General features: G+C 42.8%; 5 protein-coding genes and 1 pseudogene across 7 annotated transcripts in view; 3 read left to right on the plus strand and 3 right to left on the minus strand.

Moving 5' to 3' along the window:
• Positions 1 to 12,066: 12,066 nt before the first annotated feature.
• LOC106607333 (rRNA methyltransferase 2, mitochondrial) lies at positions 12,067 to 20,738 on the minus strand. 2 transcript variants are annotated; one of them, XM_014204198.2, is made up of 3 exons: positions 20,338 to 20,738; positions 14,579 to 14,857; positions 12,067 to 13,744 (listed from the first exon to the last, which is right to left on the minus strand). In XM_014204198.2, exons 1-3 carry the CDS (start codon positions 20,636 to 20,638, stop codon positions 13,716 to 13,718), a joined length of 609 nt encoding a protein of 202 aa, XP_014059673.1. In that variant the 5' UTR covers positions 20,639 to 20,738; the 3' UTR covers positions 12,067 to 13,715. The 2 variants fall into 2 exon arrangements, with proteins under 2 accessions (XP_014059673.1, XP_014059672.1); XM_014204197.2 differs by lacking the exon at positions 12,067 to 13,744 and having other exon boundaries at positions 13,806 to 14,857.
• On the plus strand, positions 20,371 to 23,070 carry LOC106607334 (oxidized purine nucleoside triphosphate hydrolase-like; annotated as a pseudogene).
• A 120-nt stretch (positions 23,071 to 23,190) lies between these two features.
• On the minus strand, positions 23,191 to 41,679 carry LOC106607331 (sorting nexin-8). The gene is made up of 13 exons (XM_014204194.2): positions 41,401 to 41,679; positions 35,520 to 35,647; positions 34,664 to 34,793; positions 31,669 to 31,859; positions 31,031 to 31,151; positions 27,771 to 27,907; positions 27,553 to 27,633; positions 27,273 to 27,433; positions 26,896 to 27,025; positions 26,725 to 26,793; positions 26,205 to 26,354; positions 25,444 to 25,593; positions 23,191 to 25,228 (listed from the first exon to the last, which is right to left on the minus strand). Exons 1-13 carry the CDS (start codon positions 41,420 to 41,422, stop codon positions 25,139 to 25,141), a joined length of 1,560 nt encoding a protein of 519 aa, XP_014059669.1. The 5' UTR covers positions 41,423 to 41,679; the 3' UTR covers positions 23,191 to 25,138.
• A 711-nt stretch (positions 41,680 to 42,390) lies between these two features.
• Positions 42,391 to 111,566, plus strand: LOC106607330 (protein tweety homolog 3). Of its 2 annotated transcripts, none has more exons than XM_045720546.1 (14): positions 42,391 to 43,497; positions 64,541 to 64,710; positions 77,235 to 77,346; positions 77,586 to 77,806; positions 78,913 to 79,008; positions 83,248 to 83,320; positions 83,932 to 84,007; positions 87,970 to 88,025; positions 89,303 to 89,395; positions 90,362 to 90,454; positions 93,676 to 93,812; positions 97,888 to 98,064; positions 98,683 to 98,761; positions 99,237 to 99,352. In XM_045720546.1, the coding sequence occupies exons 1-14, from the start codon at positions 43,372 to 43,374 to the stop codon at positions 99,318 to 99,320; spliced, it is 1,593 nt and encodes a 530-aa protein (XP_045576502.1). In that variant the 5' UTR covers positions 42,391 to 43,371; the 3' UTR covers positions 99,321 to 99,352. The 2 variants fall into 2 exon arrangements, with proteins under 2 accessions (XP_045576502.1, XP_045576501.1); XM_045720545.1 differs by lacking the exon at positions 99,237 to 99,352 and adding an exon at positions 108,135 to 111,566 and having other exon boundaries at positions 42,393 to 43,497.
• Positions 111,567 to 118,909: 7,343 nt separating this feature from the next.
• The window catches only part of LOC106607328 (apoptosis regulator BAX), a 78,346-nt gene continuing 53,076 nt past the window's right edge, over positions 118,910 to 144,179 (plus strand). Inside the window, exon 1 of the mRNA XM_045720553.1 lies at positions 118,910 to 119,122. Coding sequence (XP_045576509.1) covers positions 119,053 to 119,122 — 70 coding nt within the window. The 5' untranslated portion in view covers positions 118,910 to 119,052. The remainder of the gene's footprint in view (positions 119,123 to 144,179) is intronic.
• On the minus strand, positions 120,832 to 128,823 carry LOC106607332 (beta-1,3-N-acetylglucosaminyltransferase lunatic fringe). The gene is made up of 7 exons (XM_014204196.1): positions 128,260 to 128,823; positions 123,819 to 123,867; positions 123,414 to 123,516; positions 123,147 to 123,297; positions 122,771 to 123,022; positions 122,573 to 122,658; positions 120,832 to 122,430 (listed from the first exon to the last, which is right to left on the minus strand). Exons 1-7 carry the CDS (start codon positions 128,689 to 128,691, stop codon positions 122,364 to 122,366), a joined length of 1,140 nt encoding a protein of 379 aa, XP_014059671.1. The 5' UTR covers positions 128,692 to 128,823; the 3' UTR covers positions 120,832 to 122,363.

A 144,179-nucleotide genomic window follows, 5' to 3' on the forward strand; every position in this document is an offset into this window, starting at 1 on the left:
CCATTGTAAACCCATCTACATAACGCCACTATAAGTCTATATCTACTCAGCATTCATCTTAAAAACACAACACTTATACAAATTCAACATACTTTGCTTGTATCAAAAAACTGTTTTCCCGGCCCTTTCTCTCTTGCTGTTGTTTCATTGGAAATGTGTTGAGGGCTCTAGACATTGATGCTCACATAATGTTCTTATGTGTTTAATGTTGCTTTGCTCCTAACGTTGTGTGTTTTTTTTTATTCAATGAAGATGGTCGAGTTTAAATAATTAACAGGGATATATTCTGTGGAACTGAATGTAATATGATGACTTGGCCAGTAGAGCCTGGGTCTTTTACATTAGAAGGTGCAAGCTTTTCCCAAGTCCTCTGACTGTCACCTCAGCTGTTGTTACCATGGCACCCCTGGCTGGTAAAGGAGGAACCACAAACTGCTGCAGACAGCAAATGCAAGAATAGAATAAGAATAGAGAAGAATGGTTGTGTGTTCTTTGCATAATTTGAAGACCATTTTGTGAAGACGCTCAAGAGTACAATATGCAACGTCCAGTTAAGTGAATTCACCTCAATAGGTGAATTTGAAATAAATTGGCATGCCATATCTTTGAGCCAGAACTGTTCAAATTATGTACATTATAGAGTTATTGTATCTAACTTTGCCACATCATTTGGATAATTGTGTCAAGATAAAGACCGTATATAGTAGATAATTAAGTTCTGAGAAGGGCAGGATTTGAATTGAAACAGGCTATCGTAGAGAAACCTTTCACATTAAAGTAAATGGAACTTAAAAAGAATAGAACAAAATAATAACTGGCTTATTTCATTAAAAATAATGCATCAACAATTATTTATTTCTGTCGAGTATTTTTGATTAAAAAAAATTATTTTGCTAAAATTCATTAAGGGAATACAATTAAATTACAGATGTAAAAGTTTAGAATCACAAAGGCTTTTGGGACATGAGGACAACAATAAAACAGAACTATCTCAGAACCCAAAGTCTTTGAGAATACTGGTGAAACGAGAGATTCTCCAAGCCCACTTTCTTCATCACATGTGTCTTTGATAGACATGGTGCTGGTTCCAGAGAGTTAGGGAGCTTTTCACCAGAGTTTGAGGCAGCTTGTGGAAACCATTTATTGTATGGAAAGTATTGGCAGCTTTTTTCCCCCTCGAGGACTCCGCAAACTTCTCTTTAATGAAGGGGAAATATCAAACACCATCCACATCAGTACTCATTGCCTGTAGAGGCTTTCACTGGTTGTTTCACAGCAGTAGAATTACAGTTTAGCTTTTTAGTCTCTTACCACCAGTTAGCAGTGTGCATTGCACAGCACAGAGTGTAACAAGTCTGTGGGGTCTAATTGAAGTCCGAACAGCAGATTGTCTTTGATCATCCTTCCAGATGGAGTGAAGTACGGAGCGATCTCAATGTCAGTCGCTGGAGCCAAAACCTTTGTCTAATCAAAAAGTCTACCTAATGACACCTCTCACAATGGAGAAAAAACTAAGCGATGGCTTTCTGGCATAAGAACATACATACTAATTGTGCCCCCTGGACTCAGACAAATAGTGACATAACTAAGAACTTTAGTTTCAAGTTTTAATGTCACATGCACAAGTACAGTGAAATGCCTTTCTTGCGAACCCCAAAACGCAATAATCAATAACAATGTAATACTAGAAAAAAACACGACAACTAAGAAGAAATATGAAGAACACAATAAGTAAGTAAGTAAGCATACTATATACAGGGTCAGTTCCAATACCACATTTACAATGTGCAGGGATACTGGAGTGATAGAGGTAGATAGGTATAGGGGTAAGGTGACTAGCCAATAGGATATAAGATAAACAGAGTAACGGCAGCTTGTATGTGAGTGTGTGTATAGAGTCAGTATAAATGTATGTGTTCGTAAGCAGGTGTGTGTGTGTGTGTGTGCGTGTGCATGCGCGTGCGTGTGCGTGTGAGAGAGAGTGTGTAGGGCCCTGTGAGTGGGTAGGGCCCTGTGAGTGGGTAGGGCCCTGTGAGCGGGTAGGGCCCTGGGAGTGGGTAGGGCCCTGTGAGTGGGCAGGGCCCTGTGAGTGTGTATAGAGACAGTGCAAAAATAAAAGGTCAATAAGGATACAAGGTTATCTCAGATAGTCTGTGTAGCTATTTTGTTAGCTATTTATCAGTCTTACTGCTTGGGGATAGAAGCTGTTCAGGAGCCTGTTACTGATTGCCGTGCGGAAGCATAGAGAATAGTCTATGGCTTGGTGGTTGGAGTCTTTAACGATTTTCTGGGCCTTCCTACCACACCGCCTGATATAGATGTCCTGGATGGCAGGGAGCACGGCCCCCGTGATGCACTGGGCTGTCTGCACCACCCTCTGTAGCGCCGTGCAATCAAGTGCGGTGCTATTGCCATACCAGGCAGTGATGCAGCCAAATGCTCTCAAAGGTACAGCTGTAGAACTTTTTGAGAATTTGAGGGCCCAAGCCAAACTTTTCCAACCTCCTGAGGAGGACCAGGCGCTGTCGCGCCTTCTTCATGACTGCGCATGCATTTGGACCATTTTAAGTCTAGTGATTTGGACACCTGCTTTGATTTGGACACCTGCTCCACTGTGGCCCCATCGATGTAGTCCACGATCAGCTAATTGGTCTTACTGACATTGAGGGAGAGGTTGTTGTTCTGGCACCACACTGCCAGGTCACTGATCTGCTCCCTATAGGCTGACTCATCATCTCCAGTGATCAGGCCTACCACCGTCGTGTCATCAGCAAACTTGATGACGGTGTTGGAGTCGTGCGTGGCCAATCAGTCCTGGGCGAACAGGCAGTACAGGAAGGGACTAAGCACACAGCCCTGTAGGGCCCTTGAGTTGAGAGTCAGCGTGGTGGAGGTGATGTTGCCTACCCTCACCACCTGGGGTAGGCCCGTCAGGAAGTCTAGGATCCAGTTGCAGAGCGAGGTGTTCAGACCCTAAGTCCTAAGCTTGGTAATGAGCTTCGAGGGGACAATGGTCTTGAACGCTAAGCTGTAGTCAATGAACAGCATTCTCACATAGGTATTCCTCTTATCCAGGTGGGTGAGTGCAGTGTGGAGAGCAATTGAGATTGCGTCATCTATGGATCTGTTGGGGCAGGATGCAAATTGGAGTGGGTCTAGGGTGTTTGTGATGGTGGAGTTAATGTGTGCCATAACCAGCCTCTCAAAGCACTTGATTACATGAATACAGAAGTGAGTGCTACAGGCCAGTAGTCATTGTAGCATGAAGTCTTAGAGTTCTTGGGCACAGGAATGATGGAGGTCATCTTAAAACATGTGGGGATTACAGTCTGGGACAAGGAGAGGTTTAAAATGACCGTGAATATGCCTGCCAGCTGTTCTGCGCATGCTCTGAGATCGCGCCCTGGAACACCGTCAGGGCCCGCGGCTGTTGACCTGATTAAAGACCCTTCTCACATCGGCCTCGGAGAGCGAGATCACCCAATCCTCTGGGTCGGCGACGGCCCTCACACCCAGCACGATGTTGTCGTTGTCAAAGCGTGCATAACATGCACCGTGTTCGTCTGGTAGAGAGGCATCGTTGGGCAGATCACAGTAGGGTCTTCGTTTGTAACCAGTATAAGCTTTAGCCCCTGCCACATGCGGTGGGCATCGGAGCCTGTGTAATATGATTCCAACCTTATTCCTATATTGTCCTTTTGTTCGTTATACCTCAGATTTACATCACTCTATATCATCCATAGGTTCATATCCATACGCATTTATAAATAATGCAGCAATATGGTTAATGCCCTGAATGTAAATAACGTTCACAACTTTATAACTCTCATGTGCGACGCAAAGGCAAGCTCATTTGACTTGCCAGTTGTCATTGACCATCACCAACAGTGTTCTGTTAAGCTGTGATTTAAAGGCACAATCTGTAAGATTTCCCACTGTTCAGTGGCAACTTAATGATATATATACCAGCAGGATCAACCTGTTGAAATAACAGGAGGGATATCTGGATTCCTCAGTAAAGGCTTCAGGGTGATTCCCTTGAGTGAGAGACTCTGGTTTGATTCTCATCCAGCTCATTCCTGGCATTTCTGAGTGTTCAGTAGCCCCTTATGTCTGTCACCCATCCATCATTTCTCTTGACAATTGATTACGTGTCTTAAACTTTAAAGTTCAATGTGATTAGTAATTATTCTTAACGTTTGAGCTGAGAATAATAGTTCATCTTAACCCACTGGAAGAATAGGCCATCTCAGACAACCTTTCCTGAGTGAATGCATGCATCATTCTCTCTAATGTAGGATAAAAGGAAACGGTAATTTGTCTACTCAACTTGTTTTGTTAAAAAAAAGTAAAACACTTTTCCGACTCCCCCAATCCAGATAGTCCCTTGTCAAATAGATGTTGTATTGAACACTCATCGGAGCTGTCTAAATGAAAGAGTTGCTTTGAGGGCATCAATTACATGATACACCTACAGTGGCCTCTTGATTTCTATACTCCCAGTGCCACGAGGTAACAATTCGATGACAACTATCTTCAAAGCTATGAACTCTGCATGGCTGGAATGGAAAGGCTAATCAGCCAATTTCCACTGAAAAGATGAAAAGACAGTCAGTGTAAATTCTGTTTATCCTGTCATTTTAAACCCCTTCTTCTCACTATATGATTGGCAGCAATAAACAGATTCATTAGAAAATATATGGTGCTGGATGCTGTAGAGCAGATATATGATTTTTATGGGATGAAAAAGTTTTCAAAGATTTCATAAACATTAAGATCATGCCTTAGATTGTTAGCAAGCGAACTTCAAAGCCAAACCGAATGCCTTTTTTATAAGTTCCTGTGGCAATTAGACAAAACAAGAAACATCCCTGAGCAAATCATGTTTATGCCACTCTGTATATACACACTTTCAGAATATCTTATTAAACACCAGTTGATTATTTTCCCGAGGATAAAACGGGTTTGAAATTGAATTTCTCTGCATGTTTTATTTATTTTACTGGAAATATACATTAAGATTACAAAGTAATTTGCAGTTACTCCCTTTTCCTCTTTGCGAATGTATCAAAATATCCTTGGCAGAAGCAATGCAAAAGACAGATTAAGTTTAATTAAATGCTCCATTTGGTTTAACATCGGGTGAATAAAGTAGCGATGTGCAACTTGTTTTTTTACTTCTTCATATTGAGCCATATGCAGTTTGTGATGACAAACTGGTACTGCATATCCTATGGTGTTGGCACATTCTGACACATTCTGATTCTGAAGAAAAATTGGTCATGCCATGTTTAAATTCAATTCTGATTCAAGTGAAGTGCTGTACCTCAGAAATGCAAATCTTAAAAAAAAAAAGCACAGCTAAACAAGACCAACGTGTCATTTAAAACAGGTCACATGTATAATTCAAAGCTCTTGTGTAACAGCAAGAAGAGTCGTTTCCCCCCTTCATTTGTAGACCTCCTGCTGCTTTCCATTCTGAGAGAAATGTTAGATGTCTTACCAAAAAGTCTTGTCTCCTGCTGCTAGCCTGAGAACTATCACCAAAGGTGAGTCAACAGGAATGACCAGCAGAGCACTGTGGGAGCTCTCTGGTTCTCCAGACAGCCAGTCAGAACGGTTTAGCAACCAACACCCCTCCATAAACACAAGGGAGGCTGTTACAACATACACCTCTCTATACTGATTCGGGCCATATAGTGGAACTTACTGTAGTGCTGTGTCAAACTGTGCCTTCAGCATCTTTAGAGAGATGAACGACTACATGTAGTCCAAAAGACTCCCTAGTTTACACTGTGGATTCCAAAAATAATCCAGGAGGGCATCCAGCTATAACCAGAGATGCAAAGTGAATGAATTTGTCTTCAATGGTTTGGATTGATATGCATTTATAGCAATTAAGACTTGGCATGAAGGTCTGAAGGGGATGAACATTTGTACGCTTCAGTGATTTGTCAATAATATTCTTTGGGGGAAAAATAAGTTCCCTTAACAATCATCAGTGAATTTTAAACAGGAATATTTTCAACTGTACACTTACTTACAAATCAGTCAGGGTTAGAATAAATAATTTGTTCAAATATTTTAGTTCTTGCCCTGAGAGGTCTGTTCTATATCATGTTCAAATGACATGAGCTAATTTCATGGGCTAATTTGTAGGAGATAGTTAGAAAGTGCAGATAATAAATGTACTTGGTCCGTTTTTGTGAATAAATCATCAACACCTCCCATGTTTTCCTTGTAGTGGGATCCAAATAATTTCCCCTGTCTGACAAGTAACGAAGCAAGATGCCCCAGAACTAGCCCTTGCACCATCTGTCTCACCACACGCTCCATTCCGGCAGTAACTTCTCATTTACACTGTCCACCAGCCTGCGATCCAGCCCTGCAACCCCAGGAACCAGTTACACACCTGTCCCTTGACAAGTTAATTAAATGAAAGGAATAATTGGTCCATGGCAGAGGATCCTAATAGCTCTGTCAAACTGTCATGCAATTAAAAGAGAAACTTCTAATTGGGACTGTATGGAAGTCCATGTGGCGTATAGGTACTTTATACAGTAAGAACATATATGGGGTTTCAGATACTACCTGAATTAAAGGAGAAACTGCCCTCCGTCTCTCTATCTCCTCCCTCTCTCCAAGATGGAATTCAATTGATCTGCCTTAGACTAGCTGATGAGGAGAGCTAACCCTTGAGTACTCCCGGACGGGTGTAATTGTGAACATTTATGCTAGAAAGAGAAATGTCTAATTGAAGAGTGAATTCTGGACACCTGTCTGAAGCCTTTTGCCTGATTTCAAGACTTCACGGTGTAGAGAGAGTTACTTAAGCACCTACTGTTGTATACTGGCAACCTAATGCCTGAACGGGTATGAATATTCAATTGCATGCTTCATTGTACCCTCTCGCATCCTTCAGGAGGGCCTGCACCTAGATGTTTGCAGACAAGTCTCTCAGTGTGTCCGTGCCAATTGGTGTAGCCGAACCATCTTAAACTATGAACTGTAAGTGTCATTGATAACACAAAGAAAGACAAACGTACATCAAGAGATTTCTGGATAAGAGCATCTGCTAAATGTGTAAAATGTCAATTTCAAGTTCATTTAACTGTCAGTGCAGTTATGAATGCTTGGCCAGTCAACCATCATTTGTGCTTGCTTATAAAATTGGATAAGTGGATAATCGCCTAAAAGTCTATTCAACAAGCTAGACTTCTTCCAAGAACTGAATGCAGCATCCTGATGCAGTGAACTGATTATTGAGTCAACTGTTTTGTTCTAATGCAGTCACATTTGATCTTACGCTTTCTTTGATGTCATACAGATGTGAGCACTGTGAATCAATGCTCTAAAGTTAGTGTTTTTCTGCTGTGTCAAGGTAAGATGAGGTGACTAGAAAATACATACTTTTTCCTGGAAATGTCCTTATTTTTTTAATTATTTTTTTACTGTTTTCACATCACAAGTTTCACATTTTGTTAAGCAAAGGTAATCCTTTAACAAATAATAGCCAAGTGTCAGGATCTGCATGCAATGCTCGGTTGGCAACTTTCTTAGTCCTTCTCTAAAGGCCGAATCCTAACTTGACAAGCACCAATTTCTCATGTGTCATCCAACTCTGAACTCAAATGACTGCAGACAACATCACTTTACATTCAGGCCCAAGCCACTTCCTGAATTTAACCACTAAAAGAGAGGCTCCTAATCTCCAGGATACAGGCTTTTAGCATAAAAGCAAATTAACTCATTGCTGACGGAGCCAGGTAGCTACATCTATTAACAATCCCTGTGGGAATACATTTCCACCACAATCCATGAGAAAGTTTATTGGAAATCCCTAGCGCTGCCTGAAAGAAAGGAAATACATTAGAAAGTTAACTTCAAACAGTTCCTCTAAAGCAGTGGAAGTTTGTTCACAAGCCAGATGATTAAAGAGGTGATCTCATTTCCATAATTGAATTTGAAGGAATTTATAGTGCCTCCAAATAATATATATTTTTTTTAGCTAAATTGGCTACTATTTACATAAAAGCCACCAGCTGTCTCCACAAAGGTAAATTAACCCAAAAGGCATTATGCCTGGCCCTTTCAGCAACAGCAGTAACAAGTGTAAAGGGATTGTAGGATTGCATCTAAATATGTGTCAGCAGCACACAGTGTTCAGGGAATAATATTCAAATGTGATCTGAATACTAAAAGACGTGGATGATCAACAAGTAATGAGCAGAAAACAAAATGGGCCAGCTTTTCACATTGTTCTCCATCAACGGAACAAACAATTGGGATGAAAGAAGGTTTCTTTTTTATTAACGTAATTTCAGCATGGCCAGAAATGTGTTCAACAAAGTATACTCAGTCATCATGCCTAAAGAAAGTGACATGTTGCCTATAGGAAACCAAATAAGCAGATTTAATGAATACATTAACATGAACTATCTATTTCATTGGTGCCATAAATACATGCAAATAAAGTCATAATTAGGTTTAAAAATTCCATTTCATGGGATAATCAGACTTAAAAAAAACTGGTTTTAATCAGATTTCAACAAGGATATTAACTCGGTGGTAATTTGAAGGGCATTTATTCATGTAGAGTATATTCAGCCTAAGCCTGAGAGCAGTTGATTAATTAAATAAAATTAAACCGTTGAGAGCTTTTATTCAGTAGAAATGTTAAAACACTGTTAGGCACTATGCTACAAGAAAGATGTTTTGTTTCACCAATTTAGTATGAACAACCCCAATTGAAAATAAAATGTCTGATTTTTCAAATAATTTGAAAAGAATATGAATTTAAGAGGTTATCTTTTGTTGTGACCCATAAAATACTTCTATATCTCATTCTTTTGCAACTTGTAAAGGCTGTACAATTCTGAAAAGCAGCTGGTAGACATTATACTTGGGGATGGCTGAACACAAAAGCTGGCATCAGAAGTCGTGTCGTGTATGTATTGAATAGTAGGACTATCTTTACATCAGGGTTTGTAAAGATAGCAAAATGGCCATTTATAAACTGGGAGGTTTGAGCTCTGAATGCTGATTGGCTGACAGCTGTGGTATATCAGATCGTATACCACGGGTATGACAAAACATTTATTTTTACTGCTCTAATTACGTTGGTAACCAGTTTATAATAGCAATAAGTCACCTCGGGTGTTTGTGGTATATGGCCAATATAGCACGGCTAAGGGCTGTGTCAAGTGCATCATTTCATAATTGGGATTAAAAATTACAAATAAAAATATAGGACAAAACACACATCACGATAAAGAGAGACAACACAACACTACATAAAGAGAGACCTAAGACAACAACATAGCAAGGCAGCAACACATGACAACACAGCATGATAGCAACACAACATAACATGGTGGAAACACAACATGGTAGCAGCACAAAACATGGTACAAACATTATTGAGCACAGACAACAGGACAAAGGGCAAGAAGGTAGAGACAATAATACATCTCACAAAGCAGCCACAACTGTCAGGAAGTGTCCATGATTGAGTCTTTGAATGAAGAGATTGAGATAAAACTGTCCAGCTTTTAAGAACAGCCCTTAGCCATGGTATATTGGCCATATACCACACCCTGTCGCGCCTTATTTATGAATTTGAAATCATTCCCAATTAACTCATGCCGTATACTAAACCCATCGCTATGAACAGCAGGTAAAGCGGTCTATTTAAAAAAAAAAAAATCCTTTATTTAACAAGGTAGGCTAGTTGAGAACAAGTTCTCATTTGCACCTGCGACCTGGCCAAGATAAAGCAAAGCAGTTCGACACATACAACAACAAAGAGTTACACATGGAATAAACAAACATACAATCAACAATACGGTAGAAAAGTCTATATACAGCATGTGCAAATGAGGTAGGATAAGGGAGGTAAGGCAATAAATATGCTATGGTGGCGAAGTAATTACAATATAGCAATTAAACACTGGAATGGTAGGGTGTGCAGAAGATGAATGTGCAAGTAGAGATACTGAGGTGCAGAGGAGCAAGATAAATAAAGAAATACAGTATGGGGATGAGGTAGATTGGATGGGCTATTTACAGATGAGCTATGTACAGGTGCAGTGATCTGTGAGCTGCTCTGACAGTTGGTGCTTAAAGCTAGTGAGGGAGGTAAGAGTCTCCAGCTTCAGAGATTTTTGCAGTTCGTTCCAGTCATTGGCAGCAGAGAACCGGAAGGAGAGGTGGCCAAAGGAAAAATTGGCTTTGGGGGTGACCAGTGCGATATACCTGCTGGAGCGCGTGCTACGGGTGGGTACTGCTATGGTGACCAGTGAGCTGAGATAAGGCGGGGCTTTACCTAGCAGAGACTTATAGATGACCTGGAGCCAGTGGGTTTGGCGACGAGTATGAAGCGAGGGCCAGCCAACGAGAGCATACAGGTCACAGTGGTGGGTAGTATATGGGGCTTTGGTGACAAAACAGATGGCACTGTAATAGATTGCATCCAATTTGTTGAGTAGAGTGTTGGAGGCTATTTTGTAAATTACATCGCCGAAGTCGAGGATCGGTAGGATGGTCAGTTTTATGAGGGTATGTTTGGCAGCATGAGTAAAGGATACTTTGTTGCGAAATAGGAAGCCGATTCGAGATTTAATTTTGGATTGAGATGTTTACTGTGAGTCTGGAAGGAGAGTTTACAGTCTAACCAGACACCTAGGTATTTGTAGTTGTCCACATATTCTAAGTCAGAACCGTCCAGAGTGGTGATGCTGGACGGGCGGGCAGGTGCAGGCAGCGATCGGTTGAAGAGCATGCATTTAGTTTTACTTGCATTTATGAGCAGTTGGAGGCCACGGAAGGAGAGTTGTATGACATTGAAGCTCATCTGGAGGTTAGTTAACACAGTGTCCAAAGAAGGGCCAGAGGTATACAGAATGGTGTCGTCTGCATAGAGATGGATCAAAGAATCACCAGCAGCAAGAGCGACATCATTGATGTATTCAGAGAAGAGAGTTGGCCCGAGAATTGAACCCTGTGGCACCCCCATAGAGACTGCCAGAGGTCCGGACAACAGGCCCTCCGATTTGACATACTGAACTCTATCGGAGAAGTAGTTGGTGAGCCTAGCGAGGCAATAATTTGAGAAACCAAGGTTGTTGAGTCTGCCAATAAGAATGTTGTGATTGACAGAGTCAAAAGCCTTAGCCAGGTCGATGAATACGGCTGCACAGTAATGTCTATTATCGATGGCGGTTATGATATCGTTTAGGACCTTGAGCGTGGCTGAGGTGCACCCATGACCAGCTCTGAAACCAGATTGCATAGCGGAGAAGGTACGGTGAGATTCGAAATGGTTGGTAATCTGTTTGTTAACTTGGCTTTCAAAGACCTTAGAAAGGCAGGGTAGAATAGATATAGGTCTTTAGCAGTTTGGGTCTAGAGTGTCTCCCCCTTTGAAGAGGGGGATGACCGCGGCAGCTTTCCAATCTATGGGAACCTCAGACGATACAAAAGAGAGGTTGAACAGGCTAGTAATAGGGGTTGCAACAATTTCGGCAGATCATTTTAGAAGGAGAGGGTCCAGATTGTCTAGCCCGGCTGATTTGTAGGGGTCCAGATTTTGCTGCTCTTTCAGAACATCAGCTATCTGGATTTGGGTGAAGGAGAAGTGGGGGAGGTTTGGGTGAGTTTCTGTGGGGAGCGCAGGGCTGTTGACCGGGGTAGGGGTAGCCAGGTGGAAAGCATGGCCAGCCGTATAAAAATGCTTATTGAAATTCTCAATTATTGTGGATTTATCGGTAGTGACAGTGTTTCCTAGCCTCAGTACAGTGGGCAGCTGGGCTAGGTGCTCTTATTCTCCATAGACTTTACAGTGTCCCAGAACTTTTTTTAGTTTGTACTACAGGATGCAAACTTCTGTTTGAAAAAGCTAGCCTTAGCTTTCCTAACTGCCTATGTATATTGGTTCCTAACTTCCCTGAAAAGTTGCATATCACGGGGGCTATTCGATGCTAATGCAGAACGCCGCAGGATGTTTTTGTGCTGGTCAAGGGCAGACAGGTCTGGAGTGAACCAAGGGCTATATCTATTCCTGGTTCTACATTTTTTGAATGGAGCATGCTTATTTAAGAATAACCAGGCATCCTCTACTGACGGGATGAGGTCAATGTCATTCCAGGATACCCCGGCCAGGTCGATTTACCAGAGCCCTCAGCGCTCTGGTAAAACTCCAGGCACTTCACAACTGCCTGTATTGTGGATTTACACTACATTACAGAAAACTGGTGAAACGCAACATGTCCCTGAAGCTGGAAATTGAGGACTCTTCAAAGACAAGAATGGAAGGGCAAACGATTAGACACAAGGTAGCCTAAACTACACGGAAACTATGAGAAAGATCTGGATCTTCTTACCAAGGCAATGCACCAATATTGGAACATGGAATGCCAAAACAATGTATTTATTTACGATTGTGCTAGGCCTTTACCTTTCACCTCTAAACATTTCTAGTTTACTTCAGAAGTTCCTTGCACACTTTCCTGTTGGAGCAGGTGAAACCTTCACACGTGTTGTGGTTAATCGTACCACAATGACCTCTGTGTCAGCAGCAATAACATATCGAACTTGAGGTTACCACGGAGGTGGAAAGAAATCTAGACAGCATATCAGCTCACACAATGTACAATGTAATCTATTATGTCCTCTCCTACCTACACACAATGCTTTATGGTAAAGGTGACTGGCCCCAAACCACTCTATGGTGGAACTTGTATAGCCGGTGCTAGTCTCATTTATGGCAGTGAGGTTGAAGGAGTATTGAATAGAAATGCCTTGCTCATTCAGTCTGTTCTAAGGCATTTAACTGGACATTATTTGTGTCTTTGGTCATCAATGATTTGTGAAAAGTCAAGGCATTTGAAAAACCTAATTCAAGGTAGAGTTCAGGGGTCGATACCATGTAGACAATGTTTAAAACGAGGTTGATTTGTCGCGCACGTACCTAATATTTTTGTGCAGGCTCTGATGCCCACATTACTATTCATTCTATGTGCTGTGTAACACAAGTCATGTGGAACGCAATACGCCAACAATGAACCCTTTACAATCTAGCTGCTGATCATTTATATAACTGAGGAGATAACAGGGAGGTATCGATGGCTTGAAAGTCACAGCTCACTGGCTAATTGTATGAAGGTTTATAATAGCGTCATGGAGACAGGGCCCCTTCACCAACGTATGGCATCAGATATATGAAACCTTCTATGTGCATCTTTACGGTGAGGTTATTTTCATCATATTCTCTATTTTAAGGGACATTTGTATCTGTTTCTCCTGTCCCCATCACATTTAATTGTGTTCTCAGTCTATTGCACAGTTCTGATACATTTGTTTCTTTGTTCCTGGTAAAATCAGCAGGGTACTTTCAAACCCTGAGAGCCATATAATTACAGAAAGTAGTCAGTGACAAGAGAGAAAAACAGGCAAAGTAAATAGTGCCAAATCAACACTACTGTGGGCCTTCATCCCAAGGTATTTAGCTCTGTATATGAGGGGAATCTCAATCAGTGGCAGTCCACTTGGTAAAAATAATTCAAAATCACATCATTTCAAGCAGAGCATTCAAATGCCAGCCTGATGCTGTATTGAAGAGCACATCCCCGCTCTCTGAGAGCGAAGACCAACACTATTTATAATGCACGGCTTCAGTGGCATCAGCCTTTTCATTAGTCATGCTGTCCATGGCTCTTTCATCCAGCCCGTTTTCCCTTTATAAGCCCTAAATGAGAGAATGATTACATGTTACTACATGGCTGGCAAAACAGATTATAAGCATTACAAATGGCAAACTGGAATATTTATTATCAAACAAATACCAAATGTACTTTGTAATACTTCAAACATGCCTGACAAAGGAAAAATAATAGTTCTGACGTGCACAGAAATTTACTTGAGGAACACGGTGGCTCTGATGATAAGGGCTTGATACATACAATACATTCTGGCCCATAGATGTTGATACCACCTTGTCTGTAGGTAAAGATGAAAACAGCCCCTATGGAGAAATTATTGGCCTGCAAATGCACAGCTTATTGATACCTCAAGGGCGCCATCTTCTGGTAGGCTAAATATTTCAGCTCGAGTGAGAAATGAATGATGCATGCTCGATCCCAATTTTTTGTTGGATTTACAGATGTGGTATGGATGTGACTTGTACTTATAAAGTATGTCTAAAATATTTTAGGGAAGGTTTCAAGAATTGTAGATGTTGAATAATGTAAATCATTGTAGAATATCCATCGATTTTAATGAGTTGGGTAAAGATATCATAGAACTCTATAGATTTTTACAACAAGTACATTCAGGAAGGACAAATAGAGGGGCTCCTCAAGTGCTTTAGCACCTAAAGCCTTTCTTTGCAGGTGAACAAAGCTTACAACACGCATGGAAATATACAGTCAGACCATTTAATTTTTTCTGTACGACCTGGCAAGGAAAAACAACTCTGACGACTCCTTTCGGCTGGCTTTTGGTTTGACTGTCCTGACGTCACGGAACACAGCTGAAAGCTTCTGCTGAAGCTGGTGCGCCAATGCCCCGTCCCAATACTTACAAATCAGAGAGCCACCGGTCTGCAACACCTTCTCAGCCAAGTCAATCAATGACAATGACATTGTGATGAGTTTTTCATGGTCCATCTCCTTGAAACCACTGGCATTGGGTGCCATATCACTCATGATGACATGAGCCTGTGCACCAGGGAGAAGTTCAAGCAGCTTGGCATGTGTGACTGGGTCGGTGATGTCATGATTGGACAGGAAGTGAGCTCCATCTAGAGGTGCTATACGCAGAAGGTCAATTCCAACCACAGTGCCACGGGGAAATTCTCCATCTGGAAGTAACAAAACATGCAAGAGGTCATGAAGTGTGGAACTACTGTCATAACTCATTTTCACAGCTTATTGTGCTAAAAGGACATTGGATAACACTGTCAAGCCTTGACAATTAATTTCACTGATGGCACACTGATGTTCTACAGATGATCCTAATGTTTGGCACACAGCTCTCCACAAGACCAACAATGAACTTAAAATGTCAGAAAAGAGAACAATGAGTACATTGATTCTACCCCCAAAAGTAACATTCATATTTATTATAACGGTACTGAGACGGTTCAAGGTTCGGAGGCCAGATCAGTTTGTCCACTACTTCGACCAAATAAAACCTCTTGTCTCTAAACTTAAAACCTCTCCACTGTCACTACCTACAACAGCCTCCACTCCCTCTGTGCCCTAGTATGTAGTCCCCAGTGTCGCTCTTCCTCCCTCGCCTGCAGCAGACACAGCCCTGAGCATGAATCTCTCACGCGTGACACCAGCAGTACCACAGCATCTTCTAGAGGAGGAGATCAGCCTGGTGCTTCAGCATAGGGATGAGGTTTGGGAGCTGCAGTGTGCAATGAATAATGTTGAGGAGGAAAACCAGGCTCTCAGAATGGAAGTGTGTAGACATAGAGAGGAACTGCCCAGCACAGTCAACACCAGCCACATGCACGACCTGCAGAAGGAGCTACATGAGCTAAGGCAGGAATTTCTCAGCCACAACCATCCACTCTACAAAGAGTCCGACAAAAACCAGGACAACGGCTGAATCAGAACCCACCAACCAACCCAACCAACCAATGCACTGACCCAACTGACCACTCCATCCCCAACTCACAGCCTGTAATTCTCCAATCACTCCTGCCATCCTCCATAGACCTGACGAAAAACCACACATGACATTAATGATGGATTCAAATGGAAAGTTTATATGAGAGAATAAACTTTTCCCAAATAAAAACGTGTCAAAGTTATGGTGCCCCACAACAGAGAGAACTTTGGAGATATTGACTGTGGCCCAGTTTGGCTCCCCCAGCCATATCATCATTCACACAGGGACCAATGACCTGTGTGTCCAACAGGAGCGGGTGACCACATCACTAAGAGTGATAGAAAGGGCCTCCGCCATCTTCCCCTTCACGAACACAGTAATATCTACCCTGCTCCAGAGGAGAGATTTCCACCCTGCCACCATTCAGAGGGTAAATGCCAGCCTCTCTCGGGACTGTGTGCTATGGCCCAACGTATCCCTAACCCACCATCAGCCTGGACTGTCTTTACTACAATGTACACCTAAACAAAGAGGCAGTCCTCACCTTCGCCAGGACGTTAAAGGATGTTGCTCTGGATGGCCGGTCCACCTCACATGAGCAACAGAACAGGCACCAACTCCATGAGACAAATCAGATGCTCCTTTAGACCTGCATCTGGTGGCACCTCACAGAGATTGGAGAACAGCCAGCAACACTGCCCCCGCCCACACCACCCTCTACCACTTCTCTCCAAGGAACCGCATACAGATACACTGAGCTATGCCCAAGCCGTACGCAGTCAAAGAGGCCCCATGCAGAGTTGGGAGCATCACCGGCCACACTGCCCTCCACACCACCCTCTTCAATTCCCCTTACAACCTCCCTCCCAGGCTAGTTTTGGTTACACTCCCTACTCCCATCCCCAGGACAGGCCTGGGACACTCCTGCCCACCATAGCAGCTCCAGCCCTGCAACAGGAGCCACACCAAGGCCTCCTGTGCACACCCAGAATGGAGCATTGGCAGCCGCCTCCTTTGGCGGGAGCTTCATCCGGGTGGACTGAGCTCTGCCAACACTGCTCTCCCAGTTCCTGCCCTAGCCACTGCATCCAGCGACGTGAGGGAGGTCTGTCAAATGCTGTCTACTCTGCTCTTATGTGGGTTGGCCAGAGACCGTGGCAAAGTCTCAGCTCACTCAGCAAATAGCTGCAGATGACCCTATTCCTGTTAGCTCTTATGTGACTGAGCTGAATATGCCCTCTGACTTTAAATCCCAAGGGTCTTGGGCTGACGCACCTAAATGTGCAAAGTATGATTTAAAAAAATGGACACAATTGACATTTGGGTGCAGGACTCGTGTCCTGACATTCTGGTTCTCTCGGAAACATGGTTAAATGGTTCTGTATCTGATAAAGACATTGAAGTAAATTATAATGTATTTAGATGTGACAGATTACAGAAAGGGGGAGGAATGGCCATATATGTCAAATCTAATTTTATGGTGTCCCAATCTTTAGGGGATTTTAATCTGGATTTGCTATCCCCGGCCTCAAATCAATTTAAGAACATATACATTGATTTTAATCTGACTCAATTGATCTCAAAACCCACACGACTAAATGTGAAAACCCCGTTAACTCCTCATTGATTAATTTCATTCTTACTAATAACACCGAAAATATATATTTTAGTATTTATGATCTCAGTGATCATTGTCCCATAGTATGTATTAGAGATACAAAACAGCAAAATACTAATCCTTGATTAATTAAGAAGAGACATTTGAAAACATTTTCTCCTCAAGGGTTTTAAAATGACATGTTCTACTCTGATTTAGCCACCAGCTCCTGTATTCCTGACCCTGAGTTGGATCTACTCCGATTTCAGACCACTCTCGTCTGAGTGTGCCAGAGTGCAGAATAACTGATTAATTTTCGAATGCTCAACACCCATTGAATATGGCCAGTGTCAGTAAACCTCAGCAAAAAGTTGTATTTAAAATTGTTGCCAGCAGCAGTTAGTCAGTCACAAACACTCTGAATAACATGAAAACAGCCTAACCAGCTCTGCTAGGGCGAGAAAAATGGTCAGAGTGAAGTGTTCTCTCATTTATGCCTGGAAGTAGCTAGCCTGCTAGCTAACTTTAGCCAGTGAGCTTGGGTGCTTGACTGCCGTTGTGAGGTCAGAACGCTCGGATCAACCCTACTCCTCAGCCAGAGCATCCAGTGTGCACTCTGAATGCTCCAAGAGCGAAACGCTCTGAATTTACAAACGGACAACGCTCTGAATTTATGAACGCCCAGAGCGCACTCTGAGCTCTCTCTGGCAATCCAGAGTGAATTTATGAATGCACCCCTAGTGAATCTTTGTTTTAATTTTTAAAATGTGCTATCTGTGATGTGCTAGATGCCTTGCTTAAGATTGGGCTGATATGCTTGATTCATTTTTGCGGCAGCTCTCTGCACCCCTGATAGCTGAATCATTAACCCATATGTTTAACCTGACGATTATATCTGGTACTATCCCCAAGGTTTGGAAGGCGGCCCAACACCAAGGTGTTGACCCTTGTGACCTAAATAATCATCAGCCTATTTCTAAAAACTTTCTTGCCTAGATAAAATATTAGAATCCTTGATTAATTCTCAGCTAAGATCTTTTTTATCTTTGAAATGTATTCTAAATGTACATCAGTCGGGTTTTAGACCAGGTCATATAACTATCTCTGCTGCATCCTTAGTTATAAATGATGTAGTTAACTGTATGGATAAAAGGCAACATTGAGCTGCCCTCTACATTGACCTTTTGATACTGTTGATAATTCACTGCTAATTCAGAGCCTTTCCTCAATTGGTCTAGACCAGTAGCGGTTCTGGGGACGGGAGGGGGGGGGGCAGTGCCCCTATGACAACAATTTTGGACCCCCTTGTGGCCCCCCTAAATGTGGAGTATGAAATGATTTTTACATAACTAATTTTTGCTATCGTTCTTTTTTTACATCCGTTATTAGACAGTGGCAACGATGATGATTATGAACATGGTCTTTTGCCTGCAATGCAGTGAAGAAAACGATATGACAACAATAACGTCTAATGTAACTGGCCCCTCTAACAGTACAACTGGCCCCAGCTTGGCCCCCCCCCAGTTGAAATGGTCTAGAACCACCACTGGTCTAGACCAGGCTGAATGTAACTGGTTTAAAAATTACTTGACAGATAGAACTCAATGTGTTTCTACTGACGGTGTTAAATCAGGTTTGCTGGATATTACGAAAGGTGTACCATAACGGTCGATTCTGTGTCCTGTACTTTTTACATTAACAATATCGACTCTTCTGTAAAAAATATTTTACCTGCATTTGTACACCGATGGTACTGTTGTGTATGTTATTGTCCCCACGGGTGACCAGGCTCTATCTGAACTACAGTCTGCCTTCATTGTATTGCAGAACAACTTTATTGACCTGAAATTAGTAGCCTACTGAATGCAGGTAAAACTAAGTACATGTTGTTCTCTAGAACACAGAAAAATATTTAAGCATATGTCCTTGGGATGGTGTTCATACTGATCGTGTCCCTGCTTACGGAGATAGATGAAAACTGTCTTTAAAAAGCATGTTGAAGAGTTAGTAAGAAGCTTCTTCTATAGAAATATAATGGGCTTCTTCTATAGAAATATAATGGGCTTCTTCTATAGAAATATAATGGGCTTCTTCTATAGAAATATAATGGACTTCTTCTTTAGAAATATAATGGGCTTCTTCTATAGAAATATAATGGGCTTCTTCTATAGAAATATAATGGGCTTCTTCTATAGAAATATAATGGGCTTCTTCTATAGAAATATAATGGGCTTCTTCTATAGAACTATAATGGGCTTCTTCTATAGAAATATAATGGACTTCTTCTATAGAAATATAATGGGCTTCTTCTATAGAAATATAATGGACTTCTTCTATAGAAATATAATGGGCTTCTTCTATAGAAATATAATGGGCTTCTTCTATAGAAATAGGTCCTGCCTCTCACTAAATAGTAGAAAGCAGATTCTTCAGTTGATGTTCCTATTGGTCCTAGACTATGGCAACATCATCTATGTGAACGCAGCTGCCACTTCATTAAAGCCATTAGATACAATTTATCATCGCGCACTATGCTTTATTACGGGCGACAATTTTAGTACTCATCATTGCATTCTCCACCAGAAAGTTGGTTGTCCCTCTTTGATGTCACATTGCTATGTTTTCATTTATAAAGCCCTTTTACAAAAAGTTCCACTGTACCTAACATCTTGACAAAACTTTAGACATAGGAGCTGATTTAAAAAAAATTTTTAAAAAGCTGATTTACCTTTCTTGCACCTTATTTGTGGCACAATCTTCAAAATGTTCTTAAAATGTGATGTTTTGGTGCCTCTAGGGCAATTCAGAAGGCTGATTGAGGACCTTATTACTGATGAATGGGTTTGTTTTTTATGACCATGTTCTTTCTGCTTGTATTTTTTTTTTCTTCTATTGTGCATATGTTCTGTAGTTTAAGTAATTCAGGGCTCATCTGTAAAGGAGACCTTGGTCTCAGTATGACTCCCTGATAAAATAAAGGTTAGATAAATAAATGCAAATAACCATGGCAGTCAGAACAATGTCAGATGCAGGAAAATATATATTTGGCCTGGCTGGTCGGTTAATTATAACAGCATGTCATGTGCTAATCTGCCAGTTAGGTAAATACAAGACGAACTCACTAGCCCCAGTTGAGTTGACCCTGTGAACAGCTATCTGGCTCCAAGCACCCGGTGCAGCACCACAATCTATTACGTTGAATCCAGGTTTTAAAAGTTTGTATTTGTCATCAATCTCCAGCAGTTTGAAGGCGCTTCTACACCGGTAGTTGTGCACATGGGCAGCCTTCACAAAGGGGTCATTAAGCTGCCGAACTATCCAACGCTGATCGGCAGTACTCTTTCCTTTCAGATTATGCGCAGCCTTTTTTAGGAGATGTACAGAGGTATGTAGATATGATTTTTGGAACACTGAGTTCCACATTATTTATCTAAATGTAATGGCAAAGATGTTCTAATCTGTGCTAATGCTGCTGGCAGACAGTATTTCGTTCGATTTTGCAGTTGCACTTCCTGATCACGTGAGTTTGTTAGACACGCTCGATTTAGTCAAAGACAGCCGACTCCGCGATTTAGCGCTCCCGGTAGTCCTGCAGGGAGACATTGGAATCATACGTGATCCGCCAACCCGGCGCGCCGCGCGAGCTAAATTGAACGCAGCTAATTAATCTGTCCGAGAACGTCAATGATGCACATCATCTGCGCAGAAATTATAACGCGTGGCAATTATTGAATTTTCAAACGTGTTAAATTATATGAGGATGCGTAATTAAATATGTTACCATAATACTACAGCAACTGCTATCACCAGCTATGGATTTTTTTTTGTTTTATGGTTTGGCATTATACTTCTGTTTCCAGTCGACAATAGTTGAGGGTAACACATTTTCACAGATTTTTAACTAAAACGACCAAATGTATCCTTTACTGTTTTTATCAATGTCGAATGTTACAGGTCAGTGTACGACACATTGAATACGATCACCTGGCAGGCCTTGCCACTGTCAACGTGGGACTGGAGAAATTCGTTATTCATTCTGGATAACTCTAATCTATGAAAACCATTTAAGGACTAGATTGACAACCTAAACGTTGCTATGACAGCAAGTTACTTGCATGGAGTTTTACTTCTAGTCTACTTGAAGAATGCAATAAAAGGCTACTAGTTTAAGTTTGCTGCTGTGTATTGCTGTGATGTCTTGCATACCAGAACTCTTACAATAGTGTTTTGGCAGAAAATAACTTTACAGAATGCTTCTCAATAATCTGCAATGTATCATCTCTAGAGATACTGTAGCTTCGATACAACCAAGAGAGTGAGGTCATCCATGGATTGTGGTCTACTGATTATTACACACTGATTATGTATATTACAGGTACAATGTTTACCAACAAGCTGCTGACTCTGGTGCTGCTGGGCATGAAGAAGAGAGGGTTCGGAGCAGGGAAGTGGAATGGGTTTGGTGGCAAAGTCCAACCTGGGGAGACTATTGAAGAGGCTGCCAGGCAGTGAGATTTGTTTCAGTCCTCGGTCGATGTCTTGAAAGGTTTCCCTTCAGTTTGGTTTAACAATTTGCATGTAAAATCATGTTAACAGATTCCAGCACTGGGCAGCATCTGATACTACATACCCCCATAAATGTCATATTGTGATGTTACAGTAGGCATGGTCTGATTATTGCCTGTTATGAGGCCTACTATCTATTTTTTTCCTACTCTGGTCTGAAAGGGACACACTTTCCTGCTGCTTTCTTTCTACTTACAAATGGTTTGTTTCTTCCAGAGAACTGCAGGAGGAAAGTGGCCTCACAGTGGATGCACTTGATAAGATTGGAAATATCAAATTTGAATTCATCGGAGAAACAGAGCTGCGTGATGTCCATGTTTTCCGAGCTGACAACTACAACGGGGAGCCAACAGAGTCAGATGGTATTCATTCTCAATCTCATGCATTCTATTTAGGGCCAGCTTTGTGACCAGGATAAACTCATAGCCCAATAGGCTATAATCATAGACCCCATAGTTTTCCTGGAATAAACTGCTGCCCTATACTACATGCCTTTTTATGGACATTTTAGACCGATGTCTGCTGAAGTTCACCAACTTATACATTTTCTCTTAGAGATGAGGCCGCAGTGGTTCAACTCAGACAAGATACCCTTCGGGTCAAATGTGGGTTGACGATATTCTGTGGTTTCCACTGATGCTTCAAAAGAAGTTCTTGGGCTACTTCAAATTTCAGGGTCATGACTTTATCATCGATCACAAGTTAGAGGAGGTAGAAAATCTTTAAGACAGACTACTGGCCTCTGACTCATTCATACTGTATCAAAGAGCATTCCCACATTGTTGCCTACCTGAAACATCCCTGGAGAAATACTGCAGAATTCCTACTGATTCCAGCTATCCTTGTTCATATTCAGTGCCAAGAAATCCCCAGGTCTTTGTAAATGTACAAACACTTTGTTGCCAGTGAATCAGTAATAATTCCCACTGAGCCAAAACTAAATACTGGATGTGTAAATGTTGCTGACATATGTATCCCATTCCACTATTGTGTTTATATTACATTTTTAAAGTGTGTGTGAATGCAGTGTGCTCTTTAGTAAAGAATGCACCGCTTTTTTTGTTACTTAATCAAACAGGTGGAATGACAATGACATCAGTCTGGAATGACAATGAAATTAATTGTTCAACATCCTGTTTAATTCAATTTAGTATCAGGGTAATTTTTATATTTATTTAACCTTTAACTAAGCAAGTCAGTTAATACATTTTTATTTACAATGATGGCCTACTCCGGCCAAACCCGGACGACGCTGGGCCAATTATGCGCCGCCCTATGGGACTCCCAATCACGGCCAGATGTGACACAGCCTGGATTCGAATCAGGTACCATAGTGACGCCTCTTGCACTGAGATGCAGTGCCTTAGACCGCTGCGCCACTCGGGAGCTCAATAATAATAAGAAGAAGATGGCTATCTGATACTTTTTATTTAACATTAAGTGAGATTCAACATAAAACTGTACAATAGTTAAACGTTCCCGTATCTACATCTTTCACCTAATTCCAATTTTCTTTCTCAAAGATCATATAAAGCATTTGTTCCTCTTATTTTTTAAGACTTTCCAAAAAAAATAAGGTTATGACAATATCTCATGTTGACACAATAATAAGAACTTGTGAGGAACCAATTAACAGTTCCACAGAGAAGACAAAATAATGCATTGAATAACAAAACGTATTGCCCCGGAGCTCTCTAATATTACTCTGTTCTAATTGGGAGACATTTTATTACACAGCCTCATTCATGTACTTTAATTACATGTAAAACACATGCAATTTGCACATCCTGCAAGAAGAGGGTGAGTTTTGCAAGAACAGGTTACGTAAACCTTCAAAATTGTGAGTGAACATTTTTTACATTTTTCATCAGATCAAATAATGAGAAACTTTACCAACATAATCTTATGCTTTAGACATGGAATCAATGTATACTGTTGAATAAGAGGACAATAAATCATTGGGTATATTCTTGAAAAAGATAAATCAGAGAATATTCTTGACTATTGCATACACAGAAAAATATTCAATCTAGTTTTCTTCAAATCTACATTAAGTAAACACTGAACCACCGTGATTGCATCTTAATTGAAACTGAAACATTGCAAACAGGTCAAAAGCATTAACACAGAGCACATTTAATTTCTACCTGAAATAAAATATTACAGGATCCTTACTACTTAATTGCACTAATGACTGTGTGGCATTGTAGCATGTTTCTTTGGTATGTTCACCATTGGTCACGTGGCGTGTTATATCAGCCATAAATCATTCATTATTTTAACTTGATCAAACTTCTTCCTCTTGATAGCTTGCTCGGCTCAGGCGTAGAAACTGAAGCAGCTTTTCACAGTATTGCAACTAAGATTCGATTGAAGCAAGGAATCTGAAGTCCTTTGCATGAATATCAACACAACAAGCTAGTAAGCCCAGTTGCACAAGTGTGGTCAGTAGGATGATTAATACTTATGTTGTACTTCACAACAAACCATTGAATACCATGCTGCTACTACATTTACTTTAATATATATTGGTTTGCCTGTCTTTATCAGAAATGAGCCTGTGCCCTGATTAGAATCTTTCTAAACATCTACGCTAGTCATTTTAAACACAAAAGGTTATGTTGCCACCACCTGGCTGCGGCAAGGAAACGTATCTTCCCTGTGTGGCAACATCTTCAATCAGCTTAATTAGGATATTCTTACATGCACATACATTCTCACATTTGTCTGCCTGCAATAAGACACTACATTACACCTCAACATAGGCGAATGATCCTCCAAGAAGTGTAGGTAAGAAGTCCCTCATATGGTAAAGGCAATGAGCTACAAAAATAACACAAATGGTCCAGCTTTTCAACAAAATGTTCCCTATATATCAATTATGAAATCCATATTTTCCTCTTCTCATACAGCAAGGCAGCAGTACACATTCTTCAAAGCACTCTTCCACTTCCCAATGAGCTCCTTTGGCTGACCAACCTCCGACATCCCTAGTGAGGATGCACGTACAGTATAATATATCTCGAACTGCAGACCACATCCATTCATTGAAATCAGTGATGTAGTGGTAAAAAAACAAAGTAGGTAAACTGATCGCCGGGTAGCAGAGAAGAAAGTAGCGCTCCCTATACTTCAATGCATTTTTCCGCAAAAGGTGGATAAACTATCCCACAAAGAAAATAAAAAAAGGTGAGTAAACTGCATTTACTCACCACTGATTGACACTTAAGGCACAGTTTGTAGTGTTTTTCAAGGTTTTATGAAAACAGTTCACCATCAGTCCCTTCTGAGACTTTATATCTTGGCTTGCAAAGCTGCACATTCATCGCTTGTTGAGAGAGAAGGGGGCATGGGTGTCTACTTGGGTGTAAGAGGAGGGGATTGCATTTCATCGACACCGAAGAGACACCCAAGCTTCTGCTGGAGATCATTCCACACTGCACCCATCTAGTTATCAAACAAACAAAGTAGTCTGTTATAGTGAAAGCATCCTCTGACCAAAATTCCAAGACGATCATCTTATAATTGTGTATCTATTAAAGATTAGAATCAACACACACACACACACACACACATCAACCTAATGAACTGTGTGCTCTACTACATCAACTAAATCCTTACAAATCCATGCCTGACACTGTATATTTCCAGGTGAGTCTCACCTCTTGGTGACCTTGGACCTGTGAGTTGACGAAGGCTCCCAGGATGTGAGAGGTGATGGGCAGGTATGTGAAGATGAGCTGAGTCTCCTGGTGAAGGCAGAACAGGGAGAAGTAGTTCCGCAGCTCCATGGTCTGAATGGCGTTCTCCTGCTGTTGGGGGAGGATACAAACCATTACTTCACAAACCACAACCATATGATGGTTATCAAGAGGAACAACCTCATTGATCATAAGACTATGCTGTCATGGCCTTGTCTGTAGGAGTCAGTGTTGAAAAACATGACATATGAGATCCATTCTAAAGGCTGAAATGCCCAACTGTCAAATGCAATATCGTCCTAAGATGGTTTAGTATGAGAAATGTGGTAGGATATACAAGGATATCAATCCTTATACCAGGGTATCAATCAACTCCCCAATGATGGCATATAGGAAAATGCTGCTCCCTCCTTCCTCTCAATGTCAGAGAGGACACAGTCTCTCCGAGGGAGGGAGGGAGGGAGGGTGGGTTGGCCTGTGATGTCAGGATAATGAAGATGAAATAATGTCAACAGTGTTGATTTGACGTGTGACAACCCTGAGTAAATGAGGAAGGAAGAGCGTTTTTCAAGCACACTGAGTGAGTGAGTGAGTGAGTGAGTGAGTGAGTGAGTGAGTGAGTGAGTGAGTGAGTGAGTGAGTGAGTGAGTGAGTGAGTGAGTGAGTGAGTGAGTGAGAGTGAGAGAGAGAGAGAAGGAGATAGAATGAATGAGAAAGAGAACCTGCACAATGCGAGACTCCAGTTGCTCCACTGACACCTGCTCTTTGGGCTGCACTGTGGCACTCATCATCTGCCTCTTCATCATACCGTACTTCTGCAGCGCTCTCTGGTGCTCGTGCAATACTCCCTTCTCATGCCGCTCACACAGATCCTATGGGACACAACAACAACACACACACACACACACACACACACACACACACACACACAAAGAAATAACTAAATAACTACCATATTTTTACATTATAGTATTTAACAGAAACTTGTCCAGAACGACTTACAGTAAGTAGTGAATGCATACTTTTTTGTACTATTCCCCTGTGGGAATCGAACCCACAACCCTGGCGTTGCAAGCACCATGCTCTACAAACTGAGCCACACGGGTCAAAGATATATTGTTAACAATCTAAATTAAGTTGCTGTTATACCTGTGTAGTGCATTTGTAATAACACTAGTAACATTGCATTAACTTGATACAGAGTTCTTCAGTAACTGCATTTTTTACATTTCTCAAACTCACTCTGTATGATTGCAGCAAATCCAAGAATAAATTCAGTTTTTCCACAACATCGTCCTCTTCTCTCCTCCCCTTAAGATATCAATGAATAAATGATTATGTTTTGCATGCAGGTAGAGTTCGGCAATAGCACAGTAGAGCAGGTGGTACGTATACAGTGAAGCTGGATTGTACCTGCTGAGCACCTTTGTCGGCTAGCAGAGCAAACTCCACGGAAAGGCCTTTCAGAGACTGACGGAGAATGCCCCAGGTGCTTTGGGATGAGGCCAGAGAAGGAATGGGTGAACCATCGGAGCCCAGTGTACTGCAACAGAAAGCATAACTAGAGAAGCTGGACCAGTACGGTGTCTTGGCTGACAAAAACGATTTGAAGTGAAAACCCTGAAAAGGAAAAGAAAACAAATCCTTTACAATTGCCAACATTTTCTTCCCCAAAACTGTTGTATGGGTGGAGCAGCTAGCATAATACGTTTCCTTGGGCCAAAACACTTGTGTAGAGAGGGGCGATAGAGAAAGAGAGCTTTAAGCCCTGTAAATGCTGAGTTCTGTACCTGAGCTCCCTTCCAAACATTAGCAAATCAGTGGCGTTTTCCTTGGAGCGCTCGGCCATCTTCTCTGCCCGGTCCCGCAGCTTGTGAAAGCTGTTGTGGATATTCCTGATCAGTTCCCTGCTTGATGAAAACTGGGCCTGGATATCAGCTGGGAGATATTCCTACAGCACAGATGTACCAAGACTCACACTGCTGCATCTCAGTAGGATTTCAAATAGTAATTTGAAAAAGAAAGAAAAAAAATCTGTAAGTAATTACTCATAATAGAAACAATACAAACCTTTGCCAGAGTTGCCATTGTATTAGTCATGAATTCATCTCCCATTTTCTTGCAAGCATCACGCATTTTCACTTGAACGTCCTGAGAGTAAGAGAGAGAGAGTAAAGTTGTGTGAGCAGTACGGTCATTATCCATGGCAAGCCAAAGAACAATGTGATCTTGGCACAGACAACTAGCAGAGATGAAGCAAAGTGATCTTTTCAGTAGCAGAGACGTACTGAGCCGTTGAAGGTGAGAAAGGTCTTGACCAGTTCGTCCTCGGAGAAGAAGGGGTGTCGTGCCACTAGGTTGATGAACCGGCCCAGAGCACGCCGCCTTCCCTCTATAAAGTCCCTCTCAGACATGGAGGTCAGGACTGTAGACAGACAGAGGTCAGTTAAAGAGCCAGCATATTCAGTTGTTCTGCTTCTGTAAAACAGAAGAGATCATACCGTTTTATGTAATACAGTCAGGGTTGGCTCTTGAAGTAATTAATCAACCTGGATTACTTTTTCAAAAGTGTAATTGGATTACTTACATTCTTAAAAACAGCTAATTACTTCATCTATCTATACTTCATCTTGATAAAACTTTGTCATCATTGCTGTCATTTAGCGCACCATCAGCACTTCTCACATGCTCTCAGAGATTCTATTATTCTGCTGATCGCCCATCAAGGGTGGATGGCTTCTTAAATCATCTGGACTACAGAGTTCCTGCTTGCTGCTTTGAAGCAGTGCAGTTTCAATCTCTCTTTCCTTCGTGAAATGCTTTCTGATTGCACAATATTTCAAAATGTAGGCCTAATCATGGGAAAAACACTACTGAATGCAACCAATGTGGTTACTGTTTAAGAGAAAAGGGTCTAAGCGTTCTGGTCTGAATTGTATTTAATATTCAACAAAGGGCACTCATGTCTGGCATTAAAGGTAGGTGCATAGGCATATACATTAAATGTACTGTTAGATATACATTTCACGGCTAACTATCAGTAATAGGCTATATTTTGAGTTAGCGATCTAGCTAACCACTTCCTCATGTGGTGAATTAGCCCCAAATAAAACTAGCCTCAAAATATAAATTTGTGCCCAAAAAGATGTAGACAAATGAATATCTATTGAACAAAAAATATTTTAAAATCTGTAAGCCTATTTTCATTAGAAAATAAAAAGAATTGCCTAGTTGCCAAACCCCAAATCCATGACAATCACCGGTTTAGGTTGCAATTCAAAACAGCTGGAATCATGCAGTTGTACTTGAACATGATGTTAGAATAAACCATGTATTTCTTGAATCATACCGTGTTAGTAGTCTAGTACACCTCTGAATAAAAAACGATGAATTACTTTATAAGATGATAAGGCTACCATTATTTTCTATTGCATGACCCCACAGCAATTGTGGTGCAACCAGATCATGGGCTGGTGCCAACAAGTGAAAATGTTAGTATGGAGCCCTGTGACTATGCTCTTACACATAGAATATAACATGAATTATAGGATCTTTAGGCTCTGACCTCATTTGGAAATAATAACGTTACTAAATTAAAAAAATACTATATTAAATCAACATTTTTAAGCGTTTTCAAATATGTCTGGGTGCTAGAAGTGAAAGTAATGCAAAAGTAATCCAAATGTAATCAGATACTTATTTGGAGTAATCCAAAATATTATTTATCATGTAACTGTAATCCGTAATGGATTACATTTTTCAAGTTATCTGCCCAACCCTGAATAAAGTAATAACATTGGTATCTAATAATGGTAATATAAAGACAGAGTTCATGCCTGCTGTGGGAACACGGGTGAAGTTGGATTAATAGAATTGGAGTTCTTCTGGATCAGCGGGACCCCAGCTCTGATGCAGAGTGGAACACTTATTTACAGATCAAAGCATCACTCTCCTCCTAATAATCAAATGATCTGACTGACATCCTCTACACTGCATGCACAATTATTAGGCAAGTGAGTATTCTGATCTTATTATTTCTACTCACATTTTCGAACTTCAAACCATATAAACTTGAATGCTTATTGGATTTAATCCTTTTCAGGTGATATGTATTTGTGTAATGAGGGAGGGTGTGGCGAAAGTGAATAACACCTTATATCAAGGTGCGCATAATTATTAGGCAGCCTCATTACCTCAGGTAAAATGGGCCAAAAAAGAGATTTAACTGACACTGAAAAGCCAAAAATGTAAAATGCCTTTCAGATGGATGCGACACTCTTTAAATAGCTAAACTATTGAGGTGTGACCACCGGACAATCAAATGTTTTGTTAGCGAATAGTCAACTGGGGCGCAAAAAATGCATGGGGAAGAAAAGGCGCAAATTAACTGCAAAAGACTTGAGAAGACTTAAACGTCAAACTACCAGGAACCCATTATCCTCCAGTGCCACCGTATTCCAGAACTGCAACCTACCTGGAGTGTTCAAAAGTACAAGGTGTCAAGTGCTCAGAGACATGGCCAAGGTCAAGAAGACTGAAACATGACCACCACTGAATAAGATTCACAAGTTAAAGCGTCAAGATTGGGCAAAGAAATACCTGAAGACAGAGTTTTCAAAGGTTTAATGGACAGATGAAATGAAAGTGTCTCTTGATGGACCAAATGGATGGGCCCGTGGCTGGATCAGTAATGGACACAGGGCACCACTTTGAGTCAGGTGCCAGCAAGGTGAAGGAGGGGTTCTGGTATGGGCTGCTATCATTGAGGATGAGGTAGTTGGACCTTTTCGGGTTGAAGATGGACTGAAACTCAACTCCCAAACCTACTGTTAGTTTCTGGAAGATTCTTTCGTCAAACAGTGGTACAGGAAGAAGTCAGCATTCTAGAAGGCCATGATCTTTATGCAGGACAATGCTCCATCACATGCATCCAAGTACTCCACTGCTTGGCTAGCCAGCAAGGGCCTCAAAGATGTCTGAATAACGACCTGGCCCCCTTCCTCACCTGACTTAAATCCTATTGAGAACTTGTGGACCCTTCTCAAACGTGAGATTAACAGTGAGGGAAGACAATACACCTCTTTGAACAGCATTTGGGAGGCTGTGTTTGCTGCTTCAGCGAAAGTTGATCGTGAACAGATCAAGAAACTGACAGACTCCATGGATGGAAGGCTCATGGCAGTTCTTGAAAATAAGGGTGGCTATATTGGTCACTGAATATTTTTGAAAGGCCAAAAATGTTATAATTGTCATTTTGTGTTACTTATCTGTTACACTTACTCTAAAAATTGAGAATCAACAAGTGAGTTGAGAGAAATGATTTTAGTAATTTAGTTGCCTAATAATTCTGCACACTAATAGTTGCCTAATAATTGTGCACACTTATATATTTCCCTGAGAAAGACAAAACTCACTTTTCCTTTGTTAAACATTCAGGTTTTAGGTTCAATAACATTTTGGATTGACTGAGAGCATTGTGTTTGTTCAACAGTAAAATTAATCCTGAGGAATACAATTTGCATAACAATTGTGCACTCAGTGTATATACCTCCTTTCAGCATTCTCTTAGGCGGCAATGCAGGCACCATTCTGTAGGCAAACCTCTGCAGCAAGAGCTCGTGGAAGACATCGAAATCACTGTACCGCCGGTAAACAGATATCTTAAAATGCTGAAAAAGTTAAAACAAATATTAAATCTGTGAATAACCGAGATGTGCAAAATAACATAATGCTTTGGGTTGTGAATTCAACAAATAGATTGACAATGGATGCGTTTGTCATGCGTTGGCTTTAGTTCATACTGATTGTGAATGCTCACTGCACAGAAACAACACCAGCTCTGTTCAGCTTAGGCATCCAGTGTAAAAGATGCAATGTATACATTCATTTTTAGATGGACCCTTACCAACAAGCATTAAAGCCATTCGTTTCACCAAGCCAAAAATGCAGAAATAATTGAGAAGCCCGGAATAGAGGCAGAGGGAATTACAGAATTTTTGGAGTTATGATCAAAATTCCTATTAATAACTGTTGCTTGTAATGCACAAATGTGACCTATTTGAAGTAAAAAAAGGTAAATACATGGTAAAATATATGCTTGACCTTTTCTATTAATAATTTCCTTGACTGTTCTTCTAACAAAGCCCATTTATGTTACACTCATATGTAATTAAATGCAGCTTTCACCTGGCTGGTGATCTGGTACTCCACGTGTTTGAGGAACAGACCCTTCTTTTCAGGAATTAGCTCCACCTGGACTGTATCCCTGGCAAGCAGCTTGCCCAGAGTCTGGGACACCTTGAGGGGGCTCTCCTGAGTTGGCTGCATCCTCAGAGTCTGGAGGTCCTTGAACTCACCAAGTTGGGGCTTAGGGAACTCTGTCAAACAAACACCAAGTCAAACATCAGTAACCAATGCTCTCATCTACTCATTTATCTAGAAGGCAATCAGCACATCTATGTTCACAGACAGTGTACACATCCAGCTCTATTGAACTAATAGACATCATTTATGATTTCCTGTAGTGCAGGTTTGAATACAAAACATTTTCCTACACACATCCATGTTGTGTGGGAAAAGCAAGGATGTTCCAGTGTACATTTGACATTTCACCTCCCTTAGTGGCCCTCTGATCCTTCAGACACTTGAATTGTCCCATTCACATTTTTTTGGCTACTTTTATTTAATCAAGGCAGCCCAATTGAGACCAGTGTCTCATTTGCAATGGTGCCCTGAGGACAAAAACGGCATCAATACAATAAATATAAAAAGAAACTACAATTCAGCTATAAATACATTACAACAAGTTAGAATAGTCAATTGAAACAATTGCACACTTCCGTGAACTCATTAACCAACAGAGTTTTAAACTGCCCTATCGGCACCAGGGAATCCAGGTGGAAATTGTTTGGTAAGGTATTCCATAACTGTGGTGTGTTAAAACTAAAGGCAAATTTACCAAACTTTGTGGAGACAACCGGTACCTCAAGAGTTATGAAAACCTCCTAATGGGATTGGTATCTCATATTGAAATATTTCAACAGGGAAGTGAGGTATGTTGGAATCTTGTGGAGCAGAGCTTTGTAAACAAGAAATGAGTAATACAGTGATCTACAGGATTGTAGTGAGGTCCAGCCAACCTTCTGATACATGATGCAGTGATGAGTATTAAAACTGTCAGTGAAGCGCGCTACGGTCGACGGCATCCAACGGTTTAAGAGTAGTGGCTTGCTGCAGTCTGGTAAAAGTATTTCCCCCTTTCAGATTCTCTCTATTTTTTGCATATTTTTGATACTGAATGTTATCAGATCTTCAACCAAAACCTAATATTAGATAAAGGGAACATGAGTTTACATATAACAAAAAAAGTTGTACTTATTTTATTTATTTAATTCACACAGTTGTGCAACACCCAATTCCCCTGTGTGAAAAAGTCATTCACCCTTACACTCAATAACTGGTTGTGCCACCTTTAGCTGCAATGACTGCAACCAAATGCTTCCTGTAGTTGTTGATCAGTATCTCACATCGCCTGAGGCAGCAAAGCATCCCCAAACCATCACACTACCACCACCATGCTTGACCGTTGTCATGAGGTTCTTACTGTGGAATGCAGACTCTTGGAAGAATGTTCTATGATTGATTCAAAAGTATAACTTTTTGGACGACATGGGTCCGATTATGCCTTACGAAAACCAAACACTGCATTCCACAGTAATTACCTCATACCAACGGTCAAGCATGGTGGTAGTAGTGTGATGGTTTGCCTCAGGACCTGGATGACTTGTCTTAATAGAAGGAACCATGAATTCTGCTCTGTATCAGATAATTCTACAGGAGAATGTTAGGCCATCCGTCTGTGAGCTGAAGCAGAAGCGCAGCTGGCTAATGCATCAAGACAATGATCCAAAACACACAATCAAGTCTACATGAAAATGGCTAAAAAGCAATACATTTGAAGTTTTGGAATGGCCTAGTCAAAGTCCAGACCTCATCCCAATTGAGATGTTGTGGCAGGACTTGAAACAAGCAGTTCATGCTTGAAAACCCACAAATGTCACGGAGTTACAACAGTTCTGCATGAAAGAGTGGTCCAAAATTCCTCCACAGTGACGTGAGACTGATAAACAATAGGGTTGGAGTCATTGCAGCTAAAGGTGGCACAACCAGTTACTGAGTGTAAGGGGGCAAATACTTTTTCACGGCACTGTATATAAATAGTAAAGAGCACAGGTCCCAATACCAACCCCTGCGGTACACCTTCTGTAATATTGAGGAAACTAGACTTGACACCATTAGAAAGCCCGCATGACTCTCCCTAAACTCAAATGTCTCTTAAGTCTTTCAAACAATTATGATGGTGTGATTCATGTGATCCTGAATTTCACCCTCCTTGACATTCCACAGAGATATGAGCAGAGTTAATCGTCCTCCTACAACAACTAGGAAACAAGCTCTACCATAGCTCAGCAGAGAAAACGTGACATCAGTTTCACAGAAAGCAGTCAGCTGCCATATTGGCAGCACTTGAAATAACACAGAGGGCCCTAAATAATCATATGAGCTTTGGAACAGAGCTCTAACTCAGGGCTGTGTTCGGAGTAATGGCTACCTCTGAAAAACCAAAGACGACGACTCCTCTCCAACTTAATGGTATTGTACACTGTAACACTCATGCTTTTCTTCACAAAAACCTAGCCACAGAATGTGAAAGTAAACTGATTCATATAATCAAGAAATACAAGTGTATTTAAGAGAGAGGGAAGAGTTCTTCCTGTGACTTTCATTATGATTTTCACAGAGCTGTTCCAGAGGAAAAAAATGGCAGGGAAAGGTTGTTTGTCTTTTACAGAGACATGGGAATGGAGCTGGTGTATTCTCGGACGCAATGCCCAGAGGTTAGAGGAAACAGGCCAACAAATACAACACACTATGATAAAACCAGGACCAGCTTTTTAGCACAGCACACTTGCTGGTTTTGTGTGCAAATGCAATGTGTACTTTAGCTCGTCACGTGCATATTCAACTTCATACAATATATAGCGAAGTGAACTTTCTCACACAAGCTGTTCATAGGGGTCACAAAGGTTTTTGACCTTAGATACTTCACAGTCAAGCCACTGATTAAGCTACACATTTACTGCTGTGTCCTCACTTGAAAACAACTAGTTAAAAGGCTTACCTTGTATGCAGTTTTCTAAGAGTTTTGGGCTTGGTTGCTTTCCTTGCTGAGCAAGCGCGATCAACGCCAGTGCTTTATATAGGGACAACTTGCTTAAGAATCCATCAGTGTAGTCAACATGCTCAGCAATCTGAAAAAGACAAGGACATTACAGGACTCTCTTAACAGGTCATTGCTCAATCCAAGGTCTAAATTCAGCAGTGGTTGACAAGAAAATGCAGAAAACACTTTAGCAATGATATAAAACAGTAAGAAACATCAAACTGAACCGTGAGGTCTCAGCTGAAATACATCTATGAAGCGTTTCCATGGATAATGTGTAACACGTTGTATTTTTCATGTCCCATGTGCTCTTGAATAACACAACTTTTAAATGCCATCCCCTCAAATACCATCACCTTTCAGTAAGCTTTACTGAAGCAAATACCACTAATTAAATGGCAGCAAGGAGATACTTAGCAGAAACCTCCCTTTCTAATAACTGGTGTTGGAACTAGTATTGTAATTACCCCCTTAGTACTTAGTGGTAAAACAAATATAGGCTTGAGAGGGTCTTTGAATACAGTTGAATAGTTTGTATCATAGAGCGCTAGATGTTTTTCAAGTCTTTTCTGTTAAAGTGTCTACTTCCTATTCTGCAGAATTTCTTGTTCACTTTTCTTGGAGTTCCAAGAAGGGAAGAGGATAGAAAAGCCATAGGTCTAATACATAACAAACCAGTCTGTGCTTCTGTTTCATAACAACAAAAACTTGAGCCTAAAAAAAAACCCCACAAACAGCCAGAACTTCCTTTCCACATTTGGCGGGCATTCTAGATCATAGATGTGACAACAAGTAAAGAAAAAGTTGTGTTCACCTGGCCCTGCACAGCACTGGGAAGATCTGTTCTGCTGAGCAACCTCTGGAAAACCTCCACCTGCACTCGTTCATCTATCTTACTCCGGATGGCCTCATACACCTCCCTGTAGTATGGAGGCACTGATCCTGAGAGAGGAGGTGCACAAACCATTAGGCAGGGATTTATGTGGATGAAGACATTTCTATTAAATTGCATGATTTGTGGTTAAACATCATGGCAAAATCTTTTTCCACTTAACCTGAACAAATCAAATGTATTGGTCGAGTACACATATTTTGCAAATGTTATCGCAGGTTTCTAGCTCCAACAGTGCAGTAATACCTAACAATACAGAAACACACAAACTCCAAAAGAAATAACAGAATGAGCAATGTCAGAGTCCGGATACATATAGATATTTTACACAGTGTACAAAACATTAAGAACACCTGCTCTATCCATGACAGACTGACCAGGTGAATCCATGTGAATGCTATAATCCCTTATTGATGTCACTTGTTAAATCCACTTAAAATCAGTGTAGATGAAGGGGAGGAGACAAGTTAAAGAAGGATTTCTAAGCCTTGAGACATGGATTGTGTATGTGTGCCATTCAGAGGGTGAATGGGCAAGACAAAATAATTGAGTGCCTTTGAACAGGGTATGGTAGTAGGTGTCAGGCACACCGGTTTGTGTCAAGAACTGCAACGCTGCTGTGTTTTTCACGCTCAATCGTTTCCGTGTGTATCAAGAATGGTCCACCACCCAAAGGACATCCAGCCAACTTGACACAACTGTGTGAAGCATTGGAGTCAAGATGGGCCAGCATCCCTTGACACCTTATAGCGTCCATTCCCCGACAAATTGAGGCTGTTCTGAGGGCAAAATTGGAGGGGGGGGTTCAACTCAATATTAGGAAGGTGTTCCTAATGTTTGGTATACTCAGTGTATATGCATATAATGGTTGTGAAAATATGGACAGTATATGAATAAAAAAGGTGTGTACAGCAGTAGTTATATAGAATGAGCCTTGACTAGAATATCGTATATGAAGTGGGTAAAACAGTATGTAAATATAATTAAAGTGGCCAGTGTGCAATGACTATGTACACAGGGGAGCAGTCTCTAATGTACAGGTAGGGCTGAATTCAGGGCTTGTAAAATTATACCTAGGCTAAAAAAATAAGCCTTCAGCATAAGAGCCACTAATAATATAATTATTTTATCAAAATAGATTAACCTGCATTTTTGCAAAAATCACTGACCTGGCTTTCAAATCAGTCTACGAAAATGGCCTTTTTGTTGTAATATAATATTTTACCAGAAGCATGCACATCCACTAATAATGACCAACTTCTGGTAACAGGCATTATAGAAAATTAAAAGGTGTAAATTGTAATGTTTTGGGCGACCCAGCATATTCACATAGAAATGTGTGTTATAAATCTGTCATTCTCATTGAAAGCAAGTCTAAGAAGTGGTAGGTCTGTTTGATATGTGCTATTTCTATGCTTCCTGTACTTAAGTTTCGTTTTTGCGTTTTTTTACTTTCGGTTTTGTATATCAGCTTCAAACAGCTGAAAATACAATATTTTTCTTATGGAAAATATATTTCACAGTGGTTTAGGTGGTACAATGATGCTCTACACTATATTTGCTTGTTTTGTCACAAACTGAAATTAGGAAAACTATTCACATTTTAGTAACCAGGAAATGGTTGAGCGATTTCTGCATAGTGCATCTTTAACACAGATCTCATAAACAATCTCAAGCACAAGCCCACCTGCTAGTGAGTAGCCAGCTAATCTTTATATTTAAAGTCTAGCCAACTTGGATCTACAGTGCATTTTGATGTTACAGCCTTAATTTAACATGTATTAAATTGAGATTGTGTCACTTGTCCACACACACACACACACACACACACACACACACACACACACACACACACACACACACACACACACACACACACACGTCAAATTGGAATTATGTTTTTAGAAATGTTTACTAATTAAAAATGAAAAGCTGAAATGTCTTGAGTGAATAAGTATTCAACCCCTGTTATTGCAAGCCTAAATAGGTTCAGTAGTAAAGATTTGCGTAACAAGTCACATAATAAGTTGCATGGACTCACTCTGTGTGCAATAATAGTGTTTAACATGAGTTTTGAATGACTACCTCATCTCTGTACCCCACACACTCTGTAAGGTCCCTCAGTCGAGCACTTAATTTCAAACTCAGATTCCACCACAAAGACCAGGGAGGTTTTCCAATGTTTCTCAAAGAAGGGCACCTATTGGTAGATGGGTAAAAAAAAAGCAGAAATTGAATATCCCTTTGAGCATGGTGAAGTTATGAATTACACTTTGGATGGTGTGTCAATACACCCAGTCACTACAAAGATACAGGCATCCTTCCTAACTCAGTTGCCAGGGGGGAAGGAAACAGCTCAGGGATTTCACCATGAGGCCAATTGTGATTTTTAAACAGTTAAAGAGTTTAATGGCTGTGATAGGACAAAACTGAGGATGGATCAACAACAATGTTGTTACTCCACAATACTAACCTAAATGAGAGTTAAAAGAAAGAAAAACATGGATCCTGTTTGCAATAAGGCACTAAAGTAGAACTGCAAAAAATGTGTCAAAGAAACAAACTTTTTGTCCTGAATACAAAACAATGTTTGGGACAAATCCAACACAACAGATCACTGAGTACAACTCTTCATATCATCAAGCATGATGGTGGCTGCATCATGTTATGGGTATGCTTGTCATCAGCAAGGACTAGGGAGTTTCTTAGGATAATAGGAAACACAATATAGCTACAGTAAGCATAGGCAAAATCCTAGAGGAAAACCTGGTTCAGTCTGCTTTCCAACAGACATATGGAGACAAATTCACCTTTCAGCAGGACAATAACCTAAAACACAAGGCCAAATATACACTGGAGTTGCTTACCAAGAAGACAGTAGGCCAGTTTCCATTGACCCAGGTTTATTCGACAAAAGCAATGTTGCAACAAAAAGAATCCTTGCGACAAGTGTCATGGAAACGGCAGATATGAGAAACTTTCTCAAGATCGCCCCCCAAAAAATTGTTCGACAGGGGTGGATTTTTATTTTGTCTAACTTTCTTTATTTTGACAAATGATGATTGAAACTGTGTTTTTAGAATAAATGATGATTTCCTAATCATTTTGAAGGTGTGATGTCACTGCGTAATTACAAATCTCCACTCCAGGTTTAATTCTAACTGCCTATTGCTTGCAAAATACATTTTTCCACAAAAAAAAATATTATGTTTCTTTGCAGAACAAGGATTGTCCTGACTTTCAAGAATGCATGAATTGTCTCGCCTTGCTTTTCTGGTTGGCTGGCAAGTTTCACAATCCAATTCTTTCAGATCTACAGGTGTGCAAGTTTTACCATGGCACGGACTGCAGAGAGACTTATTAGATTATGGCAAATATGAGTAAATTATTGCATTCTATACATGTTGGCTTTTGTGGGCTACCTGAGACATGCAACAGATAGGTGGAAGGGCATTCAGGGTGCCGCCAATTTATTAAATGCAAAATTTGCCTAAATCGGTAATGGAAACAGTTCATCCACTACATTTTTATTCGACACTGTCGTTTTTTGTGTGATGTCATTACGTCCAGGTGTTTTTATTGAAACGAGATAGTTCAATGGAAATGCACTCTAAATGTCGACCAAAAAAATTAATCACTGGACAAGTTAATGGAAACATAGCTGGTGAATGTTTCGGAGTGGCTTAGTTACAGTTTTGGCTTGAAAGCCTATGCCAAGAAAACAGCTGTCTAAGCAATGATCAACAACCAACTTTACAGAGCTTGAAGAGTTTTTTCAAGAATAATGTGAAAATATTGTACAATCCAGGTGTGCAAAGCTCTTAGAGACTTACCCAGAAAGACTCACAGCTGTAATCGCTGCCAAAAGTTATTCTAACATGTATTGGATTGTCAGGGGGTTGAATACTTGTAATCAAGATACATTACTGTTTTATTTTTTTATAAATGCTTTACCAAATGTTAGAATTTTTCTTCCACTTTGACAGACTATTTTGTGTAGATCGTTGACAAAAAAAAAGACAATTAAATGCATTTTAATCCCACCTTGTAACACAACAAATTGTGGAAAAAGTCAAAGGGTGTGAACACTTTCCGAAGGCACTGTACATACAGCTAACTTACAAAATAAAGGAAATGCCAACATAAAGTGTCTTAATAGGGTGCTGGGGCACCACGATCCAGAGCAGCTTTACTGCACCTTGGCTTAGATTCTACAAGCGTTTGGAACTCTATTGGAGGGATGCAACACCATTCGTTTGCAAGAAATTCCATTTGATATTTTGTTGATGGTGGTGGAAAACACTGTCTCAGGCACCACTCCAGAATCTCCCATAAGTGTTAAACTGTTCAACCAAGGCATATGGTTTACATCGTTTTCATGCTCATCAAACCATTCAGTGGCCACTCGTGCCCTGTGGGATGGGGGCATTGTACTCCATAGCATAGCCACGGCAGAAAAAATAATGGCCTGCCCAGCATTTTCATACATTACCCTAAGCATGATAGGATGTTAATTGTCTAATTAACTCAGGAACCACCTGCTTTCAATATACTTTGTATCTCTCATTTCCATTATCCTGGCAGTTACATGTATGGGCGAAACGGTGCATAAAATAATGTATCTTTGTATTGGCAAACATGTTTACAAAGTAAACTTAATCATAAGTCATTTTCATAATGAAAGAAAATAAAAAATAAACTAGCGACAATTTTCCTATGGTAGTCTGGGTACCAACTAACTTTCTACTCCTGTCATTTGCCAAGAGGCTGGTAAAAAAAGAAATGCAATACATCAGAATACCCAATGTTTGAATGTTTGTAATGAAATTTATGAATTAAATTCATGTTTTTCTATCAGTCTAATTTGCATAAATATTGTGATTGGATGATAGCTGTGAGGGTTATCGAATCAGGATCAAATCTTAACGATAGAATGTTCATATGAAGAGTGCCTAAAGTCTCTTAGGCAAATGACAGGAGGCAAGTAGTGGAATATAATAGCTAAACAGAAGACAACGAGGATAGTCATATGCTATGGAACGTTGAATACGTGATTTGGACAGGTCATAGAAATATAATCTAGATTATAATTCTATGGGACAGGTAACATCCATAACAGGTGAGAACATGACAATGAGCAGACCAATGCAACAGTACAGCAGCCTACCCTACCGTATAAAAAAAACTACAGTTATTTGTCAAATCACCCTTAATTACACCTATTTTATGTTCTTGTCTACATTTACATTTGTCATTTAGCAGACGCACTTATCCAGAGCGATTTACAGTAGTGAATGCATACATTTTTTTCTCCGTACTGGTCCCCCGTGGGAAACGAACCCACAACCCTGGCGTTGCAAACACCATGTTCTACCAACTGAGCCACACGGGATCTATTACTATTACTGTTCTGTATTTTTATGTATTTGCAAGTTTTATGTGAACCCCAGGAAGAGTAGCTGCTGCATGTGCAGTAGCTAATAGGGATCCTAATAAACTAAACACCCGTGCTAAACGTGTAATCTAATGCTCAGATGAGTAGCCTGTATTTTACAATTCGCAGTAAACCTACTATATTACTGTTTATCTTAAAGTTGACAGGTTTTGTAGTTACATCACGAATCGTAGGCGACACTATTAGGCTCTGACACTTCACACCGCGTTCTCTGAATTCAATCACAAACATAACCCCCCAAAAAACATTATTTCGCCTGTCGCCACGTAGAACGTTTACAAAAAGTCGAAAACACATTCTGAAATCCAACATAAAGATGTGGAACATAACATGTATTTAGCAAATTACCTTCATTGAGCTCGCCTGCCATAGTTCAGATTGTCATGTGAGCACGACAGCACCTCCATGTGATTTCCTGAAGAAAAAACCCCGAAGAATTAACTATTTCTTAAAGTTGTAGTGAACTTTGGATTTTTGCCAGATTTCAGACCTTATGCAGCAGTACTGTATATGTCCAAACATTATTGTAGGCACTAGACAAGACCTGCATTTCTGCAAACTGGATATTGGGAATCCAGAACATAGGAGCATAGGTGAACAAGTGGATCCTCCCCCACAAAGGCTTGAAAAATCTCAAATATGCCTCTGTCCTCGAATATAATTACTTTCCCACTGGCTGTCTAAAAAAAGTAATAAAAAAGGAAATTATGTCATCTGGTTTGCTAAATATAAGGAATTTGATCTATAGCATTTACTTTTACTTTGTACTTTTACTCAAGTAGTATTTTACTGGGTTACTTTCACTTTTACTTGAGTAATTTTATATTAAGGTAGCTTTACTTTTACCCAAGTATGACAATCGAGTACTTTTCCACCTCTGCCTAACCATAACTTGATTTGAAAAAAACTCTAGCCAAATAAATCAAAGAACATCTCTTTGAGGACCAGTGCACCAAATCTATTTATTGGATATTGATATACAAATGTGTATATGATTACATTGTAAGCAATTTTTACTTGTTGGTCGTTGGGTTCAGGCGGTCTAAAAGTTTGAAGGGTGATTTGTGGATTTCTCTCCTCCAATAGATCCCGAAAGAGAGAAAAAAAACAGTCAAGTAACTAGCAGGACTCTAAATTGATCATTTCAAAAATATTGTTATTGGACAGTGTGTGTGTGTCATAATGATTTCCTGGATAGAGCCCAATAGTTTGTTCATTTATCCCTTTACTCAGCAGGTCGACTGGACAACTCGCTCTTACTGAAAATATGCCTGGGTGTGTGCAGCTCCACCATCTCGCCACCAGAGGCCACTACACACAAATCATTTACAGGAGACAGCGGCGCTGCGTGAGGAGTGGGGTTGTTGTGGGTGCGAGCGGGACTGCAATCTGCCTCGGATGGTGTGGAGGTTGCAGCGTCGTAGTCCCCTGAACAGTTTACCGGATTGTTGTTCATCTTTAGTGATTGAACAGGAATAGTTGACTTTAAACAACTTAGTAAAACAGTTAAAGACTTGGTAGTCATCAAAGCATTAAGGAAAATTGAAGAAAAGACAAAGGGCGCAAATGGAACTGGAGCAACCACGGACGGAGCACGGATATATCCGCTAAGCTAGTTAGCAAGCTGCTAACTTGATAAATTGGAACACAAGTAACAATCAACTGGCTATGGCTGATAACGAGGAAAGGACAGTCAAATTATAATCCAGAAGGAATTATTGAGAATCAATCAAATGTTTTAGCTACGCATTTTTTCTTGCAAAAGTATTTTCATGGAATGGATGCGTTCTGTAGAAATGCTCAACAACAATAGTTAGCCGGTTAGCTAGCTGAGGTTACTTGCATGTCGAGTTGGGAAGCTATCCAGTTAGCCAAATAACGTTACGTCATCTGTACAGTAGTTAACCAGACAGACAGGCAACTACAACAAGGTGGATGGACTGTCATCTGCGTGGGGTTGTTCGTGCAGTTAACGTTAGTTGACTGGGTAGCCCATTAGTCCTCCTTCAGCTTCTTTCGACACAGTTTAGTATTACACATGACAGAAGTGAACATGGGAGTGTTATAGGACAGTGGATATAGTTAGCTGCTCGTTTGTTAGTACCGTAGGACAGAAGTGACAACCGATATCTCAGGTACAGTTTAACGTTGGACTACAGTGCATTAGGTCTGACGTGCTGCATCCGGACACAGGGATCTCTCTGGTTTCGCTGGACCGCTTGCTAACAAGAACTTTATGACGCGGGCTCAGGCCATTATTTCATTTTTGACTGACCACACAGGTCACCGTTTCCCTAAAGCGTCCACAGCCCTCATACCATGGCAGCGGTTGTCAACTACTCACCGCCGTGGTGGGTCAACCTGCTACACCGACTCCCTCATTTCAACCTTCAGTTAGAACAGACAAGCAGCGATTTTCGCCCGGAGGACTCGTCATATCAACAGGTAACTTTATGACACACGCTTACTTGAACTGTGCCTTGTGAATCAGAAACAATAAATGTCTGTCAAACATTATACGTTTGTAAACAAAGGAGTTGCCAGTGGGTTGCTGTTTGATGTATGATAATATGCTGGGATGATGGGGCAGGCATCAGCACAGACCAAGGCAATGTTATACCCCTGTGTACTGACAATGCCTATTCAACTGGTTTGGCGAAGAGCCTTTGCAAGAGTACTCAAGACTCCTTATTAACCGTGGTTCCCTAGGTGTGGTACAGTATATAGGCCTAGACTTAGTCCCTACTGAGACTGGGGGGTGACTGATAACTACTCTTGCAGGCTATATTTCTCAAACTGTTGTCATGTTGAGTTCCCATTGCAGAAACAGCCACTGTTACCTTCTGACAAGACATGACATGTATGGATTCCAGGGATGGGTGGAGATGGATTAAAGACAGTGGTCTTTAAATCGAGTCATAACAGGGATTCCATATGTCATAAATTGCAGCATAATCATAGCTATTCATCTAGGACTGTTTTCCGGTTCTCCTAATTAAGTGTGTGTGAGGGGGAGCATAATGCCCGTTTACTGTGTGGCCGTTATGGCTTTGGCCTGTGCAAGAGCAAACAAACTATGGACATTTTAAGTTAGCTAATCACAGGAGATGGGGATTTCCAAAATGAGCTTGTCTGCTTCCAAAGTGTATGGAGGAGGAAGAGATTAACAGATGGCTTCCCCTTCCCTGTCAGCTGCTGTGGGTATCACGACGACAGTTGTCTCAACAGACTCTAAAAAGAGGGCTGTATTTTGTGGCACTGAGTGTGACTGTCAGTTGAGTGCTCAGGGAGAAGGGAAAGGGAGATTGCCAGAGCTGCTCATTCACAGCTTCTAGGACCAAGATAACCTGTCAGTCATCAGACGTAATACTGGGCCGTGGGCCTGCTGACCAAACACTTCATCCAGCCTACACATCTCAAGATAACCCCAGATGAAGTCATGCTGAAGGAATTTAATGTACTATCCCCGACCTACAAAGTTATTTCTCAAATTTCTTGCAGTAACTCTGTCCTAACCAAAGCAAGCTGTGGGCCAAGTCAGTGTGAATGAGACTCAGTTATGTCTGTAATGTGCCATGTGTTAGCTGATGATTAGTCTGTTAGGCATTATTTGCATTATTTTCTGCATTCTTTTCATACTGTAACTCTGTTCCTCTGGAGACAGAGCCCGGCACCAATGGGTCATTAAGACCTTGATGTATGACCTTTGACCTGAGGTTGTCAAAGGTCATACATACCCCAAGGTCGTCTGGCTGCCCGATTTTACGTTTCAGTCACTTAGCAGACACTCTTATCCAGAGTGACTTAAAGTTAGTGCATTCATCTTAAAGGGGAATTTCACTATTTAGGACCCTCATCTGTATTTTTAGGTTCCAGACAGTTTTATTTGCAATTTCACTTGATTTTGAGAAACTTATCCCACCACCAATTGACTTCCTGAGCCTTATTCTGGAGTTACAAGGCATCCAGAAAACATGAACTGATGCTCCAAATATGTCCTTTTACAAATGGCAAAGCTCTCAGTATCCTGATGCAAGTCTTTAGATGTTGTACACATGACATTTTGTCATACCGAACTTTATCCACAAGTTTATTATATATTTTTTTACGATAATTATTAGCAATAATTTCTAGTGTGCATGCGTTTACTTCCTTGTTCCTCTCGCTTCTGCCTATACCTCAGTGACTACTACGCTCGTATAAGTTGGTGGGGGGGGCGTGTTTCATAAACACACTAGCCAGTCCACAACAACGTGTCCACTGTAAACGCAGAGCTGCTAGCTAGCTGCCGGTCGCTAATCTACCAAGCAAGCTAATTATTTGTTGTTTTTTACTATGCAACCAACATGTCTGACTAGAAAATACGAGGAGGAAATGTTAGAATTTGCAGGCGAGCGTTATTTATTTGAACCGGCATACACAGACGATCTTCAACAGATGGAGGATGACAGAGAAAGGAGAGGGCGAGACGGAGCAGGCAGGGGCTCAGGCAGATATTCAACAAGCAGCTGAGATGCGACTCAGGACCTCTGGAAACTGGTGGTATACCCGTGGGCAATGCCAAGCGATGCCCACCGAAGACAAGTGTCTTTGCTGCGTGGAGTTGGACTTGCTTATACCAGCTTTGGAAAATCTATACTGAACAACAATATAAACGCAACAATTTCAATTTTTTTAGTGAGTTACAGTTCATATAAGGGTTGTCTGATTGTCAATCGAAATAAGTTAATTAGGCCCTAATCTATGGATTTCACATGACTGGGCAGCGGCACAGCCATGTGTGGGCCTGGAAGGGCATATGCCCACCCACTAGGGTGCCAGGCCCAGCCAATCAGAATGAGTTTTTCCCCACAAAGGGACTTTATTAAAGACATACACTCATCAGTTTCATCAGCTGTCTGGGTGGCTGGTCTCAGATGATCCCGCAGGTGAAGAAGCTGGATGTGGAGGTCCTGGGCTGGCGTGGTTACACGTGGTCTGCGGTTGTGAGGCCAGTTGGACGTGCGGTCAAATTCTCTAAAACGATGTTGAAGGTAGCTTATGGTAGAGAAATAAACATTCAATTCTATGTCAACAGCTCTGGTGGACATTACTGCAGTCAGCCTGCCAATTGCATCCTCCCTCAATGCTTGACACGTGTGGCATTGTGTTGTGTGACAAAACTGCACATTTTAGAGTGGCCTTTTATTTTCCCCAGCACAAGGGGCACCTGTTACATTTTTCATATGCACAAAAAGCTTATTTCTCTCAAATTCTGCCCACAAATTTGTTTACATCCCTGTTAGTGAGCATTTCGACTTTGCCAAGATCATCCATCTACCTGACAGGTGTGGCATATCAAGAAGCTGATTAAACAGCATGATCATTACACAGGTGCACCTTGACGGGATCCTGAGGCCCATTGTCGTGCCATTTATCTTCCCGCCATCACCTCATGTTTCAGCATGATAATGCACGGCCCCATGTCGAAAGGATTTGTACACAATTCCTGAAAGCTAAAAATGTCCCCAGTTCTTCTATGGCCTGCATACTCACCAGACATGTCACCCATTGCAATGCTCTGGATCGACGTGTACGACATCGTGTTCCAGTTCCCGCCAATATCCAGAAACTTCAATGGAGGAGTGGGACAGCGTTCTACAGGCCACAATCAACAGCCTGATCAACTCTATGCGAAAGGAGATGTGTCGTGCTGCATGAGGCAAATGGTGGTCACACCAGATACTGAACGGTTTTCTGATCCACGCCCCTACCTTTTTTTAAGGTGTCTGTGACCAACAGAGCTCTGTATTCCCAGTCATGTGAAATCCATAGATTAGTGCCTAATTCATTTATTTCAATTGACTGATTTTCTTTATATGTACTGTAATTCAGTAAAATCTTAGAAGTTGTTGCATTTATGTTTGTGTTCAGTATACATCTCTGTCAAAATGTCCTTATGTGCTGGAGCAGCTAATTGCTAGAGGTGCGGGAGTGTAGAGCGCTGTAGGCTATGGCATTAGTAAAAAAATCATGTTTGATGTGTGGACTTTCTTTTATACAATTCATGTTTTCATTGCTTGCTAGTAATTTATATAAATCAATCTTTAAAAAAACGGTGTCTGACTCATTCATTATTTGACAGCAGTCAACAAGGTTGTTCTGGCTCTGAGGCCAGGTGTTGTGACGAAGCTGACGTAGTAGCTCTCGTCACGAACGAGCATTTATTTCCCCTTATAAATTGTTTAGGGCGTTCATGTTTCCACGTATATCTAGTAATTCATTTCTTCTAAATGTATATACTGTTGCTTCCGCTTTTGCCAATGTCATGCTATTTACCGTGCGCAAGGCTAATTATGTGTCGAGGAAATGTTTGGTCAAGTTGCATCGTGACTCGTTTCAGTTTCATATTTAAATGCCGTAATTAACCATTTTGCAATCCTCCCAGTGGATGCGACGTTCAGGTGCCCATGAACACTTGCTACACTGGCGAGAAAGAAGTTTGTTTATTTCCATATTGTAATGTGTCCCGTGTTTTGAAGTTATGCTTGTCTCGGAACTCCATGTCTTGTCGGTTTTCTCTGCATAATGGAAGCGCAGCTCCATAAGTAATGTTTTGCCTCCTGTTGACCTGCAGAACTATTGTTATGAATTGTCTATTCATTAATGGAAAGTATTCTCGCATATTATTTAGACAGAATATGTTGATGTAGGTATAATGAAGATGTCTGTTACCATTTAACCCAAATATGGCATATTAAATAATGTAAGGTTCATAGTATAAAGGTACCTATTTCATCTGTGAGCTTCAGTTATGTTGTAGCTCTGCTATGTGAGCTGTGTGGGGAGGCTGTCCATAGTCTGGTATACCCCAACCTGCTATAGTTGGTTTGGCAGGGTAGGCCTGATTTTGAGGCTTAGGTTTTTGAATCATATTCAAAACTGTATTTTGAGTCTGTTCATTTTGTAAATATCTTTTTGTAGGTTATGTACATTTTCATTGCGTTTCGTCATTCACCGGGAATTACCTTTCACTGTTACAAAACTGGACACTATTTTGCACTTGATCCTGCTACTGACTGCCCTCAAGGCTGCTCCAACATCTGGTCCCTACAACATGTGCCTAATGTTGTGTCAAATGGACAAAGAATGCATTAATCCTCCAACTTGGCATGGTATAGTTTGATGCGGGATATTTTCTTTAATTTATAGACTAATCAACGGTGGTCAGGCCTGGTCCTGGCTGCCCTAGTCTGAACGACAACAAAAAATGCCACCCTCCTATCCCCACAAGGTAGCCTAGGCTATACGGTGTCGGCCTGCAATTCACTTTTATGAATGTCCGTGTAGCCTACCGTTTGTAAAACAGGCAATTTACCATTCATTTATGTTAATGCATGGATTCATTAATTTTGTTTGCAGAGTTCAAAACCTCCTACACTTGTGAGAAACAACTTTTGGTTTATTTCATAACATAATTGACAAGCTCCATATGAGCAATGAGCATGTCTGGTTTCTCTGTCCTGATAATGTTGACGGAGCACGCGAAGAAGTACTTGGCTTGCTTCTCGCAAATAATGTAGGAAAGTGCCCAGCTGGGCTTCGCAGTTTTTCTTAACCTCACACAGTAAGTCAACGAAGTCCTGCTTGTTTTATTTTTATTTTTTCATTTTTTTTTTTACATCCTTTCAAATTTATAGTAGTTCCTCACAGTATTTGAAACCAATTTCCAACACTCTCCCCCTCGAATCAGCATCGTTGATAAATAGGCTATGGACATGTTGCATGTATTTGTTTCTATTTTAATGATGGTCAATTTAACCCTCATACTATAGCATAGATGTCCCCGTTCATACGCTAATTGTCAATTCATTATCTTATAATCTACTTTCTGGAAAGCCTAAGGTAGGCCTAGGTTTTTTTAATACGTTTTAAGGAAAGGAGAAATATTTGCTCTTGTGTCTGACATACGCCAGTGGCTTTGATTGACGGGTGCTTTCATGGGGGTGTGCGTGCGTGAGTATGCTGATTCTCTCTATAGGCCATATGTCCATTCAGAAAGTTTCCTAATGTGGCTTGTCTGGACTCCATCTCTTTAATAAGAGTCAAACGCTCCTGTGTTGATTGAATCTTGTAAAAGGCCTCTTTTCAGAAGCTTAGGCTACATTATGTCTCTCATTACAGCGTCCTCTCGTTGAAGAACGTATACCACTGGCATCGAATGACAGCAGAAGCAGGGTTTGTGACGTTATGTAACTATTTCGGGAAAGGTGGGGGAAAAAACCATCGGACTTGGTTTGAATGGTTTTGTGCGTCTAAATAGGATCTGTATTAGAAAATGTTATATGCAGAAAAGCCAACAGACAAGGTAGGCATAGATCTTTATTTTGACTTGTTAATGTTGTGTCAATGCAAAAACTGGCATTTCTTAATTTGTTGATTTAATATTTATAAGTAATAGCCTGAATAATAATGAAATGACAATAACAAAGTTTCAAGATGCATATCAATGTCATCAAGTGTACAAACAATTGTTACCGCCCCTTTTTTGATTACAATTTGTGTGGTGGCTGAGTAGGCTCCAGAGTGGGAATGTTCATTTTGTCCTTTTGGAGCGACTGTGGTAAGGGGCAGGAGTCAGAATCAGTTACAGAATCAGTTACAATCTGGGCCTTGTCTGGTCTTGGAACACTAGCTATGTTCTTGGGTGGCTGTATTGGAAGTTGCACATTGGAGAGCGGGACCTTGTACACCACTGTCTTGTCCTCCCGTCTTTTCAGCACAGCTCTACCAGGTCCACCCGGAAGGTCTGTTTTGATGGCTCGTAAATGTTCTGAGCAACCCAGGGTTTGGTTTTTTTGGTGGGAGAACCATAATGTACCTGGGTGTGCCTGAGGAGAAATGAAACCCCAATTAGCAATTTTCTCACTTTCGCATAAGATTTACACACTAAGTCTGCCTGGTGTCTACCTTTCCTGAAAATAAGATTATAAAGTATGCACAATGACAGTAACAAGCATTACTGGAAAGAGTGACATTGTGTAACTTTCATCAAGTCTACAAAGACATGAAAACAATGACAATGTGATTAGCTTCTCCCTAAACCTAGACAATGTCTCCAGTGACCATGGCCCTGTATAGAATCCATGACCTCTCCGTTTATAGAATCCATGACCTGTCCATTGTAAAACCATCACATTTTACCTGCAGCAGTGGTTGCCTGTCATGTGTTTTTGTCCAGGGCTACAACAAAGATGTGTGATGTGGGGGTTACTCGTGAACCAGAGTTGGGGAAACACTGATGTAGGTGCAAATTCGAACACATGTTAAAATCCGAAAAGCTTGTGAGAGTACAATGTAATCCACTGACTTGTGGTGCAACTTAATGGGTTGGTTCTGGATGACATGGAGCAGTGGTCGATAAACTTGAGGTTTCCTGTGACATAAACCCCCCCCCCCATAGGCAACAAGACAACAATGCCAAATCAGTCTTTTATACATAACTCAGCAAAAAAAGAAACGTCCTCTCACTGTCAACTGCGTTTATTTTCAGCAAACTTAACATGTGTAAATATTTGTATGAACATAAGACTCAACAACTGAGATATAAACTGAACAAGTTCCACAGACATGTGACTAACAGAAATTGAATAATGTGTCCCTGAACAGAGGGAGAGGGGGGGGGTCCAAATCAAAAGTAATAGTCAGTATCTGGTGTGGCCACCAGCTGCATTAAGTACTGCAGTGCATCGCCACCTCATGGACTGCACCAGATTTGCCAGTTCTTGTTGTGAGATGTTACCCTACTCTTCCACCAAGGCACCTGCAAGTTCCCGGACATTTCTGGTGGGTATAGCCCTAGCTCTCACCCTCTGATCCAACAGGTCCCAGACGTGCTCAATGGGATTGAGATCCGGGCTCTTCGCTGGCCATGGCAGAACACTGACATTCCTGTCTTGCAGGAAATCACGCACAGAACAAGCAGTATGGCTGGTGGCATTGTCATGCTGGAGGGTCATGTCAGGATGAGCCTGCAGGAAGGGTACCACATGAGGGAGGAGGATCTCTTCCCTGTAACGCACAGCGTTGAGATTGCCTGCAATGACAACAAGCTCAGTCCGATGATGCTGTGACACACTGCCCTAGACCATGACGGACCCTCCACCTCCAAATCGATCCCGCTCCAGAGTACAGGCCTCGATTTAATGCTCATTCCTTCGACGATAAACGCGAATCTGACCATCAGCCCTGGTGAGACAAAACCGCGACTCGTCAGTGAAGAGAAATTTTGGCAAGTCCTGTCTGGTCCAGCAATGGTGGGTTTGTGCCCATAGGTGGCGATGTTGCCGGTGATGTCTGGTGAGGACCTGCCTTACAACAGGCCTACAAACCCTCAGTCCAGCCTCTCTCAGCCTATTGCAGACAGTCTGAGCACTGATGGAGGGATTGTGCGTTCCTGGTGTAACTCGGGCAGTTGTTGTTGCCATCCTGTACCTGTCCCGCAGGTGTGATGTTCGGATGTACCGATCCTGTGCAGGTGTTACACGTGGTCTGCCACTGCGAGGACGATTAGCTGTCCATCCTGTCTCCCTGTAGCACTGTCTTCAGCGTCTCACAGTACGGACATTGCAATTTATTGCCCTGGCCACATCTGCAGTCCTCATGCCTCCTTGCAGCATGCCTAAGGCACGTTCACGCAGATGAGCAGGGACCCTGGGCATCTTTCTTTTGGTATTTTTCAGAGTCAGTTGAAAGGTCTCTTTTAGTGTCCTAAGTTTTTAGAACTGTGACCTTAATTGCCTACCGTCTGTAAGCTGTTATTGTCTTAACGACCGTTCCACAGGTGCATGTTCATTAATTGTTTATGGTTCATTGAACAAGCATAGGAAACAGTGTTAAAACCCTTTACAATGAAGATCTGTGGTTATTTGGATTTTTACGAATTATCTTTGAATGACAGGATCCTTAAAAAGGGACGTTTCTTTTTTTGCTGAGTTTATAAGCGAAAGCATTATTGGTAACTGTTTTGATAAGCAGTGATCTGATAGCTACATATACAGTATATTTTCTCATTGCGTTGTCGCATGTTATGATTGCATATCTGTGAACCATTTTCAACAATATTCAGCAAATAACCTAACAAAAACTACTTCACTTCCCCTTGTCGTCGCCTGGCTGATCTTGTGAGTGACTAACTGAAAACCTAGCTAGCTAGCTGCCTAGCACCTGTTCCGGTAGCACGCCCGCAATGGCGAGAGGAACAAGGAAGTACATGCATGCAAGCCAATATGCGAAATTTAGCGCTCGTGTAAAACAAAATGGATTATAACATTGTCTATAACGTTTGGCATGACAACTTTATGTTCAACATCTAAAGACCTGCATCATGATACTGGGAGCTTTGCTGTTTATAAAAGGGTGTTTTTGGAGCCTCTGTTCATTTTTCTAGACACATTGAAACTCCAGAATGAAGCTCAGAAACTACATTTCTGGTGGGGTAGCTTGTACTGGGCTGAGCGTGAGCTTCCTCCCGGTAAGGGTGGGAGGGCCACGGGACCGGAGGTGGCAGGACGGAGTGCTCGGGTTGGGGTGTAAGGGTTTGAGCATAGCCTGAGGGAAGGTAGGGGCAGTTCCCCTTGCTGCTCCCTAAGCAAGTATCATGGTCTTGTAGTGGATGCGATCTTTGACTAGAAGCCAGTGGAGTGTGCAGAGGAGCGGGGTGACATGGGAGAACTTGGCAAGGTTGACCACCAGGCGGGCTGCAGCGTTCTGTATAAGATGAGGTCGTACTCTATGGGTGCTGTAGAGCATGCAGGAGCAAGTCACTGGTTTGATGTTTGCAGAGAACAACAGGGTGTTGTCCAGGGTCACACCAAGGTTATTTGCGCTCCGGGAGGGGGACACTGTGGAGTTGTCAACAGTAATGGAGAGGTCTTGAAGCAGGCAGGCCTTCCCCGGGAGGAACAGCAGCTCCGTCTTGTCAAGGTTGAGCTTAAGGTGGTGAGCGGACATCCAAGTTGAGATATCTGTCAAGCATGAAGAGACACGTGTTGCCACCTGGGTGTCAGAATGGGGTAAGGAAAAAGTAGTAGTGTCATCCGCACAAGGTGCACCTGTGTAATGATCATGCTGTTAAATCAGCTTCTTGTTATGCCACACCTGTCAAGTGGATGGATAATTTTGGCAAAGGAGAAATGCTCGCTAACAGGGATGTGCACAACATTTTTGCAAAATTAGCCTTACATGTTGCGTTTACATTTTTGTTCACTGTTGTAAAGTACAGATATCCCCAAAAACGACTCAAGTAGTGCTTTAAAGTATTTTTACTTATGTGCTTTACACCACTGGATGTTAGACAGTGTTAGCAGGGCAGGCTTTATGCTGTCCAGCACACTCTTCACTAGGCTATAATGTGCTTTCAGTCTTCAAAGGTCTTTTCAGGGTTATGGGACAGCTTTTGTCTTGGGCCAAGTATGTCAGGGAATAATTAGACAGTCGGACAGATTATTGATACTGACATTCTTGCCGTCCCTGGTGACTAAGGGCTTACCCCCTCCAGCATCCCTCTCTCCAGTCTTTCTTGATGCCACCTAAAAATATTCTACCCATCTTCTACTCTCCAACCCAACTCTTATCTATACCTACATATGCCATTCCTGACTACTGTAAACACGATTTAAACATACACTATATGACCATCAGTATCCTACCTAATTTCTGCAGCCGCAGAGCTCTGTCTGGTTCAAGCAGCAAGTTAATGGCAACGAGGCATACTACTGTAACGGGTAAATCCATTTGAATTCAATCACTTTTTGACAGCGCCCCTTTTTGATTTGATCGCAACCTTCCATACATATTTGCCCGTTGTAGAAGTGCTCAGAAAGTGACGTTTTGGACCTGAATGCCAAAGTTGACTTATTTTGCATATCCCACCATACCATGAGACATGTCTTCATCACTGGAAAAGATCAACGGTTGAGATATAATTTATACGTTTTACAGTGCTGTTAAACTGTATTTTTCATCCTTTTTTTCTTCTTTTTTGTACAATTCTGTCAATTATCTACAATATCTCAGATTTTTGTTGAATACAGGGTGGGTGTGATGTTTTAGTTGTAAATTATATTCCTATTAGTACATTTATCATTTTCGACTTTCAAATGTTACCACATAGCTTATTGGAGGTCCACACATCAGAGAATGTTTACTTGAATGGATATATATATATATATATATATATATATATATATATATATCTCCTCCATAGGAAATCATAGAGAAATAGATACTACAATAGGCATGATCATTTTAGTTGACATGGCACAGTGGGTGGACCGATGGCCATCTTTGTGGCACTAATTAAAGTTAAAATTACAATTCACTTAAAATGTCAAAGGTGTTGTAGGGGTCTGAAGGGATAGGTCCATTCTATGAATTCTATTTCTACGATTGAAATGACACCCACCCTGTATTCAACAGCATGTTGTGTCTCTACCGATGGCCGGCTCAACACTAAAACCTCAGAGAATCTAAAGTAGGGTCCAAGCTAAAACGTATACGAATATTTGAAAAATCTGAGTTTACCCACTTTTAGTTACATTTTTAAATTACATTAAAAGGTTAATACGTTTTATTCAATAACAAATCTAGAATTTATAAAAGTTTGACAAACCTGTTTTGTAAGCTTTTAAACAATATCAAACTCAAGTATTTATATTCCAGTGATAAAGACATGGATCTCATGATATGGTGGGCTATGCAGAACTTTGAGTACCTCGATCTCCTGGATGTGTTGGCCTTCAGGTCCAAAAAGTCACTTTCTGACCACTTTTTCCATGGGCAATCACATATGGAAAGTTTTGTTTTGAATCAAAAGTGATATGGTAAATCCATTTAAATTCAAAGGTCATTTGCTGGAACAAACTGCCCTGGCTATTGCCCATCACCAAGTTCCACTACCATAGATTTAGAGGTTAAGCCAGTGTGTCGTAGAAGATGAGTGCAGCAGCCCAGTGCAAGTAAGCTGCACAGCTGAAGATTGGGGAGCGGAGAACCCCTCCTGCACTCTGCAGCATGGCACTTGTTCAGAGTCAGAATTAATGGATTCTCAGCTCATTTAGTTGAGTTTCACTCAACCCTCCCTGAAGTAAAATCCACGGTGTCCTTGATGCGCTGATCAGTGAACTTTTTCCCGTTTTCTCTTTTTAATAACGGCAAGTGCTAAGAATTTAGTGTTGAAGTGGATTTCAAAATGAGAGATAATTGCCAGTTTGTCGACAGGATACGACAAAAGCCAGGATTTGTTTTACCCCCGCTTCAAGTGTCCACAAATTTCGTGTAGGCCTATGTTGCCAAGTACGCCAATTCTCCCCTTTAACCTCTGATTTGGCCCACAAAGGAGATGCAACATTTGTCCTGAGGCATACATACAGTAATCACACCTTTCATTCTGATATCCAATGATGTCTTAATGATGACAGACAGTCATCCACTTTCTTCATTGGTGTTTTATAAAGGAGTTAGAAACATTTTGGCAATAGTGAGAAACGAGTGAAGTTGGCTGTCTGACAAATTCCTTCTCGTCAGAAGGCCAGCATGGAGGGGGGTTGTCAAGAGGCAGCTTTTGCAAGTTGTGGACCAGAGCCAAGGTTTGCGAGGTGGAAGAAGAGAGGCAGTCTATTGCCATCGTGATGGATGGGAGTGGGACTGGAGCTGGGTTTGTTTGGGTGTGGGCAGACTGGGGTGAGGAGAGTAGACAGGGCCAGCATGGTTTTAGCCTCCTACCTGGGTCAGAGAACCAGGAGAGAGCCCAGGCTAGCCTGAGGAGTGGGAAAATATATATCCTTTAGATTTAGACCATTCTTGGCCATAAATAAATGTTTTAATGTAGGCTACTTTGGTTAGGGCAAGTATGTTGACATCCACACTGCCAATAGCACATTGAGATATAGATGTACGAGAGAAACGATTTTTATGTACCTGGTGTGGTAGAGTGTTTGCACATTAGCCAAAAATGAAACTGTATTTATCCATTTACTTTGTCTTTACATAGTGTCATCTAATGATGTGCCTTGATGCGCAGGAAGTGGAAAAGGGCAACAGTGTGCTAATTAGAGGTCGACCGATTAATCGGAATGGCTGATTTCAAGTTTTCATAACAATTGGAAATCGGTATTTTTGGATGCCGATTTGGCCGGTTTTAAAAAAAATATATATATATATATATATATATATATATATATATATATATATATATATATATATATATTTATTTATTTATTTATTTAATAAAAAATGTATATATTTTTTATTATTATTTTTATTGTAGACCTTTATTTAACCTCTTACATCTAGACGTTCCGCTAGCGGAACACCTGCTCCAATATCCAATGATAGGCGCGGCGCGAATTACAAATTCCTCAAAAATACAAAAACTTCAATTTTTCAAACACATGACTATTTCACAGCATTTTAAAGACAAGACTCTCCTTTATCTAACCACACTGTCCGATTTAAAAAAGGCTTTACAACGAAAGCAAAACATTAGATTATGTCAGCAGAGTACCAAGCCAGAAATAATCAGACACCCATTTTTCAAGCTAGCATATAATGTCACAAAAACCCAGAAGACAGCTAAATGCAGCACTAACCTTTGATGATCTTCATCAGATGACACACCTAGGACATTGTTATACAATACATGCATGTTTTGTTCAATCAAGTTCATATTTATATCAAAAAACAGCTTTTTACATTAGCATGTGACGTTCAGAACTAGCATACCCCCCGCAAACTTCCAGAGGAATTTGCTAACAATTTACTAAATTACTCACGATAAACGTTCACAAAAAGCATAACAATTATTTTAAGAATTATAGATACAGAACTCCTCTATGCACTCGATATGTCCGATTTTAAAATAGCTTTTTGGTGAAAGCACATTTTGCAATATTCTAAGTACATAGCCCAGCCATCACGGGCTAGCTATTTAGACACCCGGCAAGTTTAGCACTCACCAATATCAGATTTACTATTATAAAAGTTTGATTACCTTTTGTTGTCTTCGTCAGAATGCACTCCCAGGACTGCCACTTCAATAACAAATGTTGGGTTGGTCCAAAATAATCCATCGTTATATCCGAATAGCGACATTTTGTTCGTGCGTCCCAGACACTATCCGAATGGTAAAGAAGGGTCGCGCGCATGGCGCAATTCGTGACAAAAAAATTCTAAATATTCCATTACCGTACTTCGAAGCATGTCAACCGCTGTTTAAAATCAATTTTTATGCCATTTTTCTCGTAGAAAAGCGATAATATTCCGACCGGGAATCTCCTTTTCGGCAAACAGAGGAAAAAATCACAAAGACGGGGGCGGCCAGGTCACGCGCCTAAGCCCACAGTCCCTTGATCGGCCACTTGAGAAAGGCGATAATGTGTTTCAGCCTGGGGCTGGGATGACGACATTCAGGTTTTTCCCGGGCTCTGAGCGCCCATGGAAGACGTAGGAAGTGTCACGTTAGAGCAGAGATCCTTTGTAAAAGATAGAGATGGCAAAGAAGTTCCAGAAATGGTCAGACAGGCCACTTCCTGTAAAGGAATCTCTCAGGTTTTGACCTGCCATTTGAGTTCTGTTATACTCACAGACACCATGTTTTCTATCCATATATAATAAGTATATGCATATTCTAGTTACTGGGTAGGATTAGTAACCAGATTAAATCGGGTACGTTTTTTATCCAGCCGTGAAAATACTGCCCCCTAGCCATAAGAGGTTAACTAGGCAAGTCAGTTAAGAACACATTCTTATTTTCAAAGACGGCCTAGGAACGGTGGGTTTAACTGCCTTGTTCAGGGGCAGAACGACAGATTTTTACCTTGAATCCCCGAGCTGACAATCTTGCAACCTTACGGTTAACTAGTCCAACGCTCTAACCACCTGCTTTACATTGCACTCCACGAGGAGCCTGCCTGTTAAGCGAATGCAGTAAGAAGCCAAGGTAAGTTGCTAGCGAGCATTAAACTTAAAAACAATCAATCAATCATAATCACTAGTTAACTACACATGGTTGATGATATTACTAGTTTATCTAGCCTGTCCTGCGTTGCATATAATCTCTTAGGTACACGTTGCTCCAACCATAAACATCAATGCCTTTCTTAAAATCAATACCCAAGTATATATTTTTAAACCTGCATATTTAGTTAATATTGCCTGCTAACATGAATTTCTTTTAACTAGGGAAATGTGTCAATTCTCTTGCAAACAGAGTCAGGGTGTACGCAGCAGTTTGGGCCGCCTGGCTCGTTGCAAACTTTTAAGACTATTTCTTCCTAACAAAGACAGCCGACTTCGCCAAACGGGGATGATTTAACAAAAGCACATTTGCGAAAAAAGCACAATCGTTGCACGACTGTACCTAACCATAAACATCAATGCCTTTCTTAAAATCAATACACAGAAGTATATATTTTTAAACCTGCATATTTAGCTAAAAGAAATCCAGGTTAGCAGGCAATATTAACCAGGTGAAATTGTGTCATTTTGCATTCATTGCACGCAGAGTCAGGGTATATGCAACAGTTTGGGCCGCCTGGCTCGTTGCGAACTAATTTGGCAGAATTTTACGTAATTATGACATAACATTGAAGGTTGTGCAATGTAACAGGAATATTTAGACTTTGGGATGCCACCCGTTAGATAAAATACGGAACGGTTCCGTATTTCACTGACAGGAAAAACGTTTTGTTTTCGAGATGATAGTTTCTGGATTCGACCATATTAATGACCTAAGGCTCGTATTTCTGTGTGTTATTATGTTATAATTAAGTCTATGATTTGATAGAGCAGTCTGACTGAGCGGTGGTAGGCACCAGCAGGCTCGTAAGCGTTCATTCAAACAGCACTTTCGTGCATTTGCCAGCAGTCCTTCGCAAAGCATTGCGCTGTTTATGACTTCAAGCCTGTCAACTCCCAAGATGAGGCTGGTGTAACCGATGTGAAATGGCTAGCTAGTTAGCGGGGTGCGCGCTAATAGCGTTTCAAACGTCACTCGCTCTGAGACTTGGAGTAGTTGTTCCCCTACCTCTACATGGGTAACGCTGCATCGAGGGTGGCTGTTGTCGATGTGTTCCTGGTTCGAGACCAGGTAGGAGCGAGGAGAGGGACGGAAGCTATACTGTTACACTGGCAATGCTAAAGTGCCTATAAGAACATCCAATAGTCAAAGGTATATGAAATACAAATTGTATAGAGAGAGAGAGTCCTATAATAACTACAACCTAAAACTTCTTACCTGGGAATATTGAAGACTCATGTTTAAAGGAACCACCAGCTTTCATATGTTCTCATGTTCTGAGCAAGGAACTTAAACGTTAGCTTTTTTACATGGCACATATTGCACTTTTACTTTCTTCTCCAACACTTTGTTTTCCAACATTATTTATTTGAGGCTAAATTGATTTTATTGATGTATTATATTAAGTTAAAATAAGTGTTCATTCAGTATTGTTGTAATTGTCATTATTACAAAGAAATAAATCGTACGATTAATCGGCATCGGGTTTTTTTGGCCCTCCAATAATCGGCAACGGTATCGGCGTTGAAAAATCATTATCGGTTGACCTCTAGTGCTAATCTGTTTGTTCGCCTGTGTGCTATGTCAGCTTGTTCGCCTGGTGTGACACAAGACTCCTAGCTGTTACAGGAAACAGGCTGTTTGTCACGGCATCCGTCTGCATATGTTCATCAAGCAGTTAATTTTGAATGTGGGGAATTTGACCTGGAAGTGAAACCTGATTGTAAAGGACAAAGTAGACAGTTGAGTCAGCATGTGTTACTTCCTCTCTTCCCTTCTTGTCTTGTGATTTGGGTCTGCTATTCTTTCATGGCAATGTGTCTAATTCAAAGCCATACTTAAGTGCCCTTTAATGGACCACATATGGACCACGATTTGCTCTTTTGACAACCGGTATGTGAAAAACGGAACTCCCGTTCCTGAAATTTGAATCGCACCATAAAACAAGGACGATTTCCTTTTCTTGACAATGGGGAGTGAAAATGAAAGAAATCATGACTAAAAGGTAGAGAAGGACTTTTTAAATTGAAGAAGGTCGGTATTAGTCAGCATTGAATTCCCATCATCTTGGATCAGAAGCTGGGAAGATGAGAAGGGGTTGAAACAATGCCAACATCCTGTTCACAGGATGGTACGGCTCCTCTCCAGCCCCTTTGAACTTCACTTAGTCAGACAGTGACATTTCCTATTTTCCATTTATTTAACCACTCACTGTATCAATTTTCCGTACTTGCATTTCAGCATATGTAGTATTTTAAAATGCTTGCACAGTGTATCCATGAAGTAGTGGTATAATATCACTAGGTAACACAGATGGCTTCCCAGGAGATGGAGCTCAGTGAGATACTGTAATTGAGTTCAGATATTGTTTCTCCAGGGTGGGGAAACCGTCTCAATAAAGCGCTTCAATGGAGAGGCCTCTATTCACCAAGAGCCCAGGGGCAGCCCATTAGGCTGATCTTACTGAAAAATGCATCTGTTTAGAGAACCAGAGTGCCGTTATTTTCCTGTTTAATATATCCGACTACTGGGGGAAGAAAAATTGTCTGGATCGAAATCTGTGTAATTACAATGACCTCCCAGCCTGTATTCCCCCACAGGAATCCAAATGTGAGCGAGAGGACTGTGTGAACTACATATGAAGTGCCTGCCCTCTCCCTGTGTGCTGCAGGCTGAAGTATGGGACTGGTGCTGGACCTACACTATTCAGCAATAGACCCGTTTCTCTAGCACAATACTTAACATGTCATCAGGCCGTGAGATGCATTTGATAATAGGTGTTATGCTGGTTCTGTTTGATCATATTTAGCCTAAGCTGGTTCCCTTAAGCTATTCAGTTTGTTAGTTCACCAGTTCACTCTGACACACCTTTTCATTACTCAAACAGCTCGCATTTTCACCTGCTCGCGCTCTCTTCTTCACCTCTTTCTCTCTCTTTTTCATTCTTTCTTTCTAGCCTAGTGGTTAGAGCGTTGGACTAGTAACCGAAAGGTTGCAAGATCGAATCCCCGAGCTGACAAGGTACGAATCTGTCGTTCTGCCCCTGAACAAGGAAGTTAACCCACTGTTCCTAGGCCGTCATTGGAAATAAGAATTTGTTCTTAACTGACTTGCCTAGTTAAATAAAGGTAAAATAAAAAATTCAATTCAAGGGGCTTCATTGGCATGGGAAACTTATGTTAACATTGCCAAAGCAAGTGAAGTAGATAATATACAAAAGTGAAATAATTGTAATTGTTTAACAGTAAACATTTCTCACAGAAGTTCCAAAGGAATAAAGATATTACAAATGTCATACTATGTGTATATATACAGTGTTGTAACGATGGACAAATGGTTAAAGTACAAAAGGGAAAATAAATCTCTCTCTCGCTCTCTGAAACACACGCACGTTCACCCTCAGATTTCCAAGGTTCAGCAGATGGGTGCCTTTTCACATCAAAGCTCTATATCGTAAGATCTGATCCCAGACCATATGACATCTACCTCGCAGCCCAGCCAGGACTTTACGTCAGTATTGAACCCACTTTCGTATAATTTTGATCCACATTACCTGTGGGTGAATAAAGTGTCCTACTCCTACATAAATTGTCTTGCTGATTATGATTTTACACTCTAAGATGAGAAGGCTACACTGCCAATAGAGAAGACAAGCTCTTGCTATCCTTTCGACATTAGGCTAAAACAGGGGAACAGTCATATCTTAATTGATACTGGCCGTGCTCCCAGATTGGCTTGTTTTAGCTGCATTCCTGCTCAGTTGCAGCTTTCCGTTTCCCGTTCGCTTTTGCCTTTCTTTTAAACCAACTGGCACTTTCCACATAGACCCTTGTTCTCTTTTCCCTGTTCTGAGATGAGGCTTTGCCACTATAGCACACTCCAAATCATCTCTTGATGGTTGATTCCTGCTTTATAAATCTCATAACTAGCTCTGCTCGGTTGGTTACAATTATCAAATCTAACTTTATTTGTCACATGCTTCGTAAACAACAGTGAAATGCTTACATACAGGTCCTTGCCAACAACGCAGAGAAAGTAAAAAGAGACATTCTAGAAAAAACTTGGCTGTATACACTGGGTGAATGTGCAGGGGTACGATGTAATTGAGGTACATATGTACATATACGTATGGGTAAAGTGACTAGGCAGCCGGATAGATAATAAACAGTAACCCGACACTCATTTAACACCATCAAAAATAATTTGTTCATTTAAGCAGCAAGGCACAGGGGGATGTGGTATATGGCCAATATACCACGGCTAATGGCTGTTCTTAAGCTCGACACAACACGGAGTGCCTGCCAATCAGCTGTCAGCCAATCCGCATTCAGGGCTCAAACCACCCAGTTTATAAAAACGGATAGTTACCAGCTTCTGTGAATATCCTTTTTCATTTAAGGACTGTGAATTATTTGTTTTCTAAACAATCTTTACTTGACATACAGTTGGCAGTATAAAGTCTATTTAGTTTTTCCTGTGCAAGAATGAATGCCTTTTTGCCTGAGATGGGCTAGATAAGGAAATGCATCTAAAAACGCATTAAAGTCAAGAAGTCTTAATGGATTTACTTCGAGAGCCTTCATTTCCCTTTATCTACTGTTCCATTTTAGGGGAAATGCTTTTGTTTTTATGTTCGCTTTCCACTGTCCGCACGCATGACCAGAAGACTGGAGCCCGGCAGCGCCTAAAATTAGATCCTTATTTAGCATTTGCCCAAAGGAGCTGGGGCTGTCTTGCATTTTGGAAATTCCTATTTCAAAGGAGCTCAGAACGGCTGTTGTTGAGGGAACGTACGGTAATACTGGGTAAATTCTCATTTTAAGGCGTTACAACAACAGGAAAAGGTGGAGAAGAACAATCTAAAAGACCATTTCCTATGCACATTTGTTCTTAACTTGATATCCATGAGGTAGTGAAGCCAAATAATTACCACTGCTATCTGGGCATTTTAATCATATACAGTATTGCAATGGGCAAATCACTGCAAATGTACATCTGACAGCAGTAAAGAGCGAGTGAGCGGTGCTAAGCCCAAACGACAGTGGCCTTCCACTCAGTCACCCCCAGGGCCCTGGTCACTCAAGACTTGGACTGTGTCACTCCACTCCAGACATTTCTCTTGTCCCTCTGGTGGAGAAGTACTTTGCCTCCTCACACGAACCCTGACTCTCTTTACCCCACTTCCTATAAAGTCACAAGCTCTCTGGTCTGGCCTGAGCCAACACAATGCTCTCTCCAGCACCCCGTACTGTATGCCCACACAGAGTAGGTGAGACCATACTTTGCACACATTGCAAGGGAAAGATGGCAGCTTGTGAGCGTCAAAAGATTCCAGTCATTTTGAAGTGCTCACATGGAAACAGGAGTTCACTGGGTCCACAAAAATCAAGTTATTTGATATCAAGCCCAAATTTCGTACAGGATATATCCATTACGATGAATCATAAGACTGAAGTTACTGTACAGCAGACAGATTGGGAGCATAATATGCTTTACAGTAACTTCTGTTTTTATGAATCATCATAATGGATATATCCTGTATGAAATTTGGGCTTGATTTGAAATCATTGTGGCCTTCCCCTATATTATAAGAACTGGCTTTAAGTGAAACATCAAAATGAGGCCAGGGAAACACACATTATTCATGTGTGATGATGTTCGGGACTAGGATTATATGGTTTCTGTGTTTCAGTAGGCTTTGTCAGAGTATGTGTCTTGTGGTGGTGATGTGCTTTTCGTGATGGGGAGTTTTAATGAGGCTTGAGGTTTTTCTCCTCTGCCTTCTACGTTATTCTCAAAGTTATGACGATAAGCGTTAATTAACTGTGATCTGGTGTAAATGAGCTATAACGAGCCAAAGGGCATAGCTAATAATCAGAGAGACCATCTCATTACCTTGTGATTCCTCTGGGTGGTCAGAGTGTATATCTGCTTTAGTAGCTTCTCATTCCATGCAGACTGGATGCGCAAGGTAGCCTAGAGGTTAGAGAGTTGTGCCAGTAACCAAAAGGTTGCTGGTTGGAACCTTGAGCAAGGCAGTTAACCCCCAACAACAAATGCTCCCCGGGCTCTGATGATGTGGACGTCCCCCGCACCTCTCTGATTTAGAGGGGTTGGGTTAAATGCGGAAGACACATTTCGGTTGAATGCATTGTTGTGAAACTGACTAGGTATCCCCTTTCCCCCAATATCATTCCAACGGGCAACAGCTATGCAGTAATTTTTTTTTATATTTGTTTAAATTAGTTCAGGGACCACAAAATGGATCCTGGATGCTTGTCTCCTGTATCTCTACATTCTACATAGTCTCTCTGAAATCTTTCATAGATACAACAGCGGCTGTATGTGTGTAATAACCGCAAAGCTTTCCGTTGCTATTAGTCATTATGTGTGTGAGATGACGTCTCATCGTCCTCTTGTTCCCCCCCTCAGTCCATCCTGCTGCTGGGAGGCGTGGCTCTAGCCTGCCTGGCCCTGGACCTCCTCTTCCTGCTCTTCTACTCCTTCTGGCTGTGCTGCCGGCGGAAGAAGAGCGAGGAGCAGCCCAACGCCGACTGCTGCTGCACTGCCTGGTGTGTCATCATCGCCACGCTCGTCTGCAGGTGAGTCCCGACGTGGAAAGACATAAGGCTCTGATCACTCAACAGACCATTGCTTTACTAACCAAAATACAGGCCTAGCTGTAATGTGGTGGGCCATCTCTAATTTCAACATGTAACGCATGGGACTGCAGACAACAATGCAAGGATTAGCAATGTTCGCCATCACCCCTTAACCTCCTCGATTGGCCCTGTAGTACACAAACATAAGCGTATTTCATGCATGATGGAGCAGTTTGTGCTTTTTTAATCTCCTCCTTGATGCCTTTATCTAACACATTGCCAGTAGTCTTGCTCTGAGATGAGTGAGCACCACCCACAGTGTCATACGTGACTGGTTTTAAGACCACACGCATAGTCTGCTGGAGGGAATTTATTAAGGGTTTAACGGTACATGTATTCGTACTGAACCATTCGGTACAGGGACCCCGGTTCGGTCCATACTGTGAACCCGAATGAATACATAAAAGATATTTACTGTCCAAAATAAAAACACTAGACCTATGTCTCTTGAGTACATTTCAGGCTATTCCGTTAAAACAGCTAGAGCCCTTGCGCACGTTTTAATCATATCAAACTGTCCTTTTGTGAGGCGTATACGTTAATTATTTTTGTATGATGGTGAGTGGTGGGGTTGGTTAACCAGAATTGGAGGATCTTCATTCATCGTTTAAATCTCCAGTTTGGGAACATTTTGTTTTCCCAGTAGATTCCGGGACAGAGAGTTGTGGATAAATGCTTAACAGTGTGTCGTTCCGCTCAAGGAGAATAGCCTATGCAGCTGCCAACACCTCATGTTGACACCCCAGAATACCGGAGCAAGACAGAAACGCTAAGAAATAACAACATCATCGTCTCCCCTCTGCGTTCAAACATTCTTTGGCAGCTGATTCTGACCTGGCCAAAGAAATTCCAAGAGCGATTGGTAGACAGTAAAAAATAAAAAACAGTCTTCGGTTTATAGCCGCGGACATGCGTCCATTCACGGTGGTTGAGAACGGGGGGGTTTCAGCCCCTCGTAAAAGTGCTCGAGCAGCTATCATGGTGCGTTCATAACCAAGAGGGAAGGGTATATTTTATATATACTGGGAGAAATCCACTTGAACGGCCCTCCAGCTGGTAATTAATAGTGGGGAAACTATCCTATCATCCTGAGCACCCACTTCTCCCACATGGGGACCTCTAATATCACCTACTAAGGAAATGACCTTAAATGCAACAGCAAAACATTATTTATAAAAATCTATCGATTATTTTATTTTTTTACTTTGTAATTTGTTTACAGGCATGGTAGATTTAGTTTATGGTTGACATAGGTTGTTAGCCGTTAACCAATTGGCGTTTCTAAACGAATTCAAATCACATGAATGCATCCAGCTGGTATTTACGACTTCACAACAGGCAAAATCCCACCTCTCACATATCAGAGTGGAAACTTGAGAGGCCCAACATAACAATTCTGTCACAACATACAATGCCAGGAACATTGTGAATAGCATTTCATTTTCCCGCTGTACCGAAACCAAACTGAAACGTGACTCCAAAACCCCAATACGTACCGAACCGTGGGTTTGGGGAACCGTTAGACCCCTAGAATTTATGGATAGTTTGCTCTGAGGAGAGCAGAGCTGTGACCTGTCTCCTAACTCATAATGGACACAGGAGGTATTTGACACAAACACACTGTCTGATGCCGCTTTTATTGTTGTTTACACCTCTCCCCTTCTGAACTGAGGATACAAGAGCAGATCTTCATTTGACATTGGACTTCACAAACCATGGGTTGCATGTTGTAGTCTGGGGATGACAGACAGGACCCACACAATTCTTCTAAACTTTGACCCGTAAACTTCATCCCTTTGAGAAATAATTCTGTTTTTGTGTAGGCAAACAACTTCTCTGCAGTGGAAGGGATGTAGTGTTTAAATTTGTGTAGAGTGGAGCATCTGAAAGCTACTGCTGCTGGTTTAGTTTAACTACTGTTGTGAGATGGGGGTATTCTCCTTACTCCATTGGAGCTCTCAGTTGGAGGGTACTTGGGTGCCTGGTGTTAACCCCTTCCTCATCTGATGTTCGCAGTTTTTTTTTTAAAACAATCTAGCAGCTGTAAAATCTGCTCAAACAGAGAATGAGAGGTGCACAGGGTTAAAAGGCTTGAAAGCACAAATCCCTCTAGGTACTTTCTGCAGTCTGCCTCAAATGAAATAACCCTCAGTCACTGCTACTTTTTTATCTCCAGGCTATTAGCTTTCCTTTCTTAGTCTAGGTTATCTAACTATTATACTATATATATATATATATATATACACACACACAACGCTGCAATAAAAATCACACGTTTAGTCTAACTAGGCCTAATTAAGGAAAAGCCAGGTCTTTCTGGGATTCTCAATGAGTTTCTTGTGACTTCCTGGATTAACATAATATGTGGATGAATTATAGTGGGAGTGGTATTGATTTGTTTAAAGCTGATGAAGTGGTCGTTGTCTGACTGAGAGACGCTATTATGAAGACGAGGACATATTGACTCTATTTAGAGAGTAAGTTGATGCCACTGAATAAGTGGAACGAGGAAGTTGGAGAGGCATTGTTGTGCCATGTAATCCGTATGATTATGAACAGTGAAGAGTTACACAGGAAAAAAATGTTGTGGTCATGTGATGGGTCTCAGCTGTTATTTTTATTTATTTTATTGAACCTTTATTTAACTAGGGAAGTCAGCTGTTGAACAGCTCTAGACTGAACCACAACTTGTTTTAATGGCCATCCATATTTAGGCTTTAGTTTGCATCATTGGTATATGCAAGTTCCTGCGCTGCACTGCAGTCAAAATTGCCATAGAAACATGCCAGTTTTCAGCGTCTCTGTCTGAAACGTTGCTTCCTTACCAAACACCATGCCAACGTCCCTATGCTCTGGGATAGACATGATAGCCGTGAGCTTGTGAGGCCTCGTCTCTGCAGGTAGTCCTCAAGCAATGTACTGGAAAGTCATGAAAAAGTTAGGGAAACAAAGGATTTCCCACATTCAAACTGAAATCATGTGACAAATGAGCCCCCGCTAGTTTCCATGGCAACATTCTCTCAGAAGCCAACTCGGGACACAGAAGAAGACACAGAGGACTGGCTCAGAGCAGGCAGAGGGATACTCAAGGACTCTGGTGGTTTGGAGTTAGAACCCTTTGAATGACAATAAAATGGTGGTGTATTTCCAGGAATTAGGCTACCCCAAGGATTCTGCAAAAGTGTAAATCTTGCAAAGCTAATCACACTAGATGGCCTACTATACTGGTGTTGTTCCCATGTGAAGTGTTGGTCCCATGTTTCATGAGCTGAAATACAAGATCCCAGACATTTTCCATACGCACAAAAAGCTTATTTCTCTCAAATATTGTGCACAAATTTGTGTACATCCCTGTTAGTGAGCATTTCTCCTTTGTCATATCAAGAAGCTGATTAAACAGCATGATCATTACACAGGTGCACCTTGTGCTGGGGACAATAAAAGGCCACTCTAAAATGTGCCGTGTTGTCACACAGATGTCTCAAGTTTTGAGGGAGCACACAATTGGCATGCTGACTGCAGGAATGTCCAACGGAGCTGTTGCCAGATCATTTAATGTTAATTTCTCTACCATTAGCCACCTCCAACAAATATTTTATAGAATTTGTCAGTACCTTGCTGAGGAGTATTTGTCTGTAATAAAGCCCTTTAGTGGGGGAAAACTCATTTTGATTGGCTGAGCATGGCTCCCATGGCTGCGCCCCTGCCCAGTCATGTGAAATCTATAGATTATTTATTTATTTCAATTGACTGATTTCCTTCTATGAACTGTAACTCGGTAAAATCTTTGACATGTTGCGTTTTATATTTTTGTACAGTATACTTCAATGGGATGGCAAAGTATCACATTGGGGTAAATGCTAAGGACAATATGCCCTTTCACTATCAAAGAGTAGCTCTGTGTCTAGTACAGTGGGAAACCAGAGTCCCTCCCAACCAATGATTTACACGGCTGTCTGGGAGAACGACAGGCGAGTCCACCCGCAGTCACACAGACAAGCTTTGGAATCCCTGGGTCTCACAAAGGGACATGTTCTGAGTGGCAGTGACGGATAAGTGAATGAACAGTGCTGTCTGTCAAAATAATGGACCTAGAATTCCTAGAGAAACCTTCCTTTTCGATTATGCAGCCCCTTTGTGAGTGATCTCTTAAGACAAAGCTATTGGCCAGAATGGCCACTCTGTAGTGTCTGAGGTCTGGGGCGCACAGCCCAGTATTTATGACTGATGAAGGGTTTTTTGTCTTCTCACCTCAGTCTCCCTCCATCCGTCTGTGGGATAGGCACTTCCCAGCCTTCTGTTTCAAGGCGCTGTGACCCAGATGGAGGATGGTACCTCTCCCTGAACTGTAATTGCATCTCTGGCTGAATCTGAATGATGGATATCTGTCCTCCCTGAACCCCCAGTGAGTAATGACCGTCTGCACCTGCTGCTGCCTTAACAGGGAGCTTCTGGAGTCTCTCTGCCCGCCTCTCTGGCCCTGGTCCTCCTGTGAGAACAAATCCATCCACATGATGCAAGTCTCTGCAAGCCCAGGCAGCTGAAAATATTTCTTCCCGGCTGTGGGAGTCTTATCGACTCCCGTCTATGCTTGTAGGGAGAAGAGATTCATCGAAAACTCACTTCGCCCTGCCCTCCTTTCAAAGGCTGAGAGGGTCTCACCCCATTGGGAAGGACCACAACCCATAATAAGCAGCGGAGGTATCATGAATTGACCAAGACTACTCTCTGTGCTTAATGCTATTGTATAATTCATGTGGTCTGCGCTAGGGATGGGCCCAATTTAATCGATCGAACGTTAGTTTTCGATTATTTGTGAGTGTACATTTTTTGCTGCAAAAATGTATAGGCCTATTTTAACATTGAAAAGGCTTTGTCTGAATGAACTAAAATGATCCCTGATGAGACATTCCTACATACAAGTATATACCGTGACGTTTGACATTCTTCATTTAATAAAACAAACTTTTGAATGTATTTTTTTATGACGTGTGCCCTATTAAAAAAAGAAACACCGGTAGCCTTCACACATTTCACGCGTGTAAATCGGTAGCCGATGTGAACAAAACCTTTAAACGGGTCAACGTTCACAAAGCCGCTGGGCCAGACGGATTACCAGGATGTGTACTCAAAGCATGCCCGGACCAACTGTCAAGTGTCACTGACATTTTCAACGTCTCCCTGACCGAGTCTGTAATACCTAAATATTTCAAGCAGACCACCGTAGTCCCTGTGCCCAAGAAAGCAAAGGTAACCTGCCTAAATGATTACTGCCCTGTGGCACTCACTTTCGGTAGCCATGAAGTGCGTTGAAAGGCTGGTCATGGCCCACATCAACACCATCATCTCGGAAACCCTAGACCCACTCCAATTTGCATACCACCCCAACAGATCCACAGATGACGCAATCTCAATCGCACTCCACACTGCCCTTTCTCACCTGGACAAAAGGAACACCTATGTGGGAATGCTGTTCATTGACTTCAGCTCAGCGTTCAACACCATAGTGCCCACGAAGCTCATCACTAAGCTAAGGACGGCAGGTAGCCTAGTGGTTAGAGCGTTGGACTAGTAAACGAAAGGTTGCAAGATCGAATCCCGAGCTGACATGGTAAACATTTGTCGTTCTGCCCCTGAACAAGGCAGTTAAACCACTGTTCCTAGGCCGTCATTGAAAATAAGAATTTGTTCTTGCGTGGCCAAACACAACTCCAAAATCATCATTAAGTTGCTGACGAAACAACAGTAGTAGTAGTAGGCCTGATCACCGACAACGATGAGACGGCCTATAGGGAGGTCAGAGAACTGGCAGTGTGGTGGCCCCCATTAATATCGACGGGTCGAGAGTTTCCACATCACCAACAAACTATCATGGTCCAAACATACCAAGACAGTCGTGAAGAGGGCACGACAAAACCTTTACCCTCTCAGGAGACTGAAAAGATTTGGCATGGGTCCCCAGATCCTCAAAATGTTCTACAGCTGCACCATCGAGAGCTTCCTGACCGGTTGCATCACCACCTGGTATAGCAACTGCTTATCATCTGACCGTAAGGCGCTACAGAGAGTAGTGCGAACGGCCCAGTACATCAGTGGGGCCAAGCTTCCTGCCATCCAGGACCTATATAATAGGTGGTGTCAGAGGAAAGCCCATAAAATGTTCAGGTACTCCAGTCAAGTTAGACTGTTTTCTCTGCTACTGCACGGCAAGCGTACTAGAGCGCTTGGAATTAGCAATTAGACTGCTGAACAATTAATCATATCGCCCCCAGACAATTTACATTGCCCCCCCCCCCCCCGGACACTGCTGCTACTCGCTGTTTGTTATCTATGGATAGTCACTTCGCCCCCACCTACATGTACAGATTACCTCAACTAGCCTGTACCCCTGCACACTGACTCGGTACCTGTGCCCCCCTGTACATAGCCTCGTTATTCTTATTTTATTACTTTTTATTTTAGTCTACTTGGTAAATCTTTTCTTCATGAACTGCACTGTTGGTTAAGGGCTTGTAAGTAAGCATTTCACGGTAAAGTCTACACTTGTTGTATTCGGCGCATGTGACAAATAAAGTTTGATTTATTGTGAGCCAATCAAAGCGGCACTACAGTCAGAGGCTCCATACTGTATGTAGCCTAGCAGGTGAAGTGGGGATATTTCTAATCCATGCATAAAGGAATAGAAATGACGGAAGGAAGTTACCTTAATGAGAAGGTAACAGGCTGTTGTTTAATCTGAAGCCCTACGAAGCTCGCCGTCACGTATACAGTTAATGTTCCGTTGTAGGGCATTACATAGGAGAAGCGTGAGAGATTAGTACTCTGCCAATGACTGTACCTGTTATAGCAGCACGTGTCCCGCGTTGGACTGTATCCGTAATCGGTAGATGGTTCTGATGCAAAGGTTGTCGTGTGCATGGCGGAGCAGTGCCAAAGAAAGTGTTCAATCAAATAGTTTGATGCCACCACCACCCCTTTAAATGAAAAGCCAACAGCGGGTCGGGAGTTAACTCTCAAGGTGGGTATACGTTTTAAGCTTAGACCCAGAGTTCCACTGTGGGCTAGGAGGAGTTGTACTTGTAGACAAGGAAAGGGAGCGTGGTCCCACACACACTGACCCCTGCTACAGCAGCAAGCAGAGTTTTACAAAAGTTTCACAAAAAAACAGATGTATTTCGACTATCTGGATAGTCGATTAAAAAAAATAATATGTATTTGAAATGCCCATCCCTAGTCTGTGTACGTGGAAGCCTTTTTGGAAGGGGAGAAAACAAATCCAGTCTGCCATTAATGATAGAAACAGTAACCAAAATAGTGGGTGGTTTTGTAACAGAGACCTGCTGTGGAGCCAAAGTGAATCTTAACTGTCATGCACTTTGTGTTGTGTGTTTAATAATCTGCCAAGAAAGATTTGGGAGGATGAGGAAACAGCTCCTTCAGCTGTAATTTTAGAAAACATTTGTGTTGTGGGTTCAGCCCCCAGGCCACCCAAACAAGTAAACACTTTAGTCTGTTTCCTCTATTTGTTTAGTACTTCTCAGATCATGGCATCATTGTCTACGCAGAGGCCCAGCCAGGAGTCTCAAGGCGCTGAAATGGAAGTCATTCTGCTCATCTAGGGACGGACAGATGGACACACAGACAGCAAACTGTGGACAGTCACTGTCTGTAGCTCGTACATAGATGATCAAAGCGGAAATAGGAAAGCAGCCACAAACGCAGAGCAAAATGGCCTCATGGCAAGTGACAGAGGAAGGAAGGACAGACACATTATAAAAGGGCCGATATCTTCTCCTCGTGATCTTAGTCAGTGTTTTCCTGTTCGCCTGTTGACCACATGGAAAAGGAGGCCTTGGCTCTTCATGGATCCACCCAAATAAATGCAATAAGTCAGTTTTCTGTATTGCGCTGTGTTCAAGGACTCCTTTTAAGAATCCAACCATCTGCTTTGTGCCGTTTATGTTCAGCATTGTGGAGGTGTGAAAACACAGCCTTAAAAAAAATTCCACTATAAATCTGCCTGGAAACCAAGCCTATTCTCTCATGTATAGATGAGAGGCCATCATTGTAAGTAAGAATTTGTTCTTAACTGACTTGCCTAGTTAAATAAAGGTTAAATAAATAAAAAAATTAATTCCAAAAAATATATATATATATAAAATAATACTATTTAAGTAATCCTCTGGGGTTTGACTGTTAGGCCAGATACTTGTATAAGAATGCAGTCTCAGAGGAGTCGTGAGAAAGGGAAGAACAACATGAGAGCAGAGCGAAGAACTCCCACGCATGCAGAAAACTGAGAAATGTCTTACAAATGGAGGACGCCCAGAGAGAGACACATTTAAAAACTTCCATATCCCCAATAAAGAGTTAATTTATATGGGAGAGCTTGTGAAATCCAAGCATGAGCTTCTTTGCTGACTCAGTTGTGGAATCTTTCTGTTTTTGTCACATCCATTTTAACACTGGCCTTCGCTGAATCCTGTTTTCACTCCCCCTGAGTTGGATCAGTTCAGAGCCATCTTGTTGGATTCAGCTGAAATCACTGCAGAGCGGCTCACAAAAGCATGGAGACTTGATGAGCATGTGGGCTGCATGACAATTACTCTCTCCCTGTGTGTCGTCGTGTGTGTGTGTGTGTGTGTGCGGGCAAAGTGGGATTAGAGCAGTGAGTAAAAATGCCGCATGCGGTATATCAATTCAGTTTAATGCCACGTGAATGACAGGCAGTGTAAGTTTATGGTCCAACTGTCATGAAACTTGAGAGAATCCTTTTACTGAAGTCTTTCACAAAGCTCATGATTTGAGGGAGTCCTCACAGTCACATGCCCATCCTCTGTCACTCTGTTACATTTTGGCTGCGTAACTTGAAGTTGTCGAGATCTACGGAGTTGTTGCTGCTTGCCTAATTAAAGATGATGGAAATCCCAGGCGATAGCCTAGGAAGCAGAACTGCCTTTCATGTAAATCCGTTTTTAGGCTTGACATTGAGTGTGCGATAACATCTCTCTGGTTTGTCTTCAGCCTGCTGTAAACGCACTGTGCTGGTCGATGACGGGGAGATGGATCTCCGATATGTCATTTCTGGCGTTTTTTGTCTTTTTGAACACCTTAACATAAAGCACTTAAAAGTCATGTCTGGCTGCTTTGGCAGTCCTGAATCACTGATGGCACAGTAAGAGAAACAACAACGCTCTGTACATTTCTGTGAAACGGCACGGGGGTGTAATATGAACGACACAAACCTGTTGTGTCTCGAAGAACCATTACAAACTCAAACTGTCAGGGCGGTCGAAGAGAACACTAAACCAACAACCTAGTGGGGTTGCTGTGTATTTCATCTCTGGCTGTTTTTCCTGTTCTAAGTTTCCACCACAGTTTACCAGTCCCCAGAGGGAGATGTGCTTTGTTTGCCCTGAACACAAACCCATAGCTCCGGCTCACCTTTCCATCCTTCAGAGTATGAGAGGAAGAGATTACCCTAGCTAGCAGCAGTTCAGGAAATGGCCAATCCCATCCACTCATTGGATGCAGGGTGAAGAGCAGTGCACTGGCTCCCATTTTAACAGGAGGTGTTTCCCTTGTCAACATGCCATTTGATTTAATCCCCTCTGACGTCAGATGCTCTTGTGTAAAGAGGACTGGGGAGAGGGACTGGGGATGTTATGTCACAGGCATGAAGAGTTAAGCCTATACAGACCTGCTTTTAAAAATGGAAAGATCTGAGCTTCAAATTCACTGCTTGGTTTTATGGGGGGTGATTGAACATTTTGATATTATGTATCTTATTGGTAGGGGGTTCGTTGAAGTCTGTTGTTTTTTTTCACACAATGTCTAGACAGCGTAGGAGGGCTAGATCAGCTTAGTCTTCACAATATACACTGATTATACCAAACATTAAGAACACCTGCACTTTCCATGACTTAGACTATCCAGGTGAAAGCTATGATCCCTTATTGATGTCACTTGTTAAATCTGCTTCAGTCAGTGTAGACGAAGGGGAGAAGACCAGTTAAAGAAGGATTTTTAAGCCTTGAGACATTTTGAGACGTGGATTGTGTATGTCTGCCATTGAAGGTGAATGATATAAGTGCCTTTTGAAGGGGGTATGGTAGTAGGTGCCAGGCGCATCTGTTTGTGTAAAGAACTGCAACGGTGCTGGGTGTTTCACGCTCAACAGTTTCCCGTGTGTATCAAGAATGGTCCACCGCCCAAAGGACATCCAGCCAACTTGACATAACTGTGGGAAGCATTTGAGTCAACGTGGGCCAGCATCCCTGTGGAACGCTTTCAATACCTTGTCTATAGAGTTTATGCAGGGGGTGATTGAATGTCTTTCTCCAGGTTTGTTCTGAAGTAGTTTACCTTGTCTTATGTCTATAATGATTGACTCTGCTTCTTTCTCCCGTCCCTGAGGTTATTGTCGTATTGTACAGCTTTAACTTTGCTCAAAAGTGGTTGCCATGGCAATGTCATAAGTCATTGATGGTGCGTTTTTTTAATGTGATATCCTTGTTGCTGTGGCTGAATCGTAGAATTCAGTTTGACTCTGTGTTTAGAGATATTCTCCTCATCTGTCCTTGAAGATTCTCTACTTCAACTGAGACATTATGTTGAGGAAGCCTAGTGTCTGTTGATGTAGCCTAGTTATTGCTGCAACCTTAAATGCATGACACTCTAACTTCTCTTTTTGAAATGTTTGAGGTTTTGGTTACTGCTACTGCAATGGCCTGGTCTTGGCTCCATCGGTGCTGAACAAGCTAGATGTTTATCAATGCCGGAGGGGGCGCATTTTTTGGGGCCTTTACCCCAGACCCACACCCTATACAGATCATCCTGGCAGATTTACTGCCTTGCAGGAATGATGGGAACTCTGCTACGGCTGCAGAAAACCATGTAACCATAGCCTTAGGAAGATTACATCTGTCTGAGAACATCAACTTAACGTAACTGCTTTAAACATACTGTTTATAATGGCAGTGAAGCTTTGAAATCCTGCGATACAATGTTAAAATCCAGTCTGTTTGACCAGAACGTCTATTTTGATACACTGCCCTCAGACCTTCCATCTTGCTTGTACAGTCCCTCCAACTGCCTTATAACGATGTCATCATGATATCGGCCTATTTGCTTTAGTTTATAGCGCTGAAGGACACTCTGTATGGAGCCTGTCCTCCATCTGATGTCACGTGTGTGAATTGTAAATGGACTGTCCTTCAACAAGCTGCTGTACACATGGAATGCTCCTCCAGTTTGCATGTGTTCAGCTGAGAGTGGCCATATGGTCAATAGGCTATTGTTTGGGCTGGATGGCTGGCTGTCTGGCTCGGCAGTCTCTCAGTCAGCAGGGAGGCAGTGATTGTGACGCCTATTGAACTGTTCAGGGAGGGAGGGAATTCATGGGAGGGAATTAGAGAATATTGATTATTTTAATTATGTTAATATTGTAAATCTCCAAAAAGTAAGCTTTGGCAATATGTACATTTTTATTTCATGCCGATAAAGCAAATTGAATTGAGAGAGAGAGCTATATATAGTGACACCTGGTGGTGAGGTATTTGTTTCCCAAAGGGGAAAGCGGATAAAAGTAGTGACAACTCCTCCTTAGACAAGGCTACCCCCTGATATCATTCTCGTTGTTGATTCAATTGATTACCCCCCCACATGTATTGAGCAACAGTCCCACTCTCACCAGGTCTTCAGTTCCTACTGAGTTTCCTGGGTTTCACTGTTGAACAAAATTCTATTGCATTCTAATCTAAAGGACAACACAGACTTCTAAAGGCCTACTAGTAGTAGTTTTTAATAGGTAGCTAATATTTGGAGTGTTTATGTAAGTAATTAGATGGTACTTGTATCAGAAATTCAGCGTTGCATATTGCCACTTGTTTATAGGTTAGCTCATTGGTTCCCATGCCTGTCTAGTGCAGTGGTTCCCAACCTTTTTTGGCTACTGTACCACCATCTGAATTTTGCTCTGCCCAGAGTACCCCTGAAGTGCCCCCTCCATGTGCATTTTACCAGTAGACCTATGGTCTCACAAGTCGTCTTAATTACCCCCTGTGGATAGGCCAAGTACCCCCAGGGCTCCTGGTACTCCTGGTTGGGAACCACTGGTCTAGTGCTAGCTGGCAGGCAGGTCTTTGTGATTGCCAGGACGGCTCCCCCTATAATCTCCGGCCTCCATGAATGGGCAAGGGTTGATCTCCTGTGTCAGTGCAGCCTTTGTCAGCTCTATGGTGGGGCTCTGGGCATTGCTGACCCGTTCCTCTTGGTTGCTATGGACTCTGTATAGAGAGGCTTTCTGCTGGAGCTCAATGCTGCCTGTTCAGTGGCATCTATCCCTGGCAGGGGTTGATGCAGGGTTCACATGCCTACCCCCTTGGTCTGTCTGTCTGCCGTGCTATGCCGACCCCTCTTCCTCCTCCTAACCGCTTCCTCTCCTCCCCTTTGTCTCCCTTCAGCGCCGGCATTGCTGTTGGTTTCTATGGGAACGGCGAGACCTGTGACGGCGTGAACAGGCTGACGTACTCCCTGCGCCACGCCAACCGCACGGTGGCAGGAGTGCAGAAACTGGTAATACTCAGAACTCCCATTGAAACAATGACACCGCAGCAACAGCTCTACTGTCACAGCCATAACATGGGCTGGGCCCACCATTCACAGTTATCATACTGTTGATCACTGTAAGGAGCAACGATTCCCCTGCTAACCCCACATAGATACAATATAATAAACACTATTGATTTTGTCTATCCCCATAAGGAGTGGGTTGTTTGTGACCTTGGGTGTCCCTCCCTGTGCCCACTACCTAGGTATCAGACAGCACGGGCTCCCTGAAGCAGACGGTGGATGGCAGTCTGGGGCAGCTGGAGGGCCAGTACGCCAAGCACACAGACTATCTGTCTATCATCCAGAAGGTGCAGGGCCAGCTGGATGAGCTGGTGAGGCAGATGGTGGAGATCCCCTTCTGGGGAAACAGAGACATCTCCCTGGAGGAGCTGGCCGCCAACATCGAGCTCTACGACTGGTACAGGTGAGAGATGGACAGACTCGGGAGACTCAATACATGACATCTCGGGACATACAATTTCTATTGTTCACCAAAACCATCACCAGAACTGAGGCTTGTTTGTTTTAGGACATCGTTTGGCTTTTGTAGGTGAATGTAGTTGGAGTTTGTTTTCCTGTCTTGTTGTATGTTACATTGCTTGTATTTCAAGTTGGGGATGAGGGAGTTTTTATCATTAGCTACTTTTGCTGCTGCCTCATTTACATACAGGAGCTCACAACAACATGGGTTTAATGGAGTGTGAACAGAACTACACAGCTTCCACTCAGAGAGGAATCCTGCACTATAGGATTAGCAGTTTACGCGAACAGTACGTCATTCCTCGTAGATTTATGTTTATGCTGGTGTCGTGCTGCATAATTCTACCGCTAGGCCGTTTAGAGAGAGAGAATCACCTCAGTTGATACTCAGAAAAGCCTAATATGAACCAGATCAGCCCTCTGATTTTTCTGGGAAAACCCTTCAAAATGAACCGTTTAGTGGGAGGAGACCCTGGCTGAAACCCACAACACCGTCCTCCCTCCTGTAACTGGTGTTAACGACCCTGCAGTGTAAGATTAGTTTATATATCCTCAGCACATTTCACAGTTGGGTAGTTCATCTCTCTCCTGGTGAGACCGTCCAGCCGGCCAGTCAGTGATGTTCAGTTGGATCTGTATGAATGTGAAAGTAGTTCAAACGGAGACGACTGCAGTCAACAGTGGAAAGGCCTTTTCCAGTGAAGTCTGATTCAGCAGCCGACCCTCCCTGCTACTTCCTCTCGACATCTCAAACACTTTCTCCCTCAGCATCTCTCAGGGGAAGCGGACCTCAAATCACATCATCTTTTTGTTTTTTTGTTTTATGTATGTTTGAAGCAATCCCCATGTTTTTGTATCCTTTTCATTTCTTTAGCCGTACCGATGTAATTTGTACAGTGGTCATAGATAACTTGTCATTTTTTCTTGCTGTACTGTGCTGCGTTTATCAGCAGGTGTTGGGGTTTCTTCAGTCAGTCGGTCTATAGTTCTGTTGTGTTTGTGGTTAGGTGTTGGTTTCGTGACTGTTGTTATTGTTGTTTTCCACCTCAGGTGGCTGGGCTACTTAGGCCTGCTGCTTTTCAACATCCTCATCTGCCTGCTGGTGCTGTTTGGCCTCATTCGCAACTCCAAGGGAACACTTATTGGGTGAGTCTCACCATGTGAGGGAGTGAACCGAAAAGAACTGTGGGGAGGGGGACCATATTCTGCTAGGCCATATATTTATAGCAATTGTCATGCTATTGAATTATTTAAACAAAATGAAAGCCTCCAACGTGTCAGAAGTTTTATCTCATGTATCACTTTGTACGCCCGTTGCAAATTACTTTTGACTGTACGCTGAATAACCTTGTCATTGCGATTATGTGAGACGAGTTCACGCTTCATAAAGTGTCAGCCAGTCACAGTCCATTTGGCATGTGCATTAAAACTAATCTCTCAGAAAATTCCTCCGTCTCAACTCTTGACAACTCTGTAGGAAAGTATGTAAGATCCTTTTTAAAAGGCATCAAGGACACAAGCTCAGCACTGCCTGTCCTCTTCTGTCCCTCCCCTTCTATTTCATTTAATGATCTGTGTCTGTGGATACAGCGGGGTCAGTTTGGGTGGCTCATTGTCATGTGAGTCAGTTCCAGAGCATTGGGCTTCATGGTTCCCCCAGGTCCTCCTCTCCTATCCCTCCTACGTCCTTTCATCTCACCCATCCTCAGTGAATCAGACCCAGGTCATCCTCAAGCCCTGCCCAGAGACCAATGAAGGGGTACTTCCTCTAACATAATTAACCCTAACTCTCCTTGAGGGAAACATTATCCCAAGTCCCTGTGGGTGTTTAGGGTTGAAATCAAGGTTTCCTTTTTTATAGCTCATCATTAAACCCTCCAGCATTTTATTTAGATCAGTCAAAATGTGTAATAGCCATCGTTTGGGGTTAAGGCTAAGCAACTCCCAGTCCCAGGCAATGTTCCCTCAATTTTTTTGCGGCATTGAGAACATTTCTGTCTCCTTGGAGCAAACTTGAATGTTATGAAAATTCTGTGCAACTTCCAGTGCGTTTTTACTGTGTGAACTGAGGCTGTACCCAGTATTTTGGTTAGTTTTAACAGTGGCCAAGTGGGCTACTTGTGGCCTACTTGTGGCCTACTTGTGGGCTACTTGTGGCCTGCTTGTGGCCTACTTGTGGGCTGCTTGTGGCCTACTTGTGGGCTGCTTGTGGCCTACTTGTGGGCTGCTTGTGGCCTACTGTGGCTATTTGATCATAATGTCGGCTTACCATAAAAAAACTATGGAGAAAATGCATCCCATAACATTTTAGCATGGAATAACTATGAAATAAGTCTTCCATGATACAGGCCTACATTCCATGAGACTTTTGAAAACATGCAGGGCTTGACATTAACCTGTTTTAGCTACTTGTCCTTCAGACAAGGAGGTGACTGGAACTGTTGTTGTATTGTGTTTGATGCAAAAGGCCACTTTACAAAATAAAATACATTATTATTCCCATAACATTATTATTATTATTATTTCACAGGATCAGACAAAAATGTATGCTACCCTCTGCATATTGTCTACTTAGTTTATTCAAGCCTGTCTTAAAATACAACATTGCCCCTTGAAGCCATAAAAAAAAAGATATTTACCTGACTCGCTTTTCAAAGAGTGCTAGAAATGTGCACATTTTGTGAAGGCTTGGAATTGCCAAGGACCTCACAATACAATGTTTTCATGGTTAGGTGCCAATATATCTATTGCGATTCTCACGATTCTATATGTATTAGTGATTCGATACTGTCATTTTATTGCGTTCTGAACATATTGCTCACAAGACAGAGCCATGAGAAAATGAGTTTGGAACAGTCATGGAAATAAAAGTGCATAAAACAAAATGGGCTCCCTATTTAGAAAGAAGATGGAGAACAAGCTATGAAGGACAAATAGTGGCGTTGTGGTGCAGGTACAGCCAACTAGCGCAAAAATAATATTGCGATATTGTCAAGACGATACGAAATATCATAAAAATGATATCCGAATATGTAACCATCTATTTTTAATTTTTTCCCATCAATAGTTTTGTGATCTTGTAGGAAGCAATCACTCCTCCATTGCTTACCAGAAATGTGCTACAGTATAATTTGGCTAATAACGCACTAACTAGCAAAGAATAGGCCTATGAACAAATGTGCTAGAGCTATCCCCGAAAAAAATAAAAAAAATATATATATATATATATAAACTTTGTCCCAAGAGTCGTCTGTTCTTTCGACCAATCTATTGGTCAGAATTTTTAAACGTGTATTTTTCATACATAGACACATCCTATGTGTTTTAATCAAATCAACGATATGCACTGAGCTTGTCTGATGCTTAAAGCACACTGTTTGATTAAATAATTAAGACACAAATGACTAGAGGGAGTCCGACCGCAATTGATTTGATTGTGCCAGACGGGCTCAGACTTGTTGCTGTTGTGTTTCTAATTATTTATTTTTTTAAATGACAGCGAATGACTGTGTGACTAGCACCCGTTGTCTCTCTTCTCCCTGCTGCAGCGACCACCACATAACATCAACAGAGTTTATCCATCTGTCCATGTTGTTGAAGATGCAACATAATTACAACCATTTCTGACTGAAAAGTTCTGTTACCTAAATCCCTCATTTGTTTAGGAAAAACATTCCCTATTCCCTTGACCCTTGCTCTTAACGTGACACATGTATGCATCGCATGCACGTGACCAATAGGGCCTGATCTATAGCTTATCATAATTACATCAATGAATTAGTTAAAACAAACTCTGAACACCGTAACACGTGACAGCAAAAGGGATGCAGAGGACGTGACAAATAAACTTGAAACAGGAATGTTTACTGGTTGCTCAGGAGGTAAAGAGGAAGTCAGATGTGTGGAATAAATTTGACTAGTTGTGGAAAATACTAGAGATCAAGAAAAAGAAGGTAAGGAGCAAGCACTGAGTGCTTTATTTTATTTTTTAACTAAAATGCTTGATTGCATTTCAAATAATTAATGACTCGTATGCTGTGCGATGACATGAACAGCTGAATGATTGATTGATACAGTACTGTAGCCTATTTAACTATTGAAATATAGGCTACGGTATTAAGACTAAACAGGAGGTGCTCTTAGGCCTACAGCTCCATGGTGGTTATACAAGACTGCTATACTAAGCCTACTAATGACAATGACATTACTTATTATAATTATGATCATAATAGTAATAATAACAAGGAGATCAAGAAAAAGGAGGGTTGTTATTATTATAAATAATTTGGAACCGTGTAAACACTAAATAAATGATAAGTAATACCAGAGAGGCTGTTCTAACGGGAAAACATGTGTAAAGACTTTATTACAGCATAGCAAAGATTAAAAACAGCCGAATCTGTGAAATTGTTTATCCGACTTGTTGTGGTTGCGTGAGGCTTGGTGCTCACGGAATCAGTAGGTTATTAAGCAAACACTCAAACACTCACAGGCAACAGAAGCATGATCTGTCTTATTTATGTAGATGTATATGGATGATTTATAAAGCCAATCCCATTTAACATTTAGGACTATTGATTATAGACCTAATTAAGTTTCCTCTCTCCTCACTTTTCTTAGACAATTAAGGCAGGAGCTGTTTTCTTGTCTCCAATCTCTGCTGCTGCCTCCCACATATGCTAGCTAACTTTGCTATTATGCACATGATTTAGGAAAAGCACCAATTCAACAGCGTACTGATATTTCAGAACCACGGACAGCGACCACTATCCAACGCGGGAGCAAGCGCATTTGTTATAAAGTAATATTATTTTATTAGTGTTGCACCATTGTTCTTAGGTAATATAACCATATACAATTTCAGTAGCACGTCTTAGTGATGGACTGTGCCATCCCCATGGCTTCCACAATGGATTAGTCCACTCAGACAGGTGCCAATCAGACAGATGTCTTGTAGACAATGATGGTAAATAAAAACGAAAGAAATCTCGGTCAACCAAAAAAATCTACTAAATGGGGTCAGCCCTAAAATGTGCACGCGGATACATGCGGTTCTTCACTTTGATCTCAAAACAAGTGCATCAACTCGCGGTCGCTCGTGCCTGTCAATGCAATAGAATCCTCCTCCGATGCGCTCTGCCTATAACAGAATCTCACTTTTTTTCCCGGTATGTTGCATTGAAAGGCACCAATATTATGTTGATTCGATCACAATTCCCACAGTAGAGGGAAACGTTGATAGTGTAAACCAACAGGGTGAATCTGTAGTAAAGTTGAGTGAAGTTCAATATCGTGCGTCTCTGTGCGGGCTGGTATGTCTTCTGGGCGGCAGTCCTGTTCTAACCTCTGTCCTCCCTCCCTCTCTCTCTCTCTCTCCTTCCCCAGAGTGTGTCTTCTGGGCATCCTGGCTCTGGTCATCAGCTGGGCCTCCCTGGGTCTGGAGTTGGCTGTGTCTGCTGTGAGTGTCTCCATGGGAACATGGCTCTATATCTCTATGTTGAGGCTTGGAACCCAGAGCTCAGTCCCAGTAGTGTGGGAGTTAGAACCTGTACAACCTTTTACCTGAGTCACTGCAGTGGGCCAGCTGACACTGAACAAAATAGAATGTTTGGCATAAGGTACTATCAGTATGATTCATGAAGTTAGGTTTGTTAACACTTGCCAAGTTTATCTAGGGACAATTGCGAGGCAGACTAGCTACTACAATTTATAGCTGGTACAGTGTGCCGTTCATTGTGCGCGGCATGCCTTTATCAAATATTTAGGACCCAGTGGGATCTGTCTTTATGCAAATCCCCCTCCCACACCATTTCAAATGGATAATTCCCTCCCCTGCATATGAATCAGAGATGACCCCCCCCCCCACCCCTGCCTCGTCTTCCTTCTGGGACACGATGGTGAATGCGATCTTTCTTATCTCCTGATGGAATCCTCCAGTGAGACTGATTATCCTACAGGCTATGCATTCTCATTATTCTAACTACTGTGTTGTTGGGAAAGGTCCTGTTGTGCTTTCTGACTGTTTGGTTTTTCCCCACCGTGGGAATGTGTTTTACTCCCTCTCTGCAGACCTCCAGTGACTTCTGCGTTGCTCCTGACATGTTCGTCACCCAAATGACCGAACAGTATGGCGTGCTCAATAAAGGTATAGATTCGTTAAGAGAATCGCCAGTGGCTTAGATTCCTCACGTTTTATTGTGAGATCAATCATAAAGTGAAATACAGACACTGCTCTCTGTGAGATTCACTTCTAACTCTACTTTTTAAGTTGCTTGTGCAAGAACGCTGAGAGGCAGGTTTTTGTTAAATTTCTCACAGTCACAAGCTTTCATATCCTGTTTGTTTTGGAGGAGGACCGTCTGCTGGCTGAATTGCGTTCTCTCTCTCCAACTTGACAGAACACTACAACAGTTGTAGAAAACAGAAAATCGTTGTAGGGGGAAATGCATAACACCAATGACAAGTCTGGCTCGAACACTGTCTGTCTGTGATAAAAATATGTGTTTCTTTTGTCGTGGGATACTCTCGTCTGAATGTTTTTGATAGCTCTGACAAATGATTGGATTCATTCCCTTCAGTAGCATACACGCTGGGATATGATGCAGACAATGACAGAGCAACGACACAAATGCCTAAAGAGCTTTAATATGTGCCAGACAAGCCCAATCACTGTGATGCTTAATCAATCTCCCATCCTACCCTGGGGAGAGAGAGAAACCTGTTTCTATTCTCTGGCCAGCAGTGAAATGTATTGCTTTCAGATTTATGGACTTGGGCTGGGGTGCATGAGCTACCTCCTCAAACCTGTAATAGGACTCAATAAATTACCCCCGGAGCATCTGTGGCCGGGCAGACAAGCCAGGGGTGACGGGCCGCGCTGCATTTTAAGTGTCTAAAACAGCCCGTGGCGTAATTGGCCAATCTGGTCCCATGATGAGGAGAGAGAGATGGAGCCAGGGGTGTGTGAAGGTGTGTGTGTGTGTGTGTGTGTGTGTGTGTGTGAATGAGATAAGACCAGTGGAGGAGGGGGATGAGGAGAGACATGTTATGGTGAGGGAGGAAGGCCGGCAGGCAGGCAGAGAGAGTGTGTGTGTGTGTGTGTGTGTGTGTGTGTGTGTGTGTGTGTGTGTTTCTACTGCAGTCGACGGTATCTGTGGAAAAGTACTGCGTAATTTAACACAGTCACCAGTAGGGCTGAGAATTGCCAGGGACGATATAATCACCATACTTAGGTGCCTTGCAATTCACACAAGGGAGCCATGAGAAAACAAGTTTTGATCAGTCGTGGAAATAAGTGCTGAATACAAATTGGCTCCATATTTCATATAAGAAGCTATGAAGTAAAAATACTTGCGTTTTGCAGGTACAGCCAACTAGCGCAAAAATAATATTGCGATATTGTCAAAACGATACATGGTCAAAAATACCCCCGATATGTAACTGTATTGATTAACCACGTTTTCCCCCCAACAGTAGTACCCAGTTAGTGTCATCCTCTTTCTAAATCACCACTCCATAGTCAAGTCATTGCTGGAGAGAATAGAGCTCTCTACCCTGTCATTGTGAAGCCCTCTCTGCCTACTCTCAATAGGAACACTAGACGAGGAGTTCCAGTAAGGAAAGCCAACATTAACTGTAGATCCTGGCTAGTGGAACTGTTGTTAAGACCTATGCGCATCATCTCTGTTCAGTACAGTAGCTTCACCCGCTGCCTTGGGGCTGGACTCGGGCAATCAGGGGTGTTACTGCTTCCTGTTTCCCCTGCGTGTTAACATGCCTGTGTGTTTATACGCAGAAATGGAAATGATTTCAGAAGAATGTAAGGTGGTTGAGACTCAGAAGGGAGCTGAACGTTTATGTGGCGTCGTAAGACTTGATTTTAAATTGGCACGCCGTTGGTGATATGACTGAGAGAGTCTCTCTCTTCAACAGGGTGTCCGGTACATGTTTGTGACCCCCCTAAGAATGACCTTGCCTTCCACCCCTAAGGTTGTTCTCAATCTGCAAACGGCAGCCTTTGAAAAGGTCGCCCTTTTTCGTTCCCTTTTATTCCGTTCTGTCCTTATTTCAAACCTGTCACTCGACGTCAGGCGAAGAAAGTGGCCGTCCTGGACGAGCCGTTGGTTTTATTACTGCATGCCATTTCCTGTTTTATTTTTGCCCTGGTAAACGAACTCTAACAGGCTATATTTCACTCTGCAACAGCTCAGGTTCCATTGTTCATCTTATCTGTTGTCCCTCGCTGGCTGTAACATGTATCTTTACTGCCCTGTCCAAACCCCACCAGAAAGGCTGTTCTATTCTCCCGCTTTCTGCTTAATGTTTCAGCTGTTGTTTCTCTTTTACATCACTCTGCCATTATGGTAGTAAAATCCTCAACCCAGTTATTGCAGCTCCCACAAAGATAAGTTATGAGTCTGTCATCTCTGACTGGCTGCTTTAAACACTATTACAAGCCGTAAAGGAGAGGTCTCCTATTCAGCCTGTTGTATATGGCCATCCAAGGATATCATTGAATGAGCAGTTCATTTCCCTTGTCAGTGCCATAATTACACTGTTTATGAGACTCACAGGAAGGGAGCTCAGTTTAGAGTAGCTACGGCAGATGTGAACTGGCCTATCCGTAACCAGGGCAGACTTGCTCTTCTCTCTACCTGTGTGTGGGTGTGGGTGGGTGGGTGGGTGGGTATCCGGAACCCATTTGACTGTGTGGTAATCAGTGGACGTCACAGACCAGTGTGACATCAGAAATAGGATGCCATGTGTTATGTTGGTGGTGATATTCTCTGTGATTAGTACTGGGGACCAGAAGGAGAGCCACTCTGATTCAAACCTCTGCCATGCTGTGCTATGTTTGAGTCACGCACTCCCAAATATCATTATTTATTCAATTGCATGAGTGTGTGGGTGAGAATACATGTCTCCTTCTCAAACCGTCCCAGATTGAGTTCCCTAAAGCAGGATACTGTTAATCCTACTGGCACAGTGTGCCTGACCGTGCTGCTAGCTAACAATTAGCATTGTTTACGGAGCTCTGAACCGTCCCCATCGACCCAGGTTCTGTCCTAAATGGCACCCGATTCCCTATATAGTGCTCTACTACTATTGACCAGGGTGTAGGGTAGGGTGACGTTAGACACGCAACCCCAATCTCCTCTCCTCACGAGCCCCCAGTCTCCTCTCCTCACGAGCCCCCAGTCTCCTCTCCTCACGAGCCCCCAGTCTCCTCTCCTCACGAGCCCCCAGTCTCCTCTCCTCACGAGCCCCCAGTCTCCTCTCCTCACGAGCCCCCCCCCAGTCTCCTCTCCTCACGAGCCCCCCCAGTCTCCTCTCCTCACGAGCCCCCCCAGTCTCCTCTCCTCACGAGCCCCCCCAGTCTCCTCTCCTCACGAGCCCCCCAGTCTCCTCTCGAGCCCCCCAGTCTCCTCTCGAGCCCCCCCAGTCTCCTCTCGAGCCCTCCCCAGTCTCCTCTCGAGCCCCCCAGTCTCCTCTCGAGCCCCCCAGTCTCCTCTCGAGCCCCCCCAGTCTCCTCACGAGCCCCCAGTCTCCTCTCCTCACGAGCCCCCAGTCTCCTCACGAGCCCCCAGTCTCCTCACGAGCCCCCAGTCTCCTCTCCTCACGAGCCCCCAGCTAATCGGCAGCCATTGATTACTCTGCAGGCCCTCCCAAAGAACATTATTTACCCTCCTTCAGAAAAGCAACCCCAAAAAATAACCCAATCTCTGTCCGTCTCTCTGTCTCTGGGGAAGCTGACCTGAGACGATACCACATCGCTGTAGGTTATGGGGTTCACCAGCTGACATTCAGTAGACTGGGCACTGCTTCAGGCAGTGGCATATAAAGGCTATGGGATGTCAAGGTCAGGGAATAGAAATACCATCCAGTAAGTCAACATGGTGGTGAATGAGAGCTCCCACATACTGCAGCTTCTAAAGGACCTGCTTTCACAGTAGAAATGGTTGGAGAGAAAACATGATGGCCTCTGTGAGAATGTGTTCATGCAATTCACCTTCTAGTCACTGTACTACTAGAACTATCTAGACTGAGGTTGTCTGTGGTACTGCTCACATCATCTGATCCAGTCCTGTTGTGTGTGTTTTTCCACAGACATTTTGCAGTACTACATGACATGCAGTGTGGGCCAAACCAACCCTTTCCAACAGGTAGGCTACTTCAAACAGACCATCATATTTTAGCAAAGCGCTTTGATATAGGCCTCACAGACACCAGGGATGTTGGTTTTATAACGTGTTTAGTATTCATATCTTTTTCAGTATACAGTATATGCGTGATTCAGGCTAGCCTGTGACTTTGATGCCGGTTATAATTTATCTGATCTAATGAGGCTAAACAGTGAGATGACTCTCATCTAGCTAATGCGCCTCACCACGTACATACTGTATAATGTATGCACATATCTTCTCTCTCATCTATGACCTCCGAATGACCTCTGCGTGTAAATGAGGCGATCCCATTGGGCGAAAGGAAGGGAGATGATGATCACACGCGGCCTTTATAGATTCATCTGTGGACTGCCGTCTCAGATGAACATTTCACACCAACTCCTCGGACCCAGCGGGCGAAGTTGGTGGAAATGACGTCATTAGTGCCTGTTCTGGCTGAAAGTACAGTCTTAATAAGAGGAGTAAGACTAGTCAACAACCGCTACTTCTGAGGGAAAATATCGTCTTTCCACTTAGACTTTGTTGCTTTTTATTGGCTCGTTAAAGTGTCGCAAAACGGAGATCTTAAAACATATTTCCCAGAAAAGCTTTTTGTTCAAAGAATACTGGTCAAGGCTGTCTTCAGGGAGGCAGCTATGGAGTAATGCAGAGAGATTGTGTAAGAAACAGACTGTCGAGGGATCTTTTTGTGCCTTTTAAAGTAAATGAGTCATTTTTGGGGGGCCACAAAAAGCATATTATGACGTACACTCACTGTACCAGTCCAACTAGAGAAGAGCAGTCTTGCTGAAAGGCACTCCCTGTGCACTCCCTGTGCCTTTCATCTTTTAGGCCAAATGTCAGCTTTTCCTGGAGGTTTAAATGTAGAACTGCGAAACAGCCACTCAGGCCATTGCCAGGGTGAAATATGAACGTGATTTGAAGACCCTACCGTAAGACCCTATCCGTGACTTGCTTTTAATGGATTAGTATTTCTTTCCTCTTCTCAGTGCAGCACAAGCCCAGGCTAGCTATCACCGCTATATCTGTTAAGAAAAAAAGAGTTGATACATAGTGAGTGTAATATATCTCACCGGTACCAGGGTGTCAATGTGTCGACATTGGGTTGAGTGTAAAGGGATATATTTGACCATCAGAAAGGACTATGACTTTTTTTTTTCTTCCTGTGTTAGGGTCAGGAGTTTCTCACAAAGACATTGAACAAGTAGCCATGCCATGTCTGATACAGGCGGTTGTGTTTCCCTCTTGTGTTGTAGAAGTTGTCCGGGAGCCACAAAGCCTTAGTGGAGATGCAGGACGACGTGTCTGAGCTGCTCCGCTCGGCCACCAGAGAGTACCCCCAAACCAAGGTGAACGTCCTGACTCCTGAGATCCATCACTTTACATCCTGCTGCGAACGCCACCTGCCAGTGTACTGATACTACTGTATACCTGCTGGCTCAGTCACGCCACACAAACACACCCTGCCTTTCCCCCTGGTCTGGATACACCGGCTGTACTATTGTAGCAATTCTAAAGGGTTGAACAGTCCACTGAATGGAACCAATGGACCAAGAGGCAGAGAGAGGGAGGAGACGAGTGCACCTGGCCACAAAAGTCTGCTGGCACTTCACCTTTGCCTTATGCTCATGTTACTTTCACTGGCGTCCTCTGTACAGCCCAGTGTTGTATTGTCCAGCGCTGATCTTTCCACTGTGTGCACAGAGCAACAAATGAGGCCTGACATTTGGGACGGTGTTGGAAAATCGAGAGAGGCAGGCCTACTTCAGTGGCACGGTGAAGAGACAAAACGCTGAGTTCATGGAAACATTTCATGTACTGTTGGGCTACCAGAGATGTAGAACTCTATCAACACTCATCAGCCCTCGTGTCCCATTTAGTCATTTAAAATAGACCTCTGGACAGACGCTGTTCTCTGCCGGGCCGTTACAGTCCATCGGAGAATCAGGACGTGGTTTGTTATTACACCTGGTGCAGACAGACGGCGGTAGAGCCTAAGTTTGAGCTTTCGGAGGAAGTACCTTCATTTCAATGGAATGGGGTGCGCACCATTAAAACCCTGGAGTCTGTCTGCGTGAGGCGTCAGGGTTGCTGACTCTGTTCTGGTTTGGGAGTTTTCCCAAAGTTTCGCTACTTTTGATGACGTCATACCAACCTTCTTTACTAGTTTAAGTAGGACACCACAATTAAGTACTGCCAGTATCTCTCTCATACACTCACACGCACACTGAGACAGTGGTCTGGCCTAATTTGCTGTGTTAAATGTCGACCTGGCCCTGTTTTAAAGTGTATGTGTGTTTGTGTGTGTCTTGCAGGGGAATCTAGAACAGATCCAGGGGGTGCTGAACACCACAGAGATCGGCCTGCATCAGCTCACTGCCCTGGTGGACTGCCGAAGCCTTCACATGGTGAGCTGCCTTCCTGCCTGGGACACCAGGGGGACCATGGCTAACATCCGTACTCCACAGGGGATGCCGTATGGCCTCTGTGTTGCGTGGTCACGGTCTACATGTGTACATATCCCTCTCTGGGGATGTGGTTGTTAGCATGTACGGTACATTCGGTGCATGTCCAGTCCGATGATGTTTGCAGATGTGTGCGCAAGCTGTGTCTAAACGGTCCAGTGAGTCGTTGCGTGACCTGCAATTGGCTTTCCCTCAGCCTGTGTGATGGAGAGGACCACGTTCACGGTTCACACTCCTGTGCACGTGCGTCTGTGCTCCGCTCCGCTGAGCTCAACTCTGCTCCACTGCTCTTGGTTCAACCCTGTATTCAGACCTGCCCCTCTCTGCCTGCAGTGCATCCGCCGCCCTGGGCTGGGCTGCATATCTCTTTGATCTGTAGTAGCAGCCCTCCCTGACAGCTCTTCACGTCCTCCCCTGTTAACCCCTATGTGGCCGGTGCCCTGCCTGGGTCTCACTGTTCCTACTGTCACTCTCACTCTCATCCCCACCACTCACAGTCAAGCAGTAGCCCAGGAGCTTCCATTCGGCCTAAACCAGAGCCACTTTCAGTAGCAGATAGAAATGTCATGACGTGAACAGAGCTGACGTGGCTTGTTCTTCTACAGAGAGGGATGTTTGTTCTGCGTTGTATATTTCTTTCTGAACATTGTGCTGAGCGTGACCCAGGAGGATGGTGTAACGCGCCTGCCACTACGTCACATGTAAGCGTGCTGCACCTAGAGGGAACAACCAAGACGTCTCTCAGTGCAAATGCAGGAAGCAGAAGCGGCCGTCATGAAATGTTTTCTTTAAAAGCTGGACAATATTATTCCCAACTTCCTCTGCTTTTGTCATGTTGAATAGCGCTCCTGGGTATTGCACATGTTGTCGAGCTACTTCCTCTCGATAATGACTGTAATTTGCTTGGCTCTGAAGCAAGGCGCTGGAAAAGCACCGTCTTGGCCTGCTTTCACTCCTCCACGCGATGTATCATTAAATAGTCATGGACAACCTCCCTCCCCCAGCTTGTGTAGCATGTGTGTCAGATAAGGGCGCTGTGTACAGTAATCCTGTGTAGCAGACAGGCAAAATGTAGCCTCTGTTTGGTAGGTTAGTTGTGTTTCTATGAAGTGATGTGAACCTCTAGCCTGTGCACTAGTTGTCATAGATAGACCAGACGGTAGTGATGGGAGGAAAGTTCCATGCCCGTTACATAACGGGTTATTATTTTTGAAGGTATATCTCATAGTTTTGACAATATCGCAATATTATTTTTGCGCTAGTTGGCTGTACCTGCACCACAACTCCAGTATTTGTCCTTCATAGCTTGTTCTCCATCTTCTTTATAAATAGGGAGGCCATTTTGTTTTCAGCACTTGTATTTCCGTGACTGTTCCAAACTCATTTTCTCATGGCACTGTCTTGTCCCTCTGCAGCAGCAATATTTTTGAATGATCGACTCGCAATAAAGTCACAGTATCGAATCGCAGTACATGTTAGAATTGTGAGAATCGCAATACATATCGTATTGGCCCTACTAGACAGCGGACTGTACTATGTGCAGACAGATCTGTGACCATGTTACTGGTATTGTAAAACTTCACATTTGCTCATGCACAATTGCATCACTGTCCTGTCATACAGGCCTACTGTACATGTATGTATGTATGTATGTATGTATGTACAGTTGAAGTCGGAAGTTTACATTTTTACATTTTAGTCATTTAGCAGACGCTCTTATCCAGAGCATACATTTCATACAATTTTTTATTTTTCTTTCTGTACTGGCCCACCGTGGGAATCGAACCCACAACCCTGGCGTTGCACACACCATGCTGGCGTTGCAAACACCATGCTCTACCAACTGAGCCACAGGGAAGGCATACGCCATACGCGTTTACATACGCCAAATACATTTCAACTCATTTTTTCACAATTCCTGACATGGCGTCGTGAGGAAGGAAAATAATGTGGATATATTGAAGCAACATCTCAAGACATCAGTCAGGATGTTAAAGCTTGGTCGCAAATGGGTCTTCCAAATGAACAATGACCCCAAGCATACTTCCAAAGTTGTGGCAAAATGGCTTAAGGACAACAAAGTCAAGGTATTGGAGTGGCCATCACAAAGCCCTGACCTCAACCCTAAAGAAAATTTATGGGGAGAACTGAAAAGGCGTGTGCAAGCAAGGAGGCCTACAAACCTGACTCAGTTACACCAGCTCTGCCAGGAGGAATGGGCCAAAATTCACCCAACTTTTTGTGGGAAGCTTGTGGAAGGCTACCTGAAACGTTTGACCCAAGTTAAACAATTTAAAGGCAATGCTACCAAATACTAATTGAGGGTATGTACATTTCTGACCCATTGGGAATGTGATGAAAGAAATAAAAGCTGAAATATATCATTCTCTACTAATATTCTGACATTTCACATTCTTAAAATAAAGTGATGATCCTAACTGACCTAAGACAGGGAATTTTTACTATGATTAAATGTCAGGAATTGCGTACTGTGATCATAAATAATGTCAGGTACCATTATAAATGTCTTGTCTGTTGCTGTGTTGTGTTCCAGGACTAGGTTCAGGCTATAACAGGGTTGTGTTGTGTTCCAGGACTAGGTCCAGGCTATAACAGGGTTGTGTTGTGTTCCAGGACTATGTCTAGGCTATAACAGGCTTGTGTTATTAACTGTGTTGCTGTGTTGTGTTCCAGGACTATGTCCAGGCTATAACAGGCTTGTGTTATTAACTGTGTTGCTGTGTTGTGTTCCAGGACTATGTCCAGGCTATAACAGGCTTGTGTTATTAACTGTGTTGCTGTGTTCCAGGACTATGTCCAGGCTATAACAGGCTTGTGTTATTAACTGTGTTGCTGTGTTGTGTTCCAGGACTATGTCCAGGCTATAACAGGCTTGTGTTATTAACTGTGTTGCTGTGTTGTGTTCCAGGACTATGTCCAGGCTATAACAGGCTTGTGTTATTAACTGTGTTGCTGTGTTCCAGGACTATGTCCAGGCTATAACAGGCTTGTGTTATTAACTGTGTTGCTGTGTTGTGTTCCAGGACTATGTCCAGGCTATAACAGGCTTGTGTTATTAACTGTGTTGCTGTGTTGTGTTCCAGGACTATGTCCAGGCTATAACAGGCTTGTGTTATTAACTGTGTTGTTGTGTTGTGTTCCAGGACTATGTCCAGGCTATAACAGGCTTGTGTTATGATGGACTGGAGGGCCTGATCTACCTGGTGCTCTTCTCCTTCGTCACGGCTCTCATGTTCAGCTCCATCGTCTGCAGCCTACCTCACACCTGGAACAACAAGAGGTCAGAACCCATCCACCGTACACACCACTATCCTCCAGTACCACATACAGTCCGTCCAATTGGACCTCAATGCTATTTCTGTTTCTATGTTAGTGTTCCATGTCTATGAGGAAAATGGTTCGGAAAATAAGCGATGTTTTGAAGTATTTCAGGGTTTGAGAAACCATTTAGAATTGCTTCCAATCTAACTCATACATTAGTTCATAGAGCTTTTGCCTGAACCACGGACTGTAGCCTCTTAAGTCCCATTTTTACATTACACGGAAATGACTCAAATGATAATGATATGCCTGTAAACAGACAGAGACAATACTATTATAGAATTTAATAGTTTTTTCCTGAAGAGTTTCTAAACCCCAGACTGTTAGCTGCTTAAAGTCTTCCGTTGCTAGTGTGTGGAACACTGGCAGCGAGTTCCATGGGACCTGGCCAGGAGGGCCCAGCTGCTTCCCCAAATATATCACTTCCTGTTATCCCCCTCTCCCTAATCGTGCAAAGCTTTGCCTAAGTCTATTGCAACCTTTGCATGGAGGGGTGTAATTTTGGAGGTTGACGTTGTACTTTATGAAATCCATCTGATTTCCCTCCGCTGGGCGACCCGATCAGCAGCAGATGGGGAGGATTAATCATAATGCCTTGTAAGAGACGAGAGTTAGCTGTCCCAGGTCACGTCTCCAGTTTAACTCCACTCTGTAATTAGCAGAGTTCTGAGGATACTGGTGAATATGTTCTGTTCTGCAGTTTGATCCCAGCTCGCTGTTCCTGTTATACAGCAAAGGGTTTTTTATAGGAATGCATCTTCTAAATGACATACAGTTGTTTGAGTAATAACTCATTGTTTTAATGACGCATGTAGTTCTTAATAACCCGCCATTAAGCTTTACTGCTTTTAATGCCATAAGCCATTCCATTGATATGTTTTATATATGAACACGGTAATGTTGGAAATTAGTTATACCCCCTCCCCACTACATACTGTCTTTGTAATGTTCTGTATGGGTGAAAGCGTGCTGCTGCCCTGAATGGGATGATGTCATTAATTAGCTGTGTGGAGGAGAACCCTGTGGGTGGTGTGTTGAACACTAGAGGGAGACAAGCTCCACCATGTCATCATCATCATCAGCGCTATTCACTGCAGCACCACAAGGGCTATTTCTGTCTTCTTTTGTTGTCCATGTTTTATACAGTGAGGGGGGGAAAGTATTTGATCCCCTGCTGATTTTGTACGTTTGCCCACTGACAAAGAAATGATCAGTCTATAATTTTAATGGTAGGTTTATTTGAACAGTGAGAGACAGAATAACAACACAAAAATCCAGAAAAACGCATGTCAAAAATGTTATAAAATGATTTGCATTTTAACGAGGGAAATAAGTATTTGACCCCTCTGCAAAACATGACTTAGTACTTGGTGGCAAAACCCTTGTTGGCAATCACAGAGGTCAGACGTTTCTTGTAGTTGGCCACCAGGTTTGCACACATCTCAGGAGGGATTTTGTCCCTCCTGAGATTATAGGCCCTACACCCAAACAAGGGCACTGCGTTCATCCACCTCTGGCCTGCTCGCCTCCCTACCTCTGAGGAAGCACAGTTCCCGCTCAGCCCAGTCAAAACTGTTCGCTGCTCTGGCACCCCAACGGTGGAACAAGCTCCCTCACGACGCCAGGACAGCGGAGTCAATCACCACCTTCCAGAGACACCTGAAACCCAACCTCTTTAAGGAATACCTAGGATAGGATAAAGTAATCCTTCTAACCCCCCCCTACCCTCCCCCCCTTAAAAGATTTAGATGCACTATTGTAAAGTGGTTGTTCCACTGGATACCATAAGGTGAATCCACCAATTTGTAAGTCGCTCTGGATAAGAGCGTCTGCTAAATGACTTAAATGTAAATGTCCCACTCCTCTTTGTAGATCTTCTCCAAGTCATTAAGGTTTCGAGGCTGACGTTTGGCAACTCGAACCTTCAGCTCCCTCCACAGATTGTCTATGGGATTAAGGTCTGGAGACTGGCTAGGCCACTCCAGGACCTTAATGTGCTTCTTCTTGAGCCACTCCTTTGTTGCCTTGGCCGTGTGTTTTGGGTCATTCTCATGCTGGAATACCCATCCACGACCCATTTTCAATGCCCTGGCTGAGGGAAGGAGGTTCTCACCCAAGATTTGACGGTACATGGCCCCGTCCATCGTCCCTTTGATGCGGTGAAGTTGTCCTGGCCCCTTAGCAGAAAAACACCCCCAAAGCATAATGTTTCCACCTCCATGTTTGAGGGTGGGGATGGTGTTCTTGGGGTCATAGGCAGCATTCCTCCTCCTCCAAACACGGCGAGTTGAGTTGATGCCAAAGAGCTCCATTTTGGTCTCATCTGACCACAACACTTTCACCCAGTTGTCCTCTGAATTATTCAGATGTTCATTGGCAAACTTCAGACGGGCATGTATATGTGCTTTCTTGAGCAGGGGGACCTTGCGGGCGCTGCAGGATTTCAGTCCTTCACGGCGTAGTGTGTTACCAGTTGTTTTCTTGATGACTATGGTCCCAGCTGCCTTGAGATCATTGACAAGAGCCTCCCGTGTAGTTCTGGCCTGATTCCTCATCGTTCTCATGATCATTGCAACTCCACAAGGTGAGATCTTGCATGGAAGCCCCAGGCCGAGGGAGATTGACAGTTCTTTTGTGTTTCTTCTATTTGCAAATAATCGCACCAACTGTCATCACCTTCTCACCAAGCTGCTTGGCGATGGTCTTGTAGCCCATTCCAGCCTTGTGTAGGTCTACAATCTTGTCCCTGACATCCTTGGAGAGCTCTTTGGTCTTGGCCATGGTGGAGAGTTTGGAATCTGATTGATTGATTGCTTCTGTGGACAGGTGTCTTTTATACAGGTAACAAGCTGAGATTAGGAGCACTCCCTTTAAGAGTGTGCTCCTAATCTCAGCTCGTTACCTGTATAAAATACACCTGGGAGCCAGAAATCTTTCTGATTGAGAGGGGATCAAATACTTATTTCCCTCATTAAAATGCAAATCAATTTATAACATTTTTGACATGCGTTTTTCAGGATTTTTTTGTTGTTATTCTGTCTCTCACTGTTCAAATAAACCTACCATTAAAATTGTAGACTGATCATTTCTTTGTCAGTGGGCAAACGTACAAAATCAGCAGGGGATCAAATACTTTTCCCCCTCACTGTACCTTGACCGTTGTGCTACAGGGGGAAATGTCTTTGTTTTTTGAAAATGTGACAATGTGGGCTTTCAGTGGTGCCCTTGCGCTAGTCACAAACACAGCTCACGTTTGAACAGAAATGACAAAGTAAACCAATCCGTATTGTAGCAGATCAATCTGTAATATTTGTGTGGAAACAGAATACGTTTATCTTAGTGGAGCGTGGTTTTATTCCTTAAGCTCAGCGGGGATTTGCTGCGTTCCCTTTTTCAAAGAGAAGACATCTTTCGTCTCCCCTTGGGCAGTGAAGAAATTGACTAGAAACGTGGCCGTGGATGAATGCAAAACGTGACTGTGAATGTGCCTGTTTTTGTGCCGCTGCTGCTCTCCCCATCAGTGGGAGAGGGCTCCACCTTGTGGCCGTTTGTCGCTCTGCAGGGTTGTAGTCAATTCCATTTCAATTTGGAAATAAACTGTCATTCTAATTTTTGTCCCCCACAATGAAATTGAGAACGGGACAGTGGATGTGTCCTTGTCCGTTTGTGCGTTCGTCACACGCAATAGCCCGAGTTTGACAAAACTTGGGTGAATGATGCATCTTTCCATAGAGATCCAGCATTTACAAAATTACGCAGATTTTCCCAAGGCAGGAGCTATAGTAATTAACTGAAATGTGTTAGTCACATGTAATATCTCAATTGGTCCAAGCAGGGGGCGCTGCATCCTTAGGGTATGACATGTTTTCTGTTGCCTTTTCCTCAATGATTTTCTATGAGAAAATGTGGAAGTCAGATTGGAATTTCTGTTTTCTTCCTGAATTGAAACGGAATTGACTCCAACCCTGGTAGTATGTGTCCTGGTGGATGTGTGACTCAGCAGTGTCTCGCTCTCTCTCTCTCTGTCTCTATAGGAACGAGGCGGACAGCGAGGAGGAGTCCGTGTCCCACGGAAGCAGACTGCAGAACCACGACAACCTGTACCGCGTCCACATGCCCAGCCTGTACAGCTGTGGCAGCAGCTACGGCAGCGAGACCAGCATCCCTGCTGCAGCACACACCGTTAGCAACGCCCCCGTCACGGAGTACATGTGAGTACAGTAACACCAATCCCATGGAACACTCGTCTCAAAGACAATCGCTGGGGAACAGTGGGTGCACTTCCCCTCCACTTTCTCAGTGTTGAAAGGTTCAAAGCAGGCTGTGGTGGTGAGGATTGAGGAATGTGAGATACCATGTGACCCAGGGCTGTACTAGCACAGCCTCCACGTTTAGGGCACCGCTGAGAAAGAGAGGAGCTGTGCTCAGCTCTCCCTAGAGGATCACATTCTGGCGGCCACGAGCGATGCAGCTGTTGCTCTCCAGCTGTGGCCCTTTGAAACCCAACAGCCTTATGAATGGACCTCTTAGGATGGAGGCTGGGGGAGGGGTTTTGGTGGATTGTACAGTACAGTACAGCCATGGATGTTCTGTGGGGTTCTGTGTCTGTGGTGCCTGTAGGGGTTTAAATGGTATCATGAACTGTTTGTATATGTGGGTGTACGTGCTTCTGTGCCATGGAAAGTATATTTTGAGGGTCGGTAAGTCATGTACGTGTTTGTGCACCTGTTTCTGTGCGTGCGTGCGTGTGTGCGCGCGCAGGTTCTGCAGGTGTAGTTCCATCCCCGCCTGTGATTAACCGTGGAGTGTGTGTGTGTTCTGTTACACAGGACCCAGAATGCCAATGCCTTCCAGAACCCGCGGTGTGAGAACACCCCACTGATAGAGAGAGAGTCCCCTCCTCCCTCGGTAAGTGTCCCAATGTCTACGTTAAACACTGATGGACAGAACCCCTCCACTGACTGGGTCATTTGGCAGCCGTTGTGTAGGACACGATAATGATGATGATGAAAGATCTTTCCGATGAGATCTTGTTTTAAAGTAAACAGTCTGCCAACGGGGCCTGGTTTTGGAAATGATGTCTGTGTAGTCGGTGTTTTGTTTTTGCCTCTTATTTTGACATATTCAAGTGAGTTTGGCTCACAGTAAGAGCTAGAGTCAACATGACGATCCTAGCCACCAGTCTCCATAGGTTGTGTGTTGTAAGTCAACCTGGATCCCTCTGTCAGTGGTCCCTGGTCCTCCCTGGCCGGTTGCTCTCCTGTCCTGGAGGCTGAGCCCCTCCTTGCTGTCAGTGTGTCTGCTTGGGCCTAGGCTCTGCGCTGTGCATCTTCTCTATACTGTCTTGTCGCTGTTGTTTTCTTTCCTGCAAACCCACACACAGTTGTATTTGACTGCCGGCATGGACAGTTACAGCCGCAACAGCTGGCAGTTAAAGCCCTCGGCGAGTGAGAGATCGTTTTGGTAACCTCCTCTGCTATGCTAACAGGTACAGACAATGCCCCCCCCCCCACCCACCTTCACTTACTGGCCTGTGTTCCCCCCAAACCAAGTCTACTCCCCCCAACCCCAACCACCCACACCCTATCCAGAGTTACCTGCCACCCCACTGCCCTCCTCTGTCTTGCTAGTGTAACACCTCACCTAACGCGTGTCCCCTGACTGTGCCCTTGGGCAGCATGCCTTCCTATCCCCCAGCTCTGCAGCTGTTTTAGGTGGTACACGTCACGTTCTTGTCCTGCCTTCAGGCCCCACCATGGCCTTTCTTTCATGAACATTTAAGCCTACGTCCGACAAAAAACGACATCCACGTAACTGCGTTGCAGTCTGCCGAGCCCTTCAGACTGTTGCATTCCCCTTTCCACCTGAACCAGGCAGGGTCTGGAAAGGAGTGGACACTGTGAATGACATCTGAGTGGACTTCTTTAGGGATTGACGGTTTTGAAAAAGGAACGAGTTAATTACTGTAGAAGAGAACAACTTTATCCAGTTTGTTGCCAGGAGATTCCCCTGGTCCAGGACTTGTACTGGTTCATTTTGGAAGTCTTGAGTTATTCTGTGAGCCAGAACATCTTTCTGCTATTGTCAGGTTGTTCCACCTATGTCTCAGTCTCTCTCCTGGCCTTCAGAGCTCATAGATGTACACTATAAAGGGTAGAATGGCTCCTGAGTGTGGAGTGGGATGATCTCCACCTCACTTTACCTCTAAGTCGAAGAGACTCCCATTGAAAGTCATGATGATCTGGAAAGTCCACTTTTCAGTACAACCGTGTGCAGGATATAACGTCTGGTTATATCCAGTTGGCCGAGCATGATGCTGGCAACGCTGATGATCATAGGTACACGCATGACTGCAAGTCCCTTTGGATAACAGCTGAATGGCATGTATATTATATAGGTGCTATAGGCAAGTGGAATAAGTCCTGTTAGTTCTGTAAACCTGTCACATCCTTTCACAGAGTATGTACTGCAAGTGCACCTGGTTTTGTGTCTGCTCCTTCCTTTGCAATAAATACATTGTAATGTACACAGATGTGACATCCCAACCCAATTCCAGTATGGTTTATTATCTCTAAGTACAGTATGATAAGCCCTTACTTTCCCATGTAGAAACATACTATATATACACTGGATCGATAGATGTATACGGTAGGTATGGTAGGTAGGATACGATTGCTGGATACAGTAGATACGATAGATAGATACTGTAGGTAGGTAGGTAGGTAGGTAGGTAGGTAGGTAGGTAGGTAGGTAGGTAGGTAGGTAGGTACGATGGATGGGTAGGTAGGTACGATGGATGGGTAGACATGGTAGATAGATAGGATACGATGGATGGATACAGTAGATATGATAGGTAGATACGGTAGCTAGGTAGATAGATACGGTAGCTAGGTACAGTTGAAATCGGAAGTTTACATACACTTAGGTTGGAGTCATTAAAACTCGTTTTTTAACCACTCCACAAATGTCTTGTTAACAAACTATAGTTTTGGCAAGTCGGTTAGGACATCTACTTTGTGCATGACACAAGTCATTTTTCCAACAATTGTTTACAGACAGATTATTTCACTTATAATTCACTGTATCACAATTCCAGTGGGTCAGAAGTTTACATACACTAAGTTGACTGTGCCTTTAAACAGCTTGGAAAATTCCAGAAAATGATGCCATGGCTTTAGAAGCTTCTGATAGGCTAATTGACGTCATTTGAGTCAATTGGAGGTGTACCTGTGGATGTATTTCAAGGCCTACCTTCAAACTCAGTGCCTCTTTCCTTGACATCATAGGAAAATCAAAAGAAATCAGACAAGTCTTCAGAAAACAAATTGTAGACCTCCACAAGTCTGGTTCATCCTTGGGAGCAATTTCCAAACACCTGAAGGTACCACGTTCATCTGTATAAACAATAGTATGCAAGTATAATCACCATGGGACCACACAGCTGTCATACCGCTCAGGAAGGAGACGCGTTCTATCTCCTAGAGATGAACGTACTTTGGTGCGAAAAGTGCAAATCAATCCCAGAACAACAGCAAAGGACCTTGTAAAGATGCTGGAGGAAACGGGTACAAAAGTATCTATATCCACAGAATAACGAGTCCTATATTGACAACCTGAATGGCCGCTCAGCAAGGAAGAAGCCACTGCTCAAAAACCGCCATAAAAAAACAGACTATGGTTTGCAACTGCACATGGGAACAGAGATTGTACTTTTTGGAGAAATGTCCTCTGGTCTGATGAAAAAAATAGAACTGTTTGGCCATAATGAACATTGTTATGTTTGGAGGAAAAGGGGAAGGTTTGCAAGCCAAAGAACACCATCGCAACCGTGAAGCACGGGAGTGGCGGCAGCATGTTTGGTGGGTGCTTTGCTGCAGGAGGGACTGGTGCACTTCACAAAAAAGATGGCATATTGAGGAAGGAAAGTTATGTGGCTATATTGAAGCAACATCTCAAGACATCGGTCAGGAAGTTAAAGCGTGGTTGCAAATGGGTCTTCCAAATGGACAATGACACCAAGCATACTTCCAAGGTTGTGGCAAAATGGCTTAAGTAACAACAAAGTCAAGGTATTGGAGTGGCCGTCACAAAGCCCTGACCTCAATCCTATAGAAAATGTGTGGGAAGAACTGAAAAAGGCGTGTGCGAGCAAGGAGGCCTACAAACCTGACTCAGTTACACCAGCTCTGTCAGGAGGTATGGGCCAAAATTCACCCAACTTATTGTGGGAAGCTTGTGTAAGGCTCCCTGAAACGTTTGACCCATGTTAAAGGATGCTACCAAATACTAATTGAGTGTATGTAAACTTCTGACCCCCTGGGAATGTGATGAAAGAAATAAAAGCTGAAATAAATAATTATCTACTATTATTCTGACATTTCACATTCTTAAAATAAAGTGTCACTCCTAACTGACCTAAGAAAGGGAATTTTACCAGGATTAAATGTCAGGAATTGTGAAAAACTGAGTTTAAACGTATTTGGCAAAGGCGTATGTAAACTTCCGACTTCAACTGTAGATCGATAGATAGATACGCTGGACGGATACGATGGGTAGATACGCTGGACGGATACGATGGGTAGATACGCTGGACGGATACGATGGGTAGATACGGTAGACACGATGGGTAGATACGGTAGACACGATGGATAGATACGGTAGACACGATGGATAGATACGGTAGACACGATGGATAGATACGGTAGACACGATGGATAGATACGGTAGACACGATGGATAGATACGGTAGACACGATGGATAGATACGGTAGACACGATGGATAGATACGGTAGACACGATGGATAGATACGGTAGACACGATGGATAGATACGGTAGATTAGATAGATTAGATATTATACGGTAGACACGATGGATAGGATATGGTGGATACGATGGACAGACACGATGGACAGATACGGTAGACGGACACGATGGATAGATACGGTAGACGGACACGATGGACAGATACGGTAGACGGACACGATGGACAGATACGATGGTAGACGGACACGATGGACAGATACGATGGTAGACGGACACGATGGACAGATACGATGGTAGACGGACACGATGGACAGATACGATGGTAGACGGACACGATGGACAGATACGATGGTAGACGGACACGATGGACAGATACGATGGTAGACGGACACGATGGACAGATACGATGGTAGACGGACACGATGGACAGATACGATGGTAGACGGACACGATGGACAGATACGATGGTAGACGGACACGATGGACAGTTACGGTGGATAGTTACGGTAGGTAGATACGGTGGATAGATACGGTAGGTAGATACGATGGATAGATACGGTAGGTAGATACGATGGATAGATACGGTAGGTAGACACGATGGATAGATACGGTAGGTAGATACGGTAGATAGTTACGGTAGATAGTTACGATAGGTAGATACTATAGGTAGATACGGTAAATACGATGGATAGATACGGTAGATAGTTACGATAGGTAGATACTGTAGGTAGATACGGTAGATACGGTAGATAGTTACGGTAGATACTGTAAATACGATGGATAGATACGGTAGGTAGATACGATGGATAGATACGGTAGGTAGATACGGTAGGTAGTTACGATGGATAGATACGGTAGGTAGACACGATGGATAGATACGGTAGGTAGACACGATGGATAGATACGGTAGGTAGACACGATGGATAGTTACGGTAGATAGTTACGATAGGTAGATACGGTAAATACGATGGATAGATACGGTAGATAGTTACGATAGGTAGATACTGTAGGTAGATACGGTAGATAGTTACGGTAGATACGGTAGATAGTTAAGGTAGATACGGTAGATACTGTAAATAAGATGGATAGATACGGTAGATAGTTACGATCGGTAGATATGGTAGGTAGATATGGTAGGTAGATACTGTTGGTAGGTACTGTAGATACTGTAGGTAGACACTAGATACTGTAGGTAGATACTGTAGGTAGATAGTGTAGGTAGATAGTGTAGGTAGATACTATATGTAGATAGTGTAGGTAGATACTAGTGGTAGATACTAGTGGTAGATGCTATAGATACTATATGTAGATACTGTAGGTAGATACTAGTGGTAGATACTGTATGTAGATACTGTAGGTCGATACTAGTGGTAGATACTAGTGGTAGGTACTGTATGTAGATACTAGTGGTAGATACTAGTGGTAGATACTGTAGGTAGATACTAGTGGTAGATACTGTAGGTAGATACTAGTGGTAGATACTGTAGGTAGGTACTGTAGGTAGATACTAGTGGTAGATACTAGTGGTAGGTACTGTAGGTAGATACTGTAGGTAGATACGGTAGATAGTTACGGTAGATACGGTAGATACTGTAAATAAGATGGATAGATACGGTAGATAGTTACGATCGGTAGATACGGTAGGTAGATACGGTAGGTAGATATGGTAGGTAGATACTGTTGGTAGGTACTGTAGGTAGACACTGTAGATACTGTAGGTAGATACTGTAGGTAGATACTGTAGGTAGATACTGTAGGTAGATAGTGTAGGTAGATACTAGTGGTAGATACTAGTGGTAGATGCTATAGATACTATATGTAGATACTGTAGGTAGATACTAGTGGTAGATACTGTATGTAGATACTGTAGGTCGATACTAGTGGTAGATACTAGTGGTAGGTACTGTATGTAGATACTGTAGGTAGATACTAGTGGTAGATACTGTAGGTAGATACTGTAGGTAGATACTGTAGGTAGATAGTGTAGGTAGATACTATATGTAGATAGTGTAGGTAGATACTAGTGGTAGATACTAGTGGTAGATGCTATAGATACTATATGTAGATACTGTAGGTAGATACTAGTGGTAGATACTGTAGGTCGATACTAGTGGTAGATACTAGTGGTAGGTACTGTATGTAGATACTGTAGGTAGATACTAGTGGTAGATACTGTAGGTAGATACTGTAGACACTGTAGGTAGATACTATAGGCAGTTACTATATGTAGATACTATAGATATGGTAGGTAGATATGGTAGGTAGATATGGTAGGTAGATATGGTAGGTAGATACTGTAGGTAGGTAAATACTGTAGGTAAATAGTGTAGGTAGATAGTGTAGGTAGATACTGTAGGTAGGTAGACACTGTAGGTAGACACTGTAGGTAGACACTCTAGGTAGATACTAGTGGTAGGTACTATATGTAGATACTGTAGGTAGATACTAATGGTAGATACTAATGGTAGATAGTGTAGGTAGATACTGTAGGTAGGTAGATACTGTAGGTAGATACTGTAGGTAGACACTGTAGGTAGATACGATGGATAGATACGGTAGGTAGATACGATGGATAGATACGGTAGGTAGATACGATGGATAGATACGGTAGGTAGATACGATGGATAGATACGGTAGGTAGATACGATGGATAGATACGGTAGGTAGATACGATGGATAGATACGGTAAATACGGTAGATAGTTACGATAGGTAGATACTGTAGGTAGATACGGGAGATAGTTACGATAGGTAGATACTGTAGGTAGATACGGTAAATACGATGGATAGATACGGTAGAAAGTTACGATCGGTAGATATGGTAGGTAGATACTGTTGGTAGGTACTGTAGGTAGACACTGTAGATACTGTAGGTAGATACTGTAGGTAGATGGTCTAGGTAGATAGTGTAGGTAGATACTATATGTAGATAGTGTAGGTAGATACTAGTGGTAGATGCTATAGATACTATGTGTAGGTACTATATGTAGGTACTGTATGTAGGTACTGTATGTAGGTACTGTATGTAGGTACTGTATGTAGGTACTGTATGGTGGATACTGTAGGTGGATACTGTCGGTAGATACTAGTGGTAGATACTAGTGGTAGGTACTGTATGTAGATACTGTAGGTAGATACTAGTGGTGGATACTAGTGGTGGATACTGTAGGTGGATACTAGTGGTAGATACTGTAGGTAGGTACTGTAGATAGATACTGTAGGTAGATACTAGTGGTAGATACTAGTGGTAGTAGGTACTGTAGGTAGATACTGTAGGTAGATACTAGTGGTAGATACTGTAGGTAGATACTGTAGGTAGATACTAGTGGTAGATACTAAATGTAGATACTGTAGGTAGATACTACTGGTAGATACTGTAGGTAGATACTAATTGTAGATACTATAGGTAGATACTATAGGTAGATACTGTAGACACTGTAGGTAGATACTATAGGCAGTTACTATATGTAGATACTATAGATACTGTAGGTAGATATGGTAGGTAGATATGGTAGGTAGATATGGTAGGTAGATACGGTAGGTAGGTAGATACTGTAGGTAGGTAGATACTGTAGGTAGGTAAATACTGTATGTAGATACTATATGTAGATAGTGTAGGTGGATACTGTAGGTGGATACTGTAGGTGGATACTGTAGGTAGGTAGACACTGTAGGTAGGTAGATACTGTTGGTGGATACTGTAGGTAGGTAGACACTGTAGGTAGACACTGTAGGTAGACACTGTAGGTAGACACTGTAGTAGGTAGATACTGTAGGTAGGTAGATACTGTAGGTAGACACTGTAGGTAGGTAGATACTGTAGGTAGGTAGATACTGTAGGTAGGTAGATACTGTAGGTAGACAGACACTGTAGGTAGACAGACACTGTAGGTAGACAGACACTGTAGGTAGACAGACACTGTAGGTAGGCAGACACTGTAGGTAGGCAGACACTGTAGGTAGGCAGACACTGTAGGTAGGCGGACACTGTAGGTAGGCGGATACTGTAGGTAGGCGGATACTGTAGGTAGGCGGATACTGTAGGTAGGCGGATACTGTAGGTAGGCGGATACTGTAGGTAGGCGGATACTGTAGGTAGGCGGATACTGTAGGTAGATACTGTAGGTAGACACTGTAGGTAGACACTGTAGGTAGACACTGTAGGTAGATACTGTAGGTAGGTAGATACTGTAGGTAGATACTGTAGGTAGATACTAGTGGTAGGTACTATAGGTAGATACTGTAGGTAGATACTAGTGGTAGATACTAGTGGTAGATACTGTAGGTAGATACTAGTGGTAGATACTGTAGGTAGATACTGTAGGTAGATACTGTAGGTAGATACTATAGGTAGATACTGTAGACACTGTAGGTAGATACTATAGTCAGTTACTATATGTAGATACTATAGATACTGTAGGTAGATGCTAGTGGTAGATACTGTAGGTAGATGCTAGTGGTAGATACTGTAGGTAGATGCTAGTGGTAGATACTGTAGGTAGATGCTAGTGGTAGATACTGTAGGTAGATACTGTAGGTAGATACTAGTGATAGATACTGTAGGTCGATACTAGTGGTAGATACTGTAGATACTGTAGGTAGGTACTGTAGGTAGGTACTATAGGCAGATACTGTAGATACTATAGGTAGATACTGTAGGTAGGTAGATACTGTAGGTAGGTAGATACTGTAGGTAGGTAGATACTGTAGGTAGGTAGATACTATAGGTAGGTAGATACTATAGGTAGGTAGATTCTATAGGTAGGTAGATTCTATAGGTAGGTAGATTCTATAGGTAGGTAGATTCTATAGGTAGGTAGATACTGTAGGTAGGTAGATACTGTATGTAGACACTGTAGGTAGATACTAGTGGTAGATACTGTAGGTAGATTTCTGATCTCACACACAGACCGTTCACAGCCAAATCTGAGTGTAGGGGAATCTGAGATATTCTGAACATATTGTTAATCCTAGGTGTCCACAATAGGCTGTCCAAATGACTCCCAGGGTGACATTCCCACAATGCAAAACCCCAGTGCTGTATTCCGCATGGACTCTGCGCAGTTACTCAATTAAAAAGGAATGGTCCGGTTCATCTTCTTTTTCCACACTAGTGCTGCATTTTTTCCCCATCGTCAGAATGGGACCCTGAATGTTTTCTCTGTTGGTGTTGTCATCTGTGATGTGTGGAGCTTGTTCATTCTCCAGCCCTCACAGCCAAACCCTCTCTATTGATTTGTTAAGGTGACCTGTTGTTCTCAGCTTGTTACATTAGTGATGTGTTTTTGATGTCAGGGCAAAGACCTGCACTTTCAAACATAGAAAATATCAAATATACACCACTAAGGCAGAGGCATCATATAAAGACTTCTGTCTTCATTACAATGTTTTCCGGAGGCCCTTTCATGACTTTTCCATTTTTTTATAGTTCTCTTTTCGATGAAAATGTTTTATCTGTGAATACACGGGTCATCCCATGCTGTTTTGTTACGCCTACTTGTCTCTTTCTCTCAACAGTACACCTCCAGCATGAGGGCCAAGTACCTGGCCAACAGCGGACCGGGTCCCAGTACCTCCACCCCCGTTCCTCCACAGCACCCATCACAGCACCAAGAACACGAATCGGCACACCACTCACGACAGCACACTCCACACCGCCCACCACATCACCCAGCGGCACAGCTCTAGACAACACCGGGGGCGTGACCCACCAACAGACACACCAGTGTGGAACCACCTAGCCTCTGGAACCTCTTCTCCAATGCCCCTCAACATCTCTGTGACGTCATCTCCATCCTCATCCAGGCTACAGTCCCAATCTCCTTTCCTCTTCGCTCCTACTAGCCCTCTCCCCCAGCAACAACTTCAAACATCTGAGCCAAATATGTCTTTTGAAGTGTGCTTGATGGCAGAGCTAAGAAAGGCAGACGCATCGTGTAAATAGTTCTGTCGTCATTACAATGTTTTCCGTAGGCCCTTTCGTGATGTTTCCACATGGCCGGGCTGGGCTGCAGAGCGGAGCAGCTAGCCAGTGCAGGGTGAGGACCAGTGGGAGGGTATTTCCAGCATCGTGTGATCTCTGTCATCTGCTTCATGGGCTGCTCGTGGACTGACTGAGTGGTGGCCCTTGTTCCCCTGCTACCCCCTACCACCGCCTCGCCTCAGTGCTGGGCCATCCTCGTGGCCCAGGGACAATACATACTAATGAGGCAACTGGCCTCCAGCTCTTCATGAACGATCTCTGCTCCTTTTCCTCTCCTCTGTCTGAACATTCCACCAAATATCATCCTGAACGGAGTGATAATGTCTTACGTGAGGATATGTTGCTCAAACAACATCTTTTGGTTTTATTTGACTGCCACTTTTGGGGTCTTCCTGTATTTGACATTGTATGAAGGAGACATCCACCATCAAATGGTCTCCATGTTAACCACAGCAAAAACCACTAGTTATGGTGCTGTGAAGGAGAGAACACCTGACTAGATAATGAAACTGAACTGCCATTGCTTTGGTGAGGACTGAGACAGTTATGGGACGATCTAGGCTAGCACTGATTACTATTGATAGCGATTTTGTTCAATATGTTGCTATGTACTGTACTCTCTCTCTCTCATTGCTGTAGGAGATGTTGAGCAATGCCTTACACAGAGAGCTGTGGAAAGGCCTAGAAACTACTGCCTAGAAACTACTCTCACACCCTTTTACAGAACTAGGCCTCTGTCATAGCAAGTTGGGATCCAGGCACGGTTCTTCAACGGCTGGAAGTACCTCAACAATACTATGGCAATGATATGTCTGAAAGACAAAGACCAGTGTTTCTCAAGCATTCCGTGTGAGTGTTCTTCATAATAGTGAAACATCTCAGTTCCTCATGTAATCCTGTTATCTGGAGGACTTGCAACACGACCAGTAGAACGCCTGATCGAGGAAAGGGCATTGACCTCAGTTGTATTATCCGGTCTCTCAATCCATGTGTCTGACGAGATCACGTTGATATATCATTACTACCGTCTAACAAGCTGAGAGACGACTGATTTCTTATCTACGTAGACATTAGCTTGTTATTGCATTTGTCTCAGACTGCGAGTGGGACCAGTTATCTTATTTCCTAATGTCTTACAGTAGTAGGTCTATGACTGGGACCTCTTAACTCTTACATTAGTCCTGACCTGCATGTTTGTGGCTGTTGTCCCCCTCCAGAGGGAGGTTTTTCATTGGCGTGATACAGTATGCCACTATTCCTGAAAAATGACTGAAGCTACATGGGTTTTGAACTGGAGAGTTTTGCTGTGGAAAAACAAGTTTATTTGCGATTCCCGCGTCTGCTCTTGGATGATGTGAACTGAAAAGACGGTCGAAGCTCACGAAAGAAGAGGAGCTGTGAACGGTCGGACCCGCTGTCCTCTCATCAATACCACAGACTGCTGTTATCAGAACTGTAATTCCAATTACATTGAAGAGTTTGATCAATTGAGAATATGCTTAACAAAATGTTCACACTTCTATGGTAAGGTTTTGTTCCCAAACCGGAAGAATATTCAGACCAGGAAAGGAAACATTTCGAAACTAACAGAAGCGCAAGCTTTGTTTCAACAGACGGACATGAGGACTGGTTCCTGATTGCTGAGAGACGAAACAAAAGAGGAGTTTTCCTCCACCATTATAAGACTCTCATTTAAAATATCATTTGCAGTGCTCTTCTATTAGCCAGGTATCTTGTGCTAGTGTTGGTGTTCCTCTGCGTACAGTGGTCGGTGTTTTTGCTTGCCAGTCTCCTGTCCTCCCAACAGATCTCTGACCGCCTCGTGACGTTCTCCTCTGCTGAACCCTATGGACATAGTCACAGACTGTAACATCACATCCAATGTCTGGAGGCTGTGTACATTCATTACTATGTATTTCTTCTAAAGAGGTGTAGAATACATGTACTCTAGTATACAATTATGCATGTTACAACAGCCAAGACAACTGCAAAATGGACGTCCTAATGTACCAGCATTTCATTGTCACAAAGATGTGTTTTAGCATAAAGAATGATTTTGGAGAGAAAAAAAATGAAATTGCGGTAGTTGTTTAACAATGGGTAAATTGAAGAAATGCTGTGGTGACACGGGTTCACTTGTACCATTTACCTTTTCAGCAAGAGCATCCTACTTTCCTGTGGACTCCTAAAGCATGGTGCCCCTTCAAACGTAGAGTGAAATATTGTTGTACGTTGTTGCTACCGACGCTTCTCTTGGCGCCTCTTCGTTCTGCGTTGTAATCAATATGAGAGATGTGGTTCTTTCTTCAGACTGTGCCAATAACCAAACGCAACACCTTACCTTTACTATGATCTTTTTAAATGTCTCACTTGGGCCTGTTTGTACAGTTCACAGCACTGTGGTTGCCTGAGCAACCAAACGAGGAAAATGAGCCCTACATTTTGAACTGAAAATGTCTTGTTCTTTTATTCTCTGTGTGAAAGACCATTTATTATAGTAATGATGGATTTTTACTTTTTTTAGCGTAGTCATATTCTCTTTGTTAATATTGTAATGCTAGACCAATGTACAGACTTTAAAGGGATGCTTCGGGATTTTGGCTATTAAGCCCTTTCTCTACTTCTCCAGAGTAAGATTAACTAATAGACCACCGTTTCTGCATCCAGTATGAGTTAGAGGTAGATCTGCGAGCCAATGCTAACTAGCGATAGCTGAATGAGTGGAAGTGTATGGTATCTACTAGCAAATGCGCTAACGCTAGTTAGAAACTTCCTTCAAACTGCACGCAGAGACAAAAAAATGGAATCCACCAGTGCATCTGACTCTGGGGAAGTAGATAAACGGCTTAATTACCAAAATCCTGAAGTATCCCTTTAAAACATGTTTGCTAAATGAGCTGGTGAAGTTGACATTTCCCTTGTCATTGTGATAATCTTTTTTGCTTCATTAAAAAAAAGTAATTTACCATTTGATTCTTTTTAGTGTTCATTGCATATATTACGATGTGTAGCAAGCAGAACATTTTTGTTGCTTTTACGTGAATACGACATAGTTTTTGTCTTTCATTGCTTTGTGTTGATAACATTTCCCTGTAGATTTACTCATTGTTTTCATATTATTTTAAAGCAATTACTAAAATATTGTACATGTTAAACCTGTGGTTTTATTGAGCTTGAACTCATTGTTTTGAGATGAAACCAACCTTACCTGTAGTGAAGAATAGACAATGTTGATCATAACTGTTTTCAAATGGACAGAAATGCATGATTTATATGAGAGTTTGATTTTAACTTAGGCTTCCACTGTAAAATAATATAGCCTATGTGCAGCTATCAATGGTGAACAAAGATAACCGATTTCTTGCTCCACTTGGCTGACATTGTGACTAGTAGCACTAGGTAGCAGCAGAACTGCACAGTGTCTCAGTAAATATATCTGCGCTATAGTACTGAGGTGATGGTTGTTTGTTGATACAAGTATTTTGATATTCAACACAGCAGGCTTTGTTACAGGCACTAATATAGCTCAAATGTATTTCTGGGATGTGCTATTGTTCTCTGTAGTGTGCGGATTGAAAGGCTATAGGCCTGGATGTCCTGTCGACTGGAGGAGAAAGGCTGTGTTGTCTGTGTAACCTCACTGGGCCGACGGCAGGCGAGAGGCCAGTGTCACAAACAGGACAGATGTCCAGCATTGTGTCCTTCCTCTAGGGCAGAACGTCAGGCAGCTGCTGTCTCCAAGACTGGCGTCCTGTCTAGTCTAAGGGGGGTTGGAGGGATGGGAACGTGGATGGAGGAGTGAATGGTCCCTCGATCCTGAAAGATCATGAGCCAAAGAACTTTAATCCTAGTATTTTGTTCATCCCATTTTATTACAAATGTAATGTTAGGAACTCAGCCTTTACGATACATTCATTTAACAAACATGACAGAAATGTCCAACAAATCCTTTTAAATCAAATCGGTTTTTGTCACGTGTTCTTCCAACATAGTATGAACAAAGAAAACTGGTCAACACTTCTTCCTGGATCATAGGATGATGGTAAGTGAACAGCTGGAGAAGTAGAAGAACTCAGCAGCTATCCATTCCTTCAGGCCACTCACTGCACTGTCATCAGTTTGGAAGGTACATTTAGTATCTCACACCAGATGTGAACTTTTTGATAACTCTTTAGGGTATACGTTAAGGATGCATGGAGACAACAATGCCTATCAGATTATACACTGCTCAAAAAAATAAAGGGAACACTTAAACAACACAATGTAACTCCAAGTCAATCACACTTCTGTGAAATCAAACTGTCCACTAAGGAAGCAACACTGATTGACAATAAATTTCACATGCTGTTGTGCAAATGGAATAGACAACAGGTGGAAATTATAGGCAATTAGCAAGACACCCCCAATAAAGGAGTGGTTCTGCAGGTGGGGACCACAGACCACTTCTCAGTTCCAATGCTTCCTGGCTGATGTTTTGGTCACTTTTGAATGCTGGCGGTGTTTTCACTCTAGTGGTAGCATGAGACGGAGTCTACAACCCACACAAGTGGCTCAGGTAGTGCAGCTCATCCAGGATGGCACATCAGTGCGAGCTGTGGCAAGGTTTGCTGTGTCTGTCAGCGTAGTGTCCAGAGCATGGAGGCGCTACCAGGAGACAGGCCAGTACATCAGGAGACGTGGAGGAGGCCGTAGGAGGGCAACAACCCAGCAGCAGGACCGCTACCTCCGCCTTTGTGCAAGGAGGAGCAGGAGAAGCACTGCCAGAGCCCTGCAAAATGACCTCCAGCAGGCCACAAATGTGCATGTGTCTGCTCAAACGGTCAGAAACAGACTCCATGAGGGACCGTGCAGGACGTTTGGCATTTTCCAGAGAACACCAAGATTGGCAAATTCGCCACTGGCGCCCTATGCTCTTCACAGATGAAAGCAGGTTTACACTGAGCGCATGACAGACGTGACAGAGTCTGGAGACGCCGTGGAGAACGTTCTGCTGCCTGCAACATCCTCCAGCATGACCGGTTTGGCGGTGGGTCAGTCATAGTGTGGGGTGGCATTTCTTTGGGGGGCCGCACAGCCCTCCATGTGCTCGCCAGAGGTAGCCTGACTGCCATTAGGTACCGAGATGAGATCCTCAGACCCCTTGTGAGACCATATGCTGGTGCGGTTGGCCCTGGGTTCCTCCTAATGCAAGACAATGCTAGACCTCATGTGGCTGGAGTGTGTCAGCAGTTCCTGCAAGAGGAAGGCATTGATGCTATGGACTGGCCCGCCCGTTCCCCAGACCTGAATCCAATTGAGCACATCTGGGACATCATGTCTCGCTCCATCCACCAACGCCACGTTGCACCACAGACCGTCCAGGAGTTGGCGGATGCTTTAGTCCAGGTCTGGGAGGAGATCCCTCAGGAGACCATCCGCCACCTCATCAGGAGCATGCCCAGGCGTTGTAGAGAGGTCATACAGGCACGTGGAGGCCACACACACTACTGAGCCTCATTTTGACTTGTTTTAAGGACATTACATCAAAGTTGGATCAGCCTGTAGTGTGGTTTTCCACTTTAATTTTGAGTGTGACTCCAAATCCAGACCTCCATGGGTTGATAAATTGGATTTCCATTGATTATTTTTGTGTGATTTTGTTGTCAGCACATTCAACTATGTAAAGAAAAAAGTATTTAATAAGATTATTTCTTTCATTCAGATCTAGGATGTGTTGTTTAAGTGTTCCCTTTATTTTTTTGAGCAGTATATTATTTTGGTCTTACATGTAAATGGTTAATGATGCTTACGATATCCAATTTTTTTGTTACTTTTTCTAATTCAATATTCTTTGTCTGAACATATAGCAATCACATCTATCCCCTTCCTTCCCTGCTTCTCAAACGTTTCAGTTTGAGAAGAAGTTTGACTGAGAAGTAAAGAAACAAAGCAGAACGGTGTTTAAATAGTCTTGTTTCTCCTGAAGAGGCAGCCAAGTTCTTCGCAAATGCACCGGAAATATATTCAGCGAGAAGGAGCGCGCTAATGAAATTTCACAGTCTTACTCTTGAGGAAATTGAATTACTCCCCATTGTTGGATTGGAGGAATGCATTGCTAATGCATTGAGGTGGAGGGCTGAATAGCGGAGCGGGGCGAGATGGTGCCAGAGCCCTCTGACCCCCAGCAGATACTTCCTGAGTCGGGCCTGGGCGCGTAGCCAGATGCTCCTACACTAGCACAGCTAACTCTCCTCTGGAGGATTCTAACCCCAGCTATCTCTCCAGGACTCAGAGCAGCTGCATGACAGACCAGACGGAAGAAGCCTATTAGTGTAGATGCCTCTCTAAGTTGTCATCTATTTTAGCTAGATTTAGAAAAGTCTAATTCTAGAGGATGTCTCAGTGTATTCTGATTCACCCTTTTTTAACACACTGTACGGTAGTGTCCTGTGGGACTGAGCCAGGCAAAGAGCAGTGAATGTAGGTCCCAGGCATCTTTGACTGGAGGGACGTCCTACCAGGCACATTGTAGTTGGAGTCATGGGAGGGCCCGGGAGTCAAGGAGACAGGGCGGGTTGCTTGTCCCTCCTTTGTGGCTGGACTCAAAAGAGAGAGGCAGCTGTATCCTGGGGGGTGTGTCTGTGTTACTCACATCCCAGAAGCTCTTTTACACACATCTCCCACACACCAGGAGGGGGAATGAGGGATCGCTAGAGCTACCCTGTTGCCCCCTCCCTAACCTTTTATTTCATGGCTGTGTGGAAAGCCAGTCATTTTTAAAAGCACGCATTGGTATTGGTGCAGGGTAGTTATCTTCTCAAGCAAATCCCCTCCTCACTGTCCTACTTTTTACATTGATCTAAACCGTATCCCTTTTCGTTCCTGGGCTTTGAGGGGCGTCTTGGCTGCTGGACAAAACTAATGTCTTGAACCAATATTTTTCCACCACCTCCGGTTTAGCAGGTTTAACAAGGTACATTTTCACATTAGTTTGCCACACTAGCCGTGAATGTGGCCACATTCCTCCTGTAGAAGCAACAATGGCTGGAAATGGCATTTACAGAACGAGCTATTGTGTTAGAAGGCAGCCTGACATGTATATCGCTACAAAGAACTGGTCTTCCTCTGTTGGGACGAATGTTCTATTTTGTTGCATCCACTATCAAATCAACCTTTCCTGCATATCTCTGGTGAAGATCTCTTTGGTGTTCTACCGTAAGATGAGGCCTTCTTCCTTGTGTACATTTCAGAATGTGTTGTAATGGGGGTCAAATTACTATAGGCGTGCCAACCTAGTGTTCAACTGGTAAAGATGATCAGTCTTCATCTCCCCAACATCCAGCATGTCTTTACGCGACACAACCTGGGGTGTAAGAGCTGACGGGGATATTTGCATATCTGCATCAAGATTGAAATACTGACCTCCTCTGGTGGTACTGTTACGATGTTAACGCAGAGGGTGTGGGCCCAAGCGTCACTCAACAGCCCTGCAGGTGCCAATGTTGTCACTGGAACACTGGAGTGGGAAGAGTATTAAACCCCAGGGCATACGGTACTGACTTCACGAGATAATCCTTGTTCCCCAAGTATAATGGAGTTAGCGTTCCTCCTTCTCAGTGGAGCTCCCTTGTACACTGAATATACCAGACATTAGGAACACCTTGAGTTGTACCCCTCTCCCTTTGCCCTCAGAACAGCCTCAATTCGTCGGTGAATGGACTCTACAAGGTGTCAAGTGTTCCACAGGGATGCTGGCCCATGTAGACTCCAATGCTTCCCACAGTTGTGTCAAGTTTGCTGGATGTCCTTTGGGGCGGTGGGCCATTCATGATACACGTAAGAAACTGTTGAGTGTGGTAAAAACCCAGCAGCGTTGCAGTTCTTGACACAAACTGATGCGCCTGGCACCTACTACCATACCCCGTTCTAAGGCACTTAAATCTTTTGTCTTGCCCGTTCACCCTCTGAATGGTGCAATCCTTCTTTAACCTATCAAATCAAATTTTATTGGTCACATACACATGGTTAGCAGATGTTAATGCGAGTGTAGCGAAATGCTTGTGCTTTCTAGTTCCGACCATGCCGTAATATCTAACAAGTAATCTAACAATTTCACAACAACTACCTTATACACACAGGTGTAAAGGAATGAATAAGAATGTGTACCTATAAATATATGGATGAGCGATGGCCGAACGGCATAGGCAAGATGCAGTAGATGGTATATAGTACAGTATATACATATGAGATGAGTAATGTAGGGTATGTAAACATTATATAAAGTGGCATTGTTTAAAGTGACTAGTGATACATTTATTACATCCTCCCATTCATCTACACTGATTGAAGTGGATTTAACAAGTGACATCAATAAGGGATCGTAGCCTTCACCTGGATTCACCTGGTCAGTCTTTGTCATGGAAAGAGCAGTTCCTAATGTTTTGTATAGTCAGTATGTTTCTTTAAGTGTAGGAAAGTACTTTGGGCCTAGGGCAGCAATGGTATATGAGTGAGGAATGGGCGGGACAGCCTTTCATGTCTTTGATGAAATAAGTGGATGTTTTCAGATAATTCAAATGGTTCAATTAGGACAATGTAATGGAAAGTGTTTGAGTACATTATCATTGTCACTATAAGACTGTTGATGGATAATTCAATTACAGCTTGTGCCAACAGGAATTAATTGCCCAGCACTCAGATCAAATAATTCAATAATCATGAGTTACAGGCACAGCCATTCTGAGTCAGTGTGGAATGGATGGGTGAGATCAAGCTATTGGCTGAACACACAGGAACTGTTTCGCCTGCTGTGGGACACTGTAGAAGGTCGCTGATGTATTACCTTACCCAATGGACCTTTCAAGAGGCTATGGTATATGGATGGATCGGTCTGAGAGGAGCCTGCAGCCCTCCTCTAAGGCTGGATCTTCACTATAGTCTGTTCAAGGACACTGTCTTCACAAATAATAGCCACTCTGAAGTTCAAGCGAGCCCTCACTTCTAGAGATATGTGATACCTGGATTATGGTAAAGACAGCCTTCCCAGCTCTTGAGTATATGTTGAGAAAGCGGATTAAGCCCTCAGCCAGTTGCTGTGAGTGCTCCCTCCCAGTGGGGCTATACAGAACCTTCCTGCCACTCCAGCCGCTCCTAATCCTACAGACACCGTGGGCTGTTAATTGGAGACTGGCTGGGTGGGTGATCTGCAGGGGAAAGCCATGGTGACAGCGTTCCAGTCACCAGCGTCTCCGCAATCCCCGGCGCACTGTGGAATGTTTGTCTCCTGGCAGTTGTTCCAATGTTGGATGCCTTCCATACCTCGCCAGATTTTAGCCTTGTGCCAGGACTCACCATGAACATCACTGCATGAGTTTCCTACTCCACACCACCACTGCCCCACCATTGGCCCAGCGTCGTCCGGGTTTGGCCAGTGTAGGCCGTCATTGTAAATAAGAATTTGTTCTTAACTGTCTTGCCTAGTGAAATAAAGGTTAAATAAAAAAAATATATTAAAAAAATGGAATTGAAATGATGTGGAAACAGCGTTGATTCAACCAGTGTGTGCCCAGTGGGTATGAATAAAATCAAGGCAGACCTTCCTAATAAAACATACTTTTTGTGTGTACTTTGACACATCTGAACCAACAGCAAGCAGGGAGGTGCGAGATGTAACACCTATGAGGCTATAGAATCTCCGAGGTGTTAAAGTTTCTTATCAGCAGGATACAGGTCATCACCATCTATAGCCATCTCTGACACTTCTCTGTAGATAAAATGATTGTTGGATTAACTGTTGAATGTGTCCACCAAATGTGTCAGAGTGAGTCAACATGCAACTTACCTCAAGAGTGTTTAACAGGTTCGCTTTCACATTTCATTATCAAGGCACCAGTTGTTCTGGCCTTTACATTGTACATTTTTGGTTGGGGATTTCATGATTTACATATAGTTGTAATGTTTGGAATCCTACTCGCTCTATTATTGGCCTACACGTTCTCAAGTAGGTTGTGAGCTTTTTTAGACAGGAAGCACCCATTAAATGGACTGTCTGGGAAAAGGCGGAACTCAGACAGTCTGTAGCGTCTGAAGTGGAGGGGAACCAGTCAAAACAAATAGAAAACCTTAAGTCCATGTGTGTTTAAAGTACTTATGAATTCATGTCAACTGCCACATGGGAATTCTCAGAACTAACTATCATTTAAAGGGTGGCAGAGCAGACAGACAGAGACTAGATACATCAGCTATTCATGATGACTGACGCCCAGGGTTAAAGCCACAAGTACGGCTAGGGTGAGAGCAGACAGTTTGACTGACACGGTTCTGGAGAAGCTAACACAAGGAAGACTGGAGATTGAGTGTCGACTGGCATCAGTGTGTGGAGAAACAACAACTATGAGGACAGTTCATCATTTAAAAACGGAATTTGGATAGTGGACTGGTTTGGTTCCTAAAATCTTTATCAGTGATAACAGGATGTGGCACAACAATACCCCCGGTTCGATTTCAACATTATGTCTAGTCGCCAGAAGAGATGAGGTTACAGGTCTGTAGCATCCTGTTGTTGCTCTCTGATAACCCTCTCACCAGTTACATGTCTTTCTGTTTGTCATCTGTCACCTTCTGTTGTGTCTGTAACTACACGTCTATGGTTGTCTGTCTCATATACTCAGGCTACAGTCCCACTGAATGGAAGTCCTATCTCTCAAAGCATATTTTAATTTTTTGACTCACCCACTTTACATTTACAGTCATTTGTCCATTTAGAAAACGTTTCACGTGAAGGGATGAAGGACTCGTCAGTGAAGCTGAGCATGTGAGACAAATTACCAGAGAAAACATCCAGACCACAAAGCCATAATTATAGCTTGGCTTGGTGATATGTAGTGGGAAAAGTTACAGGCCCTTAATGTGTCTGAAGCTGTTTCAAACAGACATCTGTCATCAGGCTCTCTCTCTCTGTTCTCTCCTCTCCAGTGACACATGAAATGATAACTGCCCCCCCCCCCCATCTTTATGGAGGTTTGAAATAAGGGTGAAATGTATTATATGACACAAGCATGTTAAAACCATCACTCTAGTAACCGTATCCATATAACCAGTGGCTATTGGTTGGGTAAAACTGTAGAGGAAGGAAGGGGTTCTTTACTGGCACTGGACCCATGTGAACAGCATCAAAATGGCTAAAGTATATAAACTCTTGTACAATTAAGTGGTTAAGTCGCCGATGTGTCATAACGTTGTCTTCGGCACCGAGAGCGGTTTGATCTTTCACTTAGAAAAACAAAGGTTTTATATGAATAACAAATCCGTAAGTGAAGAGTAATGTGATCTCCTACAGCTTTGGCTCTGAACTCTGGTCTGACTCAGTTACAGAAACATTACCTTGGTCAGTCATTTCAAAACCTTGAGGGAAAAGAAATTCTGAGAAGCTTTTCTGCACAATGTTATGAGACTGCATTGGTTGAGTGATGGATGTTGTTGGGTCCATCTTTCAGATCAGGCAGGGTACTGTATGTACAGTAAGAGGGGTACAATGCGTTACCCACAATTCATCATTGCCAAACTGTTTTCCCAAGGCTCGGTGTCACACTGTATGATGAATGATTTCCTCCGTCTTTTGCATAGAATTCTAATGTCTGAAGAAAAGCAGTGGCTCCGTCTGTCAGACACAAATGTCACATCTGATCACAACTTCAGTGGAATTAGGATTGTGACACATGGAGAACTGTGGGCCTGTTTATTTCCTCGCAATCCTTTTCGATCGGAACAATGTCCTTTCCCATACCCAGTGTTGAAGACTAATAAATAAAGTCTGAGTTGTGGCTTTTGTGTGTCCCGTTAGCATTATAATTTACAAGCTGGGCCTTGGCCAACAATGACTCACAGAGGTTGTTTGCCTAAATGCTTTAGTGAGACAAGCACAGAGCCTTAGACAGTACATAAGAATTTGGGCATTGCCATTTCTAGTCAGCCCTTTTCTTTGGCATGGTTGTGAGAGATGACAGTTTACAATGCTAGTTTTTAAAGGTCATGCCTGGGTGTGCCTTCTAACAGACGGTTACATTAAAAATCATGGCAAGTTATGACACTTTCATCCCTTCTAAATAATAAGGATGTGATTGAATAGGCTGATATTTTGTTCACACACTATCTGTAAAATACAAGGATTATTCCATTCTAACCTTTCTGTAGAAGTAGATCTGTAATCTCATGCTATGAATGGTATGTAATAGAAGACAAAATACAAAACAATTGTTTCTCAGCGGTTATCCAACTTTATTTCAAAGTGTCATGTTCAGGCACCACAGTGGTTCCTATGGTAATAACATCAGGATTTGATTGTAATCCCTGAGAAGCAAACATTAGAACCATCCAGATACTGGAGGATAAATAACAGCCATTTAGCGCAGTTACAACAAGCAGTAAAAAAACATGTCCAGGTCATCAAAGTCATTTACATTCTAATCCTCAATATACACATTTAGCGTTTCAACAAAAAAGCACAGTACACAAGTACTGCTTTATAATCAACATATACAAGCCTACCCAATATGGGTCATTTACAGAGGAACAACACCTCTGTGTGTGTAAACACTGGTGTTGCTCTTGCAAAGCTCAATACAAAACCAACCCGCATACTCACTGAGGAATAAGTTAGACTAGTGTGCATGGCTCTCCATCAATCCATTTTGTGCAAAAATGATCAGAGAGTATTACATGTGTTGATGGTAATCTATAAGGTAAATATAAACTCTCAGTGGAAGAGTTGGAGGTAATTTAGCTACTTCACAAGAGCAAGCAAAAGTTCATTTGAAACCCAGCCGTGCAATTTTTAAACAAGAACATCTTCAAACAAATCAACAGTTGATTGTAACAGAAAAAAATATCAATATCTTTGCTATATTATTTTCCCTGATTCTATCAAATGCAAGGAATGTTCTTAAATGCAATCAAATCTAGAGATATTGATATTTTGGGGGTTATGTCATTACATTGTTGGTTTTGACACAGCTGTGAAACATGTCTAAGAATGTCAATTCATTCATTTAAAACTATCAAATAAGGGGAAAAGTGCTTATTCCTGATACACCTCAAATTTTATAACCTGACGGCACATTCAGAAAACTGCCTTCTGCCAGCTCAAATCATATTAGTAATAACACTGACAAATCATTAACAAAAAGCGCCAAAATATCTTCATATTATTGTTTTTGTCCGGAGTCTTCTGAAATGAACAAAAATAAACTACAATCAAAAATCCCAAAATGAAAACCATTTCCTCCACAATCTCACAAATTCTGACCGTCTGATTATTTCTATAGAACCTAAAAGGATCGCCTTGAATGGCTTCCAAAACCCAGAAGAAACAAAAAGAAATCGAACAATAAGGCAAACAACTCAACGGAAATTCAACAAATTAATCATGTAAAGCTGGCAAAAGGCTTGGATATATAAGTAGTATATTCTATAAGAATTGCAAATACATTTACAAGCAACATTTAAAACAAAGCACTGATTGCCTGCAAAGCCATAATGCTGAAAGCTCCTTCCCACTAAGTGCCTGCCTGGCTCCTCTTCCCCTATGCCAGGGGAGGAAGCCAAGACACCACACAGGAAGGAAATGTCCAAAGGCGGGCCGCACAGCAGCCCAGTAAAACTATCGGAGTACGTGTGCCACAAACAAAAATACAGTGACATCACAGTCCGATACCAAACACGGGTCCCCACCAGCCTTTCAGATACCGAGGCACGGCGGGGACGAGGATACCAAAGGAGCCGGTCACCTAGTAGGCAACCTGAAGCGGGCACCAAGGGGTGTCTGGGTACAGCAAACAGTGCACAGACTTAAACCTGGAACACAAGGAGAGAGAGAAAGAGACATGGAGGTTAGATTAACAGAGAAAAAAAGATACCCTCTTTACAGTCAAAATAGTTCAAGTAGAGTAGGATCGCCATTTGTGTATTAGTAGTCATGCAGAGGGCAATGTCTCACCTTGATGGGTCTTCCTCCACTGGGAAAGCCCCTTTCATATTGATGATGTTCCTCTTGTTCTCAAACATTCCATAACTCAATGTGATCTGGAATAAGCAAAGACAGGAAAGAAATTAGCACCCCTACCCAATAAATTCTGATAAATGCTGAAACTCTATTCTCAGTGAAACGACGGACGGACACACGTTCACATCTCACCTGTTTGTGAAGTTCAGATCTGGACACCTGTTGGAGGTTCTCCAGATGGGAGTGGAAGAAGTTGCTGCGGGTCAGAGGCACCCCCAGCACCGACTCGATGATGTAGCCGATGGTGCAGTCGTCAGGCAGACGAATCTTCTCTGCCGTGTTCATAAAATGGCCGCCACTGGCCCATGGGCTCATCTTCAAAGCCAGGCCTCGGCTCACACAGAAGCCGGCTCCCCCAGTAGCAAACCAGAAGTTTACTGGTCTCTGGGGGGGAGAGAGAGAGAGACCACGAGCATGTTAGGTTGTTATGCAACCCTTCTGAAGCATGTCAAACTTTTTATAACCAATTGAAAAGTTGTTATAAGCCAGGAGGGCTAAGTCCACCTACCATCTTGTCTCCTAGCCTCTCTGTGGCCTCGATGGGCCGGTCCAGGCTGGGCTTGCCAATGTACATGTCCTGGGTGTGGGGGTAGTGGGACAGCAGCTTCACCAGAGTCCTCATGTTAACGTAGTTATCATCATCCACGTGACAAAACCACCTAAGAGGGGAAAACATTGTTAAAGCGTTCTAATATTTCAATTGGAACAATAGTCACTATCAAATCTACAATGACATACAGCCTGGGTAAATTCATCACTTTAAATAGACACTTACTTTTTCCCAGACTCAATGAACTTGTCATACTCCACAGCCATCTTGCAGGATAGAGCTTGGCGGCTGTGTGCTGCTGAACAGTTGGTGTTGATGGCATGACTCCCTGTAGGAACAATGAGGGAGGAGATAGTGAGTTACAAACTAGTACCTTACAAGCTAGCTAATGCAAGTAATTGTAACTATAGCGCTGTTAGAGCCTTTTCCACACAGTTTAACACCATCTGAGACTAAGACTACATGCCCCAGGAGCTCAAAGCAACAAATTCCATGGGGATTAAAATAGGGGCTTGGTTTCTCACTATCAAATCTGGACCTTTAATGTTGAACTAATCCCAGCTACTGTTCAGGTTAAGATAAATATAAAATGAGAACTAAAATGTTTCTAAAAAAAAATCCAAAACTCACCAATTTTCTTCTTCAGCTCCTCATCTTCTCCATCTGTGAAGATGTAGGTCTGAAAAGGAGGAAAAATACATCAGATCACGTTGTGGGAGTGGAACATCCATGAAATCAAAGCCCCTCACAGAACAAGTGGTGGCACAAGAATCAGCTGGATTCCAAACTACAGTATGTCTGATGTCCTTCTTCACCATACATCAAATTCACTGTGATGACCAGCTATCAGCAGTCTTATGCATGTGGAGTTATACACATGGAGTTAAACAAGCCCCACTCTAATAAAGGCCTCTTATGCAATGTCCCCCTCTCTCCATAGCAACTGTGCAGGCCCCCAAAAGTATCCCAGACATAGAACAAAGAGGGAAGCAACCAACCCCCACCACCCACTGACCCCCAAACACACTAAAGACCCAATTCCATTCTGGATCTGTACCCACTCCCTAGCTCCAGCATGTTGACTAGAAATACAAATCGATGGCCATCATACAGATATCAATAGGGACATCCCCAATGATAATTTCAGCACCACCTGTGTGACACAGTAAGGTCTTAGCAGCCAAAGAATAAAGCTGTAAAGGTTAGAATACTGCAGGCTGGTGTTTAGTTAACAACAAAAGGCAGCCTCAGTGGCACACTTAAAAGAGCAGGTAGAGATTAGGAGTTGTTTTATGGTGGGTAGGGCTTAGCAGGTGCTAGGCTGATGAAAGGGCCCCCATGGCCTGTTTGTGTCTGCCGTTGCCTGTTTGTGTGCGTGTCTGCCGTTGCCCGTTTACTTTTCCCCTCTCTTGTGAGACAGCACCTGCCTTATCTCCGCCGCATGCCCCAACACGCCAGGTAGCAGCTCCCACTCAACCCCACACCCTCCCACCCTTTCTCGCTGCTCGCGACCTCCCAACAGCTAATGACAACTGAACCAACCCCACATTCCCACTAATTGATTGCTGCCTCTGACTGTTGAGCAGCAACAGCCATCTGAGATCTGCATCTTAACAGTGGGGCTGGCTGAGTTCATGCCAGAGGGCGATAAGACATTCACTTTTCTAATAACTCCCCTCCCATTTCTATACTTCAGTACTATCTGCCATCGGTGCCAAAGCTTTATCTGATTGGTTTGCACAACAAACTGGGAGCAGATGTTGTGCGATGGATGCTGCAAGGCCCTGGGCCTGTGTTTGTTTAAGGAAGGGTGGTGGTTTCACTGGTAAAGGGATCAGAGGCTGGCGCTGTTTGCTTTAAGTCCCGCTGAATGGACAGCCTAATCACTGAGGCAGCTGCCAGAGCGGCCCGGGTACAGACAGAAAGGGGTCGAATGGGGCTGATGGGGGGGGTCTCACTGCTGATTAGTAAAATCGAAATCTGTGTGTGGTCATTCACCCTCACTTCAAGCCCCTACCCATCCCCCGTTCCCCCCCTCTCTCACCACCCCATACGCTGTCCCTCTTCAATAGAACAATGCCGGGTGTTTTCATGCTGGTTAAAGTCCTCCACTGGGTAAATTCTAACTATGTTTGCTGGTATTTGCATACAGCTGCAGCAGTTAACTAAAAGAGAAGTCTCCAAAGGGCTAAATGGCTTTTGTCTTAACTGAAACATTAAAGAAAAGTAGTCACTCAAACAGAATACTAATTCATTTACCCCCGTAGTTTGATAAATCCTGTCCTGTGAGGAGAATGAACTGTATTTTTTTTTATGATGACTGTCTGAACCACAGATGAGATGAGGGCTGGACTGCACTCCTCCCCACTAAAGAAAGGCCTGGCACGGCCCAGTCTGAGTAGAGCATGGTGCCTGGCTGGCTGTCTCAAGATCCCCAGGAAGGAAGGGCACGGACTACACCCCCCTCCACTCATCTCCCTCCATCAATACCCCCCCCCCCACCCCAATGCCGCTTTCTCCCTTCCCTTTAGCACAGCACTAAAGTCACTGGAGTGTGGACTACAGTACAGGACAGAGAACAGGCCACCTACAGACACAGAATGACACTTTCCCACTCTCTGGCCAGCTGGATATCCATACACTCATTCCTTCATACTGTGAAGGGCTATTTGATTAACTCAACAATGGAGCCAAGTCTTCTTCCAAACTGCCAGACGTACAGACGCTCGTTTTGGGAGGGCTGGCAAATTAATATAATCTCAATTAAAAATGGAATGCATATCAAACCACTATGTCACTGCCAGGCTATCAGCTGTCCTGTCCAGACAACCAGAGTCAATACCTTTCTAATGCCCATTGATGTGTAGTTTAGAGCTAGATTTCAACCTGTGTTTTGTTGCTAGTTATGTACTGCAGAGCCCAGAGTACTACAAGCCAGAGAATGCTGTTGCTGCACAGTTTGTTCTCATTGTTTTGAGGCTCACTCACTAGGGAAGCTGCATTGTTCCAGGGGGGAAATCTGCTGAAACACCGGAAACAAGGGCCTACTATTTGAACAACCCATGCATAATAACAAGTTGTAAAAAAAACCATCATATTTATCATGTTATGTCACAGTACTTTTGCTTACTCACTAACTTATGACTCACAAAAAAATAAAATCTATTGGGCCTTTCACTACAACTATTCTCTGAACCAAATAATTTTTTCCCCCCAATAACTTTAATTTCATGTAATAAAAAACAAACTTCTGACCATAATACAAAATCAGATAAATGATTCTGCCAGACACAGTAAGCCACAGGCACAATTATATCATGGTAATCACAGATTGGATCAACCCTCTCTATTTACATGTAAACATTATCTGATAGCAAGTCCGTTGGCTTAAGGAAACAGAAAGTGTATATCTTGTGCTGGAAATACTAATCATGGCTCTGATCTGCCCAGTGAACCAGTGCACAGTTCTAGTCAGGCTTCACCTGCTGGCAGAATGCCATGATATCTCTACCAGCTTCAGATAGCAGCTACAGACATGACCAACTGGATGCAGTCAGCTGAGCTCCACAGGTGAGCATTATCATATAACCTGGGTGCAGGTGTCCATATGTGCTGGGAATGACCTGATTCCTATGACTGGCATTAGAACCATCCTTTGTTCTCTAACTTCTGGCCACCTGTCAGCCTTCCTCCAGGAACTCCCATTTGTATTGTGGGCCCAGGCTGTCCTTTATGCCTGCACTGGCTCCCACCAGCTGCCTGATTAAACCCTGCTGTTAACCCAGCTCAGAGAGAGAGTTAACTTACATCATCCACTACAGTAAGCGCAACACACTTAATGGCCATGTAAACTGCTACTCCCCAAACTCTATTGACAGCCCATCTTCCTGAGCATAAAAGTTTAAGAACTAGGACAGATGTCAGATAGACTTTCCCTGTATCGGCTGTAGTAAACTCACCACAGACCATTATGAAATGGAGGGAGTTTTTTTTGAATGGGCTACTGTATTTGATAATGTGATGCAACTTGTGTTCAAAGTTCCATTTTAATGGCAACAGACTCCACTCACCCCACTTCCTCTGTATACAAAGAGAGACAGTGTTGCCATGACTAACCTTGCCATATTCAAAACACCCAACACCGAGTGGGGTTTGGCTTGGGATGGAGAGAAGAGTTCTTACAAGAAGGTGGATAAAGAATGTGTGATTGTGCCCGAGGAGAATTTCATTGACTTCTGAAAAATATGCGTGACAACTCTGGGTAGTGGATAAAATCACTTTGACTAGCCTCTGTATCCTCTCGACTACGGCTGTGAGTGCCTTTGTGCACTAGTCTAAAAGAGCTTGGTTCTCAGGGCAGCATTTTCAAACTCAGCGTGCTACTCCCAGCACAAACTTCCCTATAGATGCACCCCTTTGTCCCAAGCATCCCCTTAACGAAGCCCCCGTTTTTCCCCATCCCTTGGCTGCTTGACCCAGACTCAGCTCCCACGTTCCCATGGAGCGGCTGAGACAAGGGGGCTGGGAAAGCTTTTCTTCACCCTTCAGAAAGACGCTTTGTTAGCCCTGGAAAGGGGACAGCACTGGAGCTGCTGCTGTGAGACATACATTGCACCAGGGCATTCACAGGGACACCCAAAAGAGTGGGATAATAGAGAGAGGGGAAAAAGGAGGGGTTGCAGAGTCCTGAAACTGCTCCCTATGTTCTCGGGGGCATCACTCAAGGCAGAATACAAAGTGACAGAGCCTAAGGAACTGAATAATTAAGAGGGTAATATGGACAGTTCAGGAACAAACAGTTCTCACCTGACATGAGTGGGACTGATGTTTCAGTGGGTCAGCAGTAACACTTAACTCTTTGGTGGCTTGTTGTAAAGCATCTTTTATGGGAGAAAATTAGGCCTTTTGCCCATTTTTGTAAAAGCATTGTGTGCTATGGTAAATTGCCTAGACTACGCCTACTAAAAGGAAACCTAGTGAAAATATGTGATTGTTTTATTCTAGGCTATGTCCATGGAGGATTTAAAATGAACCATATTCTTCTGATAATAATGTAGTATTGTTGGCTTACCTGCTGCGTGTTTCTAGAGATCCAGGTATCCAGAAGGAGATTCAGTCGAGACTGATGGAACTTCTTTGTGGTCTTGACAGCGATGAAGATGTCATCTGCACTTATGTCCTCTGCGGGGGAGGCATCTGTCGCTGACTGAGCGGACCCCGCAGGCTTGTCCGCCTCTCGCCGTCCCCGGGTCAACTTGGAAAAATACGCAGAGAATCCTTTTTTTGCCTGCGCCTCAGAGTTGACCTGTTGCTGAACAGCCTTCACTCCGTCCGTAGCCAAGGTGTCCATGCTCTGGAGTGAGCGTGTCCCCATCTCTCTCTGGTTTGGAACCTCGTCTACCTGAACTCTTTGATGCTGCGCGACCACCAAGAGCAACAGAAGGCAGGTGAATCCTGCACTGGTTATAGAGATAACCGTTTTCTTACCATAACTTTTCGACATGCTGATATATTTGAAAACTACAACATGTAGTTGTATACTGAGAATCACGTATATTGAAAGTCCATACAGTAATTCTCTCCAGAATGAACAAAGAAATCAAACAACCTTCCCGTGCGTCTGCATTATTGTAATACAACGCAATTTTGTTCTAGCCCAACTTTATAACCTACCCGCCAAGCTAGCCACGCCTCATGGGCGGTCTGTAATGTGCCATTGCGATCTATTGTGGGGACGCTGAGGAAAGACTCTCCCCCCAGGCGGGATCTACATCGTAGACACGCCCACGATTGGAGGGCGTGTGTGTGTGTGTGTGTGTGTGTGTGTGTGTGTGTGTGTGTGTGTGTGTGTGTGTGTGTGAAATACATTTTTTAAGCCCATTGTTACTTTTGAATTCCTTGCCCGCCAAAGTTTTCACATTCTGCCTTAATAACCTACAACTATTTTCTATAGGCACTTTGCTTGTTCTTGAATCTACTATAGGTAGGCCTTTATAGTCATTTGGTAAATATAACATAAAAATATGTTGCTGTGTGAGCATGTGACGTATAAGTTTGAATAAAGAAATAATATTAGCAGGAGGAGATTAAGGAGGGGATCAAATCCTATGGTTTTCCTTATCAGGGAAGTCCCATGGCAGTTACAGATAAGAGGGAAAGATTTATTCTAAGAAAGCAGCAGGTGGACATTGTTAATGTTTTCAGTTAGCACCTTGTCTGCAGCTGGTGGTGGTGAAAAGTAGCATTTTTCAAATAGGTTTGAATAATTAAGAAGCCTATCTGGTTTTAGTTGGCCTGTTTGTGATTGTCATCAGAGCCTCACAATCTACAAGAGATGATGCCTAATTTAATAAATCTTGATTATATTTAGGCTACTTATACTTATACATACATCCTTGTGATTTTTGGTTTGTTTGGTTACAGAGCAGGCTTCTGAGTTTACAATGATTGATTAGGCCTGCCATTGGAAACTTCCATTTAGAGCCGGTGGATTCTGTAACATTTGGCTACGTTTCACGTCTTACAAATGTCCCTCAGATATAAAAAGTTGGACTCCTCATTGAAATTCATTGTGAATTTATTCAAATTCTGCCAAGTGTGGACAGCTTGTTCACCAGCCAAGCAAATGCAATTATTCTGCATTGACCTTGTAAGGGCTTTAAACAGTTGGCAATTCCTCAGCCCCTGTTATTTAAATTCTGTCTCTCAGCCAGTGGGGTGGCTGACCCCTGGACGTGACATGAGTTCCAGCAGACCGACTGCCCTGCAGCTGGCAGTGACAGGTCTGAATATCTACACTCATTCCCACCAGTCTCAGTCTCAGACCAGAGAATGGCAAATGGACCAATCAAACTATTGGATGAGAATTATAATCTCATGTTTCTCAAAAAAAAAAAAAAAATAGTTTGATGTGAAGAAGCATGTGAATCATGTGAAATCATCTTTTGGTTAGAGGGGTTAGCTTTAAAGTCATATGGAGAATAGTCTAACGGTGACTATCCTTATTTGCAAAGTCATCTAGCTAAAGCCCTACCCCACCACTTCTGTTGTTGAGCTAAGTAAACCAGAGTAAATTGGTATGGATACAACCTTTATACTTCTAGTCCTCTTTTTTTACCTGACATCACAAGGACTGGTTGAGCCAAAAGAGAACACACTGTGAGATGGAGAAGAAGAACCAGTTAGAGAACACACTGTGAGATGGAGGAGAAGAACCAGTTAGAGAACACACTGTGAGATGGAGGAGAAGAACCAGTTAGAGAACACACTGTGAGATGGAGGAGAAGAACCAGTTAGAGAACACACTGTGAGATGGAGGAGAAGAACCAGTTAGAGAACACACTGTGAGATGGAGAAGAAGAACCAGTTAGAGAACACACTGTGAGATGGAGGAGAAGAACCAGTTAGAGAACACACTGTAAAATGGAGGAGAAGAACCAGTTAGAGAACACACTGTGAGATGGAGGAGAAGAACCAGTTAGAGAACACACTGTAAAATGGAGGAGAATAACCAGTTAGAGAACACACTGTGAGATGGAGGAGAATAACCAGTTAGAGAACACACTGTGAGATGGAGGAGAAGAACCAATAAGCCTTTCTCCTTAAATGACCCTTTTAAACAAACTGAAAGGTAGGCTTTTTATCAAACAAAAATCACAAAACGTCGCTGAGAAGTAATCCTTTCACTTCGATTTGTTCCTACGGACAAGTCCTTTTGTGCATCTTTTAAAACAGCTCACAAAAAGGCAGCTAAAAAACAAGTATAAGAAACCAGGGATAGGGGGTTGTCTCCCTGGCCCTCATTCTTCTTGGATCAACAGGCTCTTTCTCCTGGTTCTGCAGGAGATTCGTCCCACCTCTAAAAAGGCTTTTGGTCAGACAGCTCCTTGGACTCCTGGGACAATGACAGTTGTTAAAATGGCGGGTGAAATGTACTAAGTGAAAGTCCTTCTTCTATACCAGCTTTATGCCAGCCATCCCCCTTTTTGCTCCTATCTTCCCTCCACTGACAGCAACAACAGAAACATAAAACCTTCTTTTCCCCTTAAACTACCCACCACATTAAACAGCACCCCATCCCATCCCCGAGCCCTTCTAACGATGTTACCGCTGAATTACAATGAAATGAAATCCCCTTTGTAAAGAGTATCCCACTTCCACCAGAGAGTGCCCACAGACCCACCAATAAACACAACAGCGCTTGATCTTTCTCTGAACATCTCTGGGGATCTGAATAGAGAGGGCCTGGGGGGCCTGAGTGGGGTGGTTATGATTAGAAGGGTGCTATTTATATTCCTCATTTACTGTAGGATGGATGCACAAAGGGGAGGTAAAGCATTCCTGTCAGTTCTGAGGTCAGTTTGAGAAATATTACTCTTGTTTTTTATGTTTGTGTCTAGCCACAAAAATGTCTCTGTCAGACCACTTATTGTTAAGGCCTTGTTCTCACCACGGAAACTTACAAAACACATGCACTCAGCGCTGAAAGATTGCACACTCACTGTTGAAACTGACTACATACAGGTTCACCTTGCTCTGTGCGTCCATAGGAAGCATCTGTACATGGTAAAGATGTTGCATATCGCTCTGGGCAAATCCTGGACTCATATGTTTTCTATTTATTTAATTTACATCTTCGCTTCACATCCCCTTCAGCATTTGACAAAATGTGCTGCTCTTGACTATGAACAGACACATACAGTGCCTTCGGGAAGTATTCAGACCCCTTGATTTGTACACATGTTGTTACGTTACAGCCTTATTCTAAAATTGATTACAGAGACTTGTCCCGAAGCCACTCCTGCCTTGTCTTGGCTGTGTGCTTAGGGTCGTTGTCCTGTTGGAAGGTGATTCTTCGCCCCAGTCTGAGGTCCTGAGCGCTCTGGAGCAGGTTTTCATCAAGGATCTCTCTGTACTTTGCTCTGTTCATCTTTCTCTCGATCCTGACTAGTCTCCCAGTCCCTGCCGCTGAAAAACATCCCCACAGCATGATGCTGCAACCACCATGCTTCACTGTAGGGATGGTGCCAGGGTTCCTCCAGAGGTGATGCTTAGCATTCAGGCTAAAGAGTTCAATCTTGGTTTCATAAGACCATCAAATCTTCTTTTTCATGGTCTGAGAGTCTTTAGGAGCCTTTTGGCAAACTCCAAGCGGGCTGTCATGTGCCTTTTACTGAGGAGTAGCTTCTGTCTGGCCACTCTAACATAAAAGCCTGATTGGTGGAGTGGTGCAGAGATGGTTGTCCTTCTGGAAAGTTCTCCCATCTCCACAGAGGAACTCTAGAGCTCTGTCAGAGTGACCATCCGGTTCTTGGTCACCTCCCTGACCAAGGTCCTTCTCCCCCGATTGCTCAGTTTGGCCGGGCGGCCAGGTCTAGGAAGAGTCTTGGTGGTTCCAAAGTTCTTACATTAAAGAATGATGGAGGCCACTGTGTTCTTGGGGACCTTCAATGCTGCATACATTTTTAGGTACCCTTCTCCAGATCTGTGCCTCGACAATCCTGTCTCAGAGCTCTACGGACAATCAATGATTGGTGGACTCCAATAAAGTTGTAGAAACATCTCAAGGATGATCAATGGAAACAGGATGCACCTGAGCTCAATTTCGAGTCTCATAGCAAAGGGTCTGACTACTTACATAAATAATGTATTTCTGTTTTTAAATTTGCAAAACATTCTAACAACCTGTTTTTGCTTTGTCTTTATGGGGTATTGTGTGTAGATTGCTGAGGATTTTATTTAATCTATTTTGGATTAAAGCTGTAACATAACAAAATGGGGTCTGAATACTTTCCGAAAGCTCTGTACAGTAACGGAAACATACGGTAATGATAATGTTTCTCTGAGGAGATCATCTATCAATCACATGCTTAGACTTGGCCATAGACTTCAACTTATTAGTCAAAGAGATTGCACACTTCGAAAACAACTGAAAGGGGAATATGTCTTGTGTGAATATAACTATACCAGTGTTCTAGTTGACCACAATTGAATGCATCCTTGCCTTTTGTTGAATGAACTGTGTGCTGTATTTAAGTATTTTATGAGCTCTCTGTACCTCTGGCTTCTCTGTGAGCGCTGGAAAATGTTGAGCCTCCTGTAAGCCTTGAGGCATATTGTTCCTGAATATGGTACCAATAAGCGGAAATGAACACAGCTCTGAGTCTGACAGGAAGACCTTCTCAAACCACTCCTCTGTCTTCTTGTCATCTTCTCTCTTTGAAAAATGGATTCGTGGACATATTTTGCAAGTAGCCACAGTGATAAAAGCCATCTTTTCCTGCCTTTGATTCATTGTTTCTTGACACAGACCTGCTCATACACCCTGCTGATAGAGTGTATTTCTGTTCTCTGCTGGGTGAGCAGGAAAACACTAATATCCCACTGAGGGAGTGTCCCAGACCCAGACCTGACTTATGGCCTACTTTACAGAGAAATCAACCCGTGTATGTCTCTTTGGAGCGGTTCCATTCAACTTAACGGAAACTCTATCTGTGTATTGTGGACCGATATAGAAAAACAGGCTCTATTTATTTGTCTGTCAAGCAGCGAGACATTCTGCCTCTTATGATCCTGCGGAGAGCATCCTCTAATGTTTCATGGGGGTAAGGAAATTGAAACCCTTTTCTGAGGGGCCGACCAGTCCCCTGGCTCTCACTTCTAGTGTGACCTGTAATCCTATCACTGCTAGTGTGTCCATGCTGGGAGAATAAGCAGAGGCAGGGGCTTCTCCTGCTGCCCGTTTGTCATTGACTGGTTCTCTGGCCCAGGCCCACATGCCTTCTCTGAGAGAGAGATATAAACGTTCACTGTCACATATTTTATAGGCATACTAGATTGAATGTACTAATCATTAATATTGAGTTGCCCTTTTGCCCTCAGAACAGCTTCAGTTCGTTGGGGCATGGACTCTACAAGGTGTCAAAAGTGTTCCACAGGGATGCTGGGACATGTTGACTCAATGCTTCCCACAGTTGTGTCAAGTTGGCTGGATGTCCTTTGGGTGGTGGACCATTCTTGAGACACCTGGGAAACTGTTAAGCATGAAAGACCAAGCAGCGTTGCAGATCTGACACACTCAAATCGGTGTGCCTGGCATCTACTACCATACCCCGTTCAAAGGCACTCAAATCTTTTGTCTTGCCCATACACCCTCTGAATGGCACACATACATAATCCATGTCTCAATTGTTTCAAGGCATAAAAATCTTTCTTTAACCTGTCTTCTCCCCTTTTATCTACACTGATTGAAGTGGATTTAACATCAATAAGAGATCATAGCTTTCACCTGGATTCACCTGGTCAGTCTATGTCATGGAAAGAGAAGATGTTCCTAATGTTTTGTATACTCAGTGTATAACTACTATTCTAAAAGATAGCATATTTACTTTTTTGCAGTTATAAGTCTAAGATACACTACATGACTAAAAGTATGTGTAAACTTGCTCGTTGATCATGTCATTCAAAAATCATGGACATTAATATGGAGTTGGTCCCCCCTTTGCTGCTATAACAGTCTCCACTCTTCTGGGAAAGCTTTCCACAAGATGCTGGAACATTGCTGTGGGGACTTGCTTCCATTCAGCCACAAGAGCATTAGTGAGGTCGGGCATTGATGTTGGGCGATTAGGCCTGGCTCGCTGTCGGCATTCCAATTCATCCCAAAGGTGTTCAATGCGGTTGAGGTCAGGACTCTGTGCAGGCCAGTCAAGTTCTTTCACACTGATCTCAACAAACCATTTCTGCATGGACCTTGCTTTGTGCACTGGGGCATTGTCATGCTGAAACAGTAAAGGGCCTTCCCCAAACTTTTGCCACAAAGTTGAAAGCACAGAATTGTCTAGAATGTCATTGTATGCTGTAGAGTTAAGATTTCCCTTCACTGGAAGTAAGGGGCCGAGCCCGAACCATGAAAAACAGCCCCAGACCATTACTGTTGGCACTATGCATTCGGGCAGGTTGCTGGATCGAATCTCAGAGCTGACAAGGTAAAAATCTGTCTTTCTGCCCCTGAGCAAGGCAGTTAACCCACTGTTCCCCAGGTGCCGAAGACGTGGATGTTGATTATGGCAGCCCCCCGCACCTCTCGGATTCAAAAGGGTTGGGTTTCAGTTGAATGCATTCAGTTGAACAACTGACTAGGTATCCCCCTTTCCCCCCAATAACAGCACTTACAGTTGCCCGGGGCGGCTCTAACTGACTGGTTTGAAAGGTGGCATCCAATGACGGTGCCACGTTGAAAGTCTCTGAGCTCTTCAGTGAGGCCATTCTACTGCCAATGTTTGTCTATGGAGATTGCATGGTGGTGTGCTTGATCTTATATCCTTGTCAGCAACCGGTGTGGCTGAAATAGCCGAATCCACTAATTTGAATGTGTGTCCACATACTTTTGTATATATTGTGTATCTTCCACTTTCTCAATGTTCAACACTTAAACTTGCATGCAGACTATTAGGCAGAGGTGAATTATTTTTGTTTTAAAACAAGTTTGACTTATACATTAAATTCTTTGGACATGACAGAATATTTCTAGATTTTTGGAAGTCATTTTCTTCAGCGTTGGCAGTGGGTGCCTTGTGTGGTTGCCAGTTGCAGTTGTTGTGTGCGGCTTGTGCTTTATTTCCAGCTAATCTAATTGATTACAGTACTATGACAGTGGATTAGATGTCCAATCTACTACAGCTCCAGGTCAGGTTACACTCTGACATGTCCAGGCATGTTCAACTGACTCCATCTTGTTCTGCCAAAAAGGCCTGGGTGAAACTCTTCTATTCGGCTTGCAACACTAACATATTGCTATGGTACCCATGTTGGGCAGAGTGAAAACATTTTGTTGACTACACCCCAAACAGCCTTTCTTCCCGAAGTTACTGCTGCATTACTGCTACAAATAGCAGTAATGCTACAATTATTGTGATATTTGGAAAGAGTTAGAAAGAGGGAGAAAAGTGAGAATAAAGAGATTTATTACAGCATCCATAGTTTTAATTGTTCTGTAATCGTCAGAACTTCTAATACCTGTTGACAAATGTAATTTATATTTTATGTTCATGGAACTATACGTGATGAGAAAGTTGGAAATTATTCATTTGTACTGTGTGGGTGCTGGCTGTGGCAGCTAGGGCCTGAAGACAAGTGGTCTCTGTTGGAATGAATTGCTTTTCTTCAACCTGTACAGTGTCGTTTTGTCCCCAGCCGGCCACTAGCTACCTTGCTGGGTCTTCACAATGGGAGATCCAGAGGATAATGCAACATGTCACTGTGATGACTGGATTCCATTAAGTACTCAAGCGTTACTGCCCAGTGCTCTCATCAGGCCTATTCTCATTCAAATGGCCCAATGCTGCATGCCTATGTGAAAACCAGAGCCAGCTACTGTATAGCAGTTGAAAGGTGTGTTTAGATTTTATAGTTGAAAAAATATGTATATTTATCTTTTTTGGGTGGATGGTTTTCCCAGTCTGATCTATTACAGCCATCAAGTAAGGTATGTTGTAATCCTTGGGTGCTTTATGTCTTCAAACATTAAATAGATTATCAAAACTATTTACATTGATGATCTAACATTAGACTACTTTATAATCATTCTCACTGTCGGGGAGCTCTATTTGGAAGCTTTTCGACCACTCTCCATGCCACTGGAAAGACTTTGTTGTAAGAAACAGTGGTTTATCAAAACATCATGACATTCAGTACTGAACTTCATGGACGGACACGGTGACCCACTTAGGGTGCTTTTTAAAAATATATGTATTTAATTTTTTTACTCTCCAATTGGTAGTTACAGTCTTGTCCCATCGCTTCAACTCCCAACTCCCGTACGGGAGAGAGCTACACAACCCCCCCCAAGCCACACTGCTTCTTGAGACAATGCACGCTTAACCCAGAAGCCAGTTGCACCAATGTGTCAGAGGAAACACCGTACACCTGGCGACCATGTCAGCATGCACTGTGCCCACCCCACCACAGGAGTCGCTAGTGCACGATGGGACAAGAACATCCCTGCCGGCCAAACCCTCCCCTAACCCGGACGATTGTGCGCCGCCCCATGGGTCTCCCGGTTGAGGCAAAGCCTGGACTCGAACAAGGATCTCTAGTGGCACATCTAGCACTGCAATGCAGTGCCTTAGACCACTGTGCCACTCTGGAGGCCCAGGGCGCTTTCACATATACCCTGTATGATCTGGATCCTGGAGCATTTGGTACTCTGATCCGCGCTGTAAAGTATGTGTAAAAAGTTGCATTGCTGTCAAACCTTGTCCATAGACTGCTTACAGGGTAAGGAAACCAATATGTCATTTTGATGTCAAACCTTGTCCATACACTGCTTACAGGGTAAGGAAACCAGCGTGTAATTTTGTCATTTGGGTGAACTATCTCTTTAACCATAAAAGTGCCAACTTAAAAACGTCATAATTTTAAAAGCCTTTTATTTGATCCTTCTAAAATGTTAGGACTTTGTCAAGCAAGTAGTTACCAACAAACCCCACACAATTTCCTATGATTTCTCTGTAAATATGGAGGAATGAAAAATAAGCTGAACAATTTCAGTCATTCGTGCAATTTGTGATAAACACAGCAAATTTGTCACAGAGGTAGATGTATGTAACCTGAAAAAAGAAAGAGCCACCCCAGATTTGGCCCCTGGGGACCTGGGCAGCCATTTTTCTATGGTAACATTGTCGGACAATTCAGGAGGACTATTTTGAGAGAAAGGCACCAAATATGTCACAGAGATAGATTTATGGTGAGAACGAAATCTAGCTATAGAGTAAATCTGACTCTGATAGCTAGATTTTTGTTACATTGTCGTAGCCCACTGTCATTGCATTCAATATCCCTCAGGCACCAACAGTCCTCTGGCACCCCTTCTAAAGGAGATGTCTATGTAGTAGTGGTCCCACTAAACCCCTCAAATTTAAGCCCTCAAATTTAAATATGGACTCCGAAGCCAGTTCCACTGCTTTTTTTCATTCTCTCCCTCTAATCAGGGACTGATTTATAACTGGGACACAATTATCAGGTAGAACAGAAAACCATCAGTAGTCTGGACTTCATAGGGTCAGATTTTAATTCTCCTGCCCTAGAGGATAGAGTGTATTTCTCAAGAGATACCTCGATTAAAATACTTCAAGTTGTACCCTATATGGGGTGGCAGGGTAGCTTAGTGGTTAGAGCATTGGACTAGTAACCAAAAGGTGGCAAGTTCAAATCCCTGAGCTGACAAGGTACAAATCTGTTGTTCTGCCCCTGAACAAGGCAGTTAACCCACTGTTCCTAGGCCGTCATTGAAAATAAGAATTTTTTTCTTAACTGACTTGTCTAGTTAAAAAAAAATAATTGGGCACTTTCTTTGTCAATTATAGTACCCATAGTTTGCCACTATAACTGAAAAATACAAACACATATTTACCCTTATAAATACAACATTTTATCAATTGCTCTATACCAAGTTGAGAATGTCATCACTCAGATGAAACTCAGATGAAGCAATTGAAACTGAGTTGAAAGTTAGAGCTAAAAGTCGGATATGGCACTGGCAGTCAAATCTCCAATATCGGCAGCCATCTTAGGTCATACCAGTAGGCCAGGCACGTGCACAGATAAAAGTCTAACGGTTTGAGCTACAATCTATTATGACCGGTCCAGCTCAACGAGGGGGCTAAAGGGGGCTTAGCCCCTTCAGTTCAAACTTTAGCAACCTCACTTTTAGTTATGTCTCTATATAATGGACAGGGTGCGCTGTGGTGTGTGTATCACCTATCCATAAAAAGAGTGGGAAAACGCTTCTCCTCTCTCATCTTTGTGGTAGGCTATGTGAGTAACGTGATACACCTCCGCCTGTAATATTTGATTTAGATTTTTAAGGGCGGGGTCAAGTTTACCATTGAAGCTGCTTCACTCTTAGCTAGCAGGCTGTAAAAAGCATTACTGTTATTACCCTTAGCCTATTTAGCTAGCTCGAACCAGCTAATCTGTCACAATGGATTTCAGAAATTGGCTTCGTCAAAGTTCCAAAACAAAGGAGAAGGAGAGCAACAGCATCTAACCACCGAGGCCACCACCAAGCCCGACAGCGATGATGCTGCCAAGCTCCAGCTATCTCTGTTTGCAGAGCTTACGGGCTTGGCGGTGGCCTTCCACAAATGCCACCAGGACAATGGCTCCACTGCCGCGTCCACCTCTCCATATGCTCTCCACTGTGTGTACGGACTACTATGTGACATACCTGTGCCTCCTGAGACCACCACCTTCCCACCAGAGTCCAGACTCCTTGATTGGCCCAGTATGAAGCTGAAGCAAGTCTTTAAAACAAGCGCCACCATCACTGTTCAGATCCCCCATCCCTTCAAGAAGATGTACAGCCTGGTTCTCTACAATAACAGCTTTAACCTCAAAATTCAGAATGAGGACATTGAACTTAAAAACCTGAAACCCCATACTGAATACACGTACTGTGTCGCTTCTATAAGGAATAATCTTAGAGTGAATTATACTTGTGTGCTATTCTCTTGAAGTGGGTAGCTGTTACAGAACCATGCAACAGCTTCCCACTACATTATGACCATCCTAGGTTGTCTCTGGTGATTGTCCTAGTGGTGGTCTACTAATACTTGTGTAAAAAACGTCAGCAAGATGAAAAGCACTGTATCGATGCTCTGAAGTCAGAATCCACATCTTTTCAAGGGGTGAAATCAGGAGCTGTGTCCACCCAGAAGCCCCAGCTGGTGCTAATATCACAGCAGCCGCAGAGCAAGTCTAGCTTCCTGTCCCCGGTGTATTATATAGAGTGAGCGTTGTGCCTCTCCTCTCCGCTTCTCTCCTCAACCCTCCTCTTCTCTTCCACAACTATAGAGGTGCGCAGGCCATTTGCATAGCTGTTCAGACTCCCACTGTTCTCCTCCCCGTCCCTGCGCTACTTCCACTCTTTCAACCTAACTAACGCTTCCAATAACTTCCCCTTTGTCTAACCCCATGTTGTCCTGAAAACCACTGCTGATTGACAGGTTACACTGGGAGAGATCTAGTCTACCCTTCATAAGACTATAGGGCTCTGGGGGAGGGGGAGGGACATAGGAAAATAGTGAGAACTTCAACTGTCTTTAGTTGAACAGTTCTAATTATGGATGCTGGAGGGGACATTGAGTGTCAAGTTTTGAATTTGTTTTGATTGTTTTCAAATGTCACCCATGTTCCTGGGAGGGCTTTGTGTTTTGTATGGTGTGCAATCTGAAGAGATGCAGGCTGGGGACCCGGTCTGCCTGTGTATTATGGTGGAAGAATGGAGCTCTGGGAACTGATACAGTATAAATGACAAGGCATGCCAATGTGTGAGAATCTCACAGGACTGAATGCTGAGCTGGCCTGGGAGAGATTCAGACGGGAAACTGCTGAGGTTAGGTGTGGGTGATATGTATATTGTGTGAATTACTTCATCTCAAATGGAAATTAGATTTAGATTAGATTTAAATTAGATTTCATTCCATAGCACCCCCCTTGAAAAAAATCGATAAAAATACTACCACCCTTGCCTTTCTTGCACTCACTGACTTTGTTATTAGCTGCTTTATTGAGGAAACATTTGCTTACTATGACTACATCTACCTTAAGATGAATGTACTAACTGTAAGTCACTCTGGATATGAGTGTCTGCTAAATGACTAACATGTAAATGTTAAATGAAATGGGAACAATTACATGTTGGATTAGTATTAACAGCTTATCGGAGGTGGTGTCGGTTGTTGGGCTATCGCGCCCCCCCCTCCCTTGACTTCCCTCATCAACAGTTTCTCTTCGTTGAATCGTGTAACTTGTCTTCCTACCAATCTCCTTCTGACCACAGGTAAAAATAATCTTCCCTTGAGTCTCACACTTCAGAAGGGACTGATACATGATCTGTTTGGAAATGACAAACTCTGTGTGAACCCCTAACTTCCCTACCCTCAGGGGCCCGGGGGCTCCCAACAGGCTGAGGGGAGACACTGTCTACATCAACAGAGGCCCTGTCTGTAACATGTGTGTGATGCCGAGGGCCTTCGCCCTACCAGAGCTCTATCATTGTGTCCTTCATAATACGCCACAGAGAACAATGACGGATGGGCCAGGCTCTCTGGGTCAATCACCACAATCAGTAGTGATATTATACTACATCTATACTCTATTTAGAGCTTCACAGCTACTTTTAAAACTTCTCCACGGTGTCAGTTACACACTCATCATTTTGGGAGTCTACTTAATTTTTTCATTATACTCAGGCTTAAAAAAAGTATTGTTAATTTCATACAAAAAACAACACTCGCACTTGTCTTTTCCTACTAGCACTGTCTTTGCTGATAACTACTTTATCGAGGACAAATGTACTTGACTGTGATATGTGGTTGTCTCACCTAGCTATCTTAAGATGAATGCACTAAATGGTAAGTCGCTATGGATAAGAGCATCTGCTAAATGACTAAAATGTCAAGATTCATATTATTTCACTGATGTTGTTTATCAAGCAGTTCCTGATTGATAACCTTCTGGCTTGTGTCTTGTAAGGTATTTTTATTTTATTTTACTATGCAAGTCAGTTAATAACAACAAATTCTTATTTACAATGACGGCCTACTCCGGCCAAACCCTAACCCAGACAACGCCGGGCATATTGTGCGCCGCCCTATGGGACTCCCAATCACGGCCGGATGTGATACAGCCTGGAATCAGAACCAGGGTCTGTAGTGACGCCTCTAGCACTGAGATGCAGTGCCTTAGACTGCTGCGCCACTCGGGTGCCCAATCTGGAGAGTAGCATCCCTCTATCATGTCCTAGCCTTTAGCCAGGGTAAATAAAAGCAGTGACGCTGAGCAGAGAGCAGGGTTTAATGGATAGCACCATGGGAGGCCAGGGGAATTACCAGCCAACAATGTAAAGCAGATGTGATTGTAAGGTTGTTAAATGACTTTACTGCCTTGTGAAAACCAGTGAGAGATGACACAAAGAGGACTAGCTAATTACTAAGGACTAACTGGTAATTGAACTGACATGGGATACTAAGACTGCATTTCCTGTTGGAACCCACATATCATTTATGTCAAGTTACTCCCATTTCTCCTTTTGTGATAAATGACACAAACCACTTCTTGGCTCCTCCATTAGCAAATTGAGTCCAACATAATCACATAAATATTTGTGGTTGTTGTTATGCTAAACTCTTTTTATTCCACTGCCATCTTGTGATGCATAATTTAATGCAAGACATGCATATGGCTCAATACTGATTAGCCATTCTCCATTAATAATTCAACTACCAAGGACCACACGTAAACAAGGCTTACTGCAGTCATGCTTGGCCATCTGTATGACTGGGGTAGAGCAGGCATGGCCACATGCTACATGCTGAGGATACAACCTGCTCGGCAGAAATGCCAGTCTGTCTCTCAGTCTGGAATATCAGCAGAGCAGAATGATAATGAGGTGTCCCCCCCACACACACAAACACATACACACAAACACATACACACGCATATGTTTTACTATCCTTGTGGGGACCTACAATTTATTTCCATTCAAAATTATATTTTCCTTTATCCCTAACCCTAAACCTAATCCTAACCTAACCCCTAATCCTAATTCTAACAATAACCCCTAATTGTAACCCAAAACCTAAACCTAACCCCTAAGCCTAAAATAGCCTTTGTCCTCGTGGGGACCATGTTTTACTATCCTAGTGAGGATTTCTGGTCCCCACAAGGATAGTAAAACCCCAAAAAACACACAAACACAGAGAGACAGACACACACGCACAGCCTTCTGCTCCCCAGACTGTTCATCCTAGTCAGCTGAGGGAATCTTCTGCTCTATTTGCTGCTGAGGGAGGTTCATTCCTGGCACAGCTCCATTGAGGGAAAACAATAGCACCTCCATGTCGCCATCACACAAGGCAGCAGCCTACCCCTTGTGGAGGGTCTAACAGAGCTGATCCTCTCGTAATAAGTGGATTATCCTAGGCCTTGTTTAACTGTCAGCCTTTAATGAATACAACAGGGGCATGTCTATGTTTACTGACTTTGCTGATGACTACTTTATTGAAGAAAAATCAACTTACTATGACTGTGATGTGTGATTGTCCCACCTAGTTATATTAAGATAAATGATCTAACTGTAAGTCGCTCTGGACGAGAGCGTCTTCTAAATGACTGAAATGTAAAATGTTGTTTAACTGTCAGCCTTTACTGAATGCAACAGGGGCTTATCTAAGTTTACCTGATATAAATAACATAAAGAAAAATATGAAATGAATGTATATGATTAATATTATATGCAAAATTCCTTTTATTAATTGAAAGTAGTAAATAGATTATGAATTGTTGTATTGTTTTGTATTTTGCGCTTTTACATTTGGCTATGGTTACAACTTATTACCTACGTGGTATTAGGAAAGCATACTGCATATCTGACCCCTGTGGGGAATCAGACTTCTGCTTAGCCCTCATAGTAACCGTGGGAAACTCCAGGATTATTGCAAGTTACAAGCATTTTGATTTCCCTCAGGGAGCATCAATGGGGACCAGGTTAGGTTAAGATCCTGTTGCAACTATATGGTCCAGTATATGACTGGACAGAACGGATCAAATTACCTATAGGCAAAGATCCCATGGAGCAGGTCAGTCAAATGAGAAAAATGAGTCGAATAATTTCTCTAGAATAAACACTAACAGCCGCAGACTACCATCCCAACAATGTTATAATATGTTATAATATATCAGTTTGTTATACTATGATATTGCACAAATGTCAACTAAGAATTCCTCGCGGTAATTAAATGCAATATATTGTGATGAAATAGTATGTGAGCCAGACTTGCAGCATTGCATGGGGTGACAACAGTCCCAAAACCAGATTAGATACTGTTAGTTTATGGAGATGCCGGGTGTTTGTAGGAGAGTCTGTGTCTCTGGTAGACTAGTCCTTAGAGTAGAAGAGCAGCAGGTGCTCCTCCCTGCCTATGCTTG

Source organism: Salmo salar, chromosome ssa06 (assembly GCF_905237065.1).
Source record: "Salmo salar chromosome ssa06, Ssal_v3.1, whole genome shotgun sequence".
Classification (NCBI taxonomy): Eukaryota; Metazoa; Chordata; class Actinopteri; order Salmoniformes; family Salmonidae; genus Salmo; species Salmo salar.

Bases quoted from the DNA above. Each gene is read 5' to 3' on its own strand.
- LOC106607331 (XM_014204194.2), bottom strand. From the start codon at position 41,422: ATGGCAGGCGAGCTCAATGAAG. The intron at 34,794-35,519 runs GTGAACACAACT...TGTCTTTTTCAG, and splicing joins CCAGTGCTGTGCAGGGCCAG to ATTGCTGAGCATGTTGACTA. The intron at 27,434-27,552 runs GTTTGTATTGTT...TCTGTGCTGTAG, and splicing joins CAATGGCAACTCTGGCAAAG to GAATATCTCCCAGCTGATAT.
- LOC106607333 (XM_014204197.2), bottom strand. From the start codon at position 20,638: ATGTGGAACTCAGTGTTCCAAAAATCATATCTACATACCTCTGTACAT. The intron at 14,858-20,337 runs GTGAGTTCGTCT...TGTTACTTCCAG, and splicing joins GGTCAACTCAACTGGGGCTA to ATGGAGAATTTCCCCGTGGC.
- LOC106607332 (XM_014204196.1), bottom strand. From the start codon at position 128,691: ATGTCGAAAAGTTATGGTAAGAAAACGGTTATCTCTATAACCAGTGCA. The intron at 123,868-128,259 runs GTAAGCCAACAA...CCTCCTTTTCAG, and splicing joins TCTCTAGAAACACGCAGCAG to ACCTACATCTTCACAGATGG. The intron at 123,517-123,818 runs GTGAGTTTTGGA...TTGTTCCTACAG, and splicing joins GGAGCTGAAGAAGAAAATTG to GGAGTCATGCCATCAACACC.
- LOC106607330 (XM_045720545.1), top strand. From the start codon at position 43,372: ATGGCAGCGGTTGTCAACTACTCACCGCCGTGGTGGGTCAACCTGCTA. The intron at 77,807-78,912 runs GTGAGAGATGGA...TTTCCACCTCAG, and splicing joins GAGCTCTACGACTGGTACAG to GTGGCTGGGCTACTTAGGCC. The intron at 84,008-87,969 runs GTATAGATTCGT...GTTTTTCCACAG, and splicing joins GTATGGCGTGCTCAATAAAG to ACATTTTGCAGTACTACATG.